Source organism: Mesocricetus auratus, unplaced genomic scaffold, assembly GCF_017639785.1.
Source record: "Mesocricetus auratus isolate SY011 unplaced genomic scaffold, BCM_Maur_2.0 Super-Scaffold_100027, whole genome shotgun sequence".
Classification (NCBI taxonomy): Eukaryota; Metazoa; Chordata; class Mammalia; order Rodentia; family Cricetidae; genus Mesocricetus; species Mesocricetus auratus.
In genome coordinates, this window is record NW_024429208.1 from 4,946,656 (window position 1) to 5,063,262 (window position 116,607).

A 116,607-nucleotide genomic window follows, 5' to 3' on the forward strand; every position below is an offset into this window, starting at 1 on the left:
ATCTGCTTCTTGCAACAGCCTCTCTCCTGCACCATAGAAGCCGGCTGCAGATGGAAAGCTACCGTACCCCGGTTTGGCAAATAGTCACTAGTAGGCAGGCAGGATGCAGCTCTGATCTCGGTTCTGTGAGGTTCTAGACTGTTGTCTTTTTGGGGTGTCATAAGCACGGCATGAACGATGGGTTGACTTGACTTACAGTCCCACAGTCACAATTCTGTCCCCCTCAGCGTGGGCCTTCACAGACCACAAGTGGTGGACGTCGTTAGCTGGCTCCAAGCTACATTCAATCCAACTATCGTAAGTGGGTTTTCCGTCAGACGTCAGGTTCCAAGCATTTGTTTTAAGAAGTAGATTCGCTGCTTTAAAAAGTGCAAAATAGATTTAAAACTGTTTTAACTGCATTAGTTCATTCATCTGTGTGCCTCTTGAGGAGTTCACATGTGCCGTGGTGTGAGAGGGGAGGCCAGAGGACAACGTGTTTGTAGGCGAGGGTTCTCTCCACCTCACGTGCTCATGAGGCAGGAAGCACCGATCACCACAGAACCACCTCACCAGTCTTTTGTTGTTGTTTTCTGCTTGTTTTTCATATAGGGTTTCTCTGTGTAGTTCTCTGGAACTCCCTCTGTAGACCAGGCTGGCCTCGAACTCACAGAGATCCTCCTGCCTCTGCCTCCCGAGTGCTGGGATCAAAGGTGTGCACCTCCACCGCCCAGAAATTTCGACAGTCTTAGAGATGCCAATTTAAAAGGAGAAAGAGGAGGAAGAAAAAGAGGACTCCAGGGGAGTGCAATGTTTATAGCTCATCCCTCTACTCCAGGGGAGTGCAATGTTTACAGCTCATTCCTCTATGAAACAGTCTGTGACGTGAATTATCCAACAAGGACACGTTGGGTCTTAGCTAAAGTCCTGGGAACGCTAGAACATCTATTTTGTACATCCTCATTTAAGGTACATGTTTTGGGGGCTGGAGAGATGCCTCAGTGGTTAAGAACACTCACTGCTCTTCTGAAGGTCCTGAGTTCAATTCCAAGCACCCACAAGGCTGCTCACAAATGCTGATGCCCTTGTCTGGTGTGCAGATGTACATGTAGACAAAGTATCCATATACATAAAACCTTTAAAAGAAAATAGTTTTTTTTTTAAAAAATCAGGTTTAATCAGGTGCACACCTGTAGACCCAATGCTCTCAAGATAGAAGCAGGCAGAACTCTGCCAGCTTGGTACCAGCCTGGTTTATGTAGTGAGTTCCAGGTCAGCTAGGGCTACACAGTAAGAGCCTTTATAAATAAATAGATTCCTTGCCTTGATTCCAAGAATGAATGCACACTTTTAGACAAATTACAAGTAGCACGACGTGAGCTTGGCAGATGCAGGTCCGTGTTAATGCTAAGTGTATGCAAGGCGCTGCATTAACTTGACCAGTTAAACTGATTATCCAGTCCCTGCCTGTTCTCGGAGAAGTCCTGCACCAGCCGAACTCTTCCTCCGCCCTGGAGATGGGCCCCACAGTCATTAGGCTTTAGTTTCTTCTGTAGCCTCAGGGTTACGATCAAGTCAGCTTAGGGAAGACAGGGAAATGTCCATCATGGCTTGTGTATTCAGACTCTGACTTCTACCTGTTATGCAATCATGGACACAACTTTCTGTACCACCTGGTTCTGCAGCCATTTAGTCCCAAATAAGCACACAGAGGCTTATATTAATTATAAATTGTTTGGCGATGGCGAAGGCTTCTTATTGGCTAGCTCTGTCTTAATTATTAACCCATCTCTATTAATCTAAGCATTTCTATGTGATCTCATCTTACTGGAGAAGAGTCCAGTGAGTTCTGTCCTCCCGGTGTCCACATGGCGACTCATCTGCCTACGTTTCCCAGAATTCTTATCTCCTAGTCCCACCTATCTTCCTGCCTCGTTGGCCGAATAGTGTTTTATTCATCATCCAATAAGAGAAACATATAAGAAGGACATCCCCCAACATCTCCCTTTTCCTGTCTAAATAAAAGAAGGATTTTAACTTTAACATAGTAAAATTTTATATAACCAAACAAGTTATCTAGCAAGAACTATAGTTAGCAATATTTAGTCCATTAACATTTGGCAAAATGTAAAGAAAATAGTCTTATCATCTATCCTATCTTTGTGAGCCTAAAGTCTTACATGTAACTTAACTTTTATCATAACTAATGAAACCATAATCACGACTATCTATCTTCAACTCCATCAAAGACCACAGAAGGATAATATGTAAACTCTAGAATTGACAGAGACATCTTGCTGCCTGGACAGTCACCAGAAGTTCCTCTGTAATGTTGGGGCATCCATTTTCAGCCCATAGGTCATAGTGTGTCTCACAGACTTCTCAGCAAAGCAGGAGATTTTAAACTGTTCACCAGTATTTTTCTGTGTCCTACAGAATGTCTGGCAAACTCACCCAGGAAGCAGGAACCCATCTTGTTTTGGCAAATTCAGCAATCACTTTCCTGTGGGTCCTGTATGTCTAGTTTGGACAGCATACAAACAGTCCACGCAAGAGCAGTTTCTTGTCCAAATGGCTATTTCTGCCATGTCGAAGGCAAATGATGATGGGGAAGGTCTTTCTGTATATGTTTCTCTTATTGGATGATGAATAAGACCCTGTTCGGCCAATGAGGCAAGAAGATAGGCAGGACTACGGGATGAGGAGAATTCTGGGAAATGTAGGCAGATGGAGTCGCCATGTGGAGACTGGGAAGATAGGATGTATTGGACTCTTCTCTGGTAAGATAAGATCATGTGGAAATACTTACATTAATAGAAATTGGTTAATGATTAAGACACAGCCAATAAGCCCTAGTCACCGTCCAACAGTTTCATAATTAATATAGTGTCTGTGTGTTTACTTGGGGTGAAATGGCTGAATCTCACATTACAAACTGGTGCCCAATGTGGGGCCCAAACCCATGACCCTGAGAGTAAGAGTCTGATGACCCTGAGATTAAGAGTCTGATGACCTACCTATTGAGCTAGCCAGGCAAGAACCTCTCATACTATTTATGTATCTCCACATTGGCTTACCAGTAAATCCCAGGCCTCTTTCTTCCTTGGCAGCTACATGGTGTCTGTAGGGAAAAGGGGCCAGTCAAAGAAACACACCCTGAGCAGAGCCAAAGAAACACACTTTGGCCCTGTAACCAGAACCAAAGAAATGTACCCTGACCCTGAAACCAGTACCAAAGGAACACACTTTGTCCCTGGAATCTGAGCCAGTGAAAATGCACCCTGGCCCTAAAATTGGTGCCAAAAGGCTAAAAAGGACCAGAGAAAGAAACCCACTTTGGCCCTGAAACCAGAGCCAAATCTGACTTTAATTCTGTGCAGAAAACTAACCAATCCCCGAGCAGAGCTCTAGCCAATCTGAGCTCAGCACTGAAATTGGACCAATCCCTATCCTGGAAAAGCTTCCCCGCCCCCAAGAAGCCCTACATACACCCTGTGTATGTTCAGCTTGGCTGGTCCAGCTGCTTCCTTCCAATAAACCCCTTCAATCTTTAGCGGAGTTGTTACACTCTGCTCCACTCCCCGCTCTCCAGGAGCAGAGCTGAACTGTAGCAACTTCGCCAGCAAAACTGCTACACTATGCAAACATCCCCAGCTGGAAGACCCTGTCCTGCCGGAGTGGAGCTGATACACTGGGGAAGCCTTTCTCTGAGGCAAGACTGTAAGCTGCTAAGTGTAAACCGTTGGTAGTCCTTGGCTCCCGAGCTCCAGGATACCTTTCCATCTGAGCTGTGTAACACTCAGTATTCTGTGACTCCCAAGTGCCAGAATACCTGACCCACTCCTGTTCCATCCCGATCCAGCAGGAAATGCCAACAGTGTCTCCCTTGAGACCCATTCTCCCTGTTCCTCTTCCCAGAATTCTCCTAGTCTGGTAGCCCCGCCTATACTTCCTACCTAGCTACATTCTGCCTGTCCATTGGCTGAAATAGCTTTATTCATCAACCAATAAGAGAAAAGTATATTCACAGCATACAGAAGGTCACCACCCCCATCATGCAATATTAGGATTTATTCTATTTTCCAATCCTTCCTGCCTGTGTCAAATATTTATACTCCAGGCATTGAACTAAGGGCTATGAGCAGCTGAGGAGAAAATCTCTGTGCCAGGCTGGGTGGTGGTGGCACACTCCTTTAATCCCAGCACTCAGGAGGCAGAGGCAGGCAGATCTCCAAGCTCTGGGCCAGCCTGGTCTACAGAGGGAGTTTTAGAACAGTCAGGGCTACACAGAGAAACCCTGTCTCGAAAAACCAAGAAAGAAAAAAGAAAAACACTGTGGTTTGGGTCTGCGCTCCCCAAGAGTTGGCCCATCTGTAGTAATTGCCTTTTTCCAAACACTGTTGTCCCGCATTCAGTTGACCTTGTGGGGTAGGTAGGAACTGTCACCATCAACTGTATTTGGCAGATGGGAAACTGAGGCATGGTGAAGGTCACAGGAACTCAACAAAGCAGGGCTTGAATCTGGACAGCTGGGTGTGGTGATATATTGTTTATGATCTAATAAAGCTTGCCTGGAGTTAGGAAAGCAAACTCTTTTTTTTTTAATGTTTGTACAGGTGCTCAGAGGGCAGTTTGTGGGAATCGGTTGCCTTTTCCACCATGTGGGTCCTGGGGATTGAACTCAGATCTTCAGCCTTGGCAGCAAGCTTCTTCACCCTCTGAACCATCTTGCTAGCCCCCATTCCAGTTCTTTTAGGACTCTATCCAGGTCATATGCCCCAACTCACACTCAGCCCAAACCCATTCTAATGATGATCAGCTGACAACTCCAAGAGACCCTTGTTGATTTGGATTGAAAATCCATGACTAGAAGCCACTGGATTTGCAAAAAGGATTTACCCAGTCACCCAAACTCCTCATTTTCCTGGTCCGGTCAGGACTCCTGAGCTGGCTTGTCTTTCCCGTCGTTCTCGGAGTGACAGCTTTGAAGTGCCCAGGTGCTGCACTGTTCGCATAGGGGCCCTGGGAGAGCATGGGGAGGCGCTGGAGAGGGTGTGGGTGTGGTGGCTGCCTGTGTGCACTGGAGCCACAGGGAGGAGACAAACAGGCACCTGAGCGCTTCTCTGGGATGGGGAATGGTTCAGTCAGTAACATGCCTTGTAAACAGAAGGATCTGTGTTCAATCCCCACAAACCATTTTTTTAAGGTTGAAGAGCTACCTCAGTGGTTAAGATTGTAGCTGCTTGGCCAGGTGGTAGTGGTGCATCCCTTTAATCCCAGCACTCAGGAGGCAGAGGCAGGAGAATCTCTGTGAGTTCGAGGCCAGCCTGGTCTACAGAGCCAGTTCCAGGACAGGCTCCAAAACAATACAGAGAAACCCTGTCTCCAAAAACAGAAACGAGTGTGGCTGCTCTTCCAGGAGACACGGAGCACCTCTGCTGACAACCATCTGCAACTCCAGTTCTAGGGAATCCAGTGCCCTCTTGTGGTCTCCATGGGTACCAGGCACACATGTGATGCATAGCCATACATGCAGCCCAAAGACCCATACACATAAAATAAGAAGAATAAGGAGGAGGGGGAGGATGAGGAGGCTGTAAGTGATCCTTATAATACCAGCTCTATCAAGGCAGAGACCAGTGGATCCTGGGGCCCATTATCCAGCCAGTCTCACCACTTAAGAGTTCCAGACCAGTGGGAAAGCCTGCCTCCAACAAGTAAGTGACAGCCACCTGTGTCCAGAGATGTCAAAGGCATCTTTTCCCAAAGAGAGCAGTCATCCTGAGTGATGTTCTAATGGCTGGAGTCCAACCTGGGTGTGGAGTCTCACAGTGACATTTGGGCACAGTCCTGTCTCAGACACTTCTCTGGATAAAGGGACAGTCACTCCTCCCATCTCAGGCAGTGGGTGAAGAGCACACACAGTGTCCATACAGAGTTTATGCTATCCTATGCAAACAGGATGTGTCTTTAGTGCCAACCCCCTCCCCTTTGGTAACTCCTCCTCCTCCTCCTCCTTCTCTTCGGTTTTGTTTTGTTTTTTTTTGTTTTTGTTTTTGTTTTTTTGGCTTTTCGAGACAGGGTTTCTCTGTGTGGCTTTGGAGTCTGTCCTGGAACTCGCACTGTAGACCAGGCTGGCATCAAATTCATAGTGATCCTCCTGCCTCTGCCTCCTGAGTGCTGGGATTAAAGGCCTGCGCCACCATCTCCCGGCTAACCTTTCCTACTAACCTGCCCAGAAATTTGCAGACACTAAACAACGGATCAAATGGCAGAGTTGAGGTGCCTCGGGTAGAACCCAGGGCTGTTTGCTCCTTAGAAGGAAGACTAACTCATTGGAATCTTGTACAATTGTTCTCAGTTTTAGAATGTGTTTGGCATGTGGCAAAGGGCCAATAAATAGGGGGCATTGTTTTGGCCTGCTGGAAGCCACCGGTGAAAACACAGCATTTCCTGGGAGAGAGGGACACAAGGCAAACCAGTGGACCAGTGGAGGGGGTCTTTTCAGACACTCTGTCGTGTGCATCCTTTAGAACAGGTGCAAGGATGTCACAGAGACAACCACTGAACAAGAATGAAAACCAGTGGGACATCTCAGTGAATGTAACCTTGAAAGACCTCACAGGCTTCTGTGGCCCCCAAGCCACGTTTGCTGTAAGCCTGTTATACATGAGACTTCACCAGCAGGGGGCATGGTAGAGTCCTGTCCTATCTCCCTGGTCCTCACTCCCATCCTCTGTGACACTTGTCAAAGGTCAGGGCATCCAGCAGTCTGGTCCCTGTGTGGTATGCTGTCCCTCCCCCAGATCATGCTGCCCTCCCAAGAAAGGGCTCATCCTGGGAGACCCCAGAAAAGTGTAAAAGACTCGGCATTGGCACATAATTTGAGTGAAGACGTCTGGAGGTAGAATCCTGATACCACAGTTGACCAAGAACAGCCTTCCCTGGGCCAGGAGGGCAGATGTGCCCTGGGCGGGGTGGGGTGGGGGGTTTCTGCTGATCCCTGGCAGTTCTCTAGCTGAAGAAAGGGTTGCGGGGGAATCTGCAGGCCTGGGAAAGGCAGAGGGGGTTTGGGGTAGGCGCAGCAGGGCCGGAAGGTGTCTCGGGACACTTTTCTTAATCACATGAGAAAAAAGTATGCAGGGCAGGAAACATGTTTAATTGTGTGTGTGTGCCTATGAGAATGTATGTGCACATGTGTACAGGTACCCTCGTGGGTGCTAGGTGACTGGATCCAGGTCCTCTGCAAGAGCAATACATGCTCTTAACTGCTGAGCCATCTCTCCAGCCTAGGAGGTGGCTTCTTTTACCAAAGCACTGCCTAATTGTGTGTGTGTGTGTGTGTGTGTTCAGATCTTCGGGTGGGTACACGAGCATATGTGTGCACAACAAGGTCATCCTCAGGTGTCATTCCTCTTGTCTGCCTGCCTTCTTTACTTTTTTTGAGACAGGGTCTCTTACTATTCTGGAACTCTCAGCTAGGCTTGATTGGCTGGCCAGTGGTCCCCAGGAGTCCTCCATCTCTGCCCTCAGTTTTGGGATCACAGATGTGATCACACACATACTCAGCTTTTTTTTTCCCCAATGTGGTTTCTGGGACTTGAGGTTATGACTGAGCCACCTCTGTAGCTCATTTGCTATGAAACAGATGATTTTGTGCATATGTATCTACATGTATGTGTTCATGTATGTGCACACGTGCGTGTAGGTACATATGTGAGTGCAGGCATGTATTGATCAGGAAGACAACTTTGGCTGTCATTCTGCAAGTGCCATCCACCTGTTTTTTTCCTGAGACAGACACTCTTACTGGCCTGGGACTCACTAAGTAGACTAGGCAGGCTGGCCAGTGAGCCCCAGAATGCACCTGTGCATGCTTCCTTGAGGCTGGGGTTGCAAGCCTGTGCCACCACTCCCAGAAAACACCTTACTGCCTAGCCATCTCCCTGGTGCATCCATGGCAGTGTGTGATTGTTGTTCTCATCACCCTTTACCTTCAGGTCCGGGGACAGTGCCTAGCACGCAGTAGGAGTTCAATATGTTGAGAAAAGGTGATGAAAGAAGGAATCTTGTGGCTTGGGTTTTGCTATGGTCTGGAAGCTGTTTGAGGGAGAGGGGAACATGGGTTTGTGTGTCGGTGGAAGCTTGGTTCCCAAGCAGACCCTTTAAGGCGGTGACCCCAACCTTTCTAAGGCTGCAGCCTTTGCTCGAGTGGTGTAGTACTTGACTCACGCTACAGTGACCCCCAGCCAGAAGATTGTTTCATTGCTACTTCCTAACTGTAGTTTTGCTACTGTTACAAATCGTCATATAAATATCTCATATGCAAACCCTGTGAAAGGGTCATTTGACTCCCAAAAGGGTAGAGAGACATAGAGGTAGAGGCAGGCAGATCTCTGTGAGTTCGAGGACAGGACAAACAAACAGAGAAACCCTGTCTCGAAAAACCAAAAGTCCCAGCCACCATTGTGTTCTCTGGCTTCCTTCTGGAGATGTGGGCTCTTCCTCCCACACAAGCTCCCCCTAACGTGGCACGGGGCGCAGGCAGACCCTCACCCGACAGCAGGGCAGTGAAGCTGCTGCATGTTAGAACCCTGACCCTCCAGAACCTCGAGCTAAATAAACCGCTCTAGAAAACCTGCTTTCGGTGTTTCAATACAGCAACATGAAGCAACGTACAACCAACCTCTTTGTAAGGGCTATTTTTAGGCAGGCTCTCTGTATTGGGCAAAGTTCTCTAAAACAGCCGGGCGGTGGTGGCGCACGCCTTTAATCCCAGCACTCGGGAGGCAGAGACAGGCGGATCTCTGTGAGTTCAAGGCCAGGCTGGACCGACAGCCTCCAAAACAATACAGAGAAACCCTGTCTCGTAAAAACCAAAAAAAAAAAAAAAAAAAGTTCTCTAGAACAGAACTAATATCACACACACACACACACACACACACACACACACACACACACACACACACGGATCTATTAGGTTGACTTACTTGGCCAACAGTGACCGTGCACCTGCTGCTCGATGTTTAGTTCCTGAAGATATGATGCCTCAATGGTCAGAATCTGGCCCTGAAGGTCTTGCAAAAGTCTGTCCGTGTTGGAGGGCCAAGGCAGCTGGAGTCTGGAGTGGACAGGGAGGTGGCGCAGCACCAGGCTTGCTCAGGAGGCAGCTTTTTCCTTGCTTGCCCTTGTGCATCTGGGATGTCCCTTGGCAGCTTCTGTCCCCCGAGGGTAAGTCCTCCCCCTCCATTAACCTTCTCTGGAAAGGTCCCAGAGGCATATTTCCTAGGTGATTCCAGAATCTGTCAAGTTGACCATCAACACCGTGTTACCAGGGTACCCTACAACCAGCTAAGTGGTCCGGGGTTGTTTTCCAACTGAGCATCCTCCTGCCTCAGCCTCCCAAGAGGGAGGGTCACCAGTGTGTGTCTCCAAAACCAGCTCCTGCATCTTTTTATATATTGACCTTCTGGTAGGTCACAGGATGGATGTCTGAGTTGGTTCCGGATACCCACTAAGGACCACAGTGAGAGGACCACATGTTGTCTCTGTGATTGGGTGTGTCTGTGTGTACGTGTGCACTGGGTGTCTGTCCCCCCTGCATCTGGAGCTGGACATGTTTGGCTCGGTTGGTGGCCAGTCACAGAGCACCAGCAATCTCCCTGACTCTGTCAGCCACACCCTGTGGTGCTAGGGTTACAGGTATGACACGTCCAGCTTTTTTTCCACAGGTGCTGGAGACCCGAACTCAGGCCTCTGTCCTTGAACAAGTGCTCTTCCCTGAGACACTTCCGTTTCCCCAAGGCCTCTTTCACCTCACAGCAAGAGAAACTGGGAGCCCAGGCAGGAGTCATGCTTATTGACTGCGAGTGAAATGGAAGGTTTGGAGCACCTGTGGGCTGTAATGCTCTTCTAGGCTTACCTTATTTCTAGATAATTTTTAATAGAGAAACAAGGAAACTTTAAGCAGATTTGAATAAAACTAGAGTGACTTTCCTAGTCCTGGAGGTGGGGTTTGTATCTGTCACTTTTAAATTTTTATCTTTTTTCCTTTTCTTTCTTTCTTCCTTCTTTTTTTGAAGGCAGAGTTTCTCTGTGTAACAGGCTCTGACTGTCCTGCGACTCACTCGGTAGACCAGGCTGACCTCAAACTCACAGAGATCTGCCAGCCTCTGCCTTAAGAGTGCTGGAATTAAAGGTGTGCGCCAGGCTGGGCTTATTCTTTCTCAATGTGCACGTGTGTCTGCCTGTCTGTATGTGCACCACATGCATGTGATGCCTTTGGGGGCCAGAAGAGGGCATCAGACTCACTAGAATGGGAGTTACAGGCACTTAAGAGCCCCAGTGCGGGTGCTGGGCTCTGAGCCCAGGTCCTCTTGAGGAGCAGTCAGAGCTCTAGACTGTTGGGCCCTCCCTCCCACCCATCACACGTTTCAAAGTTAAGTCTGGCCCTCCAGGAGTACTGACTCCAAGTTGGCCTGGGAAACCTGAAAGAAACAACAGCTGTGGGCAAGTGTAATCTGAAGCCTAGAGAGGGCCTGGCAATGTTGCCATTCACTTCTGTTGGTGCCACTGGATGGCTGTGGAACCAGCGGTTGTAGGGGAGAGTGACAGCAGAAGCCCTGTCTGCTTAGCAGGCCCCAGAGCTCCAGGCCTGAAGCCCAACTTACCTTTGACCTGGCCCCATCTGGATGGTGGAAATACCATGTGTGTCAACTCCAAACGCTACCTGGGGTTCCTTTTGCTGGCTCCCTTCTGGAGGCCCCTCCCACCTGGCATTTCCTCAGCACTGTGGGATACAGAGACAAGCTGGAGAGGGCTGAATGTCAAGTAGAGTCACATATTTTATTCGAGCCTCATTTCTTTAGAGAAAGGGGAGCAGAGAGGAGAGGAGGTGGTTGGAGATGGTCTGGCACAGTTCCCAGAGACGTGGGTTATGTGCAGGAAGCTGAACACTAGAAATCTGCTGAAGGTGACATCTGGGACACCTGGAGACAGACCTCCGAGACAACTGTCGGCCTTGAGTCAGGCAGCCTGGGAGTATGATGGGCATGTGATCCCAGCACCCAGTAAGCAGGAAGTCAGCAGTGGAGGGTCACAGAGCCAGGACGGATGGCTTGTACCCAGTCTGGATCTCATGCCCGAGTGATGCCTTTTGGGCCGGGAGGGTTTGCCAGGGTAATCTGCCTGCTATCTATTTTCAGTTCACCTACCAAGCATCCTCATCGCACTAGGACAAGTCTGGACGAGCATGTGGCTGCTTCCTCTCCGATGGACTTGTCTGAGGTGTCTCAGGTGGAATCTGAGACTGGGAGCCTGAGGCCCCAAAGCGATAGGCGGTGAAGTAGTTCCGCCAGGGGCTGCGAGACCTTGCCTTGGTTCTAGGCTGGGGCCTCCTGTGTCTCTTTGATGCCAACTCCAGCTCTTCTTCTGTCTCTGGTTCCGTCTGGGCATCTGTCTCAAGCTCTGTGTCTAGCTCCAGGTCAGATTTGACTTGCATCTCAGACTCCAGCTCAGATTCAGCGTCCAGCTCTGTCTCATGGTCCAAGTCCAGGTTCAGGTCCGGGCTGAGCCCCAGCCCGCTGTTCTTTTCAGAATTCAGTAAGCCATCCAGGTCCAGGTCAAAGTCTAAGTCGTCCTCAATGGGCTTGTGGGTCTTGTAGTTTGGACTTGCACGTTGGGGAGCGTCTATGATGCTACTACCGGTTTTATGTCTTAGATTGCTCAGGTTGCCATTCTGAAACAACACACATTTGGAGACTTAACCAGCGGGGGACTGGAGACATGGCTCAATGGGTAAGAGCACTGGCTGCTCTTCTAGAGGACCTGAGTTCAGTTCCCAGCACCCACATGGCAGCTCACAACTGTCTGTAACTCCAGTTTCAGGGGATCTGACACCTTCACACCAGTGCACATAAAATAAAGTTAAATAAAATATGAATGACTTAATCAGTGTATTTCACTTCCAAGCAGTCAAGGGATTTCAGAATATATCCAGGAATTAAGGACCTAGAACCAAAGTTTGTTTTTTTGGTTTTATGAGACAGGGTTTCTCTGTATTGTTTTGGAGGCTGTCGGTCCAGCCCGGCCTCGAACACACAGAGATCCGCCTGCCTCTGCCTCCCGAGTGCTGGGATTAAAGGTCCTAGAACCAAAGTTTTGTTGCCCAGATCTGCTTCAGACCTCAGTGTTTTAAAGTTCTTCACTATTCTTTGGGTTCAGTTAACCCCAACATCTGCTGTCTGATTTTTCTAGCTAGACTGGATTTCACGAGACTTTTCTTTCTTTCTTTCCTTTCTTCCTTCCTTCCTTCCCTTCTTTCTTTTTTGCTCTCAGTTGCCAACCCTAACACAACCCAGACATCTAAGGGCCTTTAAGGCTGTGTCTCTCACTTCAAGCTGCGGCGCCCTCCCTTCGCCCTAGCCATGCTGGTGCCAGGGACTGCCTGGCTTCACCTGCCTGATCCATCCCCATCTTGTCCACATACATGTGGACATTCTTCATTCTAGATGCAGATCAAAGATGGGGGGGGCCAGGCTCCCAGCCTCCTCTGTGATCCAACTGCCCCCTCGAGTGCACTCCTGGTTTATTTACAAATCCATCCGTAGCCAGACTCTAAGCTCCTTGTTGTAGAACAGGGCCAGGTTCTAGATGTTCCCAGTATCAGATACTTGCGGGTACATTCCACAACGCTCACCCTTTCTCTCTTTCTGAAACAGCCTTCCTTCCTCCTTCCCGGCTTGTTATTTCAGGGTGTCTTTTGCTGTCTCCTCAGCCCTAACCTGATGGTACTCTGTCACTGCTACTCTATCCTAGTCTACCAGTGACGCTTCCCCCAGAGAGCTCAGACTTGTAATAATTTACACCTGACTACCCTGTGATGGCTAAAGAAACTCAATATGGTACCAGGCATCCCTTAAGGGCAATTGACCTTTGCCCTAGAATTTCTGTGAGATCCTAGGGACCTGTGGGTGAGATAAGAATGAGACAATGAGCGGGCGGTGGTGGCGCACGACTTTAATCCCAGCACTCGGGAGGCAGAGGCAGGTGGATCTCTGTGAGTTCCAGGCCAGCCTGGTGGTCTGCAGAGCTAGTTTCAGGACAGGCTCCAAAACAATACAGAGAAACCCTGTCTCGAAAAACAAAACAAAAGAATGAGACAACGAAGCCAGGCAGTATTGGCCCCAGAGGCAGGTGGATCTCTGTGAGTTCGAGGCCAGTCTGGTCTACAGAGTGAGTTCCAGGACAGCCAGGGCTACACAGAGAAACCCTGTCTCAAAAATAAATAAATAAATCCCCATCGCGAGGCATTTAACCACTTGCTTCCTGCTTTTGTAAACTTGCTTCCTGCTGTGCAGCTGGGATGAAGTGTCCTGGCCTTTTTATTGCTATACAGTGGGAAAGAGGAACAACTGAAAGGAATAATTTCCTTGCCAGCCGTGGATCCCATAAGTAACTGTAGTGTGCTCCTTTGCTATCTACCTGTTTAAACCCTGCCTGCAGCAAACCCTTCAGAACAGCATGCCGTTTGGCTCCAAGGCTGCCGTCTTTCTGCTAGCAGTAAGATTAAATTCATTTCATCTAAATCTGAATTGAGTCTAAGTCTGTGGTCTTTCCCAGTGCCTTCACCCACTGGCAAGTCCTCAGAATGCTTGCTGCAGGTGGGGGGGCACCTGAGTGACAGCAGACCGGAAGTGCTATGCTCTGGTCTTGTTGACAGCGGAAAACGAGGCTCATAACCTGTGAGACATCTGGCTGGGCAGACGGGGGGGGGGTCCCGCGAGGGAGGGGGGAGGAGAGGGGATGGGGATGAAGAAGAGCTGTGGTGTTCTGTTTGTCTGACTATGATTCACTTCTCCAAATATTTTGAAATATTTATTGTGGCAGCACTTTTCTTGTCATAAAAATGCAAACTATTAAAACAAAGAGTTGGGCTGGAGAGATGGCTCAGAGGTTAAGAGCACTGACTGCTCTTCCAGAGGACCTGAGTTCAATTCCCAGCAACCACACGGTGGCTCACAACCATCCGTAATGAGATCTGGTGCCCTCTTCTGGCCTGCAGACATACATGGAGGCAGGATGTTGTATTCATAATAAATCAATCTTTAAAAAACAAGCAAACAAAAAATCCAAAGAGTTGACTGAAAATAATTCCAGGCCATGAGATAACACGGTGTGTCTACTGTGTCTTGGCTTCCTGCAGACTCTGATCTGGGAAGCCCGAGGTCCACCAGGGTCTCTACTTAGGGCTAAGGAATGGTTCACATTGCGGGTGTGTGTGCCCTCCTCTTTTCAGTCTGGCCATGACGAACACATCCTCATTACTCACAATGTAAATCATCTCAACGTCCTGGAGGGCAGCCATGGCTTCTACTCATCAGACTTAGGACTCCCCCCGGGAGGTGGCGGTTGTGGAGGCTCTAAGGCCTGTGCAGGGGAGGATTTCAAGTATCTAGCAATTGGTGTGAACCTAGCCACAGGTGATGTGCAAGGATGTCTGAGGCCTCCGCTGGGCTGGGCTGGGATCCTGGACGGGACATCCAGGAGCTGTGGCAGTGGAGGTTCTTGAAGGCTCGGGTCTCTGCCAGGTACGACTGGCCTCAGATGCTGGTGCAGGGGCAGCCCAGCCTTTCTCGGACACCCTTCACCTCTGACCAGGGACCCCCTGCCCCTACTCTTCTCCCCCGTTCCTGAGGCTCCACGTCATCCAACCTTGTCTGACTCTGAGTAGGTTTCCTGTATCACTGTCTCAGTTGCATCTATGCTTAACTCCGACGGCTCGGGCATCTTCCTTGATAAGGCAAACAGCACGGCGTCGTGCAGGCTGAGGAAGAGCTGGGCCTTCGTGATGCCCTCGTCGAAGAAAGCATTCTTCTCAAACGACTTGACCACAGAGGCTGCAGACCAAACCCAAAGGCACAGGTGTCAATGCCTGGGAGCAGAGACCCTGGCAGGTACAAGACACATTCTCTCTTCACAGGGAGGAAGGTACTCACTGTGGCAGCCTGAGATGAGCACCAAGATGTTGGCGTTGTAGAACGCATTACACATCTGCAGGGAGAGAGCCAGTGAGCCAGAGTCAGAGAGCCCCATGCCCACCAGCTCCCTGGGGCCTAACTCCGTCAGTTATCCTCTTGCTGGGGAGCCTGTACCTCTGCCTTCCAAGCCCATGAGCGTTTTGTGAGGCCAGGAACACAGGAGCCAATCAGTGCGTCTCGTGGTGGGTGGGGAGTGGTGGGGAGGGTCTGCCCAATTCCCAAGCAGGAGGACTATGCCTGTGGTAGTGTTTACACGAGAAAGCCTCAGGATAGACAGGGTGATGATGCTCCTGGGAACTTTCTAGGTGTGAGCCACCATGTGGGTGCTGGGAATTGAACCCACAACCTCTGGAAGAACAGTCAGTGCTCTTAACGGCTGAGCCACATCTCCAGCCTCATGCTCTTTATTTTAGGGAAGTGGAACATAAGAAAGTCCTCCAGCAAGAGGTGGACAGAGCCGTTACAGGAGAATGAGGAAGCCTAGACTTTAGGATGCAGATGTGGACCATGCGTCTCACAGCTGTAAGGCAGAGGGTCCCGAATGGCCTGGGTCAGAAAACTTTCTGTGTAGGTCAGGTGTGGGTGCCAGGATACAGGGTGCCTCTTTAAGAATGGGGGGGCAAGAGAGGGGTGATGGAGGATGTCCTTCTGTATGCTGTGAATATGTGTTTCTCTTATTGATTGATGAACAAAGCTGTTTCGGCCAATGGACAGGCAGGATGTAGCCAGGCGAGGAATCCAAACAGGGATAGAGAAAGGTAGGAGGAGGAGTCAGGGAGACGCCATGCGGTTTCTGGGAAGTTAGGATGCCTGGGCAGTAACCCAGTAAGCCAAGACCACGTGGAGACACATAGATTAATAGAAATGGGTCTAAAATTAAGAGAGCTAGCCAATAAGAAGCCCGAGCCATTGGCCAAACAGTTTATAATTAATATAAGCCTCTGTGTGTTTATTTGGGACTGACTTGCTGCAGGGTCTGACAGAACAGAAAAATTCTGTCCTCAGAGGGGAGGTGAAAGAGCCAGGAAAAGCCAGGTGCTCGAGGCTCTGAAGCACCAAGGCTTGGAGTTTTGAAAACAGGGCTGCTGGGAGAACGGACGGCAACAGTGTGCAGTCATCAGGCAGGCGGCGTCTGAGAGTCACTCAGAGCTTCCTGTGTGCTGGGCAGAGGCTCTGCCAGCCTTAGAGACGCTCAGGGTCAGCTCTCTAGGTGGTGTTGATGAGCCTCCGAGTGCTGGGATTAAAGGCCTGCGCCGCCACCACCACCGGGCCAAGAGGCATGCTTCTTTAGGGGTGTGAAGGTTCCCTGAAGCAGGATCCAAGTCAGAAGCGGGCACGCCCATCAAAGGGGCACGGCTCACGGTGGGGGCAGATCTGGGAGGGAGCCTTTGTGAGCAGGGGTAGGGCAGAGACAAAGGCCTGAAAGGAAAAGTCGGCCACACTGTCTGCTCTGTGAGGAAGGCAGAAGCTTCTCAGAGAGGGGGGGCCCTGCTGGCAGCCCATAGGCAGCTGAAAGGCGGGGTGGGGGGCTGTTGGTCCTCCACAGCTGTCCTGGAGTCCCACAGCTGGTGGACACAGATGCTGCCTGGTGATATTAAGAAGCACCACCCCCACCCCACCCCACCCCACCCCACCCCCAGAGAAACGATGAATGATTCGTGCCTAGGGAACTGACTGCTGGAGGTCAACAAATCGGACCTGGTTCATTTCCTTTTATTTTGATTGGCTTTAAACCACCTCAGTGTCTCCGTCGCTAGCCACCATGATTCACAGAATTACACTGGGACAGGGGTATGTGTGGCAGGGGATCAGAACCTAGGGCCAGGCCTCTGTGGTGCTTACCTGCCTCAGTATAACCGAAGCCTGGTTATCCACATAGTGCACCATGGAGAAGTCCAGGATGATGGTGTGGATGCTGGGCTGCATGCTCGTATCTGAGTAAGGGATGATGATGGACCTGGATCTACTCTGTGCTAAGCTTTCTGAGGTCTCGGGAGGTGGGAGTGAACTGTTCCTTGAGGGGTTGTTGGACAGCCAGATTTTGTCAGTGTCCTCGAAGCTCTGCCCTAGGTTTTTCTGCGATGTGGAAGACACGGTGTAGGGGACCTGTCCCTCCGACGTGCTTTCGCTCATGTCCCCATTGCTCAGGTAGGAGCATCGGATCAGGTTAATGGATGACTGGTCGTGCTCCTGTTTGCTTTCGTACCGCTCTGTGTAGACAATCTGGGATGACAGAGAAAGGCGGGACCCCGATGAGACTCAACCAGGACTGAAGTCCTTGCAAGCGCCGTGTTTCCATGGCTCCCCCGGTTCTCCTTGGAAGTTGTACCCATCATGCATTTTTTAAGCTTGGCCGTCCCACTATCACTTCAAGTTTACAATCAGAGCCATATCATAGCTTGTCACCTCACTGGTCCACAGACTCTTTCCCCAACTGCTTGTATCCATGAGTGACATTCACTAGTCTGTGACTTGAAGTCACCTTCAACTCATGCATTTCCATCATTCGTGGGTCCCAATGAGTCTCCAGGGTTACCACACCTTCCTGTAAAGTGCTTTCTTTCTTCCTTTTTACATGTGTGTATATATATATATGCATGTATGTATGTATATATGTATGCGTAATGCATGCCTGCATGTATGTGTCTATGTGTATTGTACGGCATATACCTGAGGCCAAATACATCACATGTATGCAGGAGGCCAAAAGAGGGCGACAGATCCCCTAGAAATGCAATCACAGGCAGTTGTGAGCCACCCAATGTGGGTGCTGGACACTGAACTGGGTCCTTGGGAAGAGCAGTGAGTGATGTCACCCACTGAGCCATATATTCTGTCAGGCTTTCCTGGGCACCTGCTTGCACACATGCAAGTCTCTCACCCAGTGGCTCGTTTCTGGGTACCTGCTTCAATCTCCATCTGCCTCTGGTCTCCTGGGAGATCCGAGAGGCTGGTATACACGTGCATGGACAGCACCAAGAGTTGGAAGTGCTACATCATGCAAGGCCCTAGCGTGGCGGCCTCTGCATATGGGCAGCAATGGTTGATCTTGTCGTTGTGACTGGATTCATGATCACTGCCCTGTCCCTTCTCCCTCACCCTCCACAGTGCTGTGCCTGCCTGACAATGTCAGTTTCAGGGTCCCTACCAGTTCTACTGGCATACAGGACCCTCTGTCTCTCTTGTGGCAGCACAAATCCACTTGCTAAGCGGTACCTCAGGATTCCCGAGTTCACGCCACTCTGTTTACTCAAGTCGTCAGAGTTGTTAGAAGCTAAACATTGTTCAGAAGACGGACAACTGTACAGTGCTGTGCGTCACTATTCCTAGTGTGCATTCAAGGTGGCTGGAGAGCCGGCTCAACAGTCAAGAGCACCTGCTGCTCTTGCAGAGGATCAGGGTTCCGTTCCCAGCATCCATTTCAGGCAGCTCACAACCACCTATAACTCCAGCTCCAGGACATCTGATGCCTTCTTATCTGTGTAAACACCTGCATATATACACACACCATACATACACACATATACACACACAATATATGCATATATAAACACACCATATATACACACATACATAGATATATACACACAATATATGCATACACACCATGTATATTTCTATACACAATATATATACAATATATGCATACATGTACACCATACATACACAAACATATATATATACACATGTCCATACACATCCATATACATACATCACACACATCATCTACACATACCATATAAACACCTACATATATATACACAGATACACACACATATATATACATATACCATAAACACATATATATACACATACACACATTCACAAATGTATATACATATGTACACACACATATGTATGTATATACACATACATAAATTAAAAAGTAAAAAATTTCGAATTGTACCATTATTTATCATCTAGAAAGAAAAAAATATTCAATTATATACTTGGATTATACAAATATCAGAAATTTGAAAGATGTTTACTTTATGATTGGAAAATACATTATATTACGTCACATTAATGGAGAGTTGACTCCCTAATTTAATTTTACAAGCTTAGCTATGGACTGCTAAACCTTACAGCCACTCAGTGTGGTGCAGTGGCACACATATATAATTCCAGGATTTGGGATGCCACATGATGATTTCGGTGACCTTGAGGCCAGCCTGGAATACACAGTGACACCCTATGTCAACAACATCAAGGTGGGTGTGGTGGCATCCCAGCATTTGGGAGGCAGAGACAGTAAGGTCAAGAGTTCAAGACCAGAAAGGTATGGAGTACATGCCTTTAATTCCACCACTTGGGGGGAAACAGCAGGTGGATCTCGGTGAGTTCAAGGCCAGCTTGGTTTACATAGTGAGTTCCAAGCCAGCCAGGGCTATATAGTGAGACCCTGCCTATATACGTGTGTGTCTGTGTGTGTTCACACTCACGTGTACGTGAGTGTGTGCATACTTGAGTGCGCGTGTGGAGTGTGTGTGTACGTATATAATTAAAGGATAGCAAGGCAGTAGTGGCGTATACCTTTATTCTTGGTACTTGGGAGGTAGAGGCAAGGGGATGTCTATGAGTTCAAGGCCAGCCTGGTCTACAGAATGAGTTCTAGGAGAGCCAGGGCTACACAGATAATCCCTGCTTTGAAAAATAAGAGAGAGAGAGACAGACAGACAGACAGAGCAGAGACAGAGACACAGAGAGAGACAGAGACAGAGAGACAGAGAGAGAGAGGGAGGGAGGGAGGGAAGGAGGGAGGGAGGGAAGGAAGAGGAAGAAAGAAAAGGAAACCCACACATATCACACATATAAAGTATGTGTCAAAGCCACTCCACATTCTTCTTCTATCCCCACCATCACTCTCGACATCACATGGTGTCTCTCTCTGTGTCTGTCTGTCTGTCTGTCTGTCTGTCTGTCTCTCTCTCTCTCTTTGTCTCTGTCTGTCTGTCTCTGTCTCTCTGACTGTCTCTCTCTCTCTATATATATATATGTATATATATGTGTGTGTAATGGTCTGTTTATCTTTAAAGGAAAAGGGCGTGGCTCACCCTGGTCTCTGGCTCCAGCTCTTCACAGTCGCAGAAACACCTACAAATTTTGTTTTCCGATATGCCGGCGTAACTTTCACTGAACAGGGCGAACACTTCTTCTTCTTTAAGAGGCATCCTCACCATGTTGACCTGGGGGACACAAGAGGGGTCACGCTGGGGATAGGTGGTGGGCAGGGAGGCCCCAGGGTGTGAGGGGTGCCTGGCGGGCGGGGGCCCTCACCTCTTTTAGCAACTTGTGCTTCAGGTTGTACACGTTGACGAATGTGATGGAGTTGCAGCACTGCAGGATTTTCACCCCGGGGATGAGCACCACCTGCGAGGCAAGGCGAGGCGGTGGGCAGGGAGCGAGGGCCGCACAGCGCCGACCGCCGGCTCCCAGGGACCAAAGATCCCGCTCCAATCAACTCCCAGCACGCGCTCTCTCTGTCTCTGTCTCTGTCTCACTGTGTGGGAGCTGGAACTGGACCTCCGCTGACCGCTGCCTCCGGAGTACTGCGGGCAAAAGCAAGCCAACGCCTCCACACCTGTGAGCCCTGCCTCGTACGCGTAAGCACTCTTGATGTCGCACTCCCTTATCTAGCCTTCTTCTCCCACAAGCTCACCATGAGAGGGCTCTCTGCTGGCTGTCCCCCGGAGCCTCAGGCCCCCCATTGCCTGTGAGTGGGCTGTGGTGCTTTGGGGAAGGGCTGGGGCTGAGCTGCCTATTCTTTCTTAACCCCTGTCCTGTGTGTGCGTGTGTGCATATGCACATGTAGGCGTGTGTGTGCACGTGTGTGCGTATGAGTGTGTGTGTATGCATGTGTGGAACACAGAGGTCCACAGGTCAAGGTCAGTGTCTTCCTCAGTCGGGGTCCACTGCTTACTGAGGCAGGGTCTCTCACAGAATGCAGGCTCTAGGATTCATTTGGTCTAGATACCCAGCTTGCCCCAGGGATGTCCTCTCCTGCCTCCCAAGCACTGAGGTCCCAGAGAGCTCGTCGTGCGTGCGTGGCACCGGCTTTATCCACGGGCCATCTGCCCCATCCCTGGGCTGGCTCCCTACCTCCCGGTAGTCGTTGATGTTTCTGTAAATGTTGGTGTTGGGGATCTGACCCAAGACGAGGATCTTGGTTCTGGAAGGAAATGCGCTTGCCTTAGGTCCCCGTGCCCTTTCCTTGCCGCGGCTGTCCTCCACTTACCAGAGGCCGAGTACCTGTGCGAGCGAACGGTGATGACGAAGAAAGCAAAGACGAGCGAGATCAGGAGTCCGATGTCCAGTCCCAGAAATATCGCCGAGGAGAACGTCACCATCCAAACAACCTTGTAAGAAAGGGGCGCAGGGGGGAGGAGACCGTGAGAACGAGGGGCATGGAGGCGCCAGGCCTACCCCAGAAGGCTTGGCCCTAGAGGCCGTCTAGATGTGCTCTGATAGACCCCCGATCATCTCTCCCTTCATTCCTTTCCTGAAATGCCAGTGTCCCTGCCTACAAAATGGAGACAATGTTATCTACCTCGCGGATGGTAGGATGGGTTGACATGAGAAATCCCACTGGGAGAGCCAATCAGAACTCATGGAATGATAGTGAACTGTCTGTAATAGTTGTTATACCTATGAATTTTATTTTAAAATTTTTATTTATTTTGTGTACGTATGTGAATGCTCATGTTGGTGTGGTCGTCATGTGTATGTGCATAGGTGAGTGTACACGTATGTGTCTGCATGTGGATACCAGAGGAACTATACACTTTGTGTTTTTCAGACTGGGTCTCACATTGGCCTAGAACGCCCCATAAGCTAGGCTGGGATTCTAAGTGTGTGTCACAACACCCAGCTTTCTTATGTGGGCTCTAGGGTCTTGAGTGGCAAGCAGTTACAGACGGAGCCTGGCTGGCTCTGCCCCTTCTGCAGGCTGCAACTCCATCCATCCCCCCAAGCCCCTCACCCCCGTGGCATCTGTACTCACACAGTCATACTGATCCTGCCTCCACAGACTGGGTAAGTTGTAAATGGTTTCAAGGTAGGGTATCACATTGCTCAAGATGATCCCTGCCAGCACGGCCTGTGGGGGAAGAAAAACTGCCTTAACTGCCTTGTTCTCTCTTCAGGGATGGCATTCCCAAGTCTGCACAAAGGAACCTGTCTCTTGAAATGCTACATGGGCTTTTTTTTTTTTGTTAAGTGTACAGCATGCCCAAGCTCTGACTCCTGGGTCAAATAAAAACCTTCTCCATTTTTCCCCCTTTCATCTACAGTGCGTCAAGTCCGGCAGGCGAGGCCACACCACAGTCAGACTGATGCAGGGCAGGCCCACGTTTGTGCTTGCATTCCGGGCAGGCTGAGTGAGGACCACCCAGTGCTCAGCAGAGGAAGGCACGGCACGGGCAGAGTCAGGCTTCTTCCCCACTGCTTTATTTCTTTCTTTCTTTCTTTAATTATTTTTTTTTTGGTTTTTCGAGACAGGGTTTCTCTGTATTGTTTTGGAGCCTGTCCTGGAACTCACTCTGTAGACCAGGCTTGGTCTCGAACTCACAGAGATCCACCTGCCTCTGCCTCCCGAGTGCTGGGATCCCCACGGCTTTATTTATTTTCACTTATTTATTGTTTTCTCCAGACAGGGTTTCCCTGTGTGACAGTCCTGTGTCCTGGAATGCCCTGTGTAGACCAGGCCGGCTTCAAACTCACAGAGATCCTCCTGCCTCTGCCTCCCAAGTGCTGGGATTACAGGTGTGCACCACCACTGCCTGGCACTTTTTTTAAAACCTGATCTTGAAGATTATTTATCCTAATACTTTATGTATATGGGTGCTCTGTCTTCATGCACACCAGAAAGAATCTGATCCTGTTACAGATGGTTGTGAGCCACCATGTGGTTGCTGGGAATTGAACTCAGGACCTTTGGAAGGGCAGTCAGTGCTCTTAACCTCTGAGCCATCTTGGGAGAGAGCCTGCTGCTAAGTTTTTAACAATGTCAGAAAGGGGAGGTATGTAGTGGTGTACTTCTTTAATCCAGCACTCAGGAGGAAGAAGAAGGCAGATCTCTGTGAGTTCAAGGTCAGCTTGGTCTATAAAGGGAGTTCTAGGACAGCCAGGGCTGTTACATGGAGAAACTCTGTCTCAAAAAAACAAAAAATAAAAAACAAAGTTTAATAAAAATAAACCAAAATGAAAAAAAAAAAAACAAGTCAGAAATCGTGGGGCAGCATCACAGGGGTTTGTAGAATTTTCTTTCTTTCTTTCTTTCTTTCTTTCTTTCTTTCTTTCTTTCTTTCTTTCTTTCTTTCTTTCTTCCTTCCTTCCTTTCCTCCCTCCTCCTCCTCTTCCTTCTTTCTGTTGTTGTTTTTTGAAACAGGGTTTCTCTGTGTAGCCCTGGACAACTTGGAACTCACTCTGTAGACCAGGCTGGCCCCAGACTCACAGAGATCCACCTGCCTCTGCCTCCCCAGTGCTGGGACTAAAAGTGTTTGCCACCACCACCTAGCTGAATCCTTTGTCTTTTAACCTGAGGCAAGGAATGTCTCCAAGCAATAAATCTCGTCAAAAAGCCATGTAAAGCCAAGTTGGGTCCTTTCTGACTATTATGGGAAAACAGTCACTTCATTAAAAATTAATTACATTCCTACACAATTTTATTTAAAAATACTTTTTTGCTGTTGTTGTTTCTTTGAGGCATGGTCTCTCTATTCTATGTAGCTCTGGTTACCCTGAAACTCACTGCATAGACCAGGCAGGTCAGCAGTCCTCTTGCCTCTGTATACTGGGTGCTACAATTACAAGTGTACGTCACCATGCCTGGTCTGTGTAATTTCCATCATTGAAGAGATAGCCACTGCTAACCTTCTGGTATGTTCTGTGTATTCGGAGCATGAACCTATATTGTTACTTAGAGTCACTTGGTTATAGCTGTAATATAAACGCACACAGTATGGCTAAGGGTCAGGTAATGTCCCAAGCACGGGCAAGAAGAGAGATACAGTGCCCAGAGTCAGTCTGCGGGCCCAACTCCCACTGCTGTGGATTAATTAGCAAGAGGCTGTATGGCAGCAGACACAGAAGGCGGGCAGGAAAATGCTGAGTGTCTGAGTCGCACGGGCCGTGGGGCTCATGCCTCTGATTCCCTTGTTCCTCACTGAGTCCCCGAACGTCAGCTGAACGTACGGCTCAATGAGATGTCATGACTGTGTTTGGCCACTTGCTATGAGTTTGACACCATCTTGTTTTAAGTGAATATATACATGCATTACATACAGACACGGATCACACATAATCATGCTTAATGTCCAACCTTATGATGGAGTCACTACCATGAGTGTGGCTGTCTGAGTTGGCCCATGAGTTTAAGGGTGCTTGTATGCCTAAGCACACACATAGAGGACAGAGAACCCCATTTTTAAAAAAATGCTAGGCTGGCTAGTCATCAAGTCCCAGCAATCCTCCTGCCTCTGCCTGCCTCCTTCTAGCACTGTGCTTACAGGTGCATGAGGCCACACCTGGCTTTTCCATGGGTGCTGACTATCTGAACTCAGGTTCTCACACTTTTTTTTAAAGATTTATTTATTTATTACATATACAGTGTTCTGCCTATATACCAGAAGAGGACACCAGATTGAATTGTAGATGGTTGTGAGCCACCATGTGGTTGCTGGGAATTGAACTCAGGACCTCTGGAAGAGCAGCCAGTGCTCTTAACCACTGAGCCACCTCCCTGGCTCCAAGATGTTATTATTGTAAGAAACAAGAATGGAGCCACCACTGGAGACCAGGAAAACGCAACTTTCCGCATGAAGGCTCTACCAAGATTCCATCTTTCTTTCAAGAGGTATTTACTTTATGTGAATGCGTGACTGCCTGCATGTATGTATGTGCGCCATGTGCATGAAGTGCCTGAGGAGGTCAGACAAGCACAACGACTCCCTGGGGACTGGAGTTACGGGAAGCTGTGAGCTGCCATGTGGGTGCTGGCATCAACCCCCTGGCCTCCTTAGTCACAGAGCCACGGCTCCCGCCCCCAGACCCCGCCATTCCTGACTTACGTGAGTCACTCAGTCCCACTTACGTTGGGCATAGTGTGGAAGAAGCTTCCAATCTTCACCATCAGGAGCACCATCACACCTGCGCCTACCAGAGACGCAAACTGAGGAGACAGAGCCGGTTGGAGAGAAGCCATCAGGAGCAATGCTGGTCCCTGCCTGCAACTGAGGCCGTCTGTTTGCTGGGAAGCGTGACGCTCGCTTTTCTTAGGAGGAGTTGGGGGTTCAGTACGAGTGCCTTTCAGGATCTTAGTGAAACATTTGGCACACAGTAGGCACTTTGTAAGAGCCTTTCAGGATCTTAGTGAAGCATTCGACACATAGTAGGTACTTTGTAAGTGTCAATAAATGCCGACTGCAAAGTTTCAGTTTTCCCTGGAGCCCTTGTCACCACTTGGGACTATGGATCTCCTAAGATATACGGCTTGTATTCCTTCAAAACTTTAGCCTCTCCTCACACAACTCAGAAACTCCACCCCCGAGCAGACACCTCACTGACAGCCCCAAGTTCCCACCATTCTCCTTCCTGTGTAAATAAATGCCCTGTGTGTCCCTGTGTTGTCGGGAGCTTTGACAACTTCCCATCTTGAATGGGGTTTCATCTTTTCTTTGGTTTGTACTTGAGACAGGATCTCATGATGTAGCCCCGGCTGTCTTGGAACTCATTCTGGAGACCAGTTTGGTCTTGAACTCACATAGATCGTCTTGTCTCTGCTTCCACAGTGCTGGGATTAGAGGTGTGCGCCCCACACCCCGTGTGTCTCAGCGTTTAAACGGGTTATTTTGATCTCACGTGGTGAGAATCGGCCTGCATGCATCTATTTGCACAGTGTGTGTGCCTGGTGCTCCAGGAGCCCACAGGAAGATGCTTGTGAGACACCCGATGTGGGTGCTGGGAAGCAAACCTGGGTCCTCTCTAAGAGCAGACACTCTTAACCACTGAGCCGTCTCCCAGACCCCCAGAAGGGCTGGGATTACAGGCATATGCTAGCTACCATGTGCCTCCACCCAGTGATTTTTAAGACAAAGTCTGAGCAAAAATGAAAGCGAGCATGGGGTCCAAACTCTTCCCACACAGACTCTCCACTGGCTAGAGCATTACAATGAGACCCACCCGGATGAAGCAGACAGCCATGTGGACGGACACCCACCTCTTTCCTTTATGGGGATGCACTCGGGATGGGACCTCTTTTCAACACACCTGCTGTCTTCCTCCGGATTTGTCTTGGATAACAGTCCTGGCCATGGCAGCCGTGAACACACAAGATCTGAAGAAGGAGCTGACCAAGTTGCAAAGGCCGATGGCTATCAAATCCTGGGAACAAACAGCAGAGCCTTTGAGCCCACTTTCGTGGGGGAATCTGGCTTGGAGCTAGAGGTGCCCTGCTTGCTGAGGCTGAGGTCAGGGTTCTTAGCCTCAGGGGGCACACGGGGAGGACCGATCCGATCTTCTGCGTCACACTGTGTCTCTCTCTGCCCTAGCCTCTGACCACGGGGAAGCACTTTCTGACTCTTGCTTTCCTCTTTCTCGTGACCCCTGGGACGCGCGGAGAGCTCAGTGTTGGCCTCTCCCCCTTACACTGACCTACGTGTCTGCTGGGACATCGCTTACTTCTGTGTCCCTCTCGACAGTTCGGGAAAGTACCACCTTCAGAGTAGCTGGAGACTTTTCCCAAAAAATAAAAGCAGAGGCCACAGGCAGGGCGTTGCCGCCACGTGCAAGCAGCCTGGTTCTGTGTATGCTACCTGGTGGCACTGGCACCCAGCATGCTCCTGGCTTCTACAGCCATAGGGAAGGAAGACAGGAAGTCTGCTAGCTCAGTGGCACTATGCCATAGGTTGTCTGTCACTCGCTATCATCACTGTTTCGAGACAGGGTCTCATGTAGCCCAGGCTGGCTCCACTTGCTATGAAACGAAGACTGGCCTTTAACTCCTGATCCTGCCTCTGCCTCCCGAGTGCCAGCCACCTGGTTAATTCCTTTGCCTCCCTGCACGATATCCATACCAGGGACTAAAGCTTGTGCGAACTCAAGTGGGCTCCAAGCCACACACCCTCCACTTCTCAGACACCTTGTGTGATCACAGTCCAAATTGTGGTCCCAGTGACTCTGGATAAAGGGAATGTAGCCCTCGCGTTGGTGGAAGGCCCGCATGGGAGAACAATGGTATCGGAGAGCAGGGGCCCATGGTCTCCCTCACCTGGTTGGAATTGACTCTGTAGTTATGCAAGCTGGAAATCTTCTTGCCCAGAGATATGAGCAGAAAGGAGCTCACTAAAGATAAAGACATGGCTTGTAAAATAATTCTGCTAAGAACGCTGAACTCTGGAGTCTCGGGGAACACGAAGCTGGAACAGAAGAGTGTAATTACGGCTGGGTGGCAGGGAGTCCCTTACCACATGTCTCCCACTCCTCCTCGTGCTAGGCAGGCCTCATGGTCCCTCCGCCACCTGTTTTTCCTTCTTAACAATGAAGGACAAACAGAGCAATGCAGGCAGCAGCTTGCCCAGACAGCCAACGAACTGAGCCACGTTATAAAGGACATCAAAACAGCATCCTCTGTGCTTCTCTGGTCCTAGTTCCCACCTTAGTAGTGAGGGCAAGCGCTGGGTGTTACTGGGGGAAATGTCTCTGCTGGTGAGAGCGTTCTGGGGGTGCACTGAAGGTCACCCCTGCATCCAGCATGCTTGAGAGCTAACAGGCTCCACGAGTTCCTTCTGTCCGCACTTTTCCGGACAGGGTTCTACTCACTGCCTTCATTCAGGTCCATACAAATTCCACCCACACCTTCTCTCCTGCAGTTTCTCGCTTGTTTGCTTTGTTTTCGCTTTTTGAGCAAGAGTCTCAGGTATCCCAGGCTGATCTGGAGTTCCTGATCCACCGTCTGTGCCTCCCCAGCGCTGGGGTCACAGCTGTGCGCCGTCGCGCCCGGCTCACAGAACTGTGCACTTTAAAGAATGAATCTTCCGGTGTGTCAACAGGCGGGTGAAAGAGCAGCGCAAATGACTTTTTTTTTTTTTTTGGTTTTTACGAGAGCAAATGACTTTATACCAATATTTGATAATTCAGAGTAAATGAATGAGTGCTTTGAATGACTCAAATTCACGGCGTGTTCTCCGGGAGAGACAGATAACCCAAAGCAGAGACAACGATCACACAGTGTGACCACTGGTAGCTACTGTCAACTTGAAGGATCCAGTCACCTAGGAGATGCGGCTCTGGGCACATCTGGGGGATTCCCTCCATTGCTTTAAGGCGGGAAGACTTGCCCACTGTGGGCGGAGGGGACAGAGGGGAACTGAGTGACAGAGGGGAACTGAGCACATCATGCACCCCTTACCCTCTGCTTCCTGACCTGGAATGCCTTGCGATCGCCCACTTTAAGCTCTGCCAACCCTGACCTCCTCCAGCATGAGAGGCTGTACGCTTATAGTATACACCGCACTGAACCCTTTCTCCCTTAAGTTGCTTTTGTCAGAGAGTATTTTACCAGAAGAAAGTGATGGAGATGCAATAAGAATTTGGTTTAATTACATACAAGCTGGGCATGGGCATTTGCCTGAAAAAAAAAAAAAAACAGAACCTGGGAAGAGGTGTTCAGAGGATCAAGAGTTCAGTATCAGACTTAAAGGTTAGGCTGCAGCTGGGCGGTGGTGGTGCACATCTTTAATCCCAGTACTGGGGAGGCAGAGGAAGGCTGATCTCTGTGAGTTGGAGACCAGCTTGGTCTACAAGAGCTAGTTCCAGGACAGCCTCCAAAGCCACAAAGAAACACTGTCTCGAAAAATCAGGAAAAAAAAAGTTAGGCTGCCTAAGATCCTATCTCAAAAACAAACTTTAAAAATAGCACACTTAGGGATGGGAGAGATGGCTCAGAGGTTGAGAGCACTGACTGCTCTTCCAGAGGTCCTGAGCTCAATTCCCAGCAACCACATGGTGGCTCACAACCACCTATAATGAGATCTGGTGCTCTCTTCTGGCGTGCAGACACACATACAGGCAGAACACTGTATACATAATAAATAAATAATCTTCAAAAATATTACACTTAAGACTGAATTATAGGGGCTGGAGAGATGGTTCAGTGGTTAAGAGCACTGACTGCTCTTCCAGAGGACCCAGGTTCAATTCCTAGCACCCACAAGGCAGTTCACAACTGTCTGTAACTCCAGTTTCAGGGGAACGGACACCCATGGCAAAACACCAATGCACATTTAAAAAGAAAAGAAAAGGAAGTCAACAAAATAAATAAAGATATTTTTTAAAAAGGCTGAATTATAATTAAGTGAAACTTCAGGCTTACATAGCTTCACTGGTGGATTCTACCAAGTGTGTAGGAAGAACTCATGCCATGCCAGTTTTATAGGAACCTTGAGAAACTGAAGACATTATAAGGAAAAGACAAACATTTTTGATGACCAACATATAAAATGATAATATAACAGGACCACATGGGCTTCCTCTGAGGACATGAGAGGGTTAACCTCCGAATGTGCTTAATATGCATGAGAGGAAAAATCAAAAAAGGAAAAGAAATCCTGATGGTTTGGGAGACAGCATATATATATGTATATATATATGTATTATATATTTGTATATGTATATGTATGAATATACATATATATACATACACACACACACACAGAGACACAATCCTTTAAACCAATTTGGGAACATGGATATGTTTCATCTTTCATTTCTCTATTTTTGTGGTAGAATTTGTTTTTGGTAGAGCAAATTAATAGCTTATCTAATTAAAACTTCTTATTTCATGCTTAAAGCCCACATCTCCCTTTCTGTTCATTTATGAAGTTGTGTAAGAAAGTGATGATTCTAAAGAGGTAAATAATAAATACAGTCTACAATACAAATTCAACAATACAAATCACTCTTTTTCCCTCCTACTGTTGTCTGTGTGTCTTAATTTTTTTTCTTAGTTTTTTTCGAGACAGGGTTTCTCTGTATTGTTTTAGAGGCTGTGCTGGAACTCGCTCTGTAGACCTGGCTGTCCTGGAACTCACAGAGATCCTCCTGCCTCTGCCTTCCCAGTGCTGGGGATTAAAGGCGTGCACCACCACCGCCTTGTGCTCATTTCTTACCACCGAATCAGGACTGAAACAAATACAGGAGCTGGTGTGATAGAACATCTATAGTCCCAGCACTTGGGATGTGCATGTTGGAGGATCAGGAATTCAAGGCTGGCCTGGACTAACTGTATCACACAAGCCAAAACCACCACCGAAAGCAACAAGACAGAAAACAATAGTAGGAAAAACGAGTATAGTGGGAGTAAAGTTATAGTGTCAATTTTACCAGCTCCCGGCGGCCACGGATTAAAAAACAAGGAGGGGTGGCTCAAAGAATATCCAAAGCAGGGTTTGAATTGGATCTCTGAAATGCCTTCTTCTCTGCACGTGAATCTCATGGTGAAAGATAAGCTGGAGGGGGCTGTGTACTGTGGAAGCCATTAAGAATTTAGAACAGGGGCTGGGGAGATGGCTCAGAGGTTAAGAGCGCCGGCTGCTTTTCCAGAGGTCCTGAGTCACAGCCATCTGTAATACCTCACTACCATCTGAGTCCACACGGTGGCTCACAACCATCGGTAATACCTCACCACCATCTGGTACCTCCTTCTGGCATGTAGGCATACAAGCAGGCAGAACACTGTATACATAATAAATAAATAAATCTTTAAGAAAAAACATGAGCCAGGCCCAGAGGTAGCTCAATGGGTAATGCTCACTGATGCTCGTCACCAAGCTGACACATTGAGTATGACTCCTGGGACTAACTTGGCATGAGGAGAGAGCCAGTTCCCACAAGTGGTCCTCTCACCTCCACGTGCGTGCTGTAGCGTGCACGACGCCCTCCCCCCATGCAAAGAAAAAACACAGACAAAACAATATTTAAAAAGGATGCAAGTTGCTGGGCATGGTGGTAAGCACATCTTTGATCCCAGCACTCTGGAAGACAGAGGCAGGCCAGCCTGGTCTACAGAGTGAGTTCAAAAATAAATAAATAAATAAAATAAATAAAATTTTAAAAAAGGATGCAAACTCACTGAGGATTGGTATAGTCAAATAATTATCACCATAGACTTTAGAATTATACAAAAATGAACTCAAAGGTAGTTGTGCCACTGTCTGGATATGTGTCCTCCAAATGTGACATGCCTCAGTCTTCCCCACAAGAAGGCAGAATCCTCTTATACTGCTATCAGAGACAGATGAAGTAAACATGCAAGTGTCCATTCCATCTCTGTTCTTGTCACTGCCTTTCCCTTGTACTCCTAACCCATGGTGTATAGGTGCTGTCTGTTCATGTCTCCATTACTGAATAGGATTTCAGTTGCCACCACTGTATTTCACAGGGAACGGTCAGGGTATGGGCCTGGTTCAACACGACTGTATAAGACAGCCTGCCTGCTGTTGTCCTGGAGGTTCAGCCAGTGACCCCAATGCTTTGGGATTCCCCTTCTGCCTTTGGGTCAAGACGCTGCAGTCTAGTCCTTTCTCGTCATTCAAATGTCTGCTGTCAGCAAGAGTCTGCCCTATCGTCATTCAAGAGATGAAACCAAACGCCAAGGGATCATGAGTCCCTCAGAGCTGCTGGCTCATTCAAAGAGATCCTACCCAATGAAGAAGAAAATGTTGTTCAATAGCAGAGTGCATGCTTTGTCTGTGAGAGGTCACAGCTTCGATCCCAGCACAAGAAGAGGGACAGGGAGAGGAACCCCTGCAACCCACGTTCAAGTGTGTGTCATGTTCTCCTATGAACACGGGCTCTATCAGAGACACTAGGAAAGGGAGCTCTTCTTACGAGCGCTCTTTCCTGCCAGTCTAGTCCCACAGCCGTGTCAGCCCCAAAGGAACACACAGACGCTGTATTAATTATGAAACTGTTGGCCGGTGACTTGGGCTTGTTATTGGCTAGCTCTGTCTTAATTATTAACCCATTTCTATTCATCAAAGTATTTTCTCAAGGTCTTATCTTACTGGAGGAGGGTCTGGACCTCTTACCCCTTTGCCATCTCAATCTGACTTCATTTCCCAGAATTCTCCTTTTCTGGTAGCCCCGCCTATCCTTCCTGCTTGGCCAGTAGCCAATCATTGCTTTATTCATTAGCCAATGAGAGCAATGTATGTACAGAAGACATACATCCCCATCATCCTCTCATCCCATCTTTTTGTTGATTTTTTGGGAGGGAGGGGGGTTCTCATGCAGACCAGGCTAGCCCTGTGATTAAAGTGTAGCCAAGGCTAGCCTTTAACTCCTGATCCTCCTGCCTCCACCTCCAAAATGCTGGGATTACATGTGGACGCTATATGCCTGGCTTTCTTGTTAGGCTCTTGAAATTTAATCAGACCAGGGTGGGGCTCTGTGAGACTCATAATGGCTTCAGAAAAAGGAATCAAGTCTCTGGTGTTCTGGGCCTCCAGCAGGTGTCTTAGTAAGCTGACAGGTTCTCTTATGAGACAAGTGGCGGGGGAGGTAAAGAAGAAACAGAAGATGAGCTGGCCCGTTTGTTCACAACCTCTGTACTAGGCTTCATCTTGGTTGAAAGGGTGAGAACTGTACCTGTGCTCCAGACAGACTCAGCTGTAGCCAAGTACCACTAGGAAAGCCTGTGAGCCCTGCTGTGTGGAGAGAGGCCTGGGGAGGGTGCTTCGCTAGGAAAGCCTGTGAGCCCGGCTGTGTGGAGAGAGGCCTGGGGAGGGTGCTTTGCTAGGAAAGCCTGTGAGCCCAGCTGTGTGGAGAGAGGCCTGGGGAGGGTGCTGCTAAGGGAAGAGCAGCAGGCCATGAAGGTGTGCCTGCCATCCCAGCACTTTCAAGGTCGAAGCAGGAGGACTGTGCGTTTGGGGTATATAGTAAGACCCTGCCACAAAAAAATAAAGGACAAGCAATCCTGGAAGGGGGAATGATGCTGGTTGGCGGTGGTGGCGCACGACTTTAATCCCAGCACTTCAGAGGCAGAGGTGGGCGGATCTCTGAGTTCAAGGCCAGCCTGGTCTATGGAGTTCCAGGACAGCCAGGACTACACAGAGAAGCCCTGTCTTGAAAAACCAAAACCAAGCAAACAATAACAGGAAAGGAAGGTGAAATGGCTGACCTGTAAGGAATCATGTTGAAAAACCAAAACCAACCAAACAATAACAGGAAGGAAGGTGAAAAGGCTGACCTGTAAGGGATCATGTTGAAAAACCAAAACCAACCAAACAATAACAGGAAAGGAAAGTGAAAAGGCTGACCTGTAAGGGATCATGTTGATCAACGTCTTGCTGTTTTCTGTAGCCATGCTTATCTTGTTTGTAAGTACAGAGAAGCCAAGAATCTGTCGGGAGTTAAAAGGAGAAGCATAGGATTAAATACTGTGCGTTGCTCCCAGAGTGAGGAGCAGAGGCCCCAGCACAACAGAGGATGAAACGTGGACTGTCCTGACAGGAACATCAAGAGAGGCCTTCTGCTTTGACTCCCCAGGCTCCTTTTGGCACTGGAACCAAAGCACCTCAGCCCTGGTCTCTGATACACGGATGCTGGGGCTTCTCTCTCCAACAGCTTCCAGCACAGACATCACCAATGCAGGCCCTGCGTCTGGCTAATCAGAACTCCAGGCTCAGTGAGCGTCTCTCAAAAGAACCAGGAGGAGGGGCTGGAGAGAGACCCAGGGCTTAGGAGCAAGTGCTTGCTCTTCCAGAAGATCTGAGTTCAGTTCCCGGCACCCACATCCCTGGCTCAGAACCGTCTGTGCCTGCTGCTCCAGGGGATCCAATATCGTCTTCTAGACTCCGGGGGCACTTATATTCACATGTACATGCCCCCAACATACACACATACAGAGAATTCTTTTTAAAAACTAAAAGAAAAGCCAAGGTAGGCAGCAACAGAGGAAGAAACCTCATGTCAACCTCTGGCCTTTACATGTGCCCACATGGGCAAGTGCTCTCAACCACACACAAAGCATTTTAAAAGCATAAGCATTTGGGTAAAGATTATTGGTACAGCTGGGACCCACGGTTAACAACAGTGTATGTAGACATGAACATTGGGGAAGCGATAGATCTTAAATGTTGTCACAATGAAAAGATGATCCCTGGCCATGGGTTCTGTGTCCATTAGCTGATTGTGGGGCTCTGTGTCTGTTAGCTGATTGTGGGGTTCTATGTCTGTTAGCTGATTGTGGGGCTCTGTGTCTGTTAGCTGATTGTGGGGCTCTGTGTCTGTTAGCTGATTGTGGGGCTCTGTGTCTGTTAGCTGATTGTGGGGCTCTATGTCTGTTAGCTGATTGTGGGGTTCTATGTCTGTTAGCTGATTGTGGGGCTCTGTGTCTGTTAGCTGATTGTGGGGCTCTGTGTCTGTTAGCTGATTGTGGGGCTCTGTGTCTGTTAGCTGATTGTGGGGCTCTGTGTCTGTTAGCTGATTGTGGGGCTCTATGTCTGTTAGCTGATTGTGGGGCTCTGTGTCTGTTAGCTGATTGTGGGGTTCTGTGTCTGTTAGCTGATTGTGGGGCTCTGTGTCTGTTAGCTGATTGTGGGGCTCTGTGTCTGTTAGCTGATTGTGGGGCTCTATGTCTGTTAGCTGATTGTGGGGTTCTATGTCTGTTAGCTGATTGTGGGGCTCTGTGTCTGTTAGCTGATTGTGGGGCTCTGTGTCTGTTAGCTGATTGTGGGGCTCTGTGTCTGTTAGCTGATTGTGGGGCTCTGTGTCTGTTAGCTGATTGTGGGGCTCTATGTCTGTTAGCTGATTGTGGGGCTCTGTGTCTGTTAGCTGATTGTGGGGTTCTGTGTCTGTTAGCTGATTGTGGGGCTCTATGTCTGTTAGCTGATTGTGGGGCTCTATGTCTGTTAGCTGATTGTGGGGTTCTATGTCTGTTAGCTGATTGTGGGGTTCTATGTCTGTTAGCTGATTGTGGGGCTCTATGTCTGTTAGCTGATTGTGGGGTTCTATGTCTGTTAGCTGATTGTGGGGCTCTATGTCTGTTAGCTGATTGTGGGGTTCTATGTCTGTTAGCTGATTGTGGGGCTCTGTGTCTGTTAGCTGATTGTGGGGCTCTGTGTCTGTTAGCTGATTGTGGGGCTCTGTGTCTGTTAGCTGATTGTGGGGCTCTGTGTCTGTTAGCTGATTGTGGGGCTCTATGTCTGTTAGCTGATTGTGGGGCTCTGTGTCTGTTAGCTGATTGTGGGGTTCTGTGTCTGTTAGCTGATTGTGGGGCTCTATGTCTGTTAGCTGATTGTGGGGCTCTATGTCTGTTAGCTGATTGTGGGGTTCTATGTCTGTTAGCTGATTGTGGGGCTCTGTGTCTGTTAGCTGATTGTGGGGTTCTATGTCTGTTAGCTGATTGTGGGGCTCTGTGTCTGTTAGCTGATTGTGGGGTTCTATGTCTGTTAGCTGATTGTGGGGCTCTATGTCTGTTAGCTGATTGTGGGGCTCTGTGTCTGTTAGCTGATTGTGGGGTTCTGTGTCTGTTAGCTGATTGTGGGGTTCTATGTCTGTCAGCTGATTGTGGGGTTCTGTGTCCATTAGCTGGCCATGGGGCTCTGTGTCTGTCAGCTGATTGTGGGGTTCTATGTCTGTCAGCTGATTGTGGGGCTCTGTGTCTGTTAGCTGATTGTGGGGTTCTATGTCTGTTAGCTGATTGTGGGGTTCTATGTCTGTTAGCTGATTGTGGGGCTCTGTGTCTGTTAGCTGATTGTGGGGTTCTATGTCTGTTAGCTGATTGTGGGGCTCTATGTCTGTTAGCTGATTGTGGGGTTCTATGTCTGTTAGCTGATTGTGGGGCTCTATGTCTGTTAGCTGATTGTGGGGCTCTGTGTCTGTTAGCTGATTGTGGGGTTCTATGTCTGTTAGCTGATTGTGGGGCTCTGTGTCTGTTAGCTGATTGTGGGGCTCTGTGTCTGTTAGCTGATTGTGGGGCTCTGTGTCTGTTAGCTGATTGTGGGGCTCTATGTCTGTTAGCTGATTGTGGGGCTCTGTGTCTGTTAGCTGATTGTGGGGTTCTATGTCTGTTAGCTGATTGTGGGGTTCTATGTCTGTTAGCTGATTGTGGGGTTCTATGTCTGTTAGCTGGCCATGGGGCTCTGTATCTGTTAGCTGATTGTGGGGCTCTGTGTCTGTTAGCTGATTGTGGGGTTCTATGTCTGTTAGCTGATTGTGGGGCTCTATGTCTCTTATCTGATTGTGGGGCTCTGTGTCTGTTAGCTGATTGTGGGGCTCTATGTCTGTTAGCTGATTGTGGGGCTCTATGTCTGTTAGCTGATTGTGGGGTTCTATGTCTGTTAGCTGGCCATGGGCTCTGTCTGTTAGCTGGCCATGGGCTCTGTGTCCATTAGCTGATTGTGGGGCTCTATGTCTCTTATCTGATTGTGGGGCTCTGTGTCTGTTAGCTGACAATGGGCTCTATGTCTGTTATCTGGCCATGGGCTCTGTCTGTTATCTGGCCATGGGGTTCTATGTTTGTCAGCTGATTGTGGGGTTCTGTGTCCATTAGCTGGCCATGGGCTCTGTGTCTGTTAGCTGATTGTGGGGTTCTATGTCTGTCAGCTGATTGTGGGGCTCTGTGTCTGTTAGCTGGCCATGGACTCTGTGTCTGTTACCCCAGAAATTGAGGGTAGGCTGAGAGTTGGAGGCCCGTTTGAGCTGCCTGGTAAGACCCTGTTTGAAATAAACAAAAGCAAAGGAGCAAAGGAGATCCTGTGTGTGGTGGCAGAGGTGCTGACTAGCCTGATTAAACATGCCAAAGCCTCTTCTTTTGCAAGCAAGTAGATAACATTCCTATTGTCAAGTCTGAGCAAAACCCACACTTTTAAAAGATGGAAACACATGCCTGATTTAGCAGGTCAAAGTGCTTTCTGGGTGCCAGCCTGATGAGTAGACCCTGGGCCTGGAACTCACTGTGGAAGGAGAGGGCCGACCCCACCAAACTGTTCTCTGACCTTCACACACACACTATAGAACTTATGTGTGTGTGTGCTCGGCATACACATAAGAATAATAAACAAAAAAATAAAAAGAAAGCATTTCGTAGCTAGGTGTGATAGCACATGGCTGGAGTTCCTGCACTTGAGAAGCTGTGGCAGGGGGACTATTAGGAATTTTCAGCCAGTCTGGAATACATAGTGAGACTCTGTTTCAAAATACCAGTGGAGAGGGAAGAAGGAATGAGGGAAGGAGGAAAAGAGAGAGAGGAAAGAGACAGAGCAGAGAGAAAGACAGAGACATAGAGACAGAATTTTACAAAAGCAGCATACATTTCAAACTGTATTCAGGGGACTGGAGACAGGGTTCAGTGGTTAAGAGACATAGAGACAGAATTTTACAAAAGCAGCATACATTTCAAACTGTATTCAGGGGACTGGAGACAGGGTTCAGTGGTTAAGAGACATAGAGACAGAATTTTACAAAAGCAGCATACATTTCAAACTGTATTCAGGGGACTGGAGACAGGGTTCAGTGGTTAAGAGACATAGAGACAGAATTTTACAAAAGCAGCATACATTTCAAACTGTATTCAGGGGACTGGAGACAGGGTTCAGTGGTTAAGAGACATAGAGACAGAATTTTACAAAAGCAGCATACATTTCAAACTGTATTCAGGGGACTGGAGACAGGGTTCAGTGGTTAAGAGACATAGAGACAGAATTTTACAAAAGCAGCATACATTTCAAACTGTATTCAGGGGACTGGAGACAGGGTTCAGTGGTTAAGAGACATAGAGACAGAATTTTACAAAAGCAGCATACATTTCAAACTGTATTGGGGTACTGGAGACAGGGTTCAGTGGTTAAGAGACATAGAGACAGGATTTTACAGATGCAGCATACATTTCAAACTGTATTCAGGGGACTGGAGACAGGGTTCAGTGGTTAAGAGACATAGAGACAGAATTTTACAAAAGCAGCATACATTTCAAACTGTATTGGGGGTACTGGAGACAGGGTTCAGTGGTTAAGAGCACTGGCTGCTCTTGCAGAGGACCTGGCTTCAATGCCCATCACCTACATGGCAGCTCACAATCATCTGTAATTCCAGCTCCAGGGGCTTTGACCCCCTTTTCTGACTCCTCAGGCACTAGGCATGCATGTGGTGTCTTGCATACATGCAGTAAAACACTCATGCACATAAAATAAAGGTAAGTAACCCTTTAAGCAAAACAGAAACCCTGCATCAGCTTTGACCTGACTCAATATGTTCCCTTACAATTCTCTTAGAAGAGACTGATGCTACTGTAATGTGTTTGTGCATATTGCGTATGTACAGAGTAGTGTTCATGGGCCCAGGAAAGGACATCAGATTCCTGGAGCTGCTGTGGGGTCCTGCACCTCTGGAGGCAGGTCCTGGGGCCTGAACTCAGATCCTCCAGGAGCAGCAAACACTTTTTTTTTCTTTTGTGGTTTCTTTGTTTTGTTTTGTTGTCCTTTTATTTTTGAAACAGGGCTTCTCTGTGTAGCCCTGGCTGTCCTGGAACTCACTCTGTAGACCAGGCTGGCCTCTAACTCACAGAGATCCGCCTGCCTTTGCCTCCCGAGAGCTGGGATTAAGGGCAGACGGCACCACCGCCCAGTCTTATGTTTTTTAGAAGCCCGTGTCTAGCATCACTGGTGGACGCCTACCAGAAACAGCTCCATGGGGAACTCAATGGGGTAGCGGTTGAAGGAGATGCGGATGCACTTGTTGATTCTCAGGGCCACCACCGCGGTGAGGAACAGCAGGATGCTGGTGGAGTTGGCTTTGGGGAGAGCTATGCAGTAGTTGATTATGTTCTGAAAGAAGAAAACGTTTGCAGAGGCTTCCTTAGGGACATCACGGTGGGTGGCTGACATCGAAAAACAGGCATTCTTCTCAGGTTCAAGAGCAATGAAGAGCTGCTGGGCCCGCTGGGCTCCACTGGGACACTGAGGGCAGGTATGAAGGCTGTGCGGCTTGGGTAGCTTTTCTCCACGCGAGGGATGGAACCTAGGGCCTCACTCCCACCGTGCTACATCTCCCAGAGCCCTCCCTTTTGTTCTTTTGACACAAGGTCTCACTAAAGTGCTCATGCTGGCCCTGAACTCATCCTGTAGCTCAAGCAGGCTTTGAACTTGAGCTCCTCCTGCCTCAGCCTCTCCCAAATCAGTGAGATTACAAGCCTGAGCCACCAGACTTACTTGGCTTTTTTTTAATTTTGGTTTTTAAAGTGAAGAGTAGATACTTAAAAAGGCAGTAAAGTTGAATGAGAGAATACTTTGTATGTAAGGGAGAGAACCTAAGGATCTGTTTTGGGGGGTTTGAGGCTCTTGGCTGGCCTGGAACTTGATTGATATATATAAATAAATTACAGAGCCGGGCGTTGGTGGCACACGCCTTTAATCCCAGCACTCGGGAGGCAGAGGCAGGCGGATCTCTGTGAGTTCAAGACCAGCCTGGTCTACCGAGCGAGTTCCAGGACAGCCTCCAAAGCCACAGATAAACCCTGTCTCGAAAAACCAATAAATAAATAAATAAATAAATAAATAAACAAATAAATAAATTACAGAGCTTTGCCTGCCTCTGCCTCCTGAGTATAAGAGCTCTGTTTGTTAGGCTGTCCACTATTATTTTTCAGGCCATGCCTGTTCTTCAGCGGAATTTCTGTTGTGGTTTTCCATCTGTGTATTTAGGATACAAATCTGGCATGTGATAGGGAGAGTTATGAAATAGTAGCTTCATGATGAAATTTAATTTTTTTTTACATTTAGTTCTTTAGTATATGAGTGTGTGAGTGTATGAGTGTGTGAGTGTATGAGTGTGTGAGTGTATGAGTGTGTGAGTGTGTGAGTGTGTGAGTGTATGAGTGTGTGAGTGTGTGAGTGTATGAGTGTGTGAGTGTATGAGTGTATGAGTGTGTGAGTGTATGAGTGTGTGAGTGTACATGTGCATACCCAACTTTTGGTAGTCCATGCTCTCCTTCCAGCAGGCAGGCTACAGGGATGCAGCTTAGGTTCACACACTTGCTGGCGGTCAACCTTACCAGCTGAGTCATGTCACTGACCCCATGGTCAATTATTTTTGGAGGGGGAGGGTTTCTTTGTTTAGACCTGGCTGTTCTGGAACTCTGTAGACCAGGCTAGCTCTGAACTCAGAGATCCATCTGCCTCTGCCTCTGCCTCCCGAATGCTGGAGTGAAAGGCGTGAGCCAACACTGCCCTGCACCACGGACAAATTTTTAATGCAAACCATCTAGCTTAAGAGGCTGAGCTGAGCCAGGCGGTGGTGGTGCGTGCCTTTAATCCCAGCACTCGGGAGGCAGAAGCAGGCAGATCTCAGTGAGTTTGAGGCCAGCATGGTTTACAGAGGGAGTTCTAGGACAGCTAGGACCACACAGAGAATCCCTGTCTCAAAAAAAAAAAAAAAAAAAAAAAACTGGGCTGAAGTGGCTGCTGTGTGTAAGCACGCTCCAGCCTGCTTCTGCAGCTGACCAAGACCCTGAGTCTACAGGAGATGGAGTTACTTCTGGGCCCCCCTTATCCTTTCGGTACAGGCAGAAGTTTGTCTACTTGGGCCCACTTTTCTGTCTAAGCCGGAAGAGGGGTGTGTGAACTCTGGGAGAGGTTTGGCGTTACTCACATAGAAGAAGGAGATGGGACCAGCGTGGAAACTGACCATAATCCCAAAGACGCATGTCATCTGGGCCAATATGATATGCAGCGCCACGGCAGCTAGGTAAGCACTGACCGCAGCCTCCGGAAGGTACGTGGCCACAAAGCCCATCCCCATCAAGCCCATTGACAGCTGTGGGGGTGGGGAAGAAAAGGGAAAAACAGAGAGACTCAGGTCACCGTGCTGGCTAGCGTCCTCTGAGAGGAAGGAATCACAATTGAGAAAATCACCCAATAAGATGACGAGGGAATGTCCTTCTGTGTTTATGTTTCTTCTATTGATTGATGAATGAATGTTGATTGTCCAGCAGCCAGGCAGGAAGTAAAGGTGGAGCTATTAGACTCCCAGAATTCTGGGAAGAGGAACGCTGAGAGAAGCCACCAGGGAGAAGCCATGTAGCCACTGAAGGAGTAACCGATCTGGGCTTCCCCACTAAGATAAGGCCACAGAGTAGTAGTTATGGGGTTAATAATTAAGAGAGAGATAGCCAGTAAGAAGCCTGAGCCATTGGCCAAACAGTTTATAATTTATATAAACCTCTGTGTGCTTATTTGGGACTGAAGGGCAGCAGGACTTGGAGGATCAAAAACTTCTGTCCTAGCTACTATTTTATAAATACTTCAACTAGGTCTGCACTCATTCATTCATTTATTTGAATATCATTATGTGGTCGAGGCTGGCCTCAAACTCCTGAGCTCAGGTGATCCTCCGGTCTTGGTCTCCCTCCTAGCTAGGACCAGAGAGAGGTGGCACTCAGAGGCACTCTACAGTGCCAGCCCACCTTCGACACAGAGGTTACCTCACCGGTGCTGACAACATGACTGGCTCCTGCTGAGGACTTCACATGAAGTTTCTCATTAAATCCCCCCAAAGAGCCTTGCGAAACACACTATTCCCATTTTACACACAAAAAGGCGGAGGTTCACGCAAGCATAAGCATTTCCCCCAAGCAGTCAGCCCACAGACTCTGGTGTTCCCTGAGGCGGCACCTCTGTGGCCTTCGTGGGCTCTTGGGGAGATGGGTGAGAGTCAGCGAGGGTGTGGGCAGTTCAAAGGACAGAGTCTGAAAGAACGGCCAGCTGGCCTATGGTGGATGTTGGGGAAGTCCTGTTATTTGCCTGTGCATTTGTCAATAAAGTACTGTCTGGCCAATAGAAAACCTAGATAGGAGGGACTAGGAGTCGAGGAGGATTCTGGGAAGAGGAAACACAAGAGAGTCAACATGTAACGCCATTGGGGGTAGGAAGCCTGGAACCTCTCCAGTAAGAGACATACTTAGATTAACAATTATGGGGTAATTACTTCAAACAGAGCTAGCCAGTAAGAGACAAACAAGGCCAACAGCTTCATAATTAATACAGCCTCCTGTGTGTTTATTTGGGGACTACATCGCAGCAGAGCCCAGGCTGCTGGCGGGGGATAAACCAAAGCGGCTAGCAAGGAAAAAGCTTCTCTTAACAGGGGGAGCTTTGGGTGGTCAACTCCCAGAGGGCAGTGGTGACACCACCGGGGCAAACGCGGAGATGTTAGGAAGCCTCAGCTGGCATTGCGGAGTCTCACTCCGCCCCAGGTTCTCTGATGCTTGTCAACCTAGAGCTCAGCATGTGAGACCACCTTCTTGTCTCAGGACTAGAAAGAGTGAAAAGGAAAACAAACCAGGAATGGGCTCTAAGCCCCTAGACCCTCTTCTTTCTTAGAAAGGGCTGCCGAGAAAGCTCAGAATGGTCTCCTGAGTCATGTGGGCAGTTTCGGGGGCATGAGGAGACTCCTGCCTGAGAAGACCATCTGTACACTCTCTGACTGCGGACACATCAGCTACGGGAGGGACCTCTTACAACTGCTGTGACAGTCATTGTGCTACTGGGACCAAATGCCCAGCGAGATGGGACTAACGTCCATCTCGGCAGCAGGAATGAGCAAACGGCATTCCCTGCCCACTCACTTCCCACAAAACAGGAAGCAAAGAGCGGGCAGGAAGTGGGACTGGCCTACAAAACCTCCAGGCCTGCCCAGGAGCCCAGTTCCTCCCTGGGACTCGGTCTTATAAAGGTTCCGGAGCCTTCCACCATAGTGCCACCTGCTGGGGACCAAGTGTCCACGCGCGGGAGTCTTCACGGGAGCATTTCACGTTCAAACCATTCCACACCTGTTCTCGGAGGTTTGGTGCCTACCTGAATAACCCCAGTCAGGAACGTCGTGCTTGCCACCATGCTTAAGGACCCGTTGTAGTTCACGTAGAAGGTCGGCTGAGAAAAGTCTTCCTTGACAAACGTGCCCATGATCAGGTGACCATTGTTGAATGGCCTCTCCTTCAGGACATTGATCAACAGAGCGCTCACAAGGAAGAAGGGGCCTGTGGGAGAAGATTGGGAGACAGATTGCAAGTTTAGAAAAACTAATTATTATTATTATTACTATTACTGTTTCCATCCTCTTTATTTCTTTTTAGATGTATTTATTCACTATGTATACAGTGTTCTCTCTCCATGTTTGCCTGCTTGCCTGAAGAGGGAATCAGATCTCATTATAGATGGTTGTGAGCTGCCATGTGGTTGCTGGGAATTGAACTCAGGACCTCTGGGAGAGTAGTCAGTGCTCCTAACCTCTGAGCCACCTCTCCAGCCCCTTGGATTATTATCGTTGTTGTTTAACACATTATCATTGAGAAGGAAGAAAGAGCAGGGATGGGAACTGGGGTTCCACAGAGCTGGTGGTCCAAGAGTTTCATCTCTTTCTACCGTAGATATAGAGACTGGGATTCAAGCATAGACTGGCTGGAAGTTACCGTTAGGCTTAGCCAGCAGGCCTGCACCTGCAGACTAAGTTAAAAGAGCATGGAGGGCTGGAGAGATGGCTCAGGGGTAAGAGCACTGGCTGCCCTTCCAGAGTTCCCGAGTTCTATTCCCAGCAACCATCTGTAATGAGATGCCCTCTTCTGGTATGCAGGCATACATGCAGGCAGACTATTGTATATGTAATAAATACATAAATCTTAAAAAAAACAACAACAACAAAAAAAAAGAGGGTGGAAACAGGCATGTTGGCACACACTTTTTTTTTTTACATTAACCATAGAGTTTATTACATGGCAGGAGAGCGAGGGGGGGTGGTCGGTCGGGGACATGAGGGGGAGAGATGGGGGGGGTAAGAGCACAGCAAGAGGACAGAGCAAGAGAGTGAAGAGATTTGGCACACACTTTTAACCCCAGCACTCGCGAGGCAGAGACCTCTACGAGGTCGAGTTCAGCCTGGTCTACACGGCAAGTTACAGATTAGCCAGGGCTACACAGTGAGACCCTGTCCAAAGTGGGGGGGAAGGAGGGAGGGCGTCAAGAGTGTCATCAGAACAACAGGAAGAAAATTGCACCCAATGCCCTGAAGGATTAGCCAACGCAACGGGAGATGAAGCTGGCTTCCGGGGGCTCCATTCTGTACCCGTGTGGACACACACACTTGGGACCAAAGGTAACCCTGACCGCTAAAGCCCTAATCCACATTCACCACAGCACCTGAGCATGGCTGTGGGGCTGCTTGGGGATTCGGACATGTGGAGCAAAAGTGTTTGCTTCACACTCAGATGGAAAGGGAACACGTGGCATGTTGGAGTCCTTACTGAAGCAGAGCAACACCCCAGGTCTCGAGGTTGGGGGTGGAGGCCAGGCTGCAGGCAGCCCTGGAGAAGACGTTGAAAGGAATACTAAATGGTCACTTCTGTGAGGCTGCAGTTGGAGCCTCTCCAAAGAGCATTTCTGATTTCTATGCAGGTCTGCGTAGGTTCAGTAAATTTTCTCGTTATATGACCTTAGCTAGTCTAGTCACTTCTTAGTGGACAGACTTCTGACCCAGGGAAGCATCTATGCTGTGGATCTCAGTGTTTTGAGGACTATGACAGTTTTCTTATTGTAAGTTAATTAAGCTCACAGATTATATTGTAAATCATGAAGTTTCATTGTTAGGGACCCAGCTGATGAAAATCACTAGAGACTTAAGGTTTTTTAGATTTATTAGTTTTGTTTTATGTGTGTGGGTGTTTTGCCTGCATGTCTGTGTACTAAACGTGTGGGTGGTGCCCGTGGAGGTCAGAAGACAACATCAGATCCCCTAGAACTGGAGTTATAGATGGTTATAAATAACCATGTGGGTGCTGGGAACTGAAGCCCGGTCCTCTGCAAGAGCAGCAAGTGTTCTTTTTTTTTTTTTTTTTTTTTTTTTGGTTTTTCGAGACAGGGTTTATCTGTGGCTTTGGAAGCTGTCCTGGAACTCGCTCGGTAGTCCAGGCTGGTCTCGAACTCACAGAGATCCGCATGCCTCTGCCTCCCGAGTGCTGGGATTAAAGGCGTGCGCCACCAACGCTCGGCCTGCAGCAAGTGTTCTTAACCACTGAGCTGTCTCTCCAGCCACACAGCTGGTTTTTAGAGGTACTCAAAGCTAAGGATCCTTTTAAGTCTCCAAGACAGACTTCAGACGTGGACTTCTGGACAATGATGGAACTGTAGAGACGATGGAGACAGATTCTGAGAACGACGGAAAGAACTTTGCGCTAGGGGACAGATGTGGGTTTGGGGAGCCAGGGGTTAGGATGCTGTGCTTTGATCTCAGATGTTCCCTAAAAGCTCCTATGTTGAAGTCTTTGTGTTCCTGCCACTGGAAGTGGATGAAGTGGGTCCTTGAGGAGTAACTCTTGTCCCCTGTCCCACGTGTGTGTGTGCATGTGTGCATTCGTGTATACTCATGTGCATGCATGTGTATGTACATGTAGTATGTGTATGCATGATTATGCATGCATGCATGGGTGTGAATTGTCTGTGTTTGTGTATGTGCACATACACTTGTGTGTATATATGTGTGTCTGTGTGTATCTGCATATGTGTTTGTGGGCATACCTGTGTGCACAAATATGTGTGCATGTGTGTGATTGTGTACATGCATACATGAATGTGTCTGTGTCTGCATGTGTGTCTGTGTGTATATATGTGCGTATGTGTCTCTCTGTGTGTGCATGTGCCTGTGTCTGTGTGTATGTCTGTACACGGGCTTCCTGGCTGCCACAGAGAGCTTCTTTGCTCCACCACACACTTCAGACCATGATGCTAAACTTTGGGGTGGCCCAGAAACAGTAGATCCAAGTGACACAGACTGAGACCTCTCAAACCCTGAGCCAATGACAACCTCCCCTGTTTAAGCTGATGCTCCCAAGTATTTCCCTTATGCTGACTGAAAGCTGATGGGCACGGGTTGCTAAGCAACAAGTATGTAACTGACTTCTCATCTGGCTCCTGTGGCTCCAGCACTGAACTCACCGATGGACATCTGATGACATGATCCAAATATTACATAAATGACTGAAGAGCAGAAGGCAGCATAAGTGACATTCAGAGGAGGAATCAGTTGCCTTGTCAGCAAACTAAGAGTCAGGCCTGAAAAGCAAATTAACTTAATTGAGCAAAGACAATAGTTTGGCTTTAAAAGTTACCCTAAGCTGGGTAGTGGTAGCACACACCTTTAATCCCAGCACTGGGTTGGCAGAGGCAGGAGGATCTCTGTGAGTTTGAGCGTAGCCTGGTCTACAGAGTGTGTTTCAGGATAGCCAAGGCTGTTATTCAAAGAAACCCTGTCTCAAAAAAACAAACAAAAAAGTTACCTTAAATAAAAACTGCTACAAATTCTTAGACCATATGTATGTAGCTCTTTACAGTGTCCTAGTTTCCAACATGCTTTTATATTTCAGAGTCTCATATAGCCCAGGCTGGCTTCAAACTCACTATGCATCTGAGAGCGACTCTGAACCTCTGATCCTCTCGTCTCCACCTCCTGAGTGCTGGGATTACAGGTGTAAATCATTGTGCCAGTTTGTGAGTGCTGGAGACTGAACCCCGGCGTTTGTGAACGCTAGCAGACCCTTTACGGCCCGAGGCACAAGCAGTACATCTTAGCCCTGTGGGTCTCACTGAGTGGTTATAACACGAGCATGGAAAAGTGACATTGCAGCCTGGGCTTTCCAGCTCCTGCATCTTGGCACAGTGCTCATCTGCTCCCTGCTCCAGGAGGCCTGGGGTGGGGGCTGGACAGAGGGGTAAGCAGTGCAGATCACTTGCTGCTCTTTCTATGGGCCTTGGGTTGGCTTCCAAGTTTTGGCAGCAGACAGCTCCAATTCCAGGGGATTGGATGCCTCTGGCCTCTGAGGACACCTGTACTAACATGTACAGACATACACATACACACATAAATGAAAGTAATAACAGAAAAAAGGCAGCCCTGGGAATCCTCCAGGGTCAAAGACAGAGATGGAGAACAAGGCAGAAGTCACACAAAACTCACTTGCCTTTAGCATGCCAGACGCAGCCTGTCTCCTATATGCTAACCACCCTCGTCTTTTCTTAGTATTCCCACACAAGGCTTTAAAAATACTTACGGCTGAGTGTGGTGGTGCAGCACTGGGCAGGCACAGGCAGATGGATCTCTGCGAGTTCAAGGCCGATCTGGTTTATACAGTGAGTTCCTACTCTCTACATAGAGAGGCCTTGTCTAAAACTAAGACAAACTACCAAAATTCTTGTTTATTATGTTGTGCGTGCGTGTGTGTGTGTGTGTGTGTGTGTGTGTGTGTGTGTGTGTGTAGGTCAGAGGACAACCATGGGTTCTGAGGATTGAACTCAGACCATCAGGCTTGCAGCCTCAGGCAGTAAGCTCTCTCCCAGCTGAGTTATATCCCAGTCCCCTGTCTGTTGTGGAATATTAATTTAACCGGGCAAAGGTTGTCATATTTGTTTATGCTGTGGAATGTTACTTTAACTATGCGAAGGTGTGTTAACATTTGTTTCTGGTGCCTTTGTTAATGACATAAAGGTGTGTAACCTTTGTGCTGCATGTTTTTAATTATAGAAAGGTGGGGTACATATGTTTCACCTTGCCTGCCTAAGGCGCTCGTTGATCTAATAAAAAGCTAAACATCTGCCAGGTGGTGGTGGTGGCAGCACACCCTTTTAATCCCAGCACTTGGGAGGCAGGGGCAGGCTAATCTCTGTGAGTTCAAGGCCAGCCTGGTCTACAAAGCTACACAGAGAAACCCTGTCTCAAAAACAAAACAAACCAGGTAAACCTCCAATAGCTAGTCAGGAGAGGGATAGATAGGCGGGGCTGCAGACAGAGAAAATAAGCAGGAGGAGGAAGCTAGACTTGAGAAAGAAGGGAGTACAGGAAGAAATGGCGACGGTACGAACGCCATCCCTGTGTCTCCCTTCTGTCCATCCAGCAGAGCTGCTTGTCCCTGAAAGCGGTTGAGGTCCAGTGGATCGGCTTTGGTAAGAAGGCTTTGGATTGCCCTTACCTTGGGGAACTTGAACAAGACCAACACTTAAACCAGCAAGTAAGTCTCCCAGAAGCCAGTCCTTGAATCGATACAAACACATCCACTCTAGGAAGGGAAAGACCGTAAGCATGCATCGTAGGAACTTGTGCCATGAGCAGCTGGGAGAAAGAAGAACAGAGATTCAATTAGGTTCTCCAGGGAGAATCCCCTGGCCAGGTAAAGGCGCAGGGGCCCTATAGTGCAGTTTCTCATCAGCAGGGCCAATGCTTTAACATATTGGACCACAGTATTCTTTGCTGTGGGACTAACTGTGCTATGTATTTCAGGGTGCTCAGCACCCCTGGCTTTTATCCACTAGATGTCAGCAGACTCTCCTCCCCTGGCTTAGAGAAGCAAAGATATTGAGAAATATCCCCAGAGGACAAACCACCAGCAAGGTGTATCCAGTAAGAACTGAGACTCACGTGCCCGGGTACAGTCCGTCCTGTGTTTTTATCGGCTGTTTGTGAGAGTCAGACTTCAGAACTTACCTACTTCTTTTTTGTTTTTCAAGACAGGGTTTCTCTGTGTAGTTTTGGAGGCTGGCCTGTAACTCACTCTGTAGACCAGGCTGGCCTAGAACTCAGAGATCTGCCTACCTCTACTTCCTGAGTGTTGGGATTAAAGACTTGTAGGAGAGAATGAACTATCGCCGTCTCTTCCTTTTAACAGTGTTTTGGGGGCTGGAGAAATGACTCAGTGGTTAAGGATAATGGTTGCTCTTACAGAGGAACTGGGTTCAGTTCCCGGCATCCACATCATTGCCTACAACATCATTTAACTCCAGGCTCTGGGATTCCAGTCCCTCTTCTGGCCTCTGCTAGCACCACACACACACGGTGCACACACATACATGCAGGCAAAATACTCACACACATTAAAAAGGCAAAACGAAACAGCTTTTTGCTGTTACGAGATCAATGGGATAGCTGGGCGTTGGTGGCACAGGCCTGTAATCCCAGCACTCAGGAAGCAGAGGCAGGAGGGTCTCTGTGAGTTCAAGGCCAGCCTGGTCTACAGAGCGAGTTCCAGGACAGCCAGGACTACACAGAGAAACCCTGATGGGGGATGTCTTTCTGTATGCTGTGAATATGTGTTCCTCTCATTGGTTGATGAATACAGCTGTTTCTGCCTATGGACAGGCAGGATTCAGCCAGGTGGGAAATCTAAATTTGGGAGGGGGGACTGGAGGTCGAGTGCTTGCCTAGCACGCACTGAGAAGGCTAAGTCTCCAGCACCACACAGACCAGATGTGGTGTATGTATTGCACACCTATAAATCTCAATACTCAGGAGGCGGTGGCAGGAAGACAAGCTCAAGATCATCTTTGGATACAGGGTGACTTTGATGCTAACCTGGATGGCATAACCTGTCTTTAAAAAAAAAAAAAGGGAAGAAGGGAGGAAGGGAGGGAGGGAGGGAGGAAGGGAGGGAGGCAGGAAGGAAGCAAGGAAGGAAAACATTGCCAGGTGTGGTGGCACACTTTAACGCTAGCACTCAGCAGACAGAGGGTGGCAGAGTTCAAAGCCAGACTGGTCTACAAAGGAAGTTCCAGGCTGCCAGAACCACACAGTAAGAACCTGTCTCAAAAAAAATCACCAACCAACACGCCAGCCAACAAAAACACACAGCATCAGCACTGCCACCAAAGCAGAAACAAATTCATGCTCTAAAAGGTCAGTGTGAAAAGCTGAGTCCAGTGGCACACACCTGCAGTCCCAGCTACTGCAGACGGGTGCTGAGGCAGGAGGATTACTTACGCCCATGAACCAACCTGGGCGGCATAATGGCACCCTATCTCCATACAAAAACAAAGTGTCACTGTTGCTGAGACCAAGTAATCCTACACAGTAGCTTTCGATTATCTAAAGCAGTGGTTCTCAACCTTGCTAACGCTGCGACCCTTTAATACAGTTCCTCACGTTGTGGTGATCCCCCAGCCATAAAATTATTTTCATTGTTATTTCATAATTGTGTATTTGCTACTGTTATGAATTATAATGTTAAGTATCTGTTTTCCGGTGGTCTTAGGTGACCACTGTGCAAGGGTTGTTTGACCCCCCTCCCAAAGGGGTCGCAACCCACACGTTGAGAAACACTGCTATGGAGGAAGGCCTCAATCTACTGACGGGTAAAAACCAGTTTGACTTTAAATTGCCTTTTGCCATTTATGCTCTGGCATGGACTGGCGGCAGCCTGGGTGGTTCTCTTCATGTACATGTTGGGCTAGATAACAACAGATATAACATTACCATGTGTACCACTAAAGTGTGTGCTCAGAAAAGAGGTGCCTCCAGGATTTAAACATCTTTAGAGTCATTTATTTCATATGCATCAGTGTTTTTGCCTGTGTGTAAGTATGCGCCCCATGTGCATGCAGTACCCAAGGAGGCAGGAAGAGGGCACCGGATCCCCTGGCACTGGACTCACGGATGGTTAAGAACCGCCTTGTAAGTGATGGGAACTGAACTTGGCTCTTAACTGCTGAGCCATCTGTCCAGCCCTGGCCCCATGTATTTGTCTTTCATGACCATAAGCCCCTCTAAGGTACATAAGGCCAAATAAGTAGGAATGACTTTCCCAGAGTCATGAGCAGAGCTGGGTCAGGGAGTTGTGTCTCCTGACACCTAGCTCAGTGTTCTAGCCTTTCTACAAACTCTGAGCCCCCCCTGCTGACAGAGGCTCCATTCTGCTGAAGGAGCAAGGCCACTGGTTTGGGAGGAATGCGAGTTGCTATTTTCATGAGGGTTTCTGGGTTCCAGGTAGGTGTACAATCATCATCAGGGGGTGGGAGTGGGTGGGGGGATGGGGCGGGTTAGAGACAGGATCCTCCAAAGCAGAGCAAGCCTGGCATGTGCAGTGGGAAACAACCAGGACATGTAGTATCTCTAAGGAGGGGGAAGGTAAGGACCAACGCCCAGAGCTGCTGTCAGACCCCATCCCCCCCACCATGCACACACGTACTCCAGCACACCAAGGAATGTGCATGGCTTGCTGGCACACGTCTGTATCATCAGCACTTGGGAGGTAGAGAATCAGAAGATCAGTAGTTCCGGGTCATCCTTGGCTACACTATAAATTTGAGGACAGCCTGAGCTACATGAGAGCCTGTCTCAAACAGGAGAGTGCGGAGTATAGTTGGTAAGAAAGCACAGGGGGGCATTTTGACATAAAAGGGGGCATGGGCAGTTGTCAATCAAGAAGAAAATGAGGAAAGAGATAAGATGTTTTTCTGCGAAAGGAAGAGATAAAGTTAATAGATTATTTTATTTACTAAAAACGTTCCTCAAGACCAGAAAACCAAAACCACTTATCTAGTGTTTACTATTTCCTAGATATTTTAAAAAAATCCTCTAAGTCCTCCTAATAGATCCCAAGCAGGTGCCATCATCATTCCCCTGGCACAGGAGGGCCAGATAAGTTACCTACAGCCACACAGCTGGGCAGGAGCAGAGACCAAGAGGAAACAGGAAACGAGAACCACGCCTTGAGTGCCCTGCTGGCCTAGATTTCTGGTTAAAACTCAGAAGAGACTGGAATTGTGTTCTAGAAGCAGGAATATGAAGAGACAAGAAAGAAAAACGCATAAGCAGTAAAAGAAAAGATTTTAAAAACAGAAGCTGAGACTCGGAGCATCTGTCAAAGCCCACGGGAGGAGCTGGAAAGACGGCTCAGAGGTTAAGAGCAGGAACAGTCTTGCAGAGGACCAGAGTTCAGTTCCCAGCACCTTTGTCAGTCAGGGGTCACAACTGCCTGCTGCTCCAGCTCCAGGAGATCTAACGACCTCTTCTGGCCCTCATAGGCAGCTGCACATACATGCATACAGATACATACACATAAACAGACACACACACACACACACACACACACACACACACACACACACACACACGCATGAAGTGTTTTATAGACAGGGTCCCATGATGTACCCCTGGCTGGCCTGGAACTCTAGGTAGAGCAGTTGGAGTCTTTGCCCGCTGAGTGCTAGGCTTAAAGGCTTGTGCTACCACCAGACCTTAAATTAAAAAAAAAAAAAAAAGGAAAGAAAAGAAAAGAAAAAGAGAAAAGAATGCCCACAGGAAGCAGATCGTCTTATTTAAGCGTCTAGATGGACTGCTGGAGCGGGTAGAGATCAGGCAGGTTCAAGTAACCTTGGTAATAATTGTTTACAAGGTTAAAGTTATGAAAAGACAATCATTCTGTCTTTTTTTTTTTTTTTGTCTGCTTGCATGTGATTCTAGGGGCCAAATGCAGGGTCTTGTACCTGCCCAGGGCCTTGCACCTGCTCTGGTGGGAAACGTCTCCTCTGACACACATTCCCTTGTGGTGCCTGGGGCACAGGAAGTCAGGGTGGGGCACAGAAACAGAGCGGGGCGGGGCCATCCAACTGCAGCTTGCACAAGGCAGGATATGAATAAAGGGAGTGGAGCATCTGAGGCAGAGGTGTAGGGAACTTGGCTATCAGCAACTGCAGGCCAGATTGTGACAGGCAGGCAGGGGATAAGGGACAGATAAGACCGGATGTGGGGGAGGACAGCTGGAGTAGTGACAGTCACCCTTGTGATGGAGACCACACAGGGTTCTTCTCCTCTGGGCTAATGGACCCTGGAGGTCGTACGCAGAATTGAGGTGAATGGGGGGGGGGCTAGAGACTCATTGTTTTCACTAGCTTCGGGTTGAAATTTCCTATTTCCTCTAATTTATGGGTTTTTGTTTGCTTGTTTGTTTTGAGACATCTTGCTCTGTAGCTATCTGGCATTGTATGTAATTTAGGCTGACCTCAGCTCATGACAATCCTGCCTCAGCCTCCCTGGGGTTATAGGCATGTGCCACCGTGACTGGCTCCTTCAGAAATTAGGAACATTGACTTGTAAACTGAAGTAGAAGCCCCAGACCTGAATGCTGTAACCATATTACTATTGCTATAGATATCTTGAAATATTATTTACATTCCTTACTTCCTTGAAACTATGGTTTTCACTATGGTAGTTACTGGATCCATTGAGAGATAGAGAGATAGTTAGACAGACAGATAGAAATGATTTGGAACATTGACTATAAATTGAAGTAGAAGCCCCAGACCTGAATGCTGTAACCATATTACTATTGCTATAGATATCTTGAAATATTACATTCCTTACTTCCTTGAAGCTATGGTTTTCACTATGGTAGTTACTGGATCAACAGATAGATAGATTGATAGACAGACAGACAGACAGATAGAAATGATTTTGTTTGTTTGATTGATTTTGAGATGAGATTTCTCTATGTAGCCCAGGCCACCCTGGAACTCTGTAGACCAGGCTGGCCTCAAACTCAAAGATCCTCCTGCCTCTGCCTCCGAGCACTGGGATCAAAGGTGTGCCCCACCACCATCACCCAGCTCACTAGATTTAATACAACTCTTTTTCCTTATAATTGTATCTGGGTTTTTTTTGTTTTTTTTTTTTTGTTGTTGTTGTTTTGTTTTTCGAGACAGAGTTTCTCTGTATTATTTTTTGGACCATGTCCTGGAACTTGCTCGGTAGACCAGGCTGGTCTCGAACTCACAGAGATCCGCCTGCCTCTGCCTCCTGAGTGCTGGGATTAAAGGCGTGCACCACCACCGCCGGGCTTGTATCTGTTTTTTTTATATTATTAAATTACCAGCCTGGGCAGCTTAGCAAGCCTCTGTTTCAAAATAAAAAGTAAGCAGAGCATTGGATGTAGCTCATGAGGCCCCAAATTTAGTCTCTACTAAAAGATAAAGGAAAAAAGAAAGAAATAAAGTAGGAAAGAAAGAGCTAAAGTATAAAATTCTTAGGCTAAGACATAGATTGAGTTTTTATCGAAGTGAGATCTTTGCAGGGCTGGAGAGGTGGCTCAGGGCCTAAGAGCACTGCTGCTCTTCCTGAGGCCTAGGGTTTGGCTCCCAGCACCTCGTGGTGGCTCCCAGATGTCTGCAGTTGTATCCTCAGGGGATCTGACAGTCCCCAGCTCCACATGCACCTGCACTCACACGCACTTACCCACACACACAAGCTCACCCTGCACACAGTTAAAAATAATTACTGCACTCACACGCACTTACCCACACACACAAGCTCACCTTGCACACAGTTAAAAATAATTTAAAAAAAAAGTTTTTGCTTGTCTTCTTTTTTCTGAGACAGGGTTTCTCTGTGTAACCCTGGCTGTCCTGGAACTCACTCTGAAGATTAGGCTGTCCCAGAGATCTGCCTGCCTCTGCCTCCCCAAAATAAATACTTTTAAAAGGCTCTAGTGGAGGGAAATGACAATTTACAGAGCTAAGAAATGAATGAAGGCTTTTTTTTTCCTCTGAAGATACAAGAGTGGTCAATACACACAGGAAAAAGTTGTTCTTTTCTTCATGAGAAAAACATGGACCAAAATTAAAAAAAAAAAACAACACAAAGAGACACCACCTCATACCTGCTAAAATGGGGCTAATTCAAAAGACAGAAGGGAAATTTGGGGGAGTGCAGAAAACTGGAATCCTTGTAATGTGAAACTGTGCCAGCATTGTAGAAAGTAGCGTGCCATCCCCCTCAGAAGTGAATGAGTGAGGCAGAGTACACCTGTAATCCCAACCTTCAGGAGGCTGAGGCAGGAGGACAGTGGGTTTGAGGCTAGCCAGGATTAATATTGAGACCCCCATCTCAAAGAAACAAAACAAAAAGCACGGAGGGTAGGGTAGGGAGCCCGCTTGCCTGGCAAAGGACCCGCTTCACAAGCATGAGGAGGGCCTCCAGACCCCCAGTACAGGGAAGAAGGAACCAGGTGGGCAGTGCAGCCTGAAGTCCGCAGCTGGGGCAGTGGAGACTGAAGGGGTTCCTGCAGCTCACTGCTCAGCCAGCCTAGCTGAATCCAAGAGCTCTCGGCTCAGTGAGAGACCCTGACTTGAACCTTAAGGTAGGAAGCCATAGAGCGAGATGTTTGACATCAGCCTCTGGCCTCTGTGTGTTTGTAAACACACGTGTGCGCATCTATATGGACATGTGTGCACACACGTGTGTGTATCTATATGAGCATATGTGCACACAAGTGTGCGCATCTATATGGACATGTGCGCACACAGCTGCACACAGAACTGTCATATGACCTGAGAATTCTACCCTGAGGCAGGGTTCTGAGAGAATTTTTTTAAAAAAGGCATTGAAACGGAGCATACATTCACAGCAACGTTATTCTCAGGGGCCAAAAGACGGGAACAACCCAAGTGTCCATTAACAAATGGGTGGACAGAGAGAGTGTAAGCGAAACACTAGGAATCTTTACTCTGCCATAGAAGAAAGGAAGTGTGCTGGCACTTGTTATAATGCGGATGAATTGGAAACATGGTATTAAATGAAACAAGCCAGACACAGAAAGACAAATGCTGTGTGGTTCTGCTTGGATCACAAGGGACGGGTTCGTAGCTTAATCTCAAAGAGGCAGCAGACTCCTGGGGACCAGAAGTAGAGGTGGGGAGAGAGGCAGGAGCCATTGCTTAATCAGTACAGAATTTCTGTTTGAGGTGGTGAAAAAGTTATGCAAACCAACTGTGGTGGTAGTTGCACAATAACAATTATGCCACAAAATCCCACACTTACAAATGGTCAAAACAGAGCCAGGTGGTGGTGGCACACACCTTTAATCTTAGCGCTTGGGAGGCAGTGGGTCTCGGTGAGTTTGAGGCCACCCTGGTGGTCTACAGAGTGAGTTCCAGGGCAGCCAGGACTACACAGAGAAACTCTGCCTCAAAAAGAAAACAAAAACAAAAATAAAACAAGACAAAAAAAGGTCAAAACAACCAGCTTGATAGCATATATCTTTTACACACACACACACACACACACACACACACACACACACACACACACACACACACTAGCAGTCTGAGGGCACAGCTCATTGATAGAGCCCTTGCCTAGCACATGGCAAACACCCACAGACCTAGCACTGGAGGTGTGGGCGGGAAGGTCAGGACTTCCGGCGAGGCTGGACACCACGGGGAGTGTGAGGCCAGTCGGGGTATATGAGACCCTGCCCTGAAGAAGGAAACAAGCTAATGAAATTATTCGGAAAAGACGTCCTTTCACTCTGTCTGTTTGCCAAGGGGTTCGTCGCACAGAAACAGGCTGAGAATCCCTCGCTAGTCAGGGTGGGAGCCAGAGGCCGTGTGTACTCTCTGTTGATGGCCGAGCTGTGGTCGTTAGAAGGATCTCTTTGTTTGGTCCATCAGAGCTGTCCAGCTTTCTGTGGGACTGCTAATGGTAGCTGGTGCTTTATTACATTTATCTAACATGGAGTGGAACAGGAAACCGCTTTGTAGAGGCATTTCTCTCTTTCCACCCGGTGGGTCCCAGGAATAGAACCCAGGTCCTCAAGGCTTGGCAGCAAGCGCCTTTACCCACTGAGCCATTTCGCCTGCCTTGGTTGAACAATGTGTTTATTAGCTGTGATCCTGAGATATGGCGGGAGGTCTCTATGCCTACAGTGACTGGACTGTGGCTGGTCTCACAAAGGTTCCAGGGCTGAGAGCTTGGTTCCCGTAGAGGCCATGTTTGGAAGTAGCAAGTAGGGAGACCTCGGCTGCAGGAGCCCCTCCCTCATGCCTGCATCTGGCTCCTGTGGGGCTGACCTAGTGCCCACCGGGAGAGCAGGCTTTATGAGGTGAGCTGCCCTGAGTCTTGGCCACTTGGCAGCCTCCTTTTCCACTTCTCAGCTCCACTGTGACACAGCAGGGGGTCCTCACCAGGAAACCAGAACCCATTGGCTATCAGAATTATGAGCCAAACAAACCTTTTACTTACAAGTTACTCAGCCTTTCACCTTTTGTTATAGTGGAATACCAGAAGACAGGCTAAAAGACAATGCCAGAGACGTTGATAACCAGAGGACCCTGCAAGACACACACAGACACTCACCCCCCCCCCACACACACACACGTTTTTGCTCCTGCCTGGCTTGCTGGCCACCGAGAGGCTGAGAACACGCACCGGCACTGGACATGGTGCTTGAAGGTGGTGATGCTGACGTCCACGTTTCCAGAAGAGGCAGCCTTCCTCCTGTGCTCCTGCTGGAAGTTCTCCTCATTGTACACGTTTCGCTTGACATCGTACACAAAGGGGACTTGCCTGTATCTGCTGCCCAAACTATGGGCGCTCCTCTCTGTTTGCATCCTCCCTGGATGAAGTGGAAAGATGTCAGGTTAAAAGCAGGCATTAGGGCTGATGAGATGGCTCAGTGGTGAAAGGTGTTGGCTGGCAAGCCTGATGACCTGTGTTCAATCCGGGGACCCATGTGAGAAGAGTACTGACTCCTACGAGTTGTCTTCTGATTTCACATACAATCTGTGGCAACATGCCATTCCCACCACCAAATAAACAAATTTAATAAAAAATATTTAGGGCTGGGTGTAGTAAGCAGAGACAGAAGGATTTCTGAGTCTGAGGACCGATTGCATAGAGAGACTCTGTCTCAAAAGATAAGCACATTTTTTAGAAATTTACATCATTAGCACTTTTCTTGATTATTTGTTTATTTATTATGTATAGTGTTCTGCCTGCATGAATGCCTGTAGGCCAGAAGAGGGCGCCAGATCTCCTTATAGATCCTTGTGAGCCACCATGTGGTTGCTGGGACTTGAACTCAGGACCTCTGGAAGAACAGTCAGTGCTCTTAACCTCTGGGTGTAGGAAGTTCCTCAGCATACCACAATGATTCAGCCACAGCCACAGTTTAGGCCCTGACCTGTAAAACAGATATCACATCCTAAGGCCACATGACCTAGCGTGACACTGATGATCCCGGCCTGGGGAATGGAAAAGAACTCTTTGAGCAGGTGAGTCGAGACCCAGCTCAGGTGGGGGAAGAGGAATAGCTGCTTCAGGGAGAGGACTGGACACAATGAGAGATGACATAAGGGAACTAATTCAGACCATCTGAGTCATGCCAGCTTTTAGCTGGGGGTGGAGTCTAAGGTGTTCCCGGAAGAGGGCCAGTGAAAGGACTCTGCACCATGCCTGACAACCGGAGTCTGATCCCTGGGATCCTCGTGGTGGAAGGAGAGAACCTACTCCCACAGTTGTTATCTAACCTGCACTCAGCAGAGGGGCCTGCCTGCATCTATGAGCACACACCAAACTGTTCCTAGAGGGAGCTGGGTATGGTGGCACAGGCCTGTAATCTCAGCACTTGAGACACAGAGGTAGGAGGGTCAGGGGTTCAAAGCCAGCCTCTGTTACATAGCAAGCTCGAGGTCAGCCTGGGCTGTATGAGACCTTATTTCAAAATAAACAGAACCACATTGCCAAATAAAAGTCCTTTCAGCAGGGCCCTGGATGTGTGACCTGTCCCGATGTTTTAGTTATCTGGAGTCTGAGCAGGAGTCATGTACACATGGGATATACTTGAGACAGAGGGAGTCAGAGGTACTGTCTTGAGCTGTATGGTCCAGCACACTGAGCCATTGGCTACTAAAGTTACTACTTAATTGTGACTTTCATAAAGTGAAGATTTTAAATGCTCCCCTGGCAGTGGCTCACGTACATGGTTCACACATGGCTCGCACACAGCTGGTGGCTTCCTACCTGCATGGTGCAAATACAAACCTTTCTGTCAGCAGGGGAAGCCGATCTGAACAGTGCTGGAGAGGAAGAGGTCAAGGCCAAAGGGCCAGTCAGAGACTCTCAGCGTCACACCAGTGTAGGGACAGGTTAGTAAGTCATTTAGAAAAAGCTGGAAAGAATGAAACCAACCGACCAACCAAACAAGCAAAACCATGGAGCCACGGTGGAGAGACAGGTGGAATGAATGCTGCCTGTAATGTCTGGTCATATGTCTGCCTGAAGCAACAAGGGCAGACTCATGACTTCTTTATTAGTCTTGTCAGAAATCTCAGGAATTGCTCCACGACTCTCTGTATATGGGTTTGTGTGTGTGCATGCTTGTGTGTGGTGTGTTTGTGTGTGTGTGCATGTGGGTGGTGTATGTGTGTGGTGTGTTTGTGTGTGTGCATGCTTGTGTGTGGTGTGTTTGTGTGTGTGCATGTGCATGCATGTGTGTGGTGTATGTGTGCTGGAGTTGAGGGACAGGGGTTCTTTTTTGTAAAAAGTTATTTATTTTTATTTTCTTTTTACATGTATATATGTTCATTGTGTGTGCCTAGTGTCCTCAGAGGCCAGACGAAATCGCTTGGAACTGGAGCTACAGATAGCTATGAGCCACCATATGGATTCTGGGAATTGAACCTAGGTCCTCTGCAAGAGCCTCTTAACCACTGAGCCTGGTCTTAGGCCCTCCATCTCACTTTTGAGACAGGGCCCCTTACTCAACAGGAGTTCACCGGTTCAGTCAGACAGGGTGGTCATAAGCTCCCTGTTCCTTCCAACCCCAGTTTTGTTGTGTCTGAACTCAGGTCCTCATGTTTTCTCAGCAAGTGCTTTACTGATGGAACCATCTCCCAAGCCCCTCCATCTCTTTTTTTGCTTTCATAAGAACCCCAGCAATGTCTCCACATCAGCAGGACTCTTTCTGTCATGTTGGGACATGCAGAACTTCCCACTGATATGTAGACCACACCGAGAAAGACCTCCTGAATCAGAAGTTCTGGGGGCAGCTGGGTTTTAAGAAGTCTTAAGGGCACTGGGTGAGCTGAGTTTACTGGTGCATGCCTTTAATCTCAGCAGGCAGATAGATCTCTGAGTTCCAGGCCAGTCAGAGTGAGGCCTTGTTTTGGGGTGGGGGCAGCAGAGGTGGCAGCAACAGTAGCAACAGTGTGACTCTGATATAGAGTAACATATAAGGGTGCTATAATCTAAGCTAGTTATCTTTCTGGTTTTGGCTTTCTTAATTTTTAATTTTAACTTTTGAGACAGGATCTCACATAGTCTAGCTGGCCTTGAAATCCCAATCCTCCTACCCTATCAATCAAACAAATGCTGGGATTACAGATGTATGTCACCATTCATGCCTTAAGTCCTTTTTTTTTTTTTTCCTGTGGTGGGAATGCACCTGGGAGCCTCACATGCTAGGATGCTCCACTCGGAGCTGTAGTCCCAGCCTTTAATTATCTTTAATCAGGCTCTCACTGCTAAGTTTAGAACACTATTAAAACACAAGCGCTTTAGCCCAGCTCTTTCACAACTTCCACTGTCTCAGCCATCATCCATGCATCATCCACCCACCCACCCACCCATCCATCATCTAACCACTCACCCACCCACCCACCCATCCAACCATCATCCTTCCATCCATCATCCATCCACCCATCTATCCATCATCCACCCATCCATCACCCACCCACTCACCCATCCATCCATCATCCATCCATCTGCCCACCCATCATCCATCCATCATCCACCCACTCACCCATCCATCATCCATCCATCCATCCATCATCCATCCATCCACCCACTCACCCACCCATCATCCACCCACTCACCCACCCATCATCCACCCACCCATCCATCATCTAACCACTCACCCATCCATCCATCATCCATCCACCCATCATCCTCCACCCATCCAGCATCCATCCATCTGCCCACCCATCCATCCATCCATCCATCATCCATCCATCCACCCACTCACTCACCCATCCATCATCCATCCATCCATCCATCATCCATCCATCCACCCACTCACCCACCCATCATCCACCCACTCACCCACCCATCATCCACCCACCCATCCATCATCTAACCACTCACCCATCCATCCATCATCCATCCACCCATCATCCACCCATCCAGCATCCATCCATCTGCCCACCCATCCATCCATCCATCATCCATCCACCCATCCATCATCCACCCACTCACCCATCCATCATCCACCCATTCACCCATCCATCATCCACCCACTCACCCATCCATCCATCCATCCATCTACCCACCCATCCATCATCCATCTATCCACCATCCATCCATCATCCATCTATCCATCATCCATCCATCATCCATCTATCCATCATCCATCCATCCATCATCCATCCATTATCCATCTACCCACTCACTGATACAAAGAATCTCCATTTGGAATATGTAAAAGCAAAAAAGGTAACCTGATATATAAAATTTTGATACAACATGTGATCCCAACCAAAACTACTCATTGCCTGTGACTCTGTTTTGATGGAGAATGTACAGGAATATGGCAAAGGGTGAGCAAGCTCCATTGTCTAGTGGCAGGGGCTAAGTGAAGGTGACAGCCCTCCAGCTGCTTACCACAGGTCACATACACACAGGACACCTTCCTTTAGCGTTGCCAAGAGGGTGTGTTGGAGAGACACTCATCACTGGGCAGAAAGGGGAAGGCAAGGGGGGACCCAATGCATAATCCATAAACAGGGATTTGACTGGCAGACAGACTAGGCAGAAGGGGTGGAGTGCAAGATGCAGCCAGCCAGAACAAAGTGAGCAGAAGCAGCGAGGTCTGAAAGGATGAGGAGTCCTGGGCTGAGGCCCGATGAGGGAGGACACAGACAGGATGGCAGTGTGGCAGGCTTCTGACAATACAGAGAGAACTGTGACAGGACCCGGCCTGCAAAACCCACTTTTGTCTCCTGCTACTGCTGTTTCACTCGGCCTTTCTATATCAGAGAGAAGTTCCAGGGATCCCCCCCCCTCCCTCCCTCCCTCCCTCCCTCCCTCCCTCCCTCCCTCCCTCCCTCCCTCCCTCCACCCACTCCTTGCGCAAATAATTCAGAGAGCCCGGGACCCTCCTGGCTCTGCAGGTGACCCAAGCAGCCCCGCCCTGGGACGCTCCGCAGCCTCTCGGCTCCCGGGCTGCGGCCAGCGCTCCCGATGGCTCCCGACCAAGGCTCACCTGGTTCCTGGTGGCCTGCGGGAGCCGCAGACGCTGGGGTCAGATTCGGCTCCAGCCTGTCTGGCAGCGGCGCTGCGGACGCGGAGGCCGGCAGTTCCCGAGCCGTTGCCGCAGAACCCGCCGGCGTTCCGGCTGTGCGGGTGACGGGCAGGAAGGTGTAGGTGACACCTGGGGCGAGGAGAAGGGTACCTGGCTGCCCCACACACATCTGGGCCGTGGGAACCCTGGGGATCCTCTAGAAACATCCACGAGAATAAGACGCCCTTCCCTCCTGCTCAGAGTAACAAGCATAGGCATGCTTTGATCATGGCGGGGTGGGTGTAGATAGGTAGGGGTTGAACTTTCCCCAGTCACATTTCTTATTAGCTTTCACCGACGATTCCATTAGGTGGCAATGTTTTTCCTCTTCCAGAAACAGGAGCCAGGGCCCAAGGCCAACAGATTTGTCTAAAAGTTAGACAAAAGTCAGAACTCATTGCCCTGTTCCCCACGCTCCCAGAGGCATGAGTTAAGTCTTTAAAATTCTCTAAGTTTAGATTCTTAAGATTCTCCGAAGTTTCCTTTAAATTTCTACAGTCTGGATGGTTCTAATGGGCAGGAGTCAGTCTCAAGCACCAGTAATGGGTTTTGGGGTGTTTGAGATATGGTCTCATAGTAAGTAGCTCAGGCTGACCTGTAACTACTCACTGTATATGCGTGTGTGTGTGTAAAATATTCATATATATTACATTCATATACATGGAAGAGGAGACCTTCCTGAAATAGAATGACCTGCCTGCGCTTATGTGTGTGTGCGCGCGTGTATACATACTTCCCTTACCCTTCCAGTACGGGAATTGAACCCAGGACCTCGCTAGCTAGGCAGGTCCCGAGCCCGACCGTGCACATTCTCGATGTCTACCTCTGACCTTGCCCATTAGACTACCTGTGGGCCCGTGGAATTTCCTTGTGAACCATCCAGGGAAGTTCTTCAGCTTGGGAAAAACTTAAGGGCTCCTAGGAGCGTCTGGAGGGGACAGCCTGGGCTTTAAGGCAGGGTTGGCCTTCGCCCGAACCCCGCGAGCATGCGAGCGAGCGAGCCCTGTGTCCTGGGGGTCGGCTAGGAACGCTGCAGCCTTCGGCGCAGGGCCTGTCTGCTCCTGCAGGGGTTTCTTGGAAACAACTGCGGGCTCCAGTGAGCAGGTGGCTGCGAGTTCAAGGACCTCCGGGCTCCTTTCCCCCGACACCGTCCCGGTGGCTTCCCGCCACGGCGCCAGGCGTTCTCCAAGCTGACCACACAGAGGCGCGCGCGGCACGCACGGCGGCGGCCGCCTCCTCCGCGCCCTGGACGGAGCCCAGCGCCCGAGAGAGTTCCTGCCTCGGCGCCCGCAGCGGGCTCTCTCTTCTCGCGAGAGCCGCCGCCTCCTGCGCGCTCCTCTCGTGAAGGCCCCCCCTCCCACGGGCGGGTTCCATATTGGGTAAGATCTCGGCTCGCCCCGCGTCAGCCTCCGGGAGCCGTTCTCGCGAGAGTTCCGCGAGAAAGGCTCCCGGTCGTTGCCTGGAGGACCGCGGCCACAGGGAGCCCGAGCGGGCGCTGGAGCGCGAGCGGCTGTCGTGCAGGCGTCTGGCCCCGGGGGCCGCGGCTGCAGGGGGGGGTGGGAAACCGCGGCGGGAGCAGCCTCGAGCCGCGCAGCCGGCTCCCGCACGTTGCCGAGGCTCGCGAGCGCCGCCGCGGCTGACTTGGGGGCCGCGCGCCGGGGGTCGCAGACGTCCACACCTGCGCGGGCGGCGGGTCCGGCCAGCCGCGGGCGGGCGGGCGCTGCACGCAGGGGCTCACCCGCTGCCCCCTCCCCCGAGCTCGGCCACCTCCTCGCCCCGCGGCCGCCCGCTGGAAGATGTCTCAGGAGAGGCCCACGTTCTACCGGCAGGAGCTGAATAAGACCATCTGGGAGGTGCCCGAGCGATACCAGAACCTGTCCCCGGTGGGCTCGGGCGCCTACGGCTCGGTGTGGTGAGTGTCGCCGGGCCTCGGGGTCGGGGGACGCGCGGGAGCAAGCAGGGTGGCCCTGCATGCATGCATGCATGCCTGCCTGAGCGCCAGGCCCGTCCCCACAGCTCAGCGATGCGCCCAGCGGCAGGAATTCTCCTCCGGGCGTGTGTGTGCGTGTGCGTGCGGGGATGCGGGGGGCAGTCGGAGCGGCGTGTGTCCTGCACCCCTCGCACTGCACGCGCGGGTCTCTGGCGAGCCATGTGCAGGAGCGGGTCAGCCGTGGGCGCCCCGCGACGGTGCTCCACCCTGCGCTCCCCCAACCCCCTCCGCTTAGAAGATTGCTGCTCCCGGGGTCCCTCCGCAGTCGCGCAGCCGAGGGACCCCGTCCCCGGGTGCGGCCACTTGGGACGCAGGAGCCCTGCCCTGGAGAGCGGAGGAGCCGGGCGGAGCTTCTGCGAGGAGCAGTAGGGCAAAGCCTGACCCGGGGACTGCGGTCACCTGAACGAAACTTGCAAGAAAAAAAAAAGCGCTCCCTTCCCGGATTTTTTTTTTCTTGCAAGCCCCCATTGGGGAGGGTCTAGTTTAGGAAAGGTTCTTTTGGAATTCGCACATGAACTAGCAGCGCCCCGAAGAGCCTGGAATACTGACTTTATCTCGAGGAGCGCGGTGCCAGCTTGCGTGGTGTGTTTCCAATTCGGTTGAAAGCGTATTTCCTTTTCGGGGCGGGAGGGTGGCAGCGCCTGCAAGGACGCTACAGCTCGCCGCTTAGTCACATACCACTGCTCATTTCAGTATTGTTTGACAAAACAGTTTTTCCATGCGGAGCCAGAGGGACTCCAATCCGTTGGGCTTTCCCAAGATCAAAACGGCAGGACTAGTGATCAGAGGTGCAAATAGTTTTTTAATTGAAGTCATTCCTGGAGATGCTTTTCTTTTTTACGTCCCTTTGAAGATTTGCAGGGGAGCTTTGTCAGCTTTTTTTTTTAAAGGCCTGAAGTACATGGTTTTCGTGAGAGCGTATAACTTATAAAGCAAAGGAAACAATGTTCTTCAGTTTTCATTCACACCGTGGTTTTGATTCTTTGTTGTTCGTTTGAGACGATGTATCTCCCTGGTTGGCCTGAACCTCACTCTCCTGTCCTGGAGCTTACACAGATGCTGAGAATAAAGGCTTTTACCACCCTTCAAGGCCCTGGGAGTGGATTTCAAATTAAATGCATACTATAAAATATCCACTCCAGAAATGTTTGAGGAACTTTCAAGGGTTCATACAGTGTCTTTTAGGCTTACTGTCTTCTTAGAGCTCCTGTCCTGAGAGTAAACACCAGGTTCCACAGTTTAGCTGTTCATGTGCTGTAGTAATTTATATGCATTCCTGTTTTCGAAAGTTTGTGAAATGGTTTGTTTTGTTTTGTAACAAATTCCAGGCTTCTGAATGTGTTAATCTTTAAGTATGAGTCCTGTGTTACTTAAAGTCACACCATGAATTTCCTGTTTGGTAGAATCTTCTGGGTAATTGAGATTGAGCAATGGTGTCCAGCAACAGATCGTATTTCATCTGTGGGTGCAAGCTGCTTAAGTTATGTTGCTGAAGGCACCAGCCCTGACATTTCTCCCATGTTTACAGTATGGCAGTCCGTCTCTTATGGGTACTTGTGACTGGTCTGTTATCTTCATTCTCTAGTAGCTAAGAGCTCATTAGCATGCCTCCATCTTTCATTCCTAATTGTTACAGTTTGGGGCTTTGGTTTCCATTTGGATGTTCAGGGAGTGATGCAATAGAACAGCTCCACTGTCGGGCATCCTGGCAGCCGGTGAGCTTGCCGGGTTTCCTATGGACGCCACTGTCCTGGCAGAAGAGCCAGGTTTGCAGTGACGTTCAGTGGTGAAGTGCCGTTAAAACCAACGCTCACTTCCTCTGGTGCTGTTCTTTCTCTTCTACGAGACAGAATTGAGCAGCACAGCCTCACAGTCGGAAAGGACTTTTACCAAACAGCTTCTTAAAAGTAGGTGATACAGGACCAGTGATGTCACTCAGACCAGGCCCCCGGCCTTGCCTATGGGAGGCCCTAGCAACACAGGGACAGCACAAAGCAATGCAGTATGTATACTACTCAGGAAGGTGTGCAGCGGCGAGAAGCCTCCTGTTTCTGTTCCCCAGCCCGGCTTCCCCTTCCTCAGTGGCAGCCACTATTGGGTTCCTTGCATGTGTTCTTCAGAGCCCCAGGGTTTCCACCAGGGATGTAAGATGCGGCCTGTAACCGTGGATGGCAGAAACGACAGCTGGAGCTGCACGTGGTGACTGAACAGATGCCTCTCTCAAGTTATTTAGCTGTCTCTCTCCTTGAGGATTTATTTTATGTGTATGGGTATTTTGCTTGCACACACATATATATGGAGACCCTGGAATTGGAGTTACAGACAGTTGTGAGCTGTCATGTGGGTGATGGGAATTGAACCTGGGCCCTCTGCAGGAACACTGACCACTGAGTCATTTCTTCAGCTTTTTGGGTGCAGCTGAAAACACCTTTTGAATTTCTTTTTTTTTTTTTTCTTTCTGCCACCCCCAGACAGGGTTTCTCTGTATAATAGCCCTCGCTGTCTTGGAACTCGCTCTGTAGACCTAGCTGGCCTCAAACTCACAGAGATCCTCCTGCCTCTCTGCCTGACAAGGACTGGCATTAAAGGTGTGTGCCACCATGCCTGTTTCTTGAATTTCTTTTTTAACCCACTTAGTGGCTTGTGTTCCCTTTCTCCACTCTCATCCTCTGAGACAGTTTGATATTGGAAGATAATGAAGTCCATTTGAATGTGAGTGATTGAGGGGAATTTAGACTGAAGCCTTGAAAAGAGAGAAGGCACTGGATTAGACTTGTAATGTCACAGCATTTTTAATATGGCTTATTGAGCTGGACCTGAGGTCTCTTCACAAAAGGAATCTCTGTATGGGACATGGTACACTTTGATGTATAGCTTAATTTTTTTTAAAAGTTCAAGCCTATTTTTATTTTAATTGATTATGTAGTGAACAACACCAACAAAAAAAGTAGCACCCTGTGTAGTAACCAACTATGAATCAAAGATCAATGAGAGTCAGACTAGAAATCTGAGGTCTGATAGGGTTATGCAGTATCTTTCTTTTAAAAAGAGCAAAGGGAACTAAGCTAAGTCTTCAAGTTTAAGGAACTTTGTTCATATTCTGTAGAGGGAAATGAAGCAAAATTGTCTAAGACCACATTGTTGCAAAGCATTGATTTTGTGGTTTGGGACATAGGGGAAAATCTCTGTGGTGAATTTAAGGAAATACAAACAGGAACTAAAGTGCACTCCCTCTGGGGAAGGGGTCTTTCTTGACCCTTGCTGGGCACACTCTGGCATCATGCATTGGGAGTGAGGGTTGAGAATTACTTCCAGATCATCTATAGCCATTTATTCATCAGTATTTATTGCATACCACCAAGTACTGCAGAAGACAGTTGGTTTTGTCCTTGGACTTGTAGAGGAATGAGTTCAATGGCTACATTTTACAGGTTGCTTACTGTGTTGTAGGCATGGTGATGCACAGCTTATAATCGTCATGTAAACATGTTATCAAAACTTGTAACTAGGCCTGGCAGTGGTGGCGCACGCCTTTAATCCCAGCACTCAGGAGGCAGAGGCAGGCGGATCTCTGTGAGTTTGAGGCCAGGCTGGACCGACAGCCTCCAAAACAATACAGAGAAACCCTGTCTTGTAAAAACAAAAACAAAACAAAAAAAAAACCTTGGAACTAAAGATGGTAAGTTCTTTTAAGAAGCCAACAATTTAATGAGCTCTATAGGGCAAGATTTTTCCAGTAAATACAGCAAAAATAAGTAAGACTTTTAAAAAAGTATTAATAACCACTAATCATTAGTTTAATTTTAATGAGCCAGGGTAAAAACAAAACTCCATGGTTAGGTATAAAGCCATGAGTTTCTTGACCCTTGACCAGAGAGAGAAGTCTGTGCTCTTTGCTTTCTTGGTTGTGATATCTCGTGCCTCTTCTTCTCTCCCTGCCTTCTTCCTGCTTTCCTTTTTTCCAGACAGTCCGATGGCCATGAACTCTTGATCCTTTTGTCTGAGGTTCTCTAGTGCTGGTATCACAGGAGTGGGCCACCAAGCTGCTTTCAGCTGACCTATCTTACCCTTACTGTCTTTGTAACTAAAAGTAGAATAGTTAGCTGCATGATAAGAACCCTTTCAACGCAATTAATTAGTAACTCCCAACCAAAAGTCTGAGGCCAGCCTGGCCTGCAGAGTGAAAATGAAGCCCTGTCTCAAGAAGGCATAAACAGATAAAAACACCCACAGAGCATGGTTACTGGCAAGAGGGCGCATGTGTGTGTTCAGATTGATTTATTTTTATGTGTATGGGTGTTTTATCCGAATGTGTATCTGTATACCACGGTGTGCTTGGTGCCTCGGAGGCCAGAATGAGGCATCTTATCCACTGAAACTGGAGTTATAGATGATCCTGGGAACAAAACCCAGGTCCTCTGGTAGCCAGTGCTCATAACTACTGAGTCATCTCTTGATTTACTCTTGATTTTTTGGAGGAGCCTGCCACCCAGCTCCCTAATGCTTCACACACAGTATTATTCTTTCTTATAAACCCTGGGCCTTAGCTTGGCCTGTTTCTAGCCAGCTTTCCTTAACTTAAATGACCCCGTCTTCCTTTTGCTTTTTTCTTTTCTTCTCTATATCTTACTTTCACTCTTACTCTGTGGCTGGCTGTGTGGCTGGGTGACTGGCCCCTAGTGTCCTCTCTCCTTGTTCTCTTACTCTGTCTCTCTTCCCAAATTTCCCCTCCCATTTATTCTCTCTGCCTGCCAGTCCCGCCTGTCCTTCCTAACCTGCCTCACTGTTGACTGTTCACCTTTTTATCAGACCATCAGGTGTTTTAGACAGGCAAATAGTCACAGTTTCACAGAGTTAAACAAACACAACATAAAAGAATGCAACACACCTTTGCATCCTTATAAAACGAGTGTTCCACAGCATAAACAAATGTAACACACCTTAAAATAATTCCACAGCAATCTCTCCAGTTACTGGCAAGAGTTTGTATGCATTGTGGAGAAAGACTGATTCTTTCAACCAAGCTAGGTATATAGTTCTGTTTAATTGAATTCTGTTTCCCACTCAAACTTATCACTGGATCCCAGGCATCTCAGATCTCCACTTTTGATACTGCTTTTCATTTCTCTTTAATTCTGCCGCAGAGATGATCTGTGTTGCCTTTGCCTTCTGTGAGCAATGTTGTGAGCTGTGCTGAACTCCGAGGATTTAGGACTCCAATGTAGAGGAATTTTTTGGACTCAAGTCACTCTAGTGGCACTGCAGTGTGATTCTGTAGTTTGTCATTATTTTCACTTAAAGCATTCTCAGTTATTGCTTTTCTAGCCATGGAGGCTGGTGGTGCCTCTGTCTCCTCGTGTATTGTTAGTGAGTGAACCCAGGGTCTCCTGCATGCTAAGCACGTTGTCCACAGGGCTGCACTCCAGCCTGCAGGCTGCCATTTTTAACCTAATTCTGTGGGTGAGCCAGGGTTACTTAGAGGAGACACACTTGCCCGAGCAGCTTTGGTCTTGGGTCTGGGGTTCCAGCATTTGTGCCGGCTCTTTTCTCTCAGTGTGGCCTGCTGAGGTTGTGTGGTGACAGCTCCTCCTGTGCAGTCTTGCAATAGAGTTGTGATCACAGGCAGATGTCTGCACAGTGTTACTGTGCAAGCTAATCTAAAGGGCAAATGACAGCCCATTAGGTTATGTACTCCCTCACAACCGATAATTAAAAATGAAATTAATGCCCATGAAAAACTAAGTAGTTCTGATAGGTGACTGCTGGATTTATGAATACCATTTACTTGGAATTTATCAGTGTGTATTTTTGGAAAGTTAAGACCAGCCATATTGGTGTTGTATAAAAATGAAATAACTAAGCCTTGCCAAGCTTTTGAAAATACATCAGATTTTTGTTCTTTAGAAAATTGATACCAAGCTAATTTGTCTTATCCAAAGGGCCTGGGTGCTGCGACATTAGCTCACCTCTGTGTAACGTTCCTGACCCGAAATGCAGGGGTTTCTGCTTGGGTTTCTCATGGATGTGCAGATTGTGTATATGTTTTTTGAGGGAACAAGACCAGAACTTTTTTATTTTTATTTGTATTTTTTTATTTTTATTTTTTGGTTTTTCGAGACAGGGTTTCTCTGTGGCTTTGGAGGCTGTCCTGGAATTCACTTTGTAGACCAGGCTGGCCTCGAACTCACAGAGATCCACCTGCCTCTGCCTCCCAAGTGCTGGGATTAAAGGCATGCACCACCAACGCCCGGCCAGAACTTTTTTTAAACTTGAATTTTTTTTTAAGTTTCAGAAGATTGATCTTTGCAGTGTACAAGCCTTTAAGAATTTGTTACAGGGAAGAAAAGATAGTGTTCTGTAAAATACACTTTGCAGGTTGTCCTAGGGTTCTGAGCATGCTCCCATTCCAGGCCGATGGTGAGACAAGTAGCTTAGGTGAGTTTGATAATCCCTAAGTTTTGGCCTTGGGGAAGCGGATAGATTGTGGGCTCATCTGTCTGTGTGTAGTGTGGGCTGCTTCACTGTGGGGCTTGTTCGGGTACAGGGTATGGGATGGTAACAAAGTACAAAATGTTTGCCCTTCTGGAACTGCTGTGGTGATGGGGGGGCGCATTTATGGTGTCAGAGGATAAATGTTATCAGGAATAAGATATGAGACGTGAAAGGGAAGACACAGTGTGGCTTAGCTCTGTTCCCCTTCCTCCCGGTGCTGATGGGCCTAGGTCCTTGCGTATGCAGGTCAAGCATCTACTGTTCGCAGTCCTCTGTCGCACTCGTAAGCAAGAGGGTGGCGGTGGGAGTGACAGGAGACCTAAGCTAAGGGGTTGGACATGGTGGGGTGAGAAAGTAAGAACCTTATGGACTGAAAGATTAACAAAAACAAAGACCCTGTGCTGTGTGATCCTCACCACTAGAGCTGAATGAATCTGGGTAGCAATCAGGAGGAGAAGGGGTTTGCAGCTGGTAGGCGTCCTGTGAGGTCATGTTAGTTTGCCTTTGTGTAAGAACCAACTTTTATTCTGCAAAGGGAACCTAAGGTTGGCTATAGACAGAGGAGAGCTGGGATTTCACTCCCTTGTTTTTCATTTCTGTTCCTTAGTTGACGGAGGTACTGTTTGTGGTTTAGGATAGCACAAGAGAGATGAATCATTGCAGAGCTCTGACCTATGCCTGAAGTTCTCATTCCCCCAGTCCCAGAGTGCCAGAGCCCTGGAAATTCAGGGTACTCTGTTCCAGCTCTTTAAACAACATGTGCTTGCTTCAGCTTTTTCGGGGTTTTGTTGCCAAAAGGAAGGGAACAAAGAGATTAGCTATTGGGCTCAGCTGAGAAAGGAAGATGAGCTGCTGAGGTTGAGCGTTTCCTAACGTCTTTGGCTTCGAGGCCTTTTTATTTTATTTTTTATCCTGTCTACTGGGTCCTGTTTTAAATTGCTTTTATCTTCCTTGGGGTATCTGAGTATTTAAGATCCCATTATTTTGTTCTTCGGGCATGTGTCTGTTTTCTTTCCCTCATCATGTTACCTGGCACTGATGTTTTTGGCTGTGAGGTTCCAAGGACTGTTAACTTGACTAGATGGGACAGATAGGCGTCTAGAGATAGTTTGTGGCAGCTCTGCTCTGCCCTGTCTTGGCTGCCTTCACATGAGCTCCTTTCTTCAGCCTTTGAAGCTGTCCCCCTTTACTGCTCTACCATCTGGGTGCAGAAAGTAAGTTCCTGCAAACACAGATTCCCATGGCAACATAACAGAAAGCTCTTAGGACGAATGTTTACTCTGTCTAGACCTGCTGTCTGACTAACTGTAGACCCTGAACATGTTTGCTCCTGTTGCATTGAAAGATGTGGTTACAGATTTCCTTGCTTCCCTCAAAAACCTCCTCTTAGGTCTTACCACAGTGCTTGTGACACGAAGGAAGATGTGTGTGCCCTATTGCAGGTCTTCCCCCAAGTGTGAGGACAAGAAACAGGGGCCTGGGGAGATAAGTGCTTGCATGGAAGCATGGGGCCCGAGCTAGATCCTGGACACCACGTAAAGCTGCGTACGGCACCCACTCGTGATCTCAGGGAGGGTGGCAGAGACTGGCCAGCTAGCCTAGCCTGGTTGGTGAGCTCCAGGTTCAGTGAGAAAGCCTGCCTCACCACAAGGTGGGAGACACCTAAGGTTAACCTATACACACAAAAGCAGGAAGGGACCTAGCTGCTTCGGAAGTCTCCTTTGCTCTTCTTTTTTTGCATCTGTTGTGTCTGTTGTCATCTCAAAGCTACCTTTATATTTCTAAAGAATCTTCTGTCTCAAGTTCAGTGACATCCTACCTAGTAGCTTGTCATATCTAGGGCAGCTTGATGCCAGGATATATATTGGAAATCTGTGTCAGAGAAGCTTTTCCATTTGGTGATTCAGATCTGGAAAGGATGACGTCAGCATGTGCCCACGAGAGGTCAAAAGCCAAAACAAAACCTCTTTTGATGTGTGAAGGCTCTGGGAGGCTGTTTTAGAAGAAGAGGGTTGAGAGTAATTGGTCTAGATCCTGGGCCCTGCTCTATGACCATTTGGAGCATTGTCATGTGCTTGTAATTTATGCCTTTGTCTTTCTGTAACACTCAGCTTGGGATGTCTGGCTTGTGTATTTCTTCATTCCTGGAGCAGATCTAATTTAATTCCCAGAAATAATTTCTTTATTTTTAGTATCTGTGGTAGCTGACTCTCCTCTCCTTTATCCTCCCCACTTAAACCTTTTATTTGGGGCTTTTGCTAGCTTGAACCTCCTTGAACTTAGACTTAGTAATACATAGTTAAATCTTTTGTTGTTGTTGTCTGTTTGTTTGTTTGTTTTTCGAGACAGGTTTTCTCTGTGGCTTTGGAGGCTGTCCTGGAACTAGCTGTTGTAGATCAGGCTGGTCTCGAACTCGCAGAGATCTGCCTGCCTCTGCCTCCCGAGTGCTGGGACTAAAGGCAGGCGTGCGCCATCAACGCCCGGCAGGGATACATAGTTTCTATTTATGTTTTCTTTCCAGTCTGCCATTTGCTAATGAAGATTTTAGTTCTTTCTCATCTGCAAAAAAGGAAAAAAAAGCAAAACAAAACCCTACTCCTTAAAAGTCATTGTGTTAGATTGCAGTGAAATATTGATTTGACATCTTGTATTAATATATTTCTGTTATTCCCTGATTGTGTGTGTGTATTCTTGCATGTATGTTTGCGTGTGTGTGGGGGGGGGCAAGAGGTCAACCTCAGTTATTGTCGTCTGTCACTGTCCACATTGTTTTTGGCAGGAACCTTGCTGCTTCCACCCCAAACTGCCAGGGTGGATTACAGGCACACAGCATCATACCTGTTTTTCGTTTGTTTTGTTTCTTGTTTTTTATGTGGATGCTGGGATCAAACTCGGGTCTTCATACTTGCTGGTGTAATCACTTTCCTGACTGAGCCATGTCCTCATCCTCTGTCATCCTGTCATTTGATGCTACAGTTTGGCCTGCTTGGGTTTCTGATTCCTTGTGAAGTGTTCTAAGTGCCTTGTAGCTGGATGGTCTCTTTGAGATGAACAATCTCAGTGTTAATTGATACTGATACCAGGTGAAAGGATTGAAATGTAACAAATTAAGAGTGTGTGTCCTGCAGGGCATTGGTGGTGCACACCTTTAATCCCAGCACTGGGGAGGCAGAGGCTGGTGGATCTCTGTGAGTTCAAGGCCAGCCTGGTCTATGGAGTGAGTTCCAGGACAGCCTCTAAAACAATAACAGAGAAACCCTGTCTCGAAAAACCAAAGGTGGGGGGGGGGGAAAGAGTGTGTGTCTTTCTTCTTTGCATCCCAAACTCTATTTACATCCTGAGACATAGGGTTCCTTAGTCTGTGGACATTCTGGGTGGGGCTGATGCTTTGTTTTGGGGTATCGCCATATTGTATGTTTATTTAGCAGCATTACTGTCTCCTAGTCTTAAGATTTATAGCCATTTCCCATTGTGACAGCCAAAGCTGTCTCATAGACATTGCCTTATGTTTGAGGGGCGGGTCTAGGGAAACAAGAAGCATTTTTAATTGAAAACTTTTTACACAGCTGTACATAGTTAGAATACTTGATCTTGGGTGAAAACTAGGGGCAAACTTGAACAATTGAGCTGTCAGAAAGGAGAGATGCTTCCTTCAGTATGACCTTCAATATGACCTTCGTTATTTACAGGGGCACATCGGAGAACACTGGCAAGGTCCCAAGCTTAACGGATGGGACAGCTGGCATAGAATGCATGTCATTGGGTGTGTGGATGATTCTATGATGTTGTGAATGACTTTTGTTTTCTTTTTCTCATGACCCACTTAGGGTCTGTAAGTGTTTCTGGAAAAGAAAGCTTATTCAGGATATTAGCATTAAGTTCAAACTAAAGGTAGTGTTTTCCCTAGCATCTTTGGTATTTTCTGTCCCTTTCTCTGCTATCTTCTTTCAGTAGATAGCATTTTCAAAATCCTAAAAATACAATGTTTGTGCCAGCCAGGCCTCTATAGTGAGACCCCATCTTAAGTAAAATAGAAATGTTAGAAAAGCAAGAGCATGTCAAGGGAACAAAGAAACTGGACGTGTTAGCAGCTCCCATGCCCGTTTGTCTGTCTGACACAGCTGGACAGATGTATAGCCCTTATGCTGGCCTGGAACACACTGCAGACTATCCTGGTTTCAGACGCTCATGGCAATCCTGCCTCTTCCTCTGCCAGGACTACAAGCATGCTTTATCTACATTTTAAAGGTTCTTTTTAATATTTTAGTCTTTAAAATATTAGACACTAGGGCTGGGCATTGGTGGCACAAACCTTTAATCCCAGCACTTGGGAGGCACAGGCAGGAGGATCTCTGTGAGTTCGAGGTCAGCCTGGTCTACAGAGCGAGTTCCAGGACAGCCTCCAAAGCAACAGCATTAAACATGAATAACTAGCATGAGGATCACAGATGTAAGCAGGTGTAGACAATTTAGCAAGACCTGGTCTCAAAACAAAGAGGGTGTGCAGCTCACCTTATTGACCAACGCTTTTCCAGTATGTGTCCAGCCCTGAGGGAACTGTTCAGAGCCAATTGAGGAAACTGAGGTTTTTCTTTCTTATCTCAAAATAACTATAGTATAAAATACTTTTTGGTATGCCTTTTGTTAAGCAGTTCTGGAGAATGCTCTGTGTTTAAGATAAACTCTTTGTACCACGATGTCGAGGGAAACAGATGCACTTCTTGCCTTCAAGATGCCCAAGATGGATGGTAATAGCAGACATTATTAATGTCTGATATTTGAGTTTTACAAAATTAGGGTTTTATTAAACCTGCCATAAAAGCTAGTACCTTAGATTAGATACAAACATCATCTTATTTTATATATGACATTGATAGAATTTAATTAACTTCCTCATGGTTATACGGTTATTAAATAGGAGAGCTGGTATTAAAACCCAGATAGTCTACCTCCAGAGCCCAGTGCTTGTTTAACTACCTGGTGGGTGGTAAATAAACATATAATAGTCATTGTGATTACTGGGGGCTGCTGGGTCCCAGTGAAGCATCTGTCACTGTCACCCTGGCCAGCTCGTGGAGTCAGATGGGTAGAACGTGCATCCCTCGCTCTGAAGCCGCTATTGAATAGCCTGGGTGGGTGTTCCTAACGGACAGCTGTCCCGTTTGCCCAGCTGAGCTGAACTTGTACGAGCAGTCACTCCTGCTGGCCCTCTGTGCTTCCTGCAGGCTCATCCTGAGGGGAGGACAGTTACCAGGGCTGCATGAGGCAGGCAGGACGCTCAGGGTGGAGGTTGAAGAAGCCACATCATGTAGGAGCCATGGCCATTTCCCACTCTCAAACCAGTTTAGAGAATGGAGTTTAAAGAGTAGCAAGGACTCAGAGACACTGGAGAAGGAAGGTTGTCTTCTTAGGGGTTTATGGAAACACAGAGCATAAAGACTGAAGATCACAGAGTGCTCAGGCCAGGTAGCTGCCTCCCTAGGGAGGTGATTAAACCAGTATTGAAGAATAAAGATATAAATGTGGGGTGGATTAAGGGTAGTGGTGCAGGAACTATAGTAGCAGCCTGTCCAAATAGTTTAAGGAACTGAAAGAAGCCAGCACACCCAGAGCAGGCCTTGGGTGGGAGAAGGAAGGTCATGGTCCTAATGGAATGAGCAGTAAGACCAGGCCATCTCATCTGAACTTTAGACCATACTAGGAAATTTGCATCTTATTCTCTACACCAAGGAAATGCCTTGAATTTAGAAGAGTCATGGATTACTGTATCATCATTATCATTATTTTGGTTTTTTCGAGACAGGGTTTCTCTGTGTAACAGCCCTGGCTGTCCTGGAACTCTCTTTGTAGACCGGGTTGGCCTTTTCTAACTCATAGAGATCCGCCTGCCTCCGCCTCCCCAGTGCTGGGATTAAAGGCGTGTGCCACCACAGCCCGGCCTTATTTATTATTTTGAAATTCTGTGTGTGTGTGTAAGAGCAAGAGAGAGAGTGAGATTACGTGTGCAGGGCAGAGGACAACAGGTAGGATTGAATTTAGTTATCAGGCCTGGTGGTCAGCTCCTTTTCCTGCTGAGAAAGGGTGACATTCAGATGTCTATCTGGAGCAGCTGGATGGACATCCATTGACCTGGTGTATCAGTGGCAGGAGAACAGCTGTGGACCTTCTCAGTGCTCCTGTGTCTTTCCCCAGGACTGCCTGCTGTGTGGCTGTCTAAGGAAAGGGCTTCAGGAAGAGATGGGGCTTTGTGGGGGGTCTTACATTTATAGATGGCATTTAACTTGAAATCATGGGCTGTGAGGTTAATTTTCTCATTTCTGTGACCAAAGATCTGACAGGAGTAGTTTAAAGGAGCAAAGGTTACTTTGACAGAGTTCAGTCTGTGGTTGCCTGGACCCATAAACTTGAGCAGATCATCATGGGGACTGAAAAGATAAGATGACCAATCCAAGCAAGCTCCTTCCAGCTAAATTCCACCTCCCAAGTACAAACATAAGAAACAGTGTGTGTGTGTGTGTGTGTGTGTGTGTGTGTGTGTGTGTGTGTGTGTGTGTGTGTGTGTGTGTGTGTAGGTCAGAGGACTTTTGAGTTGGTTTTCTCCTACTATTTGAATTCCAGGAATCAAACTCAGGTTGTTAGGCTCAACCATTATCCTCTGAGCCATCTGGTTGGGCCCTCCCACCTCCTAAATTTTTAACTCTCTCAAACTAGACATGGTGGCACATCTCTGGTTCCTGAGTTCCGGAGGTAGGGGCAGAAGCATCAGGAGCTCAAGGTTGTCTTCAGCTGTATAGTGAGTTTAAGGCAAACCTGAACTATATGAGACTTTGCCTAACGACAACAAAAGGAAACAGTGGTGTCACCAGCTGGGGACCAGTGTTTAACCGCCTGTGGAGGACATTCCGTGTAGAACACAGGTATAGAGGAGGTCATCAGGAGGAGAATGGAGAGAACACAGGCCATCCCTGGGAGAACTCCATTATCAGGAGCTTAAGCAGAAGTGCACAATGCAGAGACGGTCTGGAAAGCCTGTGGAAGGCGGATGAGGATGTCTGTGGGGACATGAGAGGAAGGGGAAGTGGTAACAATGCCAGATGCTAACCCAGAAAAGTGATCACTGGGCTTGGTCACGGGGCCTCTGGTCCCAGAGTGTACTTTGAAGAGCAGAGGTGTAGGTTAGGAGCTCTTGTATAGAGTTTGAAGGGTTTGAGAAAATACAAACCATTGGATCTTCAATTTCTGATTTTCAGCTCTATCTATCTATGATGGTGTTCAGGCATTTTCCTAAATCCTCAGGTGAAGCTAAAATGAATGGCTCCCATATCTTGAGAATTTGGAGATCTGTAAGCTTTGGAGAACTTTTTAACTATTGTGGGGAGTAATCAAAAGAAGTTAATGAAGATGGAAAATTTCTAGAGCATATTCTGAAATGAGTGACCCAGAAAAGAGATGGTTTTTTATAGCTCTGTGGTAGAGGGTTCACCTTCCATCCAGTCCCCTGGATTCAATTCCCAGTCTGTCCCTGTCCTTTTCTGTCTTTCTGTCCGTCCTATCTCATCCACCACACACACACACACATACGCACACACACGCGCGCGCGCACGCATTGGCATGTAGTGTGATCCAGTGTTACAAGGGAAGAAGGGGGATGCAGAGGAATGTCACTGAGATGTGGGAAGGCTTCAAAACACTCAGTCTGGGGTTTTGATCAGAGAGGATGCCTTAGAGCAAGAGAGGCCATGGAGAGAGGGCATTGGCCAAGGACAGCTGGGGCACAGGTTTGGATGAAGAGGTGGAACTTCCTTTTGTAGCTTATATTTTCTCAAGGAAAGGGGTGTGGGGGTGGAGGATTGAGAAGCAAAAATTCAAGTGATTATTTTAGAGTAGATAATGACCTGATGAAAAAAGTGATACTGTTTTACAGCATATGAAATTATGCTCAGAAGTTAAAATTTCAACCAGTCTGATTATATACATTGTTTTTCCTTCAACCACAGTTACTTGGATTTAGACATGGGTAATTAAGTGGTTGGGGTCACCTGTGGTTAGACTTTATCCAAGGAAAGGGTACAAGGGAGTGATTATCACCATTGAGCAATTAGGGGACTGGAGACTGGAAAGACAGTGATGATTAGGTTAGCAGCTCTGCAGTAGTCTAGGTGAAGTAAACTAAAGCAAACTGTAGGAGGAGCTGTGGGGGTGGGGAGGGCGCTGGAGCAAGAGAGGTGGAGTTTCCTGAGAGGTCAGGAAACAGGACATTGGATTTGCCCTCTTGGATGTTGTAGTTGCCAAGAATGTTGACACAAGTTGGGAATGGAGGGATTCTCTCTGATAGGACAAACTTTTGGTGGGTGATGGAAAAGTCTAGTCAACAGATAACAGCAGCAGAGCTGAGGATTTCAGAAGAGCAAGCAGGGGCTTTTGGAAAGCAAATGGGAAGAATTTGTGCAAAGACGCATGGCCTACAGGGAAGGGCCTGTGCAGAGAGAGCGCCCTCTGATGGCAGGACTGCAAGAGAAGTGTCTGGTTAGCTTACTGCCACAGAGAGGGGGACAAGGAAGACTCAGAAAGGCTGGAAAATTCCAAAAGTGGTACACAAATCAAATTGACAGTTAATAAGTGAGGATCCATGTAGGTTTGGGTGACTCCTGGAGTAAGGGCAGAAAGTTCTGAGCACAGCATCCTAGCTAAGGGCGATGCTGCGCTGTCGTCATGGTGCTGTTTTCCCATTTGGGTTTTATTCTGTGGTCACTGTGTCCATCACTATTATAAATGTCAGTGTGTCTGCACCCCCCCCTTCCCACTGTACCTCAGTCTATGAAGTGCCCAACAAGGCAACAGAGAGCCCTGGGCACAGTACACAGAGATTATCAGTGTGTTGTCTCCTTTAAACAGGCTGTGAAGTTCATTATAACATGGCCACGCCCGTTTTGTAGGTTCTTATTCTCTGGCTGCTTTCAGGAAACAGCTGCAAGCTGAGTGTCGGGGACCTTAGGTGGGGTCTGGAGAGTCTGAAATGCTACTGTGTGCACGTCTCTGGGGAGCACTTGACACTGCTGATGTGGGCGCAGAAGAGACAGAAGAAGCATCGAGAATAAATTGGAGCCTTCTCTGGGCAGTGGGCGATGAGTCATTGTAGTCTTTATCTTAGTTTCTCTTTTTCTTCTTGTGTCCTGCCACACATCTAACTTGGAAACGAAGTGGCCTTGAAAGGCTTGTAACGGTGTTTGGGGTACTTCTAATGGTGGCCCTTTGTTGTCCCCCTCCTCAGTGCTGCCTTTGATACAAAGACGGGCCATCGTGTGGCCGTGAAGAAGCTGTCCAGACCCTTTCAGTCCATCATCCATGCCAAGAGGACCTACAGAGAGCTGCGCCTGCTGAAGCACATGAAACACGAGAATGTGAGTTACCCCTGTCCCGTGTCCGCCTCACTGCAGGTGGACAGACGTGCTGCCTAAGTGCCGCCGCTGCCGTGTCGTGGGACTGTCAGGTCAACCTGAGGACACGGGTCATGCCTCTTATTCCCAGAGCTTAAGAAGCTCTTAATTTTTATTTTAATAAAAACAATCATATGTAGTTTCTGTGCTGTGTGTTTGCCTGCTTGAGTTTTTGTGTGTCATGGGGTGCAGTGCCCTTGGAGGCCAGAAGATGTCAGACCCCCTGGAACTGGAGTCACAGGTGCTTGTGAGCCATCATGTGGGTGCTGGGAACCAAACCTGGCTCTTCTGCAAGAGCAGCCAGTGCTCTTAACTGCTGAGCCCTCTCTCCACCCCGATACCTTTCTTTGCATGTATCTCTTTATGCTATGGTATGCTATGCATGTGTGCACACGCGTGTGATGTCAAAGGACAGCTTGTGCGAGTTGGCCCACAATGGTTTGTAAATCAAGTTCCAGGGGATCTGATACCCACTTCTGGCCTCATGTGGGTCACAGACATAACATGCAGGCAAAACACCATACACACAAAATGATTTTAAAAGAAAGATGGGAGGTCTTTTTTAATAAGTTTTTACATTATGTGTACATGTTTGTGTACATGTGGAGGTACATGCACATGTGTTCAGTGCCGTAGAGGACAGAAGAGGACATCAGATCTCCTGGATCTGGAGTCTGTCACCTGATTTGGTTGTTGAGAACAGAACTCTCTCCCTTAGAAGGATGGCTGAGCCACTCTGCAACCCCAGAAGATGAGTTTCAGTTTTGTGTGCTAGTGCTTTTTCTCAATATATAAAAAAATGTATTGAGGGAAAGAAAAGATTTATTTATTATGTATACAGTGTTCTGCCTGCATATATCCCTGTACACCAGAAGAGGGCGCCAGGTCTCTTGACAGATGGTTGTGAGCCACCATGTGGTTGCTGGGAATTGAACTCAGGACCTCTGGAAGAGCAGCCAGTGCTCCTAACCTGAGCCATCTCTCCAGCCCCCGGCACTCTCTCTTTGTATTTCAGGGTGGTCAGGTTCTAGTAGCAAAGGCCGGTTGCTCAAATATTGGTGGTTTGCATCTTTTAAAGGTTTGCTTGTTGCTGGGTTGGTGGCGCACGCCTTTAATCCCAGCACTTGGGAGGCAGAGGCAGGCGGATCTCTGTGAGTTTGAGGCCGGGCTGGACCGTCAGCCTCCAAAACAATACAGAGAAACCCTGTCTCATAAAACCAAAAAAAAAAAAAAAAAAAAAAAAAAAGGTTTGCTTGTTTGTGTGACACAGTCACACTGTGTAGCCCTGGCTGTTTGGAACCACTGAGCTGCTCCAGCCCAATTGCTTTGGGGTTTTTTGTTTGCTTGGTTTTTTTGTTTGTTTGTTTGTTTGTTTTGTTTTGTTTTTTTGTATTTTGAACAAAGTAGGCATATGGTTGAATGTCTCAGTTTTTTTTCTTTGGTGTGAAGGGAAAATGGGAAAAGACCAGAAGACTTAATGTAGAAGTCATCTCACCGTTCAGACTATTCTGCAAACATTTATTAGGCACTTAAAATGTCAAAACAGTTTTATGCAGTAAAGAACAAGACTTGGGCCTGGAAAGATGTCTCAGTGACTTTAAGCACCTGCTTCTCTGGAAGAAGTTCCCAGCAACTCCATTGTGTGACTCACAACTGCCTGTAACTCTGGTTTGAGGGGATCCAGTGCTTCCTCTGGCCTCTGAGGAAACACACACACATGCACCCACACACACTCACACACTCTTAATATTTAAAAAACAAAACTTTCAGCAAGTTTGACTGGCCTCCAAAGAGAATAGCAACAGCCATAATCAGGCTCTTAAAGACCATAACAAATATTCAGTCTTTTATCCAAAAAGAAAATTCTAATGGTAACAAGCGACAGAGCCACAGTCACTGTGTGGGAAGGCAGCTAGAGGGCGTCTTCTGTGACTAAGCAGACTCAGCAGGCTTCTCCACCTGCTGCGAGGGCCGTTACTGAGAGGCAGCCTTCCAGCTGAATCCTTAGCTGTCTGCAGTTAGGAAAGAGCTTGCTTGCTTGTCTTCGGGGACTACATATCTCCTCCAAGATTGTCTCAGGAGCCCAGGTCTGACCTTACTGTGAAGAGCACGAGGTTGCTTATGTGGGTGCAAAGTTTAGTAAAAATGTATTATTTCAGACTGGCACCTTTTGGACCATTGTAGACTAATTAACAATCTTTGCTGTAAAGGTCCTGTCTAAGAATTTGACTTCTTGTTTACTTGTGCTGCTTACTGGCTTGCTCAACCTGCTGTCTGATAGAACCTAGGACCAGCATTCTAGGGTGGCCCCATGCACATCAATTGGCAGTCAAGAAAATGTGCCCACAGGCCAATCTGATGGGGACGCTTCCTCAGCTAAAATCCCCCTCTTCCCAAAATAACAAAAACTAGCAGTAAAGAACAAGACTTGGGGCATTGGTGGCGCACGCCTTTAATCCCAGCACTCGGGAGGCAGAGGCAGGCGGATCTCTGTGAGTTCGAGGCCAGCCTGGTGTACAGAGCAAGTTCCAGGACAGCCTCCAAAAGCCTCGGAGAAACCCTGCCTCAGAAAAAAAAAAAAAAAAAAAAAAGAACAAGACTTGGGCCTGGAGAGATGTCTCAGTGTAAGTATTAAAAGTTGGTGAGAGATAGAGCAGCGTGCTTTTACCCATTGTCCTTTCCAGGCTCCTTGTTTCTTGTGTTAGTTTAATCATTGGAATGGCTTAATTTTGTTTTTATTCAAAGGCTGCTGCTAAAAGTAGGTTATTCAGGAAGCTGGTTTGCATGAGTTGTATTTTGTGACTCTGTTTTTGATAAAGGGTTTCACATAGCCCAGGCTGGCCTCAAACTCACAGTAGCCAAGGATGGCCTTGAGTTCCTGATCCTCTTGCCTTCACTTCTAAAGGGCCGGGCCTATAGACATACATTACTGCTATCAGCTCTATTTTGTTTCACATCATTTGATCTAAATATCAACTAATTAAGAATGTTATCTTGAGACTAATGTGGCAATAATACCAATATATTAAGGTAATATTTGGTGGCTTACATATTGGGTTTGGCTGGGAGTGGTGGCACTCACCTGTAATCCCAGCATTGAGAGGTGGAGGCAGGAAGATCAGTCCAAGCTAGCCTGGGCCACACCCCAACCCCCCAAAAAGAAATGGTGTGGGAGGCAAGTGAGTGCCAAGCATCCACCGAGGGCCTGATGGGTACCGAAGGAGCCCGCTGCTTTCCGACTGTTTGTTTTCATGTGTTCTTGCAGGTCATTGGTCTGCTGGACGTGTTTACACCCGCAAGGTCCCTGGAGGAATTCAACGACGTGTGAGTGAATCTTTTGCATTTGTCACCTCAGCTGGAGGGTGGGGGTGAGCAGCCCACAGCACCACTCAACAGTAATGAGACTTCAGGAGAGCTTGCTGTCACCTTGGGCTCATTTCAGGCACAGTGTGGCCCACTCAGAGCGAGCGATGAGCTCTTCGGACAGTTCCACAGAGGGGAAGTCTAGGGAATTTTGACTATAACTTCTTTTCCTAAAATGATAGTCCACATAGGTATTTCCCTCTTTGACCCCTCATGGATAGGGGAGGTGATCCCGAAGCTACATGCTGGTCCCTGAAAGTTTTTGTGCTGGGGCAGATGGCACAGCCTCCAGGTTGGAAAAGATTTCTTCCAGTCTGGCACCTCCTGGAAACCAAGCCTGGGAGTCCTGGGAGCCAGAAGTGGAGAGTCAGGGAAATAAAACAGGAGGAGGGAGAGGTAGTGCCTTGATGTGTTAGTGGCCAGTCACCACTGAAAACTGCCGGGGGGTAGAGAAGTAACTCTACACCTCAGAGGGGACCATTCTGATGGCTCCTGAGGCGTGTCCACTCTCCAGGAAAGCCTTCACAGGCTGCGTGACCTCTGTGAGAGCAAGACTGAAGCCAGCAGGTGTCCTATGCAAGACCGGCCTCCCCACCACAGCTTTCTTAGTGTCTTTAACACCCTGCATTGTTTTCAACCTGATAGACTCCAGAGTCACCGCTGGCCTTGGGCATGCCTGTGGGGATGGATGTCTTGAGGGAATTAATAGAGGTGGGAAGAACCATCCAAATTGTGGCTGGGGATCAGAGTGTAGGACAGAGAAGAGCAAGTTGGTCAGTAGCGTCTTAACTCTTCTGATTGGTTGTTGGTGCAGAGTGGTCAGGTGCCTGCGACTGACTCCACTCTGATGAACTGTACGCTGTGACTGAGCCAGAGTACACCTTCTCCCTTAAGTTGCCCTATCCTGCTTTACAGACACACTGTGCTGTAAGAGCAGAAACCCTTAGGCACAGTTACACAGCTGGTCTTGTTGGGATTCTGGCATCCCTAAGTGGAAAGGATGTTTATTGTAAAAGCCAAACAGAATTGTAAGTCACTGCTGATCTTTCTGAACTGTTTGTGCTAGTAATTTTATCTCGAGTTTTTAGAGTTGTTTAGAGTTTTTAGAGGTTCTAAGTCACAGAGAGGTGGGCCCATGACTTTTAGGCTTCTGCTAGAGTCACCAGGTAACAATGGTAGGGAATGTTGGTCTAACAACAACTACTCATTCCGTGGCTAGAAAGGGACCAGGATTCCAGTTTTCAAAGCCACACCCCTGCTGCCCAGAGGTTTCACTGCTCCTAATAGCACCCTTATGGGGGTGGGGAGTCACTCACCATCCAGATTTTAACACTTCACTCCCAATGCTCCCAGTGCAGAGCCAGCTTTTCTCCACTCTTTCTTTGGGCGGTGTGTCAATCCCATTTAATCTTTTCCCACAAAACAAGCAGGCAGATGTTTTCACCTGTGTTACCGTTATAGAAAAGGGAAGAGACAAGGGGGCAAGTGAATGGCAGAGGTGGGGGAGAGGAGGAGAGGCATCTTGGCCGATGCACAGGAAGGAACTCAGCCACAATAACCTGACCCCGCAAATGAGCGTTTAGGAAGCAAATAGTAACCAAGAATGAATGACAGGCTGTTCCCGCAGCCTTGTCTCAGCACCAGAACACAGGCTTCCAAGGATTGCCAGAGGCTCCGCACACAGCTGAGCATAGACTATGGAGTCCCGCTGCAAGCTGCGGTTGGAAACGAGACTGTTGTGGAATCCAAATGAGGAACAAATGCTCCTGCAGGTTCCTGTGACTTACTCTGGAAAACATTGGAGTTGGGACTGAATTTTAACCTAAGGCTTTTGATGAGGATAGATAGACTTTAACAGGAAAAAAAAAAGATTTATGGACTAGCAAGTATTGTGCTTAGTTTAACTGAGCATCCTAGTATGGAAAATGGGCCTGTTTTTCTTACATAGAAAAGGCCTTACTGACGGCTGCTGTCAGTTTGAGGAGTTAAATTTTACTGACTGTAGTTTTATTACCCATAGGGAAGCCCAGCAACTGCCAGTGTGTCCCCAGTAAAGTAAACTTGCATTGATGGATTCAACAAGTGCCTGACTGCCAGAGGCACTGTTTTCTCTGTTCACCTCCAGCTGGGCTCTAACTACTCTTGGTTTGGGTGGTTTATTTGTTTTTTAGTTTGGGTTAGTGTTTTAGTGGTGGTGGTATTGTTTTGTTTTTTGTTTTGGTTCGGGGTTGGCTGGTTTGGTTTGGTTTGTTTCCTAAGACAGGGTTTCTCTGTATTACATACAGCCCTGGCTGTCCTGGAACTCGCTCTTGCTCTTGTAGACCAGACTAGCCTTGAACTCAGAGATCCACCTGCCTCTGCCTCCTGAGTTCTGGTGCACCACCACCACCTGGCCTGTAGGGTTTTTTGTTTGTTTTTTATATTTTTTGTTATTTTATGTGTATGTAAGTGGCTGTGTGTGATACCTAGTGTCTGTGTAGGTCACATCTTGTGACTGGAGCTGTTGGTGGTTATGAGCCACAATAAGTGTGCTGGGCAGGAGCAGCCTATGTTCTTAACCCTTGAGCCTTCCCTCATCCAGCTTTTCTGTGAACTGAGCAGCTCTTGGGTGCTGCCTGGTGAACACCTCCAAGACAGCTAGCGCATGCTCTCCCTGGAAACAGTGGGACCTGAGATTTCGGTTAGGAAAGTATTTACATGCCGACTTTGTATGATGTTGATAGCAGTCAACAGTAACAGTTAACACCTGTCTGTACTCTCCAGTCAGTGTAGAGCACACCCAAGAGAACACACTTCTGCAGTATAATCGCAGAGTGACTGTCCCGTGTTACACCGCTGCTGCGTATGCCAGAGCCTGTGTCCACTGAGAAAAACCGGGCAGTCAACAATACAGCTGGATACAGAGCAGGCTCTGATTTTGATATGCATTTCCTAAGCTAATTAGCAAAAGCTATAATCGCCTTTCAGTTGTACAGTTGACTTTTGTTTATGCTTTTCCTGTGTTTGTGCCTTTTGTTTCAGAGATAGCTTTTCATTTCATCATGATTCAGATTTTTGCTTCATCTCTAAGCCCATGTATACCTTCAAGAAGGGAATTGTTTTGTACATGACCAGCAACCTGTAGGCACTGGGATGACTTGGGAAATGAGCACATGTAGTTTTGAGTGCTATGTGACGTGGTTGGGCAGGTGGCACACTTTACAGACACACACTTCTCTAGGTGTTCTCAGTTACTGCCTGTACTATTTGCTGGTGTAGGCTTCATTGGTGTGCATGCTGGCAAATATTTACAAATGCATCAAGTGTCTGTAGACGGTATTAAAATCAAGTCCAGAAAGAGCTGCAATTTCTCCTAGCCATTCCTAGTTTGTTTGTTTTTGCCTATAGCACCAGGTATTCCCAGGTGGTCTCCCTTCTAAGTACTAACCAGGCCTGGCCCTGCTTAGCTTCCGAGATTGGGTGCATTCAGGGTAGCATGGCCGTAGACCTCCCAACCATTCTTTTGTTTTTGTTTTAGTTTTAGTTTTTCGAGACAGGGTTTCTCTGTATTGCTTTGGAGCCTGTCCTGAAACTCGCTCTGTAGACCAGGCTGGCCTCGAACTCACAGAGATCTGTCTCCCAACCATTCTTAACCATAGTGGTTCTCTGCCCGAGCTGAACTCTTCTTGAGGACAGTTTCCTCAACTTTCAAGAGAACTGACTTGTCATGGGTTAAGTGGAAATGACTCTTCCAAGTCGCTTCCTCCCTGTTTTATAGCTTCTCATCCCTTCCTTTTCTTTGCTTCTTTCTTTATTCACTCATTCACTGAGGCGGTGGCTCACTGTGTGTCTCTGGCTGGCCTGGAATTCACAGACCTGCCTTCCTCTGCATCTCTGTTCAGTTTTGAGATGGGATCTCGTGTGTCCCAGGGTGACTTCAAATTCACTATGCAGCCAAGGATGGCCTTGAACTCCAGCTTCTCCTGCCTTCTTCCCAGTGCTGGGATAACAGGCAGGAGCCTCCATACCTAGTGTATATCGTGCTGAGCATGGAGCCCAGGGCTTCACACATGCTAAGCAAGCACTCTGCCTCCACGAACTTAGCCACACCAGTCTCTGCTTTGTTCATGAAGAGACACAGGAGGTTTGTATTCTGCTGTGATCTAGAAGATGCAGGGTTCTCTGACCCTCATTTTGATGAAGACCAGTGAGCAGTTGATACTAGGCTGGCCTTGTACCTCTGGGAAGCACAGTCCCCCAGTGAGCTTGAGCATTCTGGTTCAGTTAACTAGAACTGAAGACATCAAGTCAGTGAAGATTCTGGGTTTGCTTTTATGGATTCTATTTCAGTGTTTGAATGTCTGCCTCTGATAGACAGAGTTCTCATCCTTGAGGAAAGATGGCAAATAAACATTGAGTTGAGATTATTAATGGAGAATGGAGAATAGCAACTTTTAAATGACCACATGTTTTATAGTGTGGATTTGGAGAGCCTACCCTCCCCTATGACCTAGCTCTGCACGATTTGACCTCGTGTGACTCACTTTTTACTTGTCTCTCCTTGTGTTCTTCCTCTAATACAGACAACCAAACATATCCCCAACAAAACCTCTGCCTGGTCTCCACACTTGCTGATTGGCTCTCTTTTCCCTAGGAATCCCGTACTAACCAGGGTCTTCTGATCAAAAGCTGTGACCCCAGGTCACTGTGTTCCTTGCTCTGCTTGGCTCTTTGCAATGCTGTCAGATATGCTTCTGTTTGCCCCCTTGTAAGTCTGCTGGAGAGGTTGCTTTCCTTCTTTCCTGAGTTGTTAGCATTTGGAGCAGCCGCAGGCCCTGCAGGTATTATTTGTGGAAGAAATGGATGCAAGAACCTATCAGGTACGGAATGCTAGGGCTACCCAACCTGCCCAGCTGTGGGATGACCCCAGAGGATGCTGTGCAAATAGTCCCTGAGCTGGTGCTGAGTGTGGTTGGAGACTAAGAAAGGAGAGCCGGTCCGTGTGCAGAGAGCTGAGGGTGAGGTACTGCGGTGCTGTCATGGCAGTGGAGCTGGAGAAGCTGCAGCAGCAAGAGTCCTGGCTGCCCTGCAGAGCGCCACGCTTGTTTCCCAGGCCACAGCACAGATCTCAACTCCGTAACTCCACTTTCCAGAGACACCAGGCACAGACACACACAGATGTACACTGGGGAAGCTGAAATGAGACGGGAGGGCTAGGTTATTCAGAACTTTGTAAGCTAAGGAGGTTGTCCCAGAGGACAGACCACAGGGTCCTGGGCCTGGAGGTGAGAAAGGGGTGAGAAACTTTGCTTTTATGTGATGTGGCTTCCATTCAGCTCCCTCCCCAGTAACCACACCCAAAGACACTCCAAGATACTCAAGAGGGTTTAATTTTAATTTTAGCACATGTAGGTTTTCTCCTGAATCCACATTAACAGGGTCAGAACTGGATGAGTATAGCAATTGAAAACCAGGTGCTCCTCTTTAGTAGGTGCTGTCATCTTCCTTCTGTTCTGGATTCCTGGCAAACACTTTTGTTCATAAACATGGCCTGCCAGGCAGTGGTGGTGTATACCTTTAAGTCCAGCACTCTGGAGGCAGAGGCAGGCAGATTTTAAGTTTGAGGCCTGCCTGGTCTACATAGCAAGTTCCAGGTCATCCAGGATCACATAGAAAAATCCTGTCTTGTAAAACCAAAACAGACAAAAACCAAAACCTATGGCCCATTCAAGTGACTGGAGTTAAACTGTACAGACTGCCTATGGTATTATTAACTGGGTTTTAGTGGTGTCTCGGCTCAGAGAATTTGGACATAAACATTGTCATCTGACCACACTGATGTAGATTTATCATTGAATGTCAGGTGAGGAAACAGATTGAACAAAGCTGCTTCCTGCGGTGTGTGTGCCCTGTCACATGTCCCAGGTTGCTTGTGGTTCCCTTGCTTTAGTCGTCTCCACTGTGTCCTTTTACCCGTCTGCTTAGCTAAACGAGGGTCTTCTGCTGCTGTCTTCAGGCCCAACCAACATCTGTGGCTGGCGTGGCCACCCTCCGGCTGTCCTTCTGTAGCTGTTGGTACTGTGGCTGTCTGGCAGCATGCTGGGGGCTGTGTGTCTTTCCTCCACCATGGACAGTATGAATATTTTGGAATAGTGATTCCAGTCTGGATGGTATTGGTAATGAGAGGACACCTAGTAATCTGTGCTTGTGTAAGAGTGATGTGCTGTAAAATAGCTTGCTAACCTACCATCTTGGCTATTGGGTGGTTCTTCCGCCCCTTGTGATAGAACACTCTGGACTAATGGTGCTCATGCACATAAAAACCTGAACATGCATCTTTCCAGTAAAATACCCGTCATCCTGTCATCCTGTCTTACCAGTGCTGCTCTGAGTTATCCCAGCGGCCATTTCCATGCCCTTGTGGATACTTTAGGTACTACACAGAACAAGGCATAACCCTGCTGGTTTTGAACATGGTACACACCAGTGATAAGGAGCTTATAAAGAAGGAAATAGGTAGGATGCTAGCAGACTGCAGTAAAAAGAAAGGGAGAATTAGGAGTGGTAAGCCAGGGTAGTAGCATGGCTTCAGACAGGATAGGCCTTCTTAAGGACGTGGGGTTTGTACACAATATGAAGTGGTAGAGAGCAGAGATGGCTCAAGGGTCAAGGGTCAAGGTGCTTGCCGCACAAGCCTGACCTGGGTTCAGTCCCTGGAGCCCTTGTACAGGTAGGGAACGGGTTCTACAAAGTTGTCCTCTGCCCTACACACACAACTAATAATGTCATTGTTTTTGGTTGTAAACGAGTCCAACCCATAGAAATCTAGGGGAAGCGCGTCCCAGACAGAGCATCAGTCAGTGCAGAGATCCTGGGCAGAAAGCTGCATGCTGTGTTAGAGCCAGCGTGGGAAACCCAGTGCGCAGGTCAGAGGTGACTGGGACAGAGTACTGGTCTGGAGGGATTCTCTGTCTTGCTCTGAGGGAGGGAGGGAGGGAGGGAGGGAGGGAGGGCTTATGATCCCCTTTGTACTTTTGAAAAGAAGCACCCTGCCCTCGAGGTGAGGACTGGTGGTTGGATGTCAGCTCCTGGAGCTGGTTTAGGATAGGGAGACATGCTCTGCCTTTCTGTAATCGCTTTGGACAGAGCCAGTGGTGGTGAAGGCTTCAGGCTACAACAACAGGGTTTTTTGTTTTTTGGGTTTTTTTTTAACCTTCATTGTATTGTGCTTTCAAACGGTTCAGACCAGAGAATCTTGACAACCAGGTATCACCCGGGCAGAACTTAGTAAAGGAGACTCTGGGACAGGACTCAGTCTAGAGTTCTGAGAACTGCCAACCCTGAGTCCAGTGCAGTTGGTTTCACTGGGGGATGTGTTAAGTTTAGAGGACACCACCTTCACAAGAGAGAAGCAAGATTGAAGATGTGAGGTCATCCCTTTGGCCTTTAGTTTATAAAACAGTCTCACCTAATCTTTAAAGACGGGGTATTGGATAGCTCTCCAACTGCTGTAGTGCACTCCAGCCTTCCTGGACTCATTTTAGGAGCTGAATAAGAAGAACAGCGTGTCTTCTCCGTTGCCGTTGAGAGTGCTCGACAGCGTCAGATGCTGTAGAGACACGGGCTCTGGTGGTGCCTCTTTCGGGTTATCCATCTTGCTTTCATGATGCTGGGGTGGAACCAGGCTTGACCTTCTAAGTGAGTTCATCTGCATTTGCCTCTCCACACCCTGCTCACTGATCTGAGAAGTGACCTATCTTCCGGAAGCAGTACCTTTGGGTGGGCTTGCTCCTGTCCTTGCTGTACGAGTTGCTTTGGAGCTTTTTCCATATATGAGCCACAACCTGATACTTGATGGTCATAGATTGATCTTGGATCTTGTGGGAACAGCGTGGAGTGAAATAACAATTCTGCCATAAATAGTGCTTTAGTTGACTTTGCTGTATCCTAGGAGCAGTGTGGTGTTTTTGCCTATGGAGATGACAGTCTCACCCTCCTAGAAATGTCTGTGATAAGAACATCAGAAGCACCGCACCCACTATATACATCTCCCAGATCATCCGATACAGTCGTGTGTTAGAGAAAGGTACTGAGAGTTACACAGGGGCTGTGTACCTAACTATTATGTGTGACTGTATGTTTGTAGTGTGTGTCCAGTGATGCACATACAGAGATCTGAGAACGATTTGGGGGAGTTGGTTCTTCCCAATCCACCATGGGTCACCCTCTTCAGGGCTCTTACATTTATCAGATTATATGCCAGTTTGAGGCTAAAAGTAAAGTTCCTGGAGTAGGTGTTGGGTTACACGCGTCTAATCCCAGCACTCAGACTCAGGAGGGGGGCAGAAGGATGTGGGGGGGGTGCACCTCAGTAGGAGTGTCTGCCAGCATGCACGAGACACGGGGTCCGGTCCTCAGCACTACCAAATATGAGTGACTGGGATTAGGAGGGGACCCTGCTGTGCTCATGACAGTCTTTCTTCAGTATTGAGAAACAGTTAAATTATCCAGAGATGGGTACCCTTCGTTATTATGACATCTAGTAAAATGTTAAAGTTTTATTAGTTTATGTGTGCATGTGTGTGTGAGCAAATTTTATGCCACACAGCATGCAGGTGGAGGCCAGAGAACAGCTTATAGGAAGGAGCCAGTTCTCTCCATGGGGTGGGCCCCGAACATGGGACTCAGGTCATCAGGCTTGACAGCTGCCTTTGATTACATTCTCGTTTGTTTGATTTTGTTTTTTGAGACAGGGTTTCTCAGTGTAGTTTGGTTGTGTGTGGGGAGGGTGTGTATTTATCTGGAGCTGGCATTACAGGCAGTTGTGAACCACTTGACATGGATTCTGGGAACAGAATTGAGGTTCCCTGGAGAGCAGGAAGCATTTTCACTGATAAGCCATTCTTCCTGCCTCCTCATTTAAACATGTAGAGCTCATCCTTTTCCTTAAAGGCAGTATAGACATGCAAGTTTTAGGAAATGAGCTAAAATCTCACTTTAAAGTCACGACCAGGTCAAGGCTTCATACGCTAGTAGACCCACCTGGGCTTTGTGAGGAGCTGCTGAGCTTTCTCTCATGGAGGAGAAACACCTGCCCCACTTACAGACGCAGCCTTGCGCCTCTGCTCTGCTGTCTATGTCCCCATATGGGCGGGGTGCTGTGGTGAGGTTGGGGTGAAGACATTGGGTCTGGAATCTCTGTGGCAAACCTGCTGGACTTGAATGCAGTCGCTCCTCCTGGTCATACCACATAAAGGCGGGGTTACTAGGCAGCACCACACCTTCGAGAAGGAACCTCTGGACCGCCCTTTCCTGTTCCTTCTTCCTTTAAGGGAAATGCAAAGGTAGTGCCAATAAATAGCCTTTTGCTAGTCATTCCTGAAAAAAAGAAAATTATGCTTTGAAAATCCAAGGACACGCCTGTTTAAAACCTACAACATAGGGCCAGAGAGATGACTCATCAGTTAAGAGCACTGGCTGCTCTTCCAGAGGGCCCAGGTTCAATTCCCAGCACCCACATGGCAGCTCACAGCTGTTTGTAACTCAAGGTTCAGGGGATCCGACTCCCTCACACAGACATGGAGGTCAAACACCAAAGCACATTAAAAAACAAACAAACCAAAATCCTGAGTCATTGGTGGCATACGACTTTAATCCCAGCCCTCTGGAGGCAGAGGCAGATCTCTGTGAATTTAAGGCCAACCTAGTCTACATATAACATAGATTTACAATGAGGTAAAAATACGACGATGAGATTGCAAGTGTGTGGTCCTTTATTATGGGCGTGCAGTTAGTTATGCTGGTGTTTCTCTTGCAAAACTAAGAAAAAATGATGGGCTTACCTAGCATTCCTGAAGCCCTGGGTTTGATTGCCCTCACTGTTCTGTTGCTGTGAAGAGATGCCATGACCAAGATAACTTAGAGAGGCAGCATTTGATTGGGAACCTCTTACAGTTTTAGAGGGTTTTTAAGAGGGTCCATTATTAAGGCAGGAGATGGGTGGGGGCAGTGCTGGTGTGGGAGTTTACCTGCAGTGACACTTCCTTCAACAAGGACACACCTCCTGTCTTAGTTAGGGTTAATTTTGCTGTGACGAGCCACCATGACCAAAAGCAACTGGGTGGGGGTGTGGTACTTCATTCATAGTTCCATATCATCAAAAGCTGGGAAGACAGGAAGTCATACAGGAACCTGGAGGAGTTCCATACAGGAGCTGATGCAGAGGCCATGGAGGGTGCTGCTCACTGGCTGCTCAGCCTGCTTTCTTATAGAACTGGAGCCACCAGCCCAGGGATGGCACCACCCACAATGGGCTGGACCCTCCCCATCAATCACTAAATAAGAAAATGATCACAGGCTTGCTTACAGCCCGCTCTTAAGGAGGCGTTTTCTCAATTGAGGCTCCCTCCTCTCTGATGACTCTAGCTTGTGTCAAGTTGGCTGAAAGCAGCCAGCACACCTCCTCATCTCTCCCAAGAGTCCACTAATGGAGGCCAAGCATTCAAAGGCAGACCTGTGGAGACCATTCTCATCAAACCTCCACAGGGACGCCCGGCATCCTAGCATTCAGCGAGGAGAGGCAGGAATCAGGAACTCAAGGTCATCTTTAGTTAAGTTGGAAGTAGCGTGAGCTACATATGGCTTGTCTGAGAAAAGAGGAGAAGCAAAACTGCTTACAGTGGCCCATGTGTCTTTGTAATCTCCATCTTTGCTGTTTTCTTTTCAGAACCTGGAAGAGTGCACAGCAAGCAGGAGTGGGTGTAGATGTGGTCAGATTACATTGCCAGCTTGCAAGTGGCAGCAAGTTTTGCCTGTCATTGTGGTGCCTCCTGGGTGGTCTTTACTGGGTCTGGATGTAACTCTGCTTCTGATTCTAGGTACCTGGTGACCCATCTCATGGGGGCAGACCTGAACAACATCGTGAAGTGTCAGAAGCTTACCGATGACCACGTTCAGTTCCTTATCTACCAGATCCTCCGAGGGCTGAAGGTACAGGCAATAGCAGTATCTGTCATGTGGGGAAGTGTAGTCTCCCTTCTTTCCTGTCTAGTAAGGACTTAGAACAGACAGTTGTTCTTAAGGAAAACTTAGAATCAATCAACCCTGCTGCTCTTGTATTTCCCAGGCCAAGGCTGACTATAAAGCAAGTGTAAGTGCTATGTAATTAATTCCTTTGATCCTTTGGTCTGAATATGGGAGAGAGGAGCACTGTTAGCTGCATTGAAAAGTTAGTAGCTTCTTGGTACACGCTGGTATCTGCCTCGTGTGATACTGAGACTTTAACCGTTCTTCAAGCCTGAGCTGACCTCTGTTCCCTCTCAGGACGTGAGAAAGTAGGGGAGGGAGGACCACGGTGGGCATCCAGGGTTGTGTAGTGAGGTCTTTGGGGGAGGGGCTCTTCAGGAAAGCTAGTCTCATTGTGGGAGGGGCTGGTGAGCTGCTTTAGAGTTAAACCACCTTCGATACTTAGTACATCACAGCCCTTACTGGGGTCACCATCGAGAAAGAGGAAAGGGTGACAGCTGCAGTAGGAGCAGTGTGAGGAACTGAGTGGTGATCACCCACTGGGACACCACCGGACTTGTTGGCTGAGGGCCACCACTGCAGACGTGCTACAGGACGTGACATGGGAAGGCTGGGGGCGGTTTTCATTCCACTGACTTTCTTCTCTTTTGCAGTATATACATTCAGCTGACATAATCCACAGGGTATGTATTGTGTCTTAGATGATGATTTTGATGGTGTGGGTGGGGCTAGAAGAGTGGCATCTAGTTGAGATCTCAACCTTGAGTTTAACTGTTGAAATAGTGATTACTGCAACTGCTCTCAGTGCAGACTGCTAAAGGAGCACTTCCATTGTTCTGCTGAAGGCGAACTTGGCTCAGACACTGACTGTAGCTTGCAGGTCTGCCCGTCTCCTGCGAGTCTCCGTGTGTCTGCATCCTCTGCACCTGTAGCTAGGGGACCCATTGTGCGTCAGCAAGTTGATACTGTTCTAGTGTTCTCTCCGCTTGCTTCCTAGGACCTGAAGCCCAGTAACCTAGCTGTGAACGAAGACTGTGAGCTGAAGGTAAGAAAGAAATCCCCGAGAGTCCCTTAGCCGGCCGGCCAGCCTTAGAGAAAACGGTTCATAAGCCATTGCTTTGAATCCGAAAAGCCATTTGTCCTCAGGAACACCAGGCTGTGGAGCGGTGTACTGTAGGCTAAACAAGCTGTTTAAAGGACATGGGAAGTAGATTTTGGAAGCGCAAGCCTTTAATCCCAGCACTCGGGAGGCAGAGAGAGGCCAGCAGATCTCTGAGTTCAGGCCTTCCTGGGCTACACAAAGAAGCCCTGTCTGGGGGGGGGGGCAGAGGGATTAAATTAAATTAGGAATATAGCATGTTAATTCTAGTAAAGGGGTATTATAATCTGAATGTCAATTAAGCATTCCTGGAATACTCATTATTAGATAGTTTCTAAAAAGAAAAATGGCAGAAACTCAGAATGATTCCAATAAGACAGAAGTGAATTAGCTATCTGTAAAAAGTACATAGTGTTAATTTTTTTTAATGAATTTTTGAAAAAAATAACGTGGAGGGCTGGAGAAATGGCTGATTTCCCAGCACTCACATGGCGCGTAACCGTCCAAACCTAGAGGTCTGATGCCCACTTTTTGTCTCAGTGGGCACTCCGTGTACACTTGGTGTGTAGACATGCATGCAGGCAAAACACATATACATCAAATTTAAAAATGAAAAAATACAATAAGTTATGCCCATTTTAAATTTACCTTTTTTAGGATTCTAACTAATGTCCTTGTAACTACAGTTATGATATAGTAATCTCCATAAATCCCCTCCTAGTGATCCTCAGCCCTAATCCTGATTTCTGACTCTGAATTAGTCTTTTACAGTGTTTCATGTAAGTGGAACCACACACAATACTATGTTACAAGTATTACATTCTCCACCTGCTCTGTGGGCTTCAGTATTGTCCATGTTGCCCAGTAGGGTCCCATCTCACAATGCACTAAAACTTGTAGCCTGCCTTCTTGTTGATGGGCACTTGACACTATTCTGTTTGTAATACCTGCTATTGTACGTCTGTGTGGGCGTATGTTTTTGTTGCTCTTGAGTAAATTCCTAGCGAGGAGTGTGCATTGCTGGCAGCTGTAGAGTAACACTGTTTTCTCTGCGTCGGGGTCAGGCGGCAGAGGTTGCCTGCTCCTGCACCTGACTTCTGCTCTCGCCTGTAGATTCTGGATTTCGGACTGGCTCGGCACACTGATGACGAAATGACAGGCTATGTGGCTACCAGGTGGTACAGAGCCCCTGAGATCATGCTGAACTGGATGCACTACAACCAGACAGGTGATGCTCCAGCCGCCTGCCCAGGCCTGGCCCAGATGAGGGAGGGTGCTGCTAACATGGCTTTCAGATGAGGGAGGGTGCTCTATCTAACATGGCTTTCAGATGAGGGAGGGTGCTCTATCTAACATGGCTTTCAGATGACTCAGGGCCGGGGCTTCACAGATGAGAGTGGGTTGGCACCTCAGCGTTCTCGAGACAGCCACTGTTCACCACTAAGAAAGGTTTGCCCTTTTGTGAGACGTTTGCTTCATTTGGCTTAATTATATTCTGACTTACACGGCCTGTGGAGCCCTTTATTGGGTGACAGTTTTACTAAGGTTATTTATTTCTATAAAAAATGATGGTTGAACCCACGGGTGCCTTAAGTGTTCATTTGTATCTTTCACTCCCGGTTAGAGTTCAGTTTATGTTCATGAATATGATAGAAGCCATGTCTGTGCTTGTACTCTCCTTACTATTCCAGTGGATATTTGGTCCGTGGGCTGCATCATGGCTGAGCTGTTGACCGGAAGAACACTGTTTCCTGGTACAGACCGTATCCTTTAATACGTTTTGGCCTGCTTCTCATCTGTGTTCTGCTGTCGTAGATGTGTTTCCCTTGCTTGTTTGTGGGGAAGACTCAGTTCAGGTGTTGCTTTGGAGGTCTGTCCTCGATGAGTAGCTCACCTTGCCAAGCAAACAAGCTTAACACCACCTGTTGTCTTTTGGCAGCAAGTCCTTATTAGCAAGTTTAGTCTACTGCAAACCCTGAGCAAGTGTGCACAGCCACCTGTACTCAAAGGTATCTTGTCTCGTTTGCTTACATACGGAAAAGACTGTGGGCCCCTGAGCTGACATGCCTGCTGACTCCTGTCCTGTCTGTTGCTTAACAACAAACAGGAGAAGCAAAAGGAGAGAGACCCCCGTTGTGGGCTTTTGTTTTCCACACAACTTGTCCCTGGTCAGTCTCCCTCACCAAACACCCTTTCTGTCTCTGGGCAGGTGTTCCGTGGTTTGTGGGGGAGGCCATTTAGATGAGAATGTTAAAGCAGATGTTTGCCATCAGTCTTTGGGAGGGAGGGCTTTTACAAAACTGCTAAAGGTTCTGGTTGGGCTCTTAGAAACGCCACAGCGACGCGTGCTTCATCATCTAACTGCAGGGTTAGCTCTTGCCTGACACACCAAAGTCTGTAAGCTCACTTGCTGACAGCTTGAGCCGCCTTTCTCCAGGGACTGTCCTGACTGTTTTCTGCTAGACAGTGTCTTTGGTGACGTGGGACCTCTGCTCCTCAGACAATGCCGTCTGCTCCGCTGCGTGCTGCTGGACCAGAGCCCAGCCTCCCGTGCTCAGCTCTCCCTGTCGCTCTCCACTCTGGTGCTTCAGCACCTTCAACTTCTCCCTTCCCTTGGGATTTGGTTTCTTTGTCTTACAGTCCAGGCTGAGAGGGTTAAGAAGTTTGTGACACCCCCATGCAGCCCTCTGAGACCACCCCAAAGCTGTCTCTGTTCTCCTCCCTCCTGTGATGTCTCCTCAGATCCCCTTTGGCTAGTCCCAGACACACGTTCTTTCATAGACAGAAAGCAGCATCTGTAGGAAAACCGCAGCCCTCACTTTTATAGCTCAGATATGCATAGGGGCCCAGTCCCTGGAACTTAGATTTTAGCTCCTTTACTTTCCAACCTTGGTGTTTCTCAGTTTCCTTAACATAAGATGGCATTAGTATACAGCCCAGAAGGTGATTGTGAGAGTTCAGAGACTAGAGCCACCAGGCAGTTAGCAACAGCTTCATCGTGGCCATGGCCATAGATACCTAAGAGAAAGAATTTAAAGGAAGAAAGATTTATTTTGGCTCATGGTGAGGCAGAGCTTCGTGGTGGCGGGAGCACATGCAGAGGAGTCTGCTTACTTCATGAGGGCCCAAAAGCAGGAGCCGGGGTGAGAGAGGAGACAGGAGAGGAAAAAAGCCAGGGACAGCACCCTTCTAGGACACATTCCCAGGGACCTGCTTCCTCTCACCAGGCCCCATCTCTCTCTCTCTCTCTCTCTCTTTTTAAGATGGGTTTTCTTTCTTTTTTTTAAGATTTATTTATTTATTATGTATGCAATGTTCTGCCTGCATGTGTGCCTGCAGGTCTGAAGAGGGCACTCATTATAGATGGTTGTGAGCCACCATGTGGTTGCTGGGAATTGAACTCAGGACCTCTGGAAGAGCAGCCAGTGCTCTTAACCTCTGAGTCATCTCTTCAGCCCCAGGCCCCATCTCCTAATGCTTCCTGCACCAAAATAGCACGACCAGCTGGAGACCAGACCTTCAGGAGGAGGGAGGCATGTAAGGTCCATTCCTAGTCTCTAAAGGCCATACTTATTTTATAGTGCAAAATGCATTCTGGCCACATCCAAGAGTTCAGATCCTCTGAGTCTCAGAGACTCAAGGCAAACTCTGAGCTGCTAGCCCCTGCTAAAAATAGATTATATACTTCCAGTATTCAGTGGTGTAAACATTCTCATCCAAAGGTAAGGAAGGACCAGACCAAAGCAACATGAAACACAGCGTTCAAATTCCATAGTTTCAGGTCCATCATTGGGTGGTGTAAGCTGGGTTCCCTAGGGCTTGGGCAGCCCAGCTCCTGTGACCTTGCTGATGTACCCATGTGGCCTGTCTTGGCTCACTGCTCTGTCACAGTCCCTGTTTCTGGAGCCTCTTGCATCATCAGCTTCATGAGTCATGCTGTCAGGCCACTCACAGGGAATCCAGCCCTGGTGGACATAGCCAAGCTTCCCATGCGTCCCTAGAAATCTGCTGGATACCTCTACCACTCTGCAATTCTTGGATTCTGCATGCCTCAAAAACCAGCATCCTGTCAGTGACACCGGGGTCTATTGCCAACTTATGCAGTAGCACCGTGATGGAGTCCTGGGAAGGCACTTCTAAGCAAACCTTAGTTACTGGTGGGCGGGGGAGTTTTCTGGTGGTACTCTTCTAGGGGTGTTTCAACTAAGGTTACATTTGCATCCTCGGCCTACAGTAGTTAGGGGTCTCCAATTTCCAAGGATCTCTGGTGATTTTCCTGTCTACTCTGTAGGGAGTTTTGTTTTGTTTGATCCAGTGTTTTTAGCCCATGCTGACCTAGAACTCAGTACACCCTCAACCTCCCAGTGCTCCTCTTACCTGGTTTCCTAAATACCAGGTGACTGTGCCTGGGATTCAGGACTGCCTAAGCCCTTTGGAACTCAGCTCCCCAGATGCTGTCCTGAGTGAACCAGGATTAGCCCACCTGGGTTTAGTTTAACTGGGTGAACTGAGTTAGTTTAACAGAATGCTTCCCTTTTTCTTAAGGTCTTGATGAGTCAGGAAGTTCTCTTCGCTGTCTTCTTGTTGTGATTTCTAGAGGTCCTTTCAGGGCCTCTGGATCATGCTGACCCCACAGCAGCTAGCCTGGAGGCCTGAGGCCGTAGCCACATGGATTGTAAGCGGTTCACTGAGACAGACAGTTTGCAGGCTGCTTCTCTGCTGGGGTTCAGTTCCCTCTGTGTGTGTGTGTGTGTGTGTGTGTGTGTGTGTGTGTGTGTGTGTGTGTGTGTGTGTGTGTGTGTGTTTACCTCTGTTAGTCATTGTGCCTTTGGAACCAGTGGCCCTAACTTCTGACAAGTGCCCAGAGGGACTTTTTGAGGCATTGTGGATGTGTTATGTGTGCATTGCCCTGTGTATATGATTCATAGCTATGAGCCTGTGTGGTTTATATAACTTGATGACTGATTTGATTTTTGTGAGAAAGTGTAAAATCACTACTTTAACTCTATTGTGATAAAATTTTCATTAACAAAATTAACCCTGAATTTTAAACTTTATAACTTAATAGCATTAATTACATTCATGATGCTGGACAGTCATTGCCACTGACCACTGTGCTTGTTACTCTAGAAGAACCTTCCATCTGGTTAATAAGAGTGTTAATAGTAATCATGTAAAGAATAAGTCCTTCTCTAAAGCCTAACTGGCTGTATGTATCAATGAGTTCAGCTGACAGAGCTTAATTGCAAAAGAGGGAGACTGCAGATTAGCTCGCTAGGTGGAGTCCTAACTTTTTCCAGATTGCTATCACTGTCGCCCAGTACTTAGCAGTCTTGGCTTATATCTTAGTTTAGGGTTTTATTGCTATGAAGAGACACCATGGCCATGACAGCTCTTATGAAGGAAAACATCTAATTGGGGCTGGCTTGCAGTTTCAGAGTTGGGTCCATCATCATCATGGTGGAGCATGGCAGTGTGCAGGCAGACATGGAGCTGGAGAAGGAGCTGAGGGTTCTCCATCCTTACCCATAGGCACAGGAAGTGAGCTGTGTGTGTCACACTGGGCTTAGCTTAAGCATAGGAGACCTCAAAGCCCAGTCCCACCGTGACACACTTCCTTCAACAAGGCCACACCTACTCCAATAAAGCCACACCTCTTAATAGTGCCACTCCCTATGGGGGAACTTTTTTTTTCTCCAAACCACCACAGCTCGTTATTGTCCTTTCCTGTGTAATCAGAGAGATAGCGCAATAGTTAGGAGCATTGACTGCACTTCCAAAGGGCCGGTTCTCAAATCCCAGCATGGTGGTTCGCAGTCATCTGTAACTCCAGTCTCCAGGATCCAGGGTCTTTTGGTCTCAGAGTGCATGTGGTACAGACATGCACATAGAAGTAAATAAAAGCTTGTTTTAAAAAAGACATGTACAAGAAGGTGCTGGGGCTGCTGGGTTACACTCACCCACCTCTGCTGCTGCTGGGACCTGTGTAACGTCCTCAGTGTGTGCAGTCCTTTCTTCTTTCCAATGTGATGGAACATTGCATACGAATGAGACAATAGCCTCACAAAGCCACGAGAGTGCCCGCTGTGGCGTATCTGCCAGTAGCTTTCCATTGTTGGTTTCCTATATTGTCCTCATTTTTGTTATATGTGCTAGGCAGATACTGAACACTGAGCTCTCCAGAACTCTTCTTTTTTGAAAAGAAATTTTACTGCCAATCTGAAAGCAACCTCCCAGCACTCAGGAGGCAGAGACAGGCAAATCTCTGAGTTTGAGGCCAGCTTGGTCTATAGAGTTGAGTTCTAGGACAGCCAGAGCTACACAGAGAAACTCTGTCTCCAAAAAACCAACAACAAAAAAAGAAAAGAAAAAACGTATTATAGCAAGTCTCCAGGTCAGCCATTGTTTATCAGACTGGCTGCACCAGGCCAGGTGCTGAGGCCATGATGCTCCGCAGCCCTCAGAACCAGAGTGCTCAAACTGAGCCCACAGGAGTGATGGGAGTGACTTGGACAGAGATCTCCCTCCAGTGGAAGACAAGGTGGAGTGGTTAATAGAGGTATAAATGATTACTGGGGAGAAAAGCCATGCATGAATTAGAACTCCAGAAAATCACATTGCTGGGCACATGCCAGTAACCCTAGGGAGTGGAGGGAGATTTAGGAGTTCCAGGTCACCTCAGCTGCATAGTGAGTTTGGGGCCAGTCTCAAAAAAGCATGTCTAGAACGACTTCCTGTTTGAACAAGACTTAGAAAGGTCAGTAGGAGAAAAGGCTTCGCTGGGAGGCGTAGAGGCTATCCCTCTGTAACACACACAAGGAGGCTTAAGAATGCCTGGAATGTCGGCTGTGAGTTGAAGCATTGAGCCCCTTCAAGGATAGTAGTTTGAAAAGGGCAGAAGGTGTGGAGCAGCCTGCTTCTTGATGAGCGAGCTCCATTATTGAAGGCTGCTTGTCCTTCAGGGCAGCTGGGAAACAACCCAGACTCCGCCTTCCCCGAGGGGAATATGAAGCTGGTTAGGAGACCTGTACTCAGCCACTTTATGGGGTTCTGAGGCATACACTGTAAAACACCTGTCAGGGGTTGGACAGGCTTTGTGAACTGTGAAAGTGGCTGTAGCCAGTGTGTTAACAACAAACCACAACCTTGTTACAGCCCAGGAAAACTTCATGTATAAAACAGGCAGCAGGCTTCACCTTGCTGTCTCCTTTCTTCTGTTTAAGCAGATTTTTTTTCTTAAGGCAAGATGCCATCTTATTGCATAAGCAGTTCCTATGACTAGGCAACTGTGGTTTGCAGAGCTGTTCTCATTAAGTTATGCTATCTTTCCTATATGTGTAAGCCAAATCAAGAATATTTTCATCTACTCTGTCTGTTCTTTATATATCAGATGATAATCTAGAAATTAGGATTAGACCATGGATGATGGTATACATCTGTCATCCCAACATTTGGGAGGATGAAACAGAAGGATCCTGAGTTTAAAACCAGCCTGGGCTGCATGGCCTGCAAAGTAGACAGTGGAGTTGCTACCCACACAAGAAAGTGGGGATAGAGAGAGCAAGTGCACACCTCTCCTTTCTGCCTGTGAACTTGCTCAAGGGACAAGGCACAAGCCCACAGACAGTCCCCAAATGTAAGCTATGGTGTCGCCAAACACAGTGCTCAAGAGATAGGGACGCTCATATGTAGTCTCAGAAGGTTGAGTGGGGATTTTAGGCTGGCACATGGAGAAAGGATACAGCCTGCAGAGCCCGGTGGGGTCAGGTGACCTCCTCTCCCTCCTGATCATCATCATAGATTGGAGTAACCTAGTAAGATGTTCACAGAAAATATTAAAGGCCTTTTTTTAAGGTGCTTTGTTTTGTTTCCCTCTGACTAAAGGCAGTGAGCAAGGGGGGTGTTTGGTCTTCTGGTGGGCACATGCTCATTTGTTCTGAGAGGACAACAAGGTGCTGGATGCCAGAATGGCTGGCTGTCCTGGGCCCTTTACCTCAGTGCTTAAAGCATTTAGTGTGTGACGTTTGCTAACCCTCTGTATTCCTTTGCATTCATAAGGTGGAAGCCTGGTGTAATCAAATTGAGTGACATATGCCACTCTGTGCCCTCTGCTGGCTGGCCGTCCCCCGTTTCTGCCTTGTGGAGAGGGGAGGGCGGTCTCCAGAGGGCAGGCTTTGCAATCAGAGCAGGCCTCCCAACTGTCAGATTGCAGACTCATTAGGTCAGGCCTTGGGGGAATAGTCACAAATAGACTGCATAGCTGTGTGCTCTGCTGCTGTTCCTTGCCAGCGCGCTCTGCTTAGCTGGCTGCTGGTGCCTTGGAGGTGAGGTGATATGGAGGCTGGGCCCATGCATTGAGTGTCGCGCGAGGCCTGTTTGTCTTTCTCTGCTGTCTAAAACCCAACCACGGTGGCTTTCCTTCTGCTGTGTGACGCTGGCAGGTGTGTGTGTGTGTGGTGGCATTTGACCCTTTGCTCAGGAGGAGCGTGTTCTGGAAGTGCAGTCTGAAGAGAGAAGCCGTCCACCTAGGCTCCTTCACCACACTGGCCTTGTTCGGGGGTTTAATTTTCATTGTTGGATGTTTTGTTTGTTCTGTTTTATTTTGTTCATTATTGTTTTTGTTTTTCCACTTTTATTTTGTCCCGACATTTTCCTTTATAGTCCACCATTAGATATTGATCAGTTGAAACTCATTTTAAGACTCGTTGGAACCCCAGGGGCTGAGCTTCTGAAGAAAATCTCCTCAGAGTCTGTGAGTTGATGCCTTGATTGTAATTACTGCCCTATCGGGGAGCCTCTCCCACTTGCCTCCATCACTCTGCACTTTGACTTTTGAATGTGTATAAGCATGTGTGCTGACATCTGAAGTGTGTGTGTGTGTGTGTGTGTGTGTGTGTGTGTGTGTGTGTGTGTACACATGTGAGCCTGCATGTGCCTGCTTGCATGCATGAGTGTGTTTTATTCTCTCTTTATCTGGGTGTGGACTCAAGATCATGGGAACCCCTTTGGGGCAATTGTATGCTAATAAAACTAAGGGTTGAGATTCCAGCTCATTCCAAGAGATGAATGGGAAATTGGTGTCTGCTCCTGAGCCCTGCCTTCCTTCTCTCAGAAGTTTCCCACAAACTCAGCTCTTCGCTTTCTGCTGAGAGTCTGACCTCTGAGCACTTACTGTGTTGCTAGTCTGACTTGTCTCTGAAGGGCACCTGCTCCTCACTCCCTGGAAGGCACCTCCTGTGCACGGTGTCTCCATGGGGCTCCTGTCCCGACCCTCAGACCACACACAAGCTTCCCCCGCTTCTGACAGTCTACAGATGGCTCTGAGCTCCTCCAGGAACCTCGATCCATACACTGACTAGCATGGGGGCCTCTTGAAACTCAGGCTTTCTCCTTGGAGGCCCTAAGAAGGTGACTTTTGTTTACTTAGCCATGGCTTTTTTTTTTTTTTTAAGCTGTTGGTCACTTTCTGAGGCCAGAAACTTTGAAGCTTGGAAAACCCCTCCTTCCTCTCATTGCCTCTTAGGGGAATAAACTGAGGAGCCAAGCCCCAGCTGTGGCCTCCTAGGTCTTCCCACCACTCTTAGTACAAGGGCCCTCCGCCCAGTTGGGTAACAGGAGGCGGCGGCAGCAACACATGAGTTTGGTTGTTCATCACCTTGCCTGGGAAGATCAGGACAGCTTGGAGTTTCTGTTCCGAGGGGCGTAAAAGGATGTGCTGGACCAGTTTCATTGTGTTTCATTTACTGGTTTAAGATAAGGAAGTGAAACACAGAAGCCATGACTTGCCTGAGTCCTGCTTTGAGTCACTGGGCAGAGGCAGTGGGTTCCAGATGTTCTGGTAATGTGAGTTAATCATCATCCCATGCAGAAGTGTTGGACCACAGCCGAAACTGGGAATGGAGAGCCAAAGATATGAGGGGGCGTTCAGAAAGGACGGGATTGGGGTTTTGTTTTAGTGTGTCCAAAGAATGGCTGTAAGAGGGTGTGGGGACAGGGTGGGGCTTGGGAAGGAGCTCGGCCAGCTAGAGAATAGTGTTGAAGGGGCCATTCCTTCCCTACCTGGGTATTTCTGTCAGCACCTCTGGGTCCTTCCCACTCCACCATCTGCCTTGTAGGCATACACTGCTTGCTAAAGGTTCTGAAACACACATTGCAAGCTAATGTGTACCCATCACTAACCCATCATTTGTTAAGGAACAGTGCTGGATACGTGGCCTAATAATGAGATGTCTTTTTCTTAATATGAGATGGTGGACACAATACATTTCTGCAGTATTAGTGCAGCCCTAGGCAAAATGAAATCCGATACCAAAATAAACATCCTCTCAGAAAAATATTGTGTTAAGTATAGTAATGCGAAAGGAGCTTTTTCCCTAAATAATTGTTATGAGTGGATCAAGGTAGTCCACATGTTTAAAAGTGTGGGCAAAGTTGTCTTAATGTTGATGACACCACTTGTGAATCTCAGGAGCACATGATGCCGGGTGTGATGGCACAAGCCTGTAACCCAGCACTAAAAGGCAGAGGCAGAAGGACTGAAGAGTTTGAAACTCCTGGGCTACATAGCAACTTTGAGTCCAGCCTGGGTTAATTTGTAAGACACCATTTCAAAAAAAAAAAAAAAACACACACACACACACAACCAAGTGTTGAGATGTACCTCAGTAACATGAAGGAGGCCATGGGTTCTTCCCCATGGGGGTGGCAAGCTCATAATGCCTAAGTACGGTAAAAAGAAGCTGAGAAATTTTAAGAAGAAAGCCATTAGTAAAGACTTAGTCAACAGAACGCTGGGAGTGCTTCATTTCTCCCAGAAGGAGTGGAGCGGCGAAGCCATCCTGGACACGCACGCAGGAGCTGAGAAGCCGAATGCAGGCCGGATCCAACACTCAAATGGAGACTCCAGGACAGCGCTCGTTTAGTGTCCTGGCACCTAGGTGAACCAAGAAGACAAATCACAACACTCAGAAGCAGAGGCCTGCCTCTTGTCCCCCCTAGAAAGCAAGTCTCCTGGCCTCATCTGGGAAGGGGGTCTGATCACCTGGTGACAAAAGCAGACCCTGCACATACCGCTCCCATGGAGAGAGCTGGCAGGACTGTGGCATGTGAGACCTAGCTGAATTCCGCCCCAGCTGGTTCACCCTGTGACCCTGTTCTTTCTCTTAGCATGCAGAGTGTCGTGTAGTATGTAATTATCTTGAAGGCAGGTCTACAGTCTGGTAGAAGGAGCCAGGCATCTTTGGGCTCAGGTAGAGGAAGGGTGTAACAGACCTGACGTCAGGCAGGGCCCAGCACACTTGAGCTATCCTGGAAGCAGCATTCGGGAAGCCACAAAGGAGTGACGTTATTTGGCTTGGTGTTTACTAAAGATGAGACTTGAGCTGAAGGAAGGATTTGATACTTGAGAGAATGGAAAGGAAGCTCACTAACGCGTGTTAAATAAAATACTATAATCGCTTCTGCTTGGAGAGGAAGCGTGTGATAAGCTGGCGGCGGCTTCTTGCATCTTAGAAGCTGTACCTATAACTGGTGGATTGTGTTGCTTTGATCATCATGGTGAAAGGAAGTTTAAAGTTGACCGGTTGTGTGAACAAGGCACTGAGATGGCTCAGAAGCAAAGGAACCTGAATTGACTCCTAGGACCGACAAGGTAGGAGGAGAGAATTAACTGCTACTACTTGGAGGCCTCTGGCCTGCATGCATGAGTGGTATGTGTGCCCTGCCCTCCACACACACACACACACACACACACACACACACACACACACACACACGTAAAAATGTAGTAAGGGAGGAACATTTTGTCCCTGTTAGATAAACACACCAGTTGGAATTTTCTGTTCATTGAAGTTAATGTGTTCATTCATAAGTATGGGATAATTGTGGCATGCTCTGACATTTGTCATCAGCCTGTGGCTTCTGTTTTGCTTTTGCCATCAGCTTCCTAATATACCTTCTTCACCTACCTACATGTTTATAGCATGCTTTTTTTTTTCTTTTAATGAAACATGGTTTCTCTGTATAGCCCTGGTTGTCCTGGAACTCACTCTGTAGACCAGGCTGACCTCGAACTCACAGAGACTTAACTGCCTCTGCCTCCCAGATGCTGGGATTAAAGGCGTGTGCCTCCACTGCCCAGCTGAGGCATGCATTTTAAGTGTACCATTGCTGGTGTCTTTGACTTTAGGAGTGTGACTCCTAGAGAGCCTGTGCCACCAGTACTCAGCCTCTTCCTCAGGTAGATCTATTGAATATTTTAGTTTTCCAGAGTTTAGTCACCATTGACTCCATCTTCTGTATTTGCCACTATGGCAAACTTGTTTGGCTATTGGTACTTGAAAACAGTTCTCTGGCTGGCATTCTGGGTCAAGGAGCAGTTTGCTTCCAGGGAACTATTTAACATTAAAATTGACCCTTAGGAGAAAGCTAGCTTTCGTGCCTGCATGGCCACTCACTGGCTAAATGCCTAATAGCTCCTGCTATTCTCCAACAAATGGCCTGGGCTAGGTGGGAAATGGAGTTGTTTTGTGTGGGGATGACTTTCTGACTTTAAGAACAAAAACCACAGCTTGAGTTGATTTTTGCACTGTGTGTTTAACAATACCCTTGACTAGGCATCTAAGATATTAACCAGCTTCAGCAGATAATGCGTCTGACGGGGACACCCCCTGCTTATCTCATTAACAGGATGCCAAGCCATGAGGTGAGAACAAATAGCACATTCAGGGAGGTCTAACTCGGAGGCCACCTCCTCACTGTAGTGTCTGTGTATAACTGGCAGTTTCTAATGTCACCAGATGCTTGCGTGTGCCCCAAGGACTGCTGGGGCAGTGACTGCTGTGTGCTAGCAGGGTATTGACATTTGGGATAAAATGTCATGCAGACTGAGGCAACGATACAGCGTAGGCTTGTAAGCAGGGGCAATGCTCCCTTGATATTTGGTTTCTGAGTCTTGTGCTCGAGGCACCGTGTGTCTTTGCAGGTGTGTATAGCTAGGATGTGCGACAGTTTCGTCACAGGTGCATGGAGCAGAGTCCATTAGCGTGCTTTCCTATCCGTCCGTTTTTAATGACCAAGAGAGGATTGTGTGCAGCACACACAATAAAATACCTTATGCTGATTGGTGTGCTGTAGAAAGACACAAGCAATTCATAATAAATATGAGCATTTGGTAAGATTCAGGTTCCTCAGTTCATACTGTTTAACCTAACTCCAGTTTATAATCGGAGCTGACGTGGGTACTTCTGATGGACCCTTAGTATTTTTGGAAACTAGGTTAGCAAACAGCTTTGTTTGCATTTCAGCCCTAACTCCGTGTGCTTGTTTATATTGAAGGATGGCTTCTCTGGCTGAGATGGGTCTTCTTGCCTCTCTTCCTTCCATTCCTCCTTCTGGTCTGCATGGTTACAGCCATGTGTACTTGTTCCTGTAACTTTCCAGATTACATTACGGTGAATGTCTGCTACAGGGCCACCTCCTCTTTAAACTTAGCTGATTAGGAAGACGGCTTCCTAGAAATCTCGGTTCTGTTTTCAAACTTCTGACCCTGTGATCAGAAAACTAATGGAAGGATAGTTGATTGGTTAGCAGTCTCGCCCACATGAACAGAACTGGGGGAGACAGCAAGGCTAACATCAGTGTCACAAATAGAGGCGTTGAGGGCCTGGAAGAGTAAGTCTGGCATTCGTATCTGAGACAGTGGTCCACACCCGAATGGGGCAGGCCTCAGTGAAGCCACTGGGCTGCCTACACCCTGTGAGCGGTAATGCTGCTGAGCAGTCATTCTGAAAGTCCTTGTTTTCACAGGCAAGAAACTACATTCAGTCCCTGGCCCAGATGCCGAAGATGAACTTTGCAAACGTGTTTATTGGCGCCAACCCCCTGGGTAAGTTGATCGTGTTCATTGTGTGATATAGATTGGGGACTTGAAGTTTTGTTCTGTAAGTATGTTTTGGGTCTTAGTAAATCTGTCTGTACTGTCTGTCATATTTAACAAAAATCGTTCGATGGGTGGGCTGGCACATTGATAGGGTCATGGAGCGTGGTGGTGGACAGGACAGTGCAGCAGAGGAGGAAAGCAGTAGGAAGTTGTGGGAGCTTGGGGAGGAAGGGAGGAGGCCTAGCAAGCCATGGTCCCCGCAGCTCCTGGTGATGCGTGTGCCCAGCTGAGGACAGTGCAGAAGCACAGATGGCCCTTCCTGGGTGCTTTGCCCTCCACGCTGACAGACCTCCACCTTTGCACGGTTTCTTTGTCATCTCAGACTTCGGGGATACCTCATTTCCTTCTTGCCCCCAGCACCTCTAGGACCCCCTAGCAAATGAAGTGACAATGGTAGCTAAGAATGTTTGTTTGTTGGGGAACTGGAGAGGTGGCTTAGTGGTTAAGAGCACTGGCTGTTCTTCAAAGGACCCAGGTTCAGTTCCCAGCACCCACGTGACAGGTCACAACTGTCTGTAACATCCAGGTGATCTGGCACTCTCACACAGACACACATGCACATAAAATAAACAAATCTTTAAAAAAATGTGTTCTTAATGATGGGGGCTAAACCATGCTTCCGATGGCCCCAGGACAGTTTGCTGCAGTGGCTCTGGTTCCTTATTCTGGGACGGTGTAGTAGTGGTAGTGGAGCCAGAAGGGCCAGACCCCAGTCTCCTGCGGTAGGAGGGAGGGAGCGGGTATGGCAGCTGGTGTGCTCCGCCTCTTCACATTCCTGCAGATGTTATTGTGAGGCTGTTTTCAAATCACACTTTCTGAGTGGGTCATATCCCTTTCTGGAGGTTCCAGAAGCCATGCACTAGAGTTAGTTGTTGCCTTTGGAGAGCTGATGGCCATGGCAGTGGCTTCAGACGGTGGGATAGGCAGGTGCTGTTTCCCTTTCAAGAATGTCATCTATAGCCACAGTGCAGAAAAGTGACTGTGGTGATCCTATAGCAGAGAGGTGCTTCACTCTTGGAGGAGTGAGTTCAGCCTAAGCTACATCACTGGCCTCAGACGTGCAGGGTACTGAGGGGTGGGATTGGGTCTGCAGCCTCCCTGGCATGTTCTCACTGGGCCTTCTGTGACGTGCTTGGGCTACAGCATCTAGGTAGGGGTGTATGAGGTGTAATCTGTAAGCGCTCCAGATGTTAGGGGGTGGAGAGCGAGGCCACCCCAGCACCCCACATTTCAGATGCGCTGTGCCTACTGTTTGACTCCCTCTTATCTGCCTCTAAAGGATTTCTTCTGCCTTTGAAGTCACACACGTCCTGATATATGTCTCCATTTAAGCACTGACGAGAACCAGCTCCCAGGAGTCAGTCCAGACTGCTGGGGAGTAAAATCTGGTGCCCAGCACAGCCCGCTCAATCCAAACACGCCTCACGGCCCACTGCCAAGTGCTGGTGGCAGAGGAAACACGCTGTGACCCATTGCTAGGCTGAAGCACACAGCAGCGATGTAAACATTAACAGCCCTGTTGTCAGTCACTGGCTTCGCATCAGTGCTGTTTTCCAAACCCCTGAGACTCACTGTCCTTTGATCTTAGTGTCATGTCTGTCAAGATCCTTGAGATGCCTTTTTCTTGTTCTCATCTAAGTGCGTTGGTTACTGTAGGGTTGCAGGCCCCGCCCATTTGTGTTCAGTATGAAATCAACAGATGTGTAGACGAACGTGTGAAGAATGTCTATCCAGTTCAGCCAGTGCTTCAGTGTTGTCGAAGACACGTCACGTGGCCTGTCCGATGACCCTCTACTCCCCACCCCCAAAGTGCTGGCACTACAGGTGTGCGCCACCATGCCCGGAGTGTGCACTGCTGGGTGTGAAAAGCCTTGTACACACTTGACAAGCAACTCTACGAGCTACATCCCAGCCCCTCTGCAAAGTGTGACGTAAACTTGTGAGTCTGGGCTAAGGCACGTATATGTGCTGTTTCCTCTGTGCTCCCAAAGCCTGTGTTTCTATGGATGACTCTGGAGTTGAGGCTGCAGGATGCATGACCACTCTGAGAAGCAGGGGGTCATCGTCTCTTCAGGAAGTTCTCTTCTTCCTCAGCAACAGCCTTCCCCTGTTAAGAAATTATCTGGGGCTGGAGACATGACTCTTCCAGGGGCCTGAGTGGCCTTCCCTGGCCTCAACCAGCAGGCATGCACTGCAGTGCACATAGAAAGAACCTTGGGTCTGTCTGGAGAGCCTTTCTGTCGTGATAACTGCTGAGGATGGCGTCACCCAAGCAGAGCATCCTCAGAATTAGACAGCTCTGTTCCTCAGTCTCTAATGAGGTCCTCGCCCTGGGGAGAAAAAAATCAGTAATGCTAAAACCGGGAGCCAGATTACTCGGCTGGGGAGACAGGGGAGAGAGCTCAAGATGCAGTCACCGTTGGCTCCGCTGGCAGTGGGGCTGGCGGCTGTTGTGCCCCGCCAGTTCAGAACATCACCTGGGATGTGCTCTTGCCCAGTGTGCCTGACGTCATTCCTACCAAAGACTTGGGTCTAATTCTGGTTTTTGATAAATGTAGAGAATAGAGGAGAGTCGGAGGGTGGTACATCAGGGCTCAGAGAAGCAGTGGAAGCCTGTCACGATGGCTGTCTGCCACACATCGGGAGTGGCCTCAGAGAAGGAAGGCTGGTGATACAGCCTGCGTATCCCAGTGTTGAGGAAGATGAGTTCAACATAGCAAGTCTGAGGTCAGCCTGGACTAGCTAGAGAAGGGAGAGTCCCATAAGTGAGTCCTGGTGTGAACACATATGTTGTGGGAGACAACTGTGATATAGTTGGAGACGTTTTACCACAAACAGCAATAATCCTACAACAACACAGGACCAACACAGAAATAATGGGGAAAATAATGTCAGATGTGGACAGATTGATGCCCTTGTATGGGGCATGGGTGCCCCTGATGTTTCTGTATTCTAAAGTCTCACAGTGAGTCTTAAGGATTAGATAGATCCCTTCATCAAGTACCTTTTCTTCTGTGACCTTCTGGGAAGCCTTCAATTTGCTAATTGTTTGACATTCTGGATGAATATTTATGTTAGTATATAATACTGATATAAGTAGTGTAGGGAAGGGGCAAAAAAAAAATGAACAGAAGCCGTCAGTCAAACTGCCTGCCTCATAGATGGTCTCACCCGTCGGCCTCCGTTGCTTTGGCCATAGGCGGCCTCCATTCCGTACAGTTCGATTCAGTCATCACAGAATGGCGCTGATGCTGAAGAAAACTTTGCTCACAGCCTGGTTTGGGGAGTAGGTTTTGTTTTGTTTTTGTTCATTTGGAGTGTTTTGTTGTTGTTGTTTTGTTTGAGTTTTTTGAGACAGGGTCTCACTATGTAGCCCTGGCTGTCTTAGGAACTCACCCTGTAGACCAGACTGGCCTTGAACTTAGAGAGATCCACCTTCCTCTGCCTCCTGAGTGCTGGGATTAGAGTATACCACCTTGCCCAGCCCAAGTGTTTTGTTTGTTTGTTTTATTTTTCTTTTAGTTGGTTTTGTTTATTGTTCTAGGTCTCAAACCCAGACCTCAAGAATGGTTAGGGAAGTACTCTACACCTGCCCAGCCCAGTAATGTTCTTAAAATGTGCTGGCTACATTCACACACGTGCACCTCGAAGACTCTGTTTGACTATGACAGAACCGTGGAGCTTGCATGGTAGTGGTGCTGATGTCATTGTCCTCTTGTGTGACAGCTGTGGACCTGCTGGAAAAGATGCTCGTTTTGGACTCGGACAAGAGGATCACAGCGGCCCAAGCACTTGCGCATGCCTACTTTGCCCAGTACCACGACCCTGACGACGAGCCTGTGGCCGACCCTTATGACCAGTCCTTTGAAAGCAGGGATCTCCTTATAGATGAGTGGAAAAGTAAGTTCAGAGTGGCCTAGGGTGTGTCTCGGGAACCTGGTTCTGTCTATTCCTGTTTGGCACAGCCCAAGAGCTTATTTTAAAAAATATTTTCTGGGCTGTGCAGTGGTGGCACACGCCTTTATTCCTAGCACTTGGGAGTCAGAGGCAGGTGGATCTCAGTGAGTTCGAGGCCAGCCTGGTCTAAAAAGCAAGTTTCAGGAGAGCCAGAGAGAGCCAGGCCTGTTATATAGAGAAACCCTGTCTCAAAAAAACAAAACAAAACAAAAAATCTTTTCTGGGTGATTCTCACTAATCAAAAGACTTGGGAAAAATAAGGAATCATCGCTGGGCGTTGGTGGCTCATGCCTTTAGTCCCAGCACTCGGGAGGCAGAGGCAGGCGGATCTCTGTGAGTTCGAGGCCAGCCTGGTCTACAGAGTGAGTTCCAGGACAGCCTCCAAAGCAATACAGAGAAACCCTGTCTCGAAAAACCAAAAAAAAAAAAAAAAAAAAAAGAGTTTAATGTCGTTCACAGCAACATAGGTAGCTTGAGGCCAGCCTGGGCTATATATATGAGAGTCTGTCTCAGTAAAACCCTTGTGAACGATTCCTACCAGCTCACTAAAGTTACAGCCAAAGTCTTTGGGGCACAAGTTCCCTGATGGAATGTGTAGATGCGCGCTCACAGTACACAGCTCTTCACATTGACAGAGAGCTTTGAGGCTTTGGGGGCTGGGGTGCATGTACAGTAGGGTCCAGTGTGTTTTCAGTTTCCCAATTGAGGTTTTATAGTTTGCCGTTGGCCTTGTTGGGTGTTACCTGGAATGGAGTCCCAACTCCCGTGTCCAGTATGTCCAGTGTCCGACTCCTTCGTAAGTCACAAGGTCAGCTCTTCAGCTAGAGCCCAGAGCAGGACTGTCTTCCACTGCAGTGGGGATGCACACTGCTCTGGGCAGTGACGGTGCTGCAGGCACACACAGCAGTCGCCAGTGTCACACCTCACTGCTCTTCCCTGTCTTAGGCCTGACCTACGACGAGGTCATCAGCTTCGAGCCACCACCCCTTGACCAAGAAGAAATGGAGTCCTGAGCACCTGGTCTCTGCTGTGTGATCCACTTCACTGTGAGGGGAAGGCCTTCTCGTGGAAACTCTCCAAATATCATTCAAGTGCCTCTTGTTGAAAGATTCCTTCATGGTGGAAGGGGGTGCATGTACACGCGTTGTGTTTGTGTGTGTGTGTGTCTGTCTGTCTGTGTGTCTGACTTTGTGACTGGAAGTCACTGCTCGCAGTGACTTCAGCGAGTGGTGTGTGCCCCGTGGCAGCCTCTGCCCGCTTTCTCGGCGTCTGCGCAGGCGTATGGGACCTGCTGTCTTGTTAGGGATATGCTAAGTGCAAAGTAAGAAGTAGTCGGCATCCCTGCTCCTGGTTACACTTTTGCCACTCTGGCTTCTGCTGTGGCCCAGCCTTTACCACACACCTCAGTGGTACAGACAGGCCATCCCCCAGTCATGCATACGGCCGGAAAGGACCAACCGGCTCCCGAGCTCTAGCCTGTGACTGGCTTGCTGATGGTCCTCAGAGCCTGACCGGTGTGCTCAAAGCCGTCAGTCTGTTTGTGCCTTAAACAGAGAAGGACGCATAGGCAGAGAACCGCAGCTCTGAACCCGGTGAGTGCACAGGGCTGGTGGGCAGCCACTGGTGAGCTGGGAGAGAAATTAGGCAGCCTTCAAGGAGGCCTCGTGTGTGTGCGTGTGCGTGTGTGTACGCGCAGGAGCATGTATGTGTGTGTGTGTGACCGCCCTCCCTCTCCTAGGAGCGAGCGGAATCTATGCTTACCCTTCACCTCAGTGCAGAGGTCCCCAGGAGCAGGCGCAGGTTCCTGCTGTCGGCCGCTTCCCGTGTGCCCCTCCCACCTGGCAGAGTGCAGGTGTGCTTGCATGCCGCGCTCTTGGAGCTTCCACGGTCCCTTCCTAGTCTGTCCTCTTCGGGAAGCCCTGGGACTGCCGGGCATGGAGGGACTTCCTGGCAGTTCCCGTCCACCTTGCCTCAGCTGGTGCCGTGGGCACGCTACTGCCTCCTCACCCCAGCGCTGCTTTGTGTTGAACACAGCTGACCCTCCAGGTGCTTGTGCGAGGAGACACAGGACTGAGAGCACCTGAACTCTTGCCATCTGACTGCCATCATTCGGGGGAAGAGAGGCCTCTCCTGAGAATGTCCCCAGCTCTGGAAATCATGCTCTCCTCACTTGTAATAACCAGCTAAGGAACGCTGAACCAAAGTGAGGAACAAAGGCTCGTGAGGCCGGGACTCCCTTCTGTCTTTCTCAAAATAGGGTTGTCAAGAACAAAACGAGGCAGGCTCCAGCGTCGCCCATGCGCAGAAGGGTCCTCCCGGCAGCTTGGCACTGACTGGTTCTCCATCTTGGGGTTGTCTGGGGAGATATCAACTTTGTCTTGGGATTTTGTGTGTTGTAGGAATTCTTGGAGAATGTGATTCCTTCTGATGGGAAGAAAGGGCAAATTATTTTAATGTTTTGTATTTTCACCTTTATAAAGATGAAATCCTCAGGGTGAAGAAATGTTTGCATAGTTTCCTGGATTTCGGGCACTTTGTGCTGTATGAGGACCTATATATTTAAGCCTTTTGTGTAGTAAGAAAATGAAAAGCCAATTCCAGTGTTGGCCGTGACAGGTCTTGTATTTAGGTGAAGGTGTCTCCATTCTCTATCAGGTCAGGGTCCTGGTGGGAAGGGTAGGACCCTGCATCATCTGGAGCCCAGAAGGATGCAGACTGGCCAGGCCTTACCACCTCAGTATGCAATTGAGCTCACCACCACCCCAGCAAGATGCATTCTAGTGGCCATGTCTGGTTATGAAGGCAAGTGTAATTTCCAACAAGATTCTGCTCGGATTACTTACTTTATTGAAGTTGTCTTTGCACATGTGACCATGCTGTGTTAAGAGGCCCTGCTCCAGGGCCTGGACTCACGGAGCTGACAGAAGAGCTCCCAGCATCCACAGCGAAATGCTGCCATCTCCCAGTTTCTCTATCAGCAGACAAGGGAATAAGGGAACTGCTGTTTTGTTTGTGTTCATGAACTTGGCTGTAGGCCTGTATGCCATAGGATGTCAGACAACACCACTGGTTAAAATAAAGCCTATTTTTCAAATTCAGTTGGTTTCTCAAGTTCATTCTGTTCCTCTTCATTGTTGTGTTTTCAGCATGGCCTGGCATACGTTTCTGACAGACCCTTTACAGGGCTGTTTAGTTGCGCTGTGGTAGAGTCTGATCTGCCCTGTGAGTGAGTTAACACACAGAGCAAAACAGCATGGTAAGAGTGGCCTGGCCTGGGCAGACAACACCTGTTTTTGTGCAGTCTCCAATGGATGATTCTTGCAATTTTAAATGATTGAAAGGTCAAAAGGTTTGTTTTGTTTTTGTTTTTGCTTGAGACAGGGTTTCTCTATGT

The 116,607-nt window shown here is 48.2% G+C and overlaps 2 protein-coding genes and 1 pseudogene across 9 annotated transcripts; 1 reads left to right on the forward strand and 2 right to left on the reverse strand.

Moving 5' to 3' along the window:
- Positions 1-10,805: 10,805 nt before the first annotated feature.
- Slc26a8 (solute carrier family 26 member 8) lies at positions 10,806-63,202 on the reverse strand. 5 transcript variants are annotated; one of them, XM_040732405.1, is made up of 21 exons: positions 62,780-63,202; positions 61,855-62,022; positions 57,024-57,210; positions 48,022-48,161; positions 45,995-46,111; positions 42,866-43,047; positions 40,662-40,826; positions 38,690-38,839; positions 33,332-33,414; positions 27,283-27,430; positions 26,283-26,396; positions 25,108-25,185; positions 22,018-22,113; positions 21,267-21,373; positions 21,117-21,186; positions 20,295-20,387; positions 20,072-20,203; positions 16,860-17,240; positions 14,976-15,030; positions 14,692-14,876; positions 10,806-11,716 (listed from the first exon to the last, which is right to left on the reverse strand). In XM_040732405.1, exons 3-21 carry the CDS (start codon positions 57,203-57,205, stop codon positions 11,210-11,212), a joined length of 2,985 nt encoding a protein of 994 aa, XP_040588339.1. In that variant the 5' UTR covers positions 57,206-57,210; positions 61,855-62,022; positions 62,780-63,202; the 3' UTR covers positions 10,806-11,209. The 5 variants fall into 5 exon arrangements, with proteins under 5 accessions (XP_040588339.1, XP_040588337.1, XP_021091480.1 ...); XM_040732403.1 differs by having other exon boundaries at positions 61,855-62,301; XM_021235821.2 differs by having other exon boundaries at positions 61,855-63,202.
- A 149-nt stretch (positions 63,203-63,351) lies between these two features.
- Mapk14 (mitogen-activated protein kinase 14) lies at positions 63,352-116,311 on the forward strand. 4 transcript variants are annotated; one of them, XM_005084902.4, is made up of 12 exons: positions 63,369-63,844; positions 79,686-79,815; positions 83,117-83,175; positions 94,071-94,182; positions 94,872-94,901; positions 95,216-95,263; positions 96,431-96,545; positions 97,009-97,080; positions 107,941-108,020; positions 109,124-109,202; positions 112,983-113,156; positions 114,159-116,311. In XM_005084902.4, the coding sequence occupies exons 1-12, from the start codon at positions 63,729-63,731 to the stop codon at positions 114,224-114,226; spliced, it is 1,083 nt and encodes a 360-aa protein (XP_005084959.1). In that variant the 5' UTR covers positions 63,369-63,728; the 3' UTR covers positions 114,227-116,311. The 4 variants fall into 4 exon arrangements, with proteins under 4 accessions (XP_040588341.1, XP_005084959.1, XP_005084958.1 ...); XM_005084901.4 differs by lacking the exon at positions 107,941-108,020 and adding an exon at positions 103,990-104,069 and having other exon boundaries at positions 63,376-63,844; XM_040732406.1 differs by lacking the exons at positions 63,369-63,844; positions 107,941-108,020 and adding exons at positions 77,392-77,495; positions 103,990-104,069.
- On the reverse strand, positions 86,593-86,701 carry LOC121134401 (annotated as a pseudogene).
- Positions 116,312-116,607: the final 296 nt, after the last annotated feature.

What these genes read in the sequence shown, in the direction of transcription:
- Slc26a8 (XM_040732403.1), bottom strand. Translation starts at nt 62,062, where the DNA reads ATGTGTGTGGGGCAGCCAGGTACCCTTCTCCTCGCCCCAGGTGTCACC. An exon ending in ACAGAGTCAATTCCAACCAG is followed by an intron (nt 26,397 to 27,282) that starts GTGAGGGAGACC and finishes GTTTGTTCCCAG; the next exon opens with GATTTGATAGCCATCGGCCT. An exon ending in AATCCGGAGGAAGACAGCAG is followed by an intron (nt 25,186 to 26,282) that starts GTGTGTTGAAAA and finishes CTGTCTCCTCAG; the next exon opens with TTTGCGTCTCTGGTAGGCGC.
- Mapk14 (XM_005084902.4), top strand. Translation starts at nt 63,729, where the DNA reads ATGTCTCAGGAGAGGCCCACGTTCTACCGGCAGGAGCTGAATAAGACC. An exon ending in CAGCTGACATAATCCACAGG is followed by an intron (nt 94,902 to 95,215) that starts GTATGTATTGTG and finishes CTTGCTTCCTAG; the next exon opens with GACCTGAAGCCCAGTAACCT. An exon ending in CCTTATAGATGAGTGGAAAA is followed by an intron (nt 113,157 to 114,158) that starts GTAAGTTCAGAG and finishes TCCCTGTCTTAG; the next exon opens with GCCTGACCTACGACGAGGTC.